Source organism: Cibotium barometz, chromosome 54 (genome assembly GCF_041138505.1).
Source record: "Cibotium barometz isolate CiBa-2024 chromosome 54, ASM4113850v1, whole genome shotgun sequence".
Classification (NCBI taxonomy): Eukaryota; Viridiplantae; Streptophyta; class Polypodiopsida; order Cyatheales; family Cibotiaceae; genus Cibotium; species Cibotium barometz.
In genome coordinates this window covers 445,003-589,181 of record NC_141099.1, presented here as the reverse complement: position 1 = coordinate 589,181, position 144,179 = coordinate 445,003, and the positions used below count along the sequence as shown (strand labels likewise).

General features: G+C 43.3%; 1 protein-coding gene across 2 annotated transcripts; it reads left to right on the top strand.

Annotated features, from left to right (window-relative positions):
- Positions 1-32,878: 32,878 nt before the first annotated feature.
- On the top strand, positions 32,879-115,174 carry LOC147607754 (AICARFT/IMPCHase bienzyme family protein). Of its 2 annotated transcripts, none has more exons than XM_086790171.1 (11): positions 32,879-33,175; positions 33,408-33,483; positions 33,619-33,715; positions 50,555-50,657; positions 85,741-85,874; positions 86,077-86,260; positions 86,359-86,513; positions 97,656-97,865; positions 103,459-103,806; positions 104,041-104,167; positions 114,836-115,174. In XM_086790171.1, the coding sequence occupies exons 1-11, from the start codon at positions 32,932-32,934 to the stop codon at positions 114,985-114,987; spliced, it is 1,830 nt and encodes a 609-aa protein (XP_086646297.1). In that variant the 5' UTR covers positions 32,879-32,931; the 3' UTR covers positions 114,988-115,174. The 2 variants fall into 2 exon arrangements, with proteins under 2 accessions (XP_086646297.1, XP_086646296.1); XM_086790170.1 differs by having other exon boundaries at positions 32,883-33,175; positions 33,405-33,483.
- Positions 115,175-144,179: the final 29,005 nt, after the last annotated feature.

Genomic DNA, 144,179 nt, shown 5'->3' with positions numbered 1-144,179 from the left:
TTCATTTTTGGAGGGGAATATTTTTTGAATTTAAAATGAAAGGGACATGGGCATTTTCCCAAAAAGGTAAGTGAGAATAAAAAAAGTCAACCTTTTAATGACACTCCTTACACCCTTCATAAATGACTCCCAAAATAGACAAATTGAAACCTCATGAGCAGCTACTCACTACTCATTAGCCTTAATGAGTTATGTAAAAATGTGATTGAGAATTAATCCAAGATTAATCTTTTCATTAATATTTCCCTCTTTTACACTAATCAAGGACTCTAATTAAGCATTAATCCCTAATCAATTCACACAATTGAGCACATCATTGGATAGAGCAAGGGAATGCTACTCTTTGTGCATCAACAATTGTGTAAATTAATCTAAAATAAGAGATTAATTAGGTTCTTAATTATAGTCTCCTCTTTTAAGCAAAATTAAACAAGAGAGTCAAATTTCTCTAATTGATCAAAAAATTGATGTGATTAGGTATTTTGGTGCATCTATATGCTCTTAAAATACTCAAAAACTCCAATTTTGACTACTCATATAATCCATTTAGATCCCAATTAACACGTTTTCTAAATTTTTGGCCTCTTGAACAAGATTAATCTCCCTTAATGACAAAAACCAGTCCATTAAGAGAAATTAGATAAATTCAAGGAGTTTTTGATGGTTTTAAAAAATATTTTAAAATATTAAGTTACTTCTAATATTTCCTAACACTCTAATCCAAACAATTTCAACAAAACACACACACAATTAAACTCAAATTAATGATCTTAGATCTATGCTTAAACTAAAGAGAGCCAACATCCACTAAGAATTGCATTCTTTTGCATTGTTTGATGCAATGGATGCAAACTAAGCCTAATACAACTATGTGCAAGCCCTAAGAACATGAAAAACCATAAAAATAATAAATCAATCTAAAAATTAAGCAAAAAGCATTCTTTTCAAAAATAAAAGAGAGAGCTATTCTACACCAAATCTCACACAAATCACCATCAAATCCAAATCTTTTTCATGGGAAACCACTAATCAAGATAATGGGCAATGAGTTATGCGTAGATTAGAGACAAAATGATGGAAAAAGCCAAGGGATGGCTCCCCCGATAGCGGCGCCAAAATGTTATGGCTCACCCTAACCCTCCTTGAAACACATCCAAAAAGAGCTTACATGTGGACTGTAATTGTTGTGAGGATCTTTCCAATGGCTGAGCTCATAACCCTTGAGGTCTCTAAGATCTACAACTCCTTGATATACTCTCTCTCTCTCTCTCTCTCTCTCTCTCTCTCTCTCTCTCTCTCTCTCTCTCTCTCTAATAATCAAGCTAAGCATGTGGAGTGGCTGCTTTCCATGCGACCCCCAATGATGTGCACGTTCGACACTTTACTTCAGTCTCGTGCTCCTTTAGTAAAGGTTCTACTCGATGTATTGCACTCCAAATCCATGCTTAAAACTTGAATTGCACAAGATTTCAATTTTGCATACTTTTTTAATCAAGATTTGTAATCAACACTCTAAGATTTCAACTTTGCACACTTTCTTGATCAAGATTTGCCACTAAGATTTGGATAAGATCAAAGATCTTTGACAAATCTCACATTAGATTAGTGTAGGATTAGTACTAATCACCTTACTCATGCACATGATATCCATGACTTTCAACATGGTATCAAAGCCTTCCCTCTCTCATTGAGCTTCTCATTAGCATTTCTTTAGCATTATCTTTCATTAATTACATATTTAGTGGACCTAATCTCACCTTATCTTCTTCTTCTCCTTGTGATAACAAATTGATTAGCTTGCCATTGCCCATTCTCCCAATTGTTTGCCTTCAAATTTTGTGGACATCTTTAGTAACCAAAGGCTAATTCTTGGCTAGGTGGATTCATCGTAATTCAGCCTACGCTATGTAAATTCGGCGTCTACATCTCGACTGGTCAATCACATCATTCTCCATGTCTACTTCGAAGAAATAGTCAAAACCCCGTCAGGGGGGCAAGCTTAGCCATAGTTTAAGCTACCCAGAACCCAAAGGTGGGCCTAAATCGACCACTAGTTGAACCAAACGTTGCAAAAAGACCAATCACGGTGGGACGTAGCCGGTTTGTGCCATTTTGAGCTTCCATTGAAGGACCTGCTAGGCTTGTGGACTTTCACTCAACTAAGGACAATTGAGCTATGCCAAAACCCCCATTAAATCTACCTTATAGATGCTTAATTCGATCCTCCAAGCTCAACTACTACTAACCACCATTTTCAATCTTAACCACTATCGTTAAGGGGTCATTAGTAGAAATTGATCAAATTGAAGGTTAAAATTTGATTCCTTAAGTCATATTAATCTTTGTTGAGCATTAAATCACATCATTTGATATTGATGGGAATTATTTAAAGCTAGTACAGAACTGCAAAGAGTATCTAAGAGTTGGGAATTTGGGATTAAGCATTGGTTCATCGCATTTCAAGCATTGAAATAAAAACCCTTTGCATTTTACAACATCCACATGCATTGAGCTTAGATCTGAGTCTATTTGCCAAAATGTACGAGAAGTAGACACTGCGCATTGATACTCAAAAGAGATCAATAGGTAAGACCTTTCTTAAATGGAAAACACACACATGGCATTAAGTATTGGGAAGTTCATTGGGGAAGGGTCACATGTTCTTAGGCAAATTAAGCACCTCACAAAGCAAAACATTAATGCACAAAGCACAATCCTAAGCATGTCTAAAGCACAAGTGCATGAGATGACTACAACACACATCATGGCATCCATATTAAATGCATCAAAGGAAGCATCAAATCACCAAGCATCAACAAGTGGTAACAAGAAGAATGGTGTTCATTTCAAAGGAGTTGTCAAATAGCCAAGAGTCAAGCCAAAGAGCAAAGACCAAGAGCCAATAAGTATCTAGGAATGCAAAGAAGAAAAAGGACACGACATCAACATGATGAACGGACAAAGCAACAAGGGATCTTCATCAAGGAAAAGCAAGGAGATCTTGAGCTAGCAATAGCAACACTTAGCAACATCAAGCTACTAACCACTACCCTAACCCAAATGATATTATGTAAAAGCCACCAAATGAGTAGGCAAATTTGTATGTTTTGAGCACACTTGACCGCACACTTGACCACCTATGAGTAGCTAGAGAGCACCTAGGGGAAGTGATGCAAATGTAAAACACTCGACCACCAGTGTGAGTAGCCAAAGTAGCACCCTGGGGGAGTGAAAATGAACTCGACCACCTCTAAAAGTAACCTCTGAGCTAGAGAATAAAGGGATTTATCCCAAATTGATGTACAAGCCCAAGAGTGTACCTCCTCATATAAAGGAGGGCCATTTCAAGCAATGAATTATATCACTTACACACATCTCAAGCCTCTTTATGAGTACAAGTCTTAATCTTGTAACCTAATTGTGCTTGAGTCTATTGCACTTACTCATCTACATGAGTAATTTAGATTACATCCACCTTAGATTAATTCACTCTACTCACATTAGATTAATGTAGAAGTAGTAATAATCACCTTGCTCATGCATATGATATCCAGGATTTTCAACAAAAATTAGGCTTATTTTCCATATCTTCTAACTCTTTAAATATTTCCTCTTTTTCTTTGCGAGGTCTCCCCTTAAGCATGATCAAAAATGGGAAATGGACTGTAACTTGTTGGAATTCGAATATTTTTGGTTCTATAGAGAGCTCTATGTGTGTACTACCTAACTATGCAAAAATGAGGTGCCCTAATATTCTCTATTTTAGGGTTTATGTGACACTACTAAAGATCAATGTTTTTCCCTAAAACCTTGAATATTGGTCAGTCTTGTTTTGTTTGGCTTGTTAGCTATTGGTTAGTATTATCCACACCCCAAAATATTTGACTAAAATCAAAGTTCAGGTACACTCTATTTTGACTTTTGAAAAAGTCAACTATAGTCTTTGACCATGTACTGTCCAACCATGTAGTCAAATCCCAAAATTAATATGCCATTTTGACTGGGCCCACTTTTGTCCTTGTGGTGATGAAAAGAAAATGGTCGCAGAAGTGGACACTTAAGGGCTTTAAACATAGACCCTGGAGAGTATTATAAGGCTATGCAAACACCTTGAAATCAGCAAATCAGCCCCAACCATCTTGGACTAAATTAGGGTTTTGTGCTTGAGCAAAAATTGTCAAAAGTTCCTCCAATTGCTATCCAATCCTCCCAATTGCATTGATGATGTCTTGGAGCCATCCAAAAGCATGTGCAACCACCAATTGGTATCCTTATGAACATCCAAGATCAACTCTAAGTGTAATGCATGTGTATTTTGTAAAAATTTTGGCATCATCTCCTTTGTTTTTGGTGCCAAATCTCAATAATCCAAAGCATCAATTCAAGCATACCATCATTGTCCCAATCCCACTATCCAATGCACACACCCAACACTTCCCACATCCTTACCAAGGTTTAGAGACCGATGGCAAGGACAAAGGCCATGCCTTCACTATCCCAATGCACACACCCAAGCACTTCCCACCTCCTCCTATACCAAGGTTTAGAATCCAATGGCAAGGAACAAGGCCATATCTTCACTTCCAATGTACCTAATCCTCTTTCGTACTGCGATACCAAGGCACACATGACATGAAAGGTTCAAGACATACTCCCCTTTGGCCTCTTCACACCAATGCCAAATGTACCCTCACACACATTTTAGATTCTATGAATGCAGTGTGAGTACAATATGTGTGGTAGCTGTAAGCTTAAAATAGGTAAAATGAAGCCACTTAAAATCGAGCATTTATAGTTGCATATGCCAATTTATTCAATCTCATTACAAGAGTTTAATGCTAGTGAAGAAGCTTGCCAAGGTGACACTCCAAATGGTTAGTCTTCTTGCCAACGATGTAATCTTAAGTGCTTTCCAATGATGTAATCTTAAGTGCTTTCCAATGATGTAATCTTAAGCGCTTGCTAAATGTGCTTTCCAATCTATGCTTCCTTCACTCTTTCTTGCAGGTAAGTAGTAAACTGATGGGACTCAAGGCCTTCATTTTCTAAGCATCTTGAAGTTTTCAAGAATCTTATATTGAGCATTTAATTTTTAAAGTTTATGGAAAATAGATGAAAATTCAAAACTTGATTGCTATACTTTGAGTTTGTTTTGATCACTTTGGAGTGTTGTTTGATAATAGAATGGTATGGGAAAAATAACAATTTGATCAATATGATTCCGATATGCTTGATTTTGATAAATTTCACTCTCCCATGAGCAAAAATTGGTGCCTACTTATCATGGCCTTCTTGATGATTTTATTGCATATATAGCTTAAGTATCTGCTTGTTTAGCTACTCATAAGTCTTATTTAATGCTATGGACTTGTATTACATTGCCTTGGGTAAGATTAATGAGAAGTTTGGCGGGAGCATGGAGGTTAACAAACAAGCTTGTTTTCTTGACTAGCATAAAAATTTCAGGTTTTACATTAAATGCTACATCACATATTAAGTGCTTGTATACCTAGGGTAGCTTGCATAAGTTGTTTTGAGCACAGTAACCACTTACTTAGGGATTGATTTTCTCTCATAACCCATATAAATATGGCTAGTGTTGGGTCAAGAAAGCTCTCTAATCAAGTCACATTTTATGCTATGTTGATGTTAATAGTAGAAAAAGTATCCTATTGCTTGAGTTTGCCTCAATCCAATGGATTAATCTCTAGTTTGCTAAGTGTTTTCAATAATTATCTAGTGAATGATTCAAAATAGGCTTGCTTAACATAGTTGGTTTTCCTTCTTATCAATGGGTTGGATTTGTCTATTTAAAGAAATGCTACATAGGTAAGTCTTTTGGTTATCAATTCCATATGAAAGAGGGTCTTGATCAAAGTATTTTTTTAGTTGGCAGATGTTGTGAGTGATTCACTTGGTGTTCATGGACTAGGAAGGAACTCGATTGCTTTTGTACAACCATGTTTCTAAACCATTAAAGTTTTTCACTTAGGTCAATGACTTGTATGGAAGGGAAGTATAAGCCAAGGTGCTTGATGAATCTCCAAAAAGTCATAACCCATGGTCACCATGATGCTACATAAATCCACTTTTATCTTACCCTAATGATGTTTAGAAAGATGTCTCTAGCATGTTAGTAATGCTAATGTGATATGTTTAACAAGTTAGGCTTTTGTGATTCTTACCAACATTGCTGCTCTACTTTTAGGATAATCAATGCTCTAATGATATTGAGGCAAGATTTAGGGATAGGGTTTAGCAATGCTAGTAGTGTGCCTAAAATTTCATATATCATGTGAATGCTAGTATTAATGCCAAAATTTCAATGGTGATGTTGTTATGCATGATATAGCTTACGAGTCAACATTGTTAACAATTCTTAAAACTTCTTGAAGGTGAGAAATCTTTCCCAGAATGATGTAAGCAAGGGTTAGAACTATCATATTCAACCTGATAGAAATCTATTTATATATATTTTTATAAAATTAGATGTTATGATTTAAATTTTCTTTTACTCCACTTAGTAGGAAAAGGAAGAAAAGTTGTAAAGGTTAAACTATTAATAATACTTGTTTGGGTCAACAGATGTTAACCCATTCCTAGGGTTAACAAGATCTACCACCATCATCTTATATCAAGGAGTCAACAAGGTAGATACACCAAAGGGTCATACATTCAAGATATGAAGCAATGGTGTCCAAAGCTACAACTTGGATAGGTGCCCATAATAGTGTGACGGAGTATTTATGGTGATTCTCGCTTCAAGAGCACGTGGTAGCAAGTTAGGATGAAGTCCTAAGTGATGTACTTCATGGATATATTATGAGAGTAGTCGTTGTAATAGTATTAGGCCTCTTATGAGCCTAAAGTGCTTGACCGGCACAATTTAAGTGAGTGTAATAGTATTAGGCCTCTTATGAGCCTAAAGTGCTTGACCGGCACAATTTAAGTGAGTGTAAACACTTATGGCCATGTGGTAGCAAGTTAGGATGAAGTCCTAAGTGATGTACTTCATGGATATATTACGAGAGTAGTCGTTGTAATAGTATTAGGCCTCTTATGAGCCTAAAGTGCTTGACCGGCACAATTTAAGTGAGTGTAATAGTATTAGGCCTCTTATGAGCCTAAAGTGCTTGACCGACACAATTTAAGTGAGTGTAAACACTTATGGCCATGTATATAAGTGAATATCTCTTATAATATATACTCTCCCATTGAGCAATTGAGTCTTACTCTTGCTAATCTCGTTGTGGTGATGGGCCTAGGTAGACCCATTCTCTCTGGTATGATGTCTCGGGCCTCTGGAAAGATGGGCCTCGTTCTTGGTTTGGCAAGGTTTTCAAAGCTCTGAATGAATCTACCGCACCTGGACGGGGGTATGGCTCTCCAGTCTGGTAGTTGGATTTGGGTTTAATGGCTCCCGCCTTAGCCAACTTCTACTCTGAAGTCTAAAGGTGGAGTGGGCCTACTTTCTTGAGGTTGATCCATATTTCTCACCTTAGGTTGCCTTCTACTATGGACTGTGTGTGTGTTTTCCCATGATAAAATTGCAAAGCCTTGATGCAAGGCTTTGCTAAGAATGAGTTAGAGAGATAGAAGCAGGTTCCTAGACAAATGGTATATCCATGCACTGTGGTTTAGGCTCTCTCGCATCTGGGTCTAGAGTCCCTCGTCCACTACTGGGAGGTCCTCACTCTCGTTGGTACTATCAAAGACAAGCACCGTTTGACTCCACTAAGTATTTACTGATGGGTCCAATATGATTTGCAAAGTGGCATCTAAAGAGCTCACTTCGTTGAGGAGAGGGTTATTGCTCACCAACCTACTCGAGCGTAGGTGTATAGGAATAAAGACTTACTGCTCAGAACCCCCTAGAAAAAAGATTTTTTTTAAAAAGGAATGGTCGTACGCTTGTGAGCGAACGGGTGTACGCTCCTCAGTGACAGAAGGAATGGGCGATCGCTTCTCTACTGGCACGGCATACGCTTCGAGGAATTCGAAATGGAATGGGCATCACCTTCTGGTGAGAAAAGGAATGGGCGTTTGGGATGGGATTACAAAATGGAACGGGCGTTCGCTTTTTGGGTCAGGAAGGAACGAGTCTTTGGGGTTAAGCCGATTGGAACGGGCATGGCAAGGTTGTGCCATGGGGTTCAATTCAAGGTTGGCATAGGCGTTCGCTTCCGGCTCAGAAAGGAACGAGCGTGTGAGTTTATGAGCCGATTAAAAAAACGGACATGGCAAGGTGGAAAAAGGAACTTAAACGGGCATTCGCTCTAGGATGAGGAGCAAACGGGAGTGGTAGGTCAGATTTTGAGAAGGAAAAGGCCGTGCAAAAGTTGGATTGGACGTGTGCTCACAAGCATATGGCTGTGGCACTGTCAGACAGAGATTTTTCAATTTGACTAGCCTACTGTAGGTTTGACAGCTAGTCTAATAGTATAAAATTCTCCTTATTTAAATGCATTTCAATGCACAGGAGGCCTAATTAAATGCAATTAAACTAATTTTAATGCTCCTACCAAATTTAGGTAGCAAATCTACCAGATTTGGGTTGCAAAAGCAAAAGGAACAGGTGTGGCAGCGTTGGAACGGGCGTTCCCTAAACTTGCTACGGATGTTCAACTCTCAGAGATGCTTAGTAGAATGGAATTTTGCCTGGGAACCTCTCCAATGATTTAGGCATCTTCCTAGGGTTTGTTTTTACAAGGAGCTAGAGATAGTTTCTAGCTACTTTATTGATAACTACAATGCATGGTTTAAACTAATAGATTGAGATTAATTAAATGATTAAAATAAAAATGCAAACATGATGAAAAACACAAAAATTAAAAATTGTTTGAATGTTGAGGGCAAATAGGGGCACTTACTTGCTTCTTCCCCGCTCTCAATGAAGACTCAAATGCTCCACTTACTTGCTTCTTCCCCGCTCTCAGTGAAGACTCAAATGCTCCAATTCTCAATCAACGATCCAACCTCCGGGTAATCTCCAACAAAACATAAAACAAACAATGTTAATCAAGCAACCGATGATTTGCATCCCAACCGGGCAAAATCAAGATCTAGCTAATGAATCAAGTAGAGGACCCTAAGCCAAATGCCAATCCCCGGTAGCAATGCCAAATATGTTAATGGTTTAACATGCTACCTCACAAACATAAGAGAGAAGAAGAAGAGAGACTCGCTTGCAAGGGTTGAATCTGGTGATTTGCACTTGGCCAACCCTATTAGGGTTAACTCCCCGATGTGAGGCCGCTAGGATCTCACTCTAACTCTCTTTGTGTCACTCAAAGAGAGATCCTAGTAAGCTAGGTAGGAGCAAGAGGGAAGGAGCTATAGAGAGCTCTACCTCTACCTCATGCCAATCGTATGCAAACAAGACAAGGTGGATAGCAATGAGAAGGGAGAGAAGGAGAGAAGGGAGAGCAACACCATTCCTATTCACATACACCAACAATCTCAAGCATGCAAGTATCACAAGCAAGTAAACTACCATAAGCTCAAGAGAGAGTGAGAAGGAGAGAAGGCAAGACTTAATTGAGACAAATGGGATTGTCCCTTTTCATATTCCGTAAAATATCTTATATACATGAGCTCACTTTTTACAATGGTCGACTGCCCAATTATAAATGGGGACTCAAAAGTAGTCTTCCTAGTTTAACTAGGAAGACTAGCTCTATGTATATCAATTCCTTATGACCAGCATTACACAAGCCATAAGCTCGGTCATCCCTTGTCTCATTTACAATTGGCACTTAGCGCATGGTTACAAAAAAGATGGATTACAAAGGTAGTGTGGTAGCCGTGCGAAAGGTCATGTACACCAGAGTGGTTAACACAATATCAACAAACTTGGACTCCACAATAGTTTCGAGTTTTGACCACTAAAAAATTAGGTTCGTGCTTATTGGTGGTTGTTCCTTCTCCAAATACCAAATAGATATCATATATATCCCATATATGATGAAGGGAAAAAGTACCCTTAGTATTAAAGGCTAATTAAGCCCATGGCCCCCTTATCCCCCACCTTTTGGGATTCAAGGGGAGGGGCTGCTTGGGTGGCCCACTGGCCTAGTTTAGGTGGGCCACATGATTGCATCATCTCTGCATATGTCTGCTTCACGTTATGCGCTTAATCTCTGATAATGCTTCTCTTATGTTTTGAGAAGTTGCCAGGGGAATAAAATTCGGTTAGTTAATCCAAATGATTTCCAAATTGGAACCATAAAACAATAATCAAAAGTTCTTAGAGAAATAAGTCAACTTGATCTTTTGACCTTAGTTGATAGAATCATCTTTAGAGATTGAAAACTAAGTTTCCCTTAAAGATCACAACATCATAAATGAGTGGAAATTGGGATCAAGTTTTTGATTAGGAACAATAAGGAAATTTTTGTATTGGCAACACAATCCGTTTTGGAAGTTAAAAAGTGAGTTAAATGGGAATTAATGAGATTATGGCTAGTAGATGTTGTGGATGAGTCATAGAAATGTGAACATCACTATAACGACACATGTGTAAGCATGCACGACACATGTCCTCTAAGGACTCGATCCTATCACACTATGAGTCATAGACTAATCCCCATGAATGAAAATCATGATCATCATCTACCATGTAGCCATGCACATTAACAACACCTAGATCATGGTCATGCATCATCCATCCATCTCGAAACTCCTAACCATAAGTCATTCTTATGGTGAATATACATGACAACATCACCCACATCATCCTGAGACACCTCCATGCTACATAAAAATCCTTGGTCTCGGCCAAATCTCTCACGACACTATTAAAATCCCGAATGATGGGAATCAATGCCCTCATGATTGTCACCACATCAACATTTATGTGCAACCGAGTGTCCATCAAAGGTAGAAGTGTGAATGAATCCACAAATGAGCTTAGTTATCAATGCTGATGCATAAATAATGTCCACAAAGCACAAGACATATGAACACCCCAAGTGTGTAAACACTACCACAATGCTCCAAAACATGTGAGCAAGGTCTGCAATGCACGAAGATCTCACACTACGTGTGAATAAGCCCAAACAATCACCAAAACATTTACCCAAATCAAAAGGATGGAAAATGAAATGGAGAATTGGCAATGGCCACAAGTGACATGGAAAATGGGAAATGGTCACAAGTGAAATAGAAAATGGGGAACGGCCACGTGTGAAATGGAAGATAGGGTGTGGTTGGACAAGGCCAATGTGAATGGACCAATTGGGTTAGGGTTATGAGAGTGTGAAAAGGGGAGTTGGAACCCTAAGGTTTAAAGATATAAGGAGTGGTTAAGGGTTACAAACCTTTTTCCCTCTTCTTCTTCTCCCTCTCATGTTTACTTTTACGTTTATTTTTACTCTTCAACTTCTCCTCTTACTTGGCTGCATTTTTTTAGCAGGTGTATCTTAGAGCTTCAAGCTCAATGATGGCCAAATATAATGTTTCTTTTGTTGAAGTTCTCAAATTTTTCAATGTCATGTGCTTTTGGCCCTGTCTGTTTTACTTACAGGACTCTTTCCCTCTCTTTCTCAATCAAGCTAAGAACGTGGAGTTGCTCTCCTGCACACCTCTGGCTTTCAAGGTGCGCTTTACTTCAGCTGTGCTCCTCTAGTGAGGGTTCTGCATTGGCTTTTGCTGTGCTTCTCTCGCTGCTGTGATGGCATGATTCTGACCTTTAATGTTGTCATGTGCCTTTTTTTGCTACTGCTTCACACACAGGCCAGCAGATGTGCCTTTGATGTTTTGCATGCCTTTTACTAATACTGCACATGGGCCTATAGATTCACCCTTGATGTGTCATGTGCCTTTTGTTGCTACTGCACTCAGGCTTGTTAATGCACCTCTGATGCGATGTGTGGCTTTTATTGCTGTTGACACTGGCTTGTAGATGTGCCTCTATGATGCACTTCTCTATGGATTAACACACAGTGTTGCTAGTTCTATTCATTTTATTTTTTTTTGGGGAGAATTGAGTTGCTCTCATAGTCTAGTGAAAAGGCATTTGTTCAGATCATTTGACAACACGGTCACATATAAGTGCTTGTAATGATAGTGCACCATTCCGTAGTTGAGCTTGTCTCTCATAATTGTGCACTCACAACTGTGTGCTAGGACATTGTGATATCAGATCGTCTCTTTCACAACTATACTATGATGTCACCACATCTTCTTACGTTGGAATCACACGATCTGCTGAGAGCCTTTTTTGCTACCTGAGAAGAACCGGTAGGATACTGAGAGCCTTGTTTGCAATCTAAGAGAACAGTAGGATACTGAGTTCATTAAGACAGTAAGATCGTCCAATCATTGAGACAACCTGAGAGAACTAGTGGGATACTGAGAGCCTTGTTTGTAACATGAGAGAACCAATAGGATACTGAGGAGATCAACAAGATAGTAAGATCATCTGTTAAATCGATAGATCATTTGAGATCAGTATCCTCAGGTCGTATCATCCATCAGGGTTGTCTACTTGATATTATCAGGTCGTTAGCCTGAGACGACTCATCTACGATCTGAGATCACTGGATCGTTGGGAATCTGGGATCGTCTATGATCTGAGATCGTTGGATGATCTAATATCATTGTGTCACTCTGAGTGACCAGTAGTGCTCCCCTACCACCAAGAAGGGTTTTCAATCATTTGTATGTAAGGAGATCAATCAAGTAATCTATTACGAAGGCACTACTAAGCCTTAATCCTTTTGTTACACCTATTGTTCAATCATTTATATGCAAGGAGATCAGCCAAGTAATCTATTGTTAAGACACTAGTATGCGTTAATCCTTTCATTGCACCTTATTGTTGATAGTTTGAGTGAATCTTGAAAGATTAGCATTAATCTCATGCTCTTAATCTTCTTTCTTGATTAAGAAATTGTTCAAACTATTCTTAATCATCAAGTGATGTAATTTTTGTCACAAATCACCTTGATTATGCCTCAAACTTGCTTAATCTCTATAAATATGCTTACTATTCCACCTGTTTTATCCTCGTTCAATCTTTCTTTGCACAAGAATGATTCTTTGCAAGAAAACCAGCCAAGAAGAACCAATGCTTGGTGTCCAAATCACCTGCCCAATTCAAGTCACAAAAGCCATTGCCCAATTCGAGTCACAAAAGCCTTGCTGAGGGTCTTTCCCATAGGATTGGTGATGCCATACTCCTTAGTACCTTGGATGTATTGCAACACTCGTTGCATATGTGGTTTCTAATGCTTCTTATGGGGCTTGTTGTAAACAGCTCAAAACAGCAACGAAAATGATGTTTGGTTTAGTATCACACAAGAAAACAATAGCAAACTAGCTTCATTATAAGGTCTCATCCACCACATCGAAGTGTCTCCAACTACCTTGTATGTGGTCATATGCCAAATGTATTGAGTATCTCATCTGCATATTTTTGCTAAGAGATAAAAACGTTATCTGGCTTCTGCCATATCTCAATCCCCAAACAATAATGTATGAGCCCAAGATCTGTCATCCCAAACTCTACACTAAACACTTGTTGTATTTGTGAGAACTTTTTTTGGTGATCCCCTATTAAGATGAGGTTATCTCCATAAATACCATATACTCTCCTTGCGCACAAAGACATAAAAATTTACATTTGAAGGTCTACATAAGAGACCAATTAATCCTTTGGTATCAATATTGTGGGGCCTATTTTTCATACCTTAGAGTGCTTTATATAACTTGTAAACTTTTCTTTTAAAATAGGGAACCATGGACCCAAGTGGTTGTTTTACATATGCCTCCTCCTTGAGGTTCCTATTGAGGAAATAATATGCCTCCTCCTTGAGATTCCTATTGAGGAAATAATATTTTGATGTGGTTGTTCCAAAATATACCACATCATGGCTCACTATAATCTTGGAATACCACATTAACTGCTTATTCCTTAAATACCACATCACGGATCACTATGATTGTCTTTGTTTTTACTGAGGTCCTAGAGCTTATATTCCTTTAAATCCATGCTATAACCCAAGAAGATGCATTTTTAGTTTTATTTCTAGCTTTTGGCATCCGATAAAATTGGTCCTCTAATAATTTAGAACATGTACATAACATTAACACCCTACTTGGCCATTGAGTTCATAGTTAATCGACCATTCATAGTTGGCTGACCATTCACACCCTACCTGCCATTAAGTTCATTGTTGGTCAACCATTACTTGGAAAGAATACAACTAAGATATAAGTTTTATAACATCAACATTTTACATTGACATAAGAGTTCATACTCTTGGCTAAATCTTTCTGGGCTTTTAAAAAATACACATTATTAGCCACATGCTTAACATACCTTTGTACGTGTGGTCATGTCATTTTGCCCTTATTTTTATAACCACATTGTTGGTCAACCATTACTTGGAAAGAATACAACTAAGATATAAGTTTTATAACATCAACATTTTACATTGACATAAGAGTTCATACTCTTGGCTAAATCTTTCTGGGCTTTTAAAAAATACACATTATTAGCCACATGCTTAACATACCTTTGTACGTGTGGTCATGTCATTTTGCCCTTATTTTTATAACCACATTGCTTATCAAGGCTCTGTTATGAGCCATTATCCCTATTAATAGAAGAATGACATGCTAGACCATCAGGCATTATGAAAGGCTAATTCACCTTCTCTTTTTTCTTATGTGATACATTTGAATTTGCTGAATTTTTAGCAACTATAGTAAATGATGTGTTATAACTCCTAGCATTATGCCTTAACCTTATTGATCAAGGTCTAACAATAGAGACCAACTGCTAGAGGACTCTCTTAATTAACTAAGCGCATGGGATTGCTACTCTCCATTCATTGCAACCAGATTATTGTTCTTTACATCAGCCTTTATGGAGACCTTCGTTGGTGTATATACAACATCCTTGCTTACTATACTAGCTAGTGTCTACCAGCTACTTATCTTATCAATACAACATCTTTGCTTACTCAAATCTCACATGTAGTGGGGTTATAACATCTGTAATCTTTCTGCTTAAGGAAGTATCCAATTAAGATACATTTTTCTGCCTTGGGATCTAATTCTAGCCATAATTTAGTAGACTCCTCAAAGTGGAATCATGGATGTCACTTTTAGGTTGAGTTTTAGTTTCCCATTTTCTTTTAGACATAAGTATTATATCTTGATTCCCTAGTTCACTTAGAAGTATTGTTCAAAATCATAAGTGTTCTCACTCCTTCTCTCAACATTATTTAAAATCCCACTCCTCTCAACATTGTTAAGAATGCTTAATGTGGCACCTAGTGTGTATAATTGCACTATAGATCCACTCAATCACCATCCTTATTGAGACTTGTGTCGAGTGCTTAATATGGTGTCTAGTGTGTACAATCTAGTGTGTACAATGGTACCATAGAACCACACCATCCTATGAATCCTCTAGAGGTTCACGTATGGTATTAGTATACCCTACCAAGTATAGGTCTCCGTACAAGTTATAGTTACATATGTAAACCCTATATGAATCCTCTTTGGAGGTTTATATAAGCATGGTTTCTTGAGTTTGCTTGTTGTGTCTCATGATAAGAATCTTATTCTTATCTTGAGACAAGGTGCTAGACCTCAATTCTTCATTTGATTCTTTGTGGTTCATCAAGTTCCCAATGTTCTTGTGGCAAGATTAAATTTTATTCTGGACACTTGTAACAATTATTACATATGTGGGTTTTGTTGTTTTATGGATAACTTTTGAGGTGGATGTTTCAGCATCATGTGTATTGTGAGACCCCTACCCCCTCACTCGGGGCCTCCATACATTAATATCCTACTACTTGGAAATCCCGATAGCTTTCTCACTTAGTTTTTTGGAATAGGCCTTCACTAGGAATTGAGTATAATTTCTCTAAGTAAGACTGTCCACTTCATAATTCTCATAAAGCGATTGGTAGCTTCTCAAGCTCCATTGACATCTCATTCCTTGATTATGAAGGATGATTCTACCTTACTTCGCTAAGATTTTTATAATCTAATGTTAAATCCCCTATTTGTATCCGATTTCTCTAAGTTTTAAAAATAGGTTTGGTCTCTCGGTTAAGAACTTGGGTCCACCCTACCTCCCGCTTTCTAGTGGTTTAATCCATTTTAACTTCGACCAGATCCAGAGGCTTAGCCTAACCCCATCCATCCTATGGGTTAGCCTGTCGCCCACACCACTAGACCTAAGGGTGCCAATATCAACTCATGTACTCGTAATTGGAATTCCCTTATTCATTATGCAATCACTCAACAAGGCATGAAAACAAAGTTCACACACATATCCCACAGAAAAATAGTCTTTTACTAAATTAACAACATAACATAACATGTCTTAAAATGCCATCAGTATCAATAATATCCAGTATATATTCATAACATAATCATGATCTCCTCAGACTAGGAAGGTATGCACCACTATGGCCAAACACTTCGGAACCACTATGCCAACGAGGAGTCCATAATCCTCACACCTAGATCCATAGTTGTAAATATCCTAACATAGCCACTTCTAATAGCCATACCACTCTTAAGGCATGAACACTTCATAGAGCTCACATGAGACCATCACTCAAGAATAGTCCCGAGGCACCCTGCCCAATGTCATGGGAGGTGCTTGTGTCCCTCACACCAATAATGCTCAGAGCATGCCCACGTTGGACCGATATAGGTCAAGGTCTTAGACGACCATGTTTGTGGTGTGATTCCCTCTTTTTTCTTCAATAAGACTTTGGATTCAATGCACATTCTTCTCTTAAATCCAAATACACACATAACCACTAATGCTTGGTCTCTAAGGGGTCATATCCAACCTAGATTCCTTATTAACTTCAATCACTCTACTAAGGTCATAAGACATCCAAGGTTCTACTACTAGGATAGTCCTAACTTCTTAGCAACATAGATTAATTCTAACCTAAAGACTAAGGTCAATTAAAATAAATCAAGCACCATGGTTCTAATTAAAGTCATGATGATAGTAGGGATGATAAATCTCTCCTCAATTTCTTATCTCAAGGCAAGACTATATTCCTAAAGGTCCTTATTCGAGTTAAGATACAACTTGGAAGATAGAGAGAGAGAGATAACGAGTACTCTTCCCTTTCTCTCACTACACTTATTCTTAATCATATTTATACTTTTTCCTTTTTTACTAATCTAAGTCTTCTTAACATTATGGAATAAACACACCCCTCCTTGGCATGATCCACTCATAAAGTTTAGCACCAATTTAGGTGCGTAAGATTACAAAGTGCATAACACACATTAACTTTTTAATTAATTTATCATAGATCCTAATTTGATTCGAAAGACTCTAACCCTATGATTTCTTTGGGTTCTTTAGTATACATTCATCTAAGGAACATATGAAATATTTTGTGTCTCAAAATTAGTACATTTGCATCCATTTGTGGATCATAATTGTGTAATTTAAGTGCATTTTTATGCACATTTAGGTGCAAAATTGGGTGTATCTCATATATGTTGACCCAACAGTCATGAAAAACTAAGAGAATCTATTCTAAAGTTCACCTCAACCTTCTCGTAATCTTTACTCTAAAACTAAGAGAATCTATTCTAAAACTCACCTCAACCTTCTCGTAATCTTTACTCGTAAACTCACCAGTGTAGAAGCTATGGAATCCTCCTCTTGAATTTACAACAACAATGTTGCAAGTACTCGGGGGCTGCCCACTCCTCCCTAGATGCTAGGTGAGGTGAAAGAAAGACATAGAACTATAATCCTCATGGAGATCAAGGCACACACATGAAGATGGGAGTCAACTTGATGCATGATGAAGTAAGGGAGGGAGAGGCTAATGGAGCAGGTGCATAGTGCTACCACTAGTCCAGGGTTGGGACAAAACACAAAAAATAGGAATGCTACAAAAAAAATTGTGTTAAACTTCTGGACGGAGAGAGGGCAGGAAAAAAGAAAATGCTCGCTACTAGTCTTTCTGTAGAGTTTAGAAGTAAGAGCTTGAGAACATTAGCACTCTGATACCATAAGAGAATGTTTGAAGGCAGCAAAGTGAAATTAGAGGAGAGACTTGGAGCAGTCAGCAATGATCCAACGCTTGAGCAAAAATGATGAATGAATTAAATGGAAAAAAGCATGTTCTTATATATATCATAAAGGGGCTAGTCGACCATCATAAAACCCATGAGACTAAGGACAAAGTCCACGACTAAGAAAAATGCCTAATAAAAGGTGAGAAAAATACCCAAAAATATGAGATACATATGCTGAATAATAGGGGGCATAAAGTCCATAGTACAATATAGAATTTTCTATGAGGCTAGAGTATAGGTATAGGTACATGGGTATACAGATACAGATTTGACTGATACATGGTACATGGTATACATGTACAGATTTAACTGATAGTGTCTTAGACATAAGATCTACTGGAGATTTTGTGTTTTTTTGGAAGTGATGCTCTTAGTTAGAGCAGTAAGATGAAATGAATGATTGCTTTGTGGAGTGGTACTACAAAGGCTAAATACAGGGGAGTTTATGTGAATTGCAGAAGTTACTTGTAGAAATGGGTGAGCCCAACTATCGATAGGTAGTTGTTATCATTTATTGTTACAACAAGAGCAATATACAGTTAAATAGTAACCTAATGTATCATGATAGGATGAAGCATATTGAGGTACATTATTATAATTTTATGAGGGAGAAGGTTCTAGCAAGTGATGTGGATTTGGTATTTTTCAGCATCATAGAGGATCATGCATTTGATATCTTCATATCTCTGTATGTTTTAGGAGCTTACTTAGAATGTAGGGTATGGAGTTGAGCTCGAGGGGGGAGTCTTGAGATATCAAGCTAGTGTAGATATGGATGACACGTCAGGATGATAGCTCCACACTTATGCCACTCGCATGGTTGGTGAGATTATGGGTTATATACCATCAGTGGGTTTACAAGTTGTCACTTGATTTAATAGAGTTATGTATTGTACTATTCAATAGAGTTATATATTGTACTCTTATCTTTATGTTATGATTATAGAGGAGAGAAGATAATAGAAGAAAATTTGGCCATCCATCTCTTATGTGTGCTTGTTTACTCTTGAACGTGTGTGTTTGTTGCTTGCAAGGAGCTCAAGCTCACCCTCTCCCCCACATTCTTCTCCTTCAAGCTATCACCAAGGAAGCTACTTCACCTCCTATATAAAAGGACTCACTCTCCTCACACTATCTACTCTCTCACACACAAACCATAGATAAAAACATGTGTTAAGAATTAATTTAAGATAGGAACATATACTAAGATATAATTATAAACTAAGAATTAATATAACCTCTATTCTCAACTCTCTCTTTCACACACAGACAAGAGAGTACATAGCTTATAAAACTTAATTAGCATAAACAAGGATTGTGCCCATTCACATTATTGAGATAATTCCTTATATACAACTAGCCCTTATTCACACTTAGGAACTCAAACTCATAAATTCACTACATGAGTTTGGTCATGTGGCCAGCTTTGTAATAAATGTTGGAATTAGGGTTGCAGGAAAGCACACCAAGCTTGGAGAAGAAGAAGCAAGAATGCACATAACACACAATGTATTAGATTGTGTCAATGTACAAAAGATTTTTTAGCCCTAGAATGATGGGCGTATATACAAGCCGGGGGAAAAAACCTCCTAAAGAGGGAAAAAGTGCCCCGGCAGTCCTAAGTGTGCTCACGCACATTACTGCCTATTTATATGGCAACAAATTCCCCCTGGGAGTGATGTGTGTGAACGAGAGCTGGCACTCATGTATAGGGAAGTACCATGCCCGAAGTAGATCAGTCCACAAAGGGGAGCAAGCCCAAAGCTTTGCGGAAAGCTTCGAACTTCTCACGAGGAAGCGCCTTTGTGAAAAGATCGGTGAGGTTGTCCTGTGTTGGCACATAGACCAAGCTGATCTCTCCTGCTGAGAGTCCCTCCCTGGTGACATAGTGATAATGCACCTCAATGTGCTTTGTGCGAGTATGAAAAACTGGATTTCTCGCAACTACCAATGCGCTTTGACTGTTAGTGTAGATAGAGGTGGCAGACTCCTGTCCAACACCCAAGTCAGCCATAAGCCGTCTGAGCCACACACACTCAACCGTAGCTGTGAAAGCTGCCCTGTACTCAGCTTCACAACTAGAAGTGGCCATAGTAGGTTGCTTCTTGCTCAACCAAGATATGCATGAGCTACCAAGCATGAAACAAAAACCACTTGTGGACACTTGTGTCATAGCAACAACCAGCCCAATCTGAGTCCGAAAAAGCATGTAAATCTGGCGGCAACTATCCCCCCTTGGGATAAAACAACCCAAGATGTATGGTGCCACTCAAGTAGCGAAAGATGCGTTTAACTGCCTTCCAATGCTGAAACCCTAGGCTATGCATAAACCTGCTTACCAGTGAGACTGCAAACTGAATGTCTGGCCTCGTAATGCATACATAAATGTGCATACATAAATGAGGCAACCAACAGCTGTCTGATAGAGTGTGATATCAAAGTGATCTCCAGCATCATGAAGACTCAACTTCAAACCTGTCTCCATTGGAGTAGCAATAGGCTTGCAGTCTTCAAGGCCAAATCTCCGCAACAATGTCTCAATATACTTTGTCTGACACAAAGCAATACCTCCATCACACTGCTTAAATTGTATCCCCAAATAATGATGCAAATGCCCCAAATTTGACATCTCAAAAGAGGCATTCAAATCAGCCTTAAAATCAGCAATATGACTTTCATTTGGTCCTGTGAGCAGCATGTCATCGACATAGAGAGCAATGATTAGATGTACATCATCCACACATTTAACATATAAAGTGCTTTCTGTTGGACTATTCTGAAAACCATGTGCAGTCAAATATGCATGTATCTTTTCATACCAAGCTCGTGGAGCTTGCTTTAAACCATATAAAGCCTTTTTCAACCTGCACACTTTGTTTTCTTGCCCTTTTTGAACAAAATCATGAGGCTGTGATACATACACCTCCTCATGCAAATCTCCATTCAAGAACGCAGTCTTTATGTCCAACTGATGTACATTCCAACCATTATGAGCTGCCAATGCACAAATGCTACGAATGGTAGTCATACGACAAGTGGGAGCAAAGGTCTCATCAAAAATCAATGTCCTTTTCTTGAGCATAACCCTTTGCAACAAGTCTGGCTTTATAGCGATCAACACTGCCATCTGGCTTTCGTTTCAACTTAAAAACCCACTTACATCCAATGACCTTTTTACCAATAGGCAAATCACACAAAGACCATGTACCATTCTTCATTATAGCATCATATTCATTTTGCATTGCAGCCAACCAATTTTTTGATTTTTGTGCCTCATCAAATGAAAGAGGTTCTTCCTCTTCACACATACTAGACACAGCCAAAGCATAACAATCTGATGCATAAGAGGCATGCTGAAAACTTGAACGAGTACGACTAGACATAGGTACATCAATTTTACTATCATGCAAGGTTTGCGCCAGCCATTTAGGCATACCTTTATCCTGCTCATTTTCAGCCCTATCCTCATGAATTACATCCTGTAAATCTGCATCAGAAATAGGCTGATCTATGATGTTATTTGAAATCTGCATAGGCTGAATATTTGCCTCATTAGGGCTTACATTTGAATTTTCACCTGTAAATAGAGGCAACAACGTATCAAATACATCCCGTGAGCTCACACCTGTCTCTTTGGTACATGATAACAAAGGCTGCACAGCATCTTCCACAAAAACAACATCTCGACTAATCAAGATACGCTTTGACTGTGGATGATACAATCTGTAACCCTTGCTCTCAGCACTGTAACCAACAAAAAATGACTGTGGATGATACAATCTGTAACCCTTGCTCTCAGCACTGTAACCAACAAAAAATGCATTTGACAGCCTTATCATCCAATTTTCTACGTTGTTGTACAAGCACTAAAGCATAGGCCAAGCAACCAAAGACACGCAAGTGACCAATATAAGGCTTCCTGCCATGCCAAGCTTCGTATGGAGTAATAGACTGCAAGGCCTTAGTGGGACACCTGTTGAGTACATATGCAGCACACATGACAGCGTCAAGCCAAAACGCATGTGGCAAAGATTGGTTCTTGACCATACATTGTGCCATCTCCATAAGTGACCTATTTTTCCTCTCAGCAACACCATTTTGCTGAGGGGTATACGGCACTGTACATTGGTGTTTTATCCCACCACGACTAGCCAGAAATGCATCAAACTCTTTAGACATGTACTCCCCCCCTCGATCAGAATGGAGGGTGCCCACATTACAATTGGATACATTTTCAACCATAAGCATAAACTGTTTGAAGTACAAAAACACTTTGGACTTTGCCTTCAGTGGATATACCCATGCATGCCTTGAGTAATCATCATCAATGAAAGTCACGAAGTACAAGTGTTTACCAAATGACAGAGTTTGCATAGGCCCACATAGATCACTATGTACAAGTTGCAATTTGCGAGTGGCCCGCACAGAACCATCCTTTGGAAATGTAGAACGCTGCATTTTGCCCAAAATACAGCCTTCACAAACATGTTTTAATGGTGCCTCAAGAGGGGGCAATGAAGCGACCATATCAAATTTCTGCAAACACATCAAACTAGCAAAGTTCAGATGACCAAAACGAGCATGCCATAGTTTTGCATCTGAAACTACCTTTTCATCAGAAACTGCATTTGCTGAATCTTCCAACACTTATCATAAGAATTGAGCCTATACAGCCCACCAAACAAGGTGCGAGATGCAATAATCGTATCACCAGAAGTCAAATCATGAACAGTACATCTGGCATCCACAAATTTGACTACAAGTCCAAGTCTAGCAAGCGCGGAGACAGACAATAGATTCTTCTTTATCCCTGGCACATACAAAGCATCTGAAAGTGTGAAAGCGTTGCCACCATTTGTAGCAGTAAGCATAATTTTACCAACACCCTTCACTGGGTAAGAAGCATTATTGGCACATGTGACAGTATTCCCATTAAAGATAGCCTCAAGACAAGTGAACATATCACGATGCGAGGTAATGTACTTTGTAGCACCACTATCAAAATACCAAACATCAAAGTCAACAGAAACTGCCAAACATGCATCATGTACAGATGGGTCATACTGGCAATACATGTTAAACTCCCATTCTGTATCCTGCACAACATTTGCAGAATTTGCATTTGTAGAAGCATCTCCTATTGTGGCTGCATTTGACTCTTTCTTCTTTGCCTCTTTAACCTTTAGCTTAGGGCAATTCTTAATGACATGATCAGTTGCCTTACAATAGTTGCACCTCATTTTTTTTTGCCTTTATCAAGAGCCTTCTTAGACCTATTGTTGCTACCTGTGGAAGGAGAAGAAGTTGCAGACCTACTAATAGGAGAAGAAACAGTGGAAGGGGTTGCCTTACCACTTCTTCTCTACTGGGCAGCAACAAATGCCTGATCAACTACACGCTGCGCCCTGTTTTGCCTGGACATCGCTTCTTGCAAGAGCTTGTTGACTAAAGTATCATACTTGACAACATCAGGTCTGTCCTCAGTAACAAGTCTCCACGTGGAAGCAAAAGTCTGATATGACTCAGGTAAAGCATCAAGAACAGTCTGCACAAGAGAATGATCAGGAATAATCTCACCTATAGAAATAAATTGTTCCTTGAGATCTTTAATCTCAGCAAGAAAAACATTCATGTCATCATCTTCCTACATAATCTTCGATTCTAGCTCTTTACGCAGGTAAGAGATTTTTGCCTTGTTACGACCTGCATACAAACCAGCTAGAATATCCCAAGCCTGTTTTGCTGTTTTAGCTGAATGAATATGTGGGGTGATATTACGTTTGACAGAAAGTGCAATCAAGGCATGAGCCTGCGCATCTTTACCATCCCCAACGAGCTTGTTCAACAGTGGGTAAAACAGCAGCAACAGTAGAGGTGCTAGAACCTGCAACATCCTCAACAGATCCTACATCCACAGAACCTGTACGTACATCCATACCCTGCACAATGTTCCACACTCCTTTTGCAACCAAAAAATGCTGCATCATGTATGTCCAAAGTGGGTAGTTGCTGTCTCCATCCAATTTGTCATCAGCAGCATTGTTGTTATCAACCATGGCCACTGACTGAAACTGATGCAAAAGCTACCTGTAATGAAGCAAAGACTGAACAGAGAACAACTCGTGCTATGTAGCACGGTCTACAATAGAATACATATGCCTGTTTTGTAGAAAAACTGCACTATCAAAATTTTTGCAGAAAATGACGAAAACACTTGTGCAGAACTTGCAATGCAAAAATGGAACCCGAAACGACCTCAAATGCGATTTCTGAGAACGCATTTGAGGGAGAGCTTTCACGAGCGCTTGCAGAGTATAGGGACCTGCAAGCGCTCGTGAAAGCTCACCTCAATCGGAGAACGTGAGTCGGAGGGTGCTGGCGGCGTAGCCCTAGGAGCCGATGCCTGCTCTAATACCAATTATTGGAATTAGGGTTGCAGGAAAGCACACCAAGCTTGGAGAAGAAGAAGCAAGAATGCACACAACACACAATGTATTAGATTGTGTCAATGTACAAAAGAATTTTTAGCTCTAGAATGATGGGCGTATATACAAGCCGGGGAAAAAAATTCCTAAAGAGGGAAAAAGTGCCCCGGTGGTCCTAAGTGTGTTCACACACATTATTGCCTATATATATGGCAACAAATAGAATACATCTATGGTGCATTTTCATGAAACTACTTACCTCATGTGTGACAAAGTATCGGAGCTCCAGTTGATGTGATGACAACCTGGTGGGTATGACAACCTGGTGTTGATCATATTGAATGGGCTTGGTAAAGACTATGATAGTTTCGAACATCTGTCCAAAGTTGGGAAAACTTCCTAAACTTTAAGGACCTTATAACCCTTCTTATTGAGGATATGAATGTCGGGAGTAAATCATCTTCTAGAAATATAGAGATAAAAGCATATCTTCATCTAGAGGTCGAGGTGCGGGTTGTTTTAGAAACAAAGATCATGGTCAGGAACAATAAGAATCTAATGTAAAACTAAGTGGAAGAGGCCACTTTAGAGGTAGGGGGAGCTAGAGAGGTTGAGGTGGATGCAAAGAAATCAGAGAGGAAATAGTACATACTGTCATTATTGTGGCAAACTAGGGCATATAGTAAAGGATTACTATAATGGAAGAATGACATCAAAAGTGGGAAGTTGCAGCAAAACTGTGTATCTTCAAGCAAGCAAGCCAAAGATAAAAGTGAGTAGCTTAGTTCCTTGATTGTAGATGCCTCGGAGATGTATAGTACATTGATTTAGGTGCTTCTAACCACATGATCAATCATAGCTTAGTTCCATGATTGTAGATGCCTCGGAGATGTATAGTACATTGATTTAGTTCCATGATTGTAGATGCCTCGGAGATGTATAGTACATTGATTTAGGTGCTTCTAACCACATGATCAATCATAGTGAGTGGCTTAGAGATAAGCAAAAAATGTAAAAACTAGGGTATATGAAAAAAATAGTTGATGTTATTGTGCATCCTATTGTGCATGGTGGTAAGGTGAAATTATCTATGTAGGAAAAATGAAGTGCTTGGCTGACGTATTTCATGTTCCAAACACTACAAAGAACCTAGTTTCTATTGGACAAATGGATTGAGGAGGGTCCACAAGTGAGGTTTGACCATCATGGATGTTAAGAAAAAGATTTTAATAACCAGTGCCATTGCATGGTTGCAAAGGGGAATATAATTAGAAGAATGTTTGCATTGGATATAAACATCCTTAAAGTGAAGGCTGCAATGTTTATGCATGGTATAGATGTGATTACAATTGCACATTGACATTTGGCATAAACACATTTGTCATGTAAATATTCAATGGCTAAAAAACATGCAAGCCCAAAGTATCATTTTATAGCTTTACCAAGTTTCAAAGTGGATGGAATGCATAAAAAGTATAACCATGCCAAATTGGGAAAACAATCTAAGAAACATGCCAATTGGGAGAACAGTCTAAGTATGCATTTCCACATGATAAGAATGTGAGTCAAATACCATTATATGTGGTACATTTAAATTTTTGGGAGCCAACAAAGATAAGTTGCCACTATTATGTATTTGTCATTGGTGATCACACTAGGAAGGTGTGGGTATACCTTATAAAAGAGAAAAGTGAAGTGTATGCACTTTTAGAGCTTTAAGGCTATGGTTGAGAAAGATAAAGCCATGTACATATAAAGTTCCTAAGATTTGACGGTGGGGAGAATATTTCCCTAATGAATTCAATGAAGCATGGGATGAAGAGGTAGTTAACATGTAGGTACACCCCCTAACAAAATAAGGTTATAGAAACAAAGAACCTGCATAGTACATAAGTTATCACACAAGATGTACGTGTGTTGATGAATGAGATAGGCATGTACACATAATTGATTCGTAGGTTGCGGGGTGCCTTGCAATATTGTTCCCAGATGTAAGGCTTGAGGAGAAAGGGCTGACGCGCCAAACGGGCTGCTCGCCCATGAGCTCAAAGGTGATGGGGCGAGCATTGGAGGGGGCCGCTGGTAAACCAACATGTTGTCGATGTGGATGTTGGCACTTCCACGCGTCGTGTTTGGCATCTAGATAAGGCTAGAGGACATGTATGTCAAGTTGGTCTGTAAGCTTGCTAATAGGGGCGTGTTGGAGTTGTCAAGCAAGATATTGATGGCTTGCTCGAACTCCATGTGATCCAGTTGGTCATGCCAGTTGAGGGGGTTGAGTGGCAGGTCCACCTCTTTGTGCTCCTACAAGGGTGGCAGGGCAATCTCACCTTCCTCCAAGGGTGTGGGGAAGGGAGGTCAATCAGTGATTGCAAGGGTGGAGGAGGCATCGAAGGAGAGGTAGCGGTGGCAAGGGTGGCATCGAGGAAAGGTGGGGGCTGTGCTAAGGTAGAGGAGGCGTCAAAGGAGAGGTAGTGGTGGCAAGGGTGGCATCGAGGAAAGGTGGGGGCTGTGCTAAGGTAGAGGAGGCATGAAAGGAGAGGTAGTGGTGGCAAGGGTGGCATCGAGGAAAGGTGGGGGCTGTGCTAAGGTAGAGGAGGCATGAAAGGAGAGGTAGCGGTGGCAAGGGTGGCATCGAGGAAAGGTGGGGGCTATGCTAAGGTAGAGGAGGCATCAAAGGAGAGGTAGCGGTGGCAAGGGTGGCATCGAGGAAAGGTGGGGGCTGTGCTAAGGTAGAGGGTATATCCTTTAAGTCCTTTGGGAGGCCCAGGTGAAGATTGAGGGTAGGAGGTGGTGAAGGAGGAGAGGGAATGTGAGGGGTTGTAAAGGATGCTGAGGGGAAAAGGAGAAGAGTTGCCGTGGAAGTGGTGGGGGTATCGAGGTACAATACTGGGTACCTGGGGGTGGGGGTTGTGAGCTTGGTCCGGGTTGGGATTGGTGAGGGGGCAGAGCTTGGTGAGGAGGGGACTGGGGGGCGGGGGATTAGTAGGGGGCTTGCTAGGGCTGGCTCTATTATCATTGTTGTCGTCATCATTGTCATCATCCTCAGAGTCATGTTTAGGGTGCTTGAAAGCGCAAGCTTTATTAGCTTCTTTAAGGGAGATGTTGAGGGGGAATGCCACGTGGGAATCATCAAATTTTAAAGTTTTGGTTGTGAAAGATCCTACTTCTTGTGAGTGTTTCTGTTGTATACATCGTATGTTGTATCCTCTTACATGGTATCAGAGCTCCAATGACTTGATACAAAACTTCTTTAGGAGTCCCTTAGGAGAAATGACATCTTCTACAAAACCTTGTCCATCATTATTCGGTGCTGATGGAAAGCTTAATGGCACCAATTATCCTCTCTAGAAGTTTAAGCTTAAGGTTATTCTTACCTCCTATGAGCTTTGGGACACCGTAATTGGTGTTGCTTACCCCCACCAAGGAATGTAGACCAAAACCCTGTACCACCTATTGTGTGGAGCTTGTACAAGCTTGGAGTTAAAGGGATTCACATGCTCTCTAAGTCATCTTCGCTAGCGTGGAAGATAGCATGCTCACCATGGTTTAACATGTCTCTACATGGGTTTTGTTGCAAAGCCAGTATGAGACCACAAATCCCTCAAGGATTTAGAATCTCAAAAATAAATTTCATCAAGAGTAGTTAAACAAAGGTGAAATTGGAGGTGTTTCTCACCATAATTAAAGATCTCTATGACTAGATGGCTGCAAAATCGACATGAGTGTGCCCTCCTTGGATCTCTCTCGTTCTAAGGGTATTTCCACCTAAGTTTAATAGTTTTGTTACATGTTTTAATATTGGTGTCAGGCCTACTCCTCTCATATTTGAGGAGTTTATCTCATTACTTCAAGTTGATGAGGAGATATAGATATAGAATCGCTAATACAAAAAAGGGTAAGGATTCTACTTGTTCAAATTAGAAGTAGATTTTAACAAGAAAGGACACATAGCCAAAGGATGTAGGAAAAAGCCAAGATGATGCCAAGAATGGCACTCTAGAGACCAAGGAAGAATCTAGTCATGCTACAAAAATAAAGTTGTTTGTTGCCATTGAAGTGAACAACTAATGTTGCAGCACATAATGTTTTTTTTGAATCATAGACAATGGGGCTTCTATGCACATGATCAGCCCCGCAAAGAATTGGTGTTCCTCCCTAAAGCCCGTGGTGGGAGATGACATCATGGTGATAATGGGCACTATTTCACTTATGTTTAAAGAAGGATGTACAAAGTTTTAGATATGAAGAGGAACATCCTTTATGTCTTGGCGATCATAGATCATGACTTGTGGGTTCACTTTGACAAGAATGGTGTAGTCATTCTTAATGGTTCACTTTGATAAGAATGGTGCAGTCATTCTTGATGGGGATGATAACATCATTATACAAAGAGTATTTTGAGAATGAATTTGTATGAGCTTTTGGCATTTATAGTCCATGCCAATTTGGGCAACACCGAACTTTAGTATGAGAGATATGGGTATCTTAGTATGCAAACTCTTCAGAGATGTAGAAAGGTATGCTAGTTGAGTATTTACCACAAATTTTCTGCATATATGTGAAGCTTGCATGATGGGTAAGCAACACCGAAAACCCTTTCCATAAGAGGACAATTTTAGGGCCAGGGCTTCTCTTGAGCTAGTACACATAGATCTCTATGCAAAAGATGAGTATAACAGCACTTGAAGGTTCTTATTATTTTTTCACATTGATAGATGATTACAACATCCAGATTTGGGTGTTTTCTTAAGGGAAAGTCTTAAGCTTTTGAAAAGTTCAAGGAATGGCTTGCATATACTAAGATATGAACAAAACTGAAGCAGTTCATATTAGATCGAGGAGGAGAACTCATGTCTGATGAATTCTTCCGTTTCTACAAGGAAAGAGCCATAAAGAGATAGTTCAGTATTGCTCACACTCGGTAGAGCCTAATGATGTTGTAGAGTACAAGAATCATGCTATTGTGGGGACGGCTAGGAGTTAATGGAAAGAATCTACTTAAATCCTTTTGGCTTGAGGCAGTTAACACAGTTGTGTACACTGCAACATAAGCCGTCAAAGCGATGACTCCATTATAGGCCCACTAGGGGAAGAAACCTACTAGGGGATGACTCCTTTATAGGCCTACTAGTGGAAGAAACCTTCAGCTACACACTTGAAAGTTTTTTATCCTATACACATCCTATAGATATTCTTTTATCATCCTGATAGTAGACATTTGTCTAAGAAAAGTTTATCTATTTTTAGTTGGTAATAAGAGTTGACTTTATGAATAAGTAATAAAAATCTTAACCGTAGGACATATCTAATCATGGCTAATATATGCAGTGTTTTACAACAACTAAGCTTGGGATGGTCACTAGACCACGAATTTAATTAATCATACTCCCTCCTAGTCCACTCTTTCCCCCAATTCTTAATGTAATGTTACTCCATCCACATGATTCTTCCTATGGTGTACTCAGAGCCTAGATTAGGCTCTTTGCATGCACACCTAAGTTGTACTCTCTCCCCCAATTACTCCACCTTGTGCTTCACATGGTGAACATAATTTTCTCCTCTATTAGGACTCTTAACAAGCAAACTCATATTCCCACCATTCTCTATACATCATCCTCATGTAGGTTTCTTCATCTACTACTTATCCTAGTCTCATACTTCCAAGATCCACTCATTTCCCATCCCTAAGTCCTATTGTGCTCCACATGGAGGTGTCAAAGCAAGAGGAACATCTTACTATTGAAGGGAAGATTTGTGCGAGTTTTCTCAATTATGCTAACCTCATTTTAGAAAAATAGTCTCCTCGGGGCTGCACTACTGACACCATGATGGAGGCTTGCTTATTACTGGGGTATTAGATCTCGTGGGATGAGTCTAGTTTCTTGTGTAAGGATGAAAGATGGGAATTTCTTTGTAAAATCTTGAATGAGGTTAAAAAGGAGTAGATAGTTGAGTCTTTCAGGGTGATGTATGTTTGACTTTGAATAGTTAATATAAATAAATATTATTGGTCCCAAAAAAATCTTTCCTTTTCCTACAATTTTCCAATGGTTACTTTCACAAGCATCCTTAAAGTACTTGGGTAAGTTACACATTATATCTTTATCATGGGAGGGCATCAACAAACTCATGATGAGAAGGTTTTAGAGATGGAAGCCCCTAAATTTGTATATAATTGAAGCTAAGAAGCTCTCAATGGCACGTGGGTATGCATGCAAAGTGTGCTTATGTTGATACTTTTTCGTGTGAGTGGATAGAGAATAAAAGAATCTTATGGACTAAGACATAAGTGGACTATGAGTTATGAAGTTGTATCCAATTTTTCATCATTCTAATAGACTTTTACATGCTTAAGCTTCCATTGAGAGTTGTTTTCCTTCCTCTTCCCTTATTGTGTGGTTATTATTACTTTCTTTTGAGGTATGTTATTGCATGTTCCATGGAGTTTGTGAGTCCAAAAGCTCTTTTTTTCTAAAAGCCACCCCCATGCTTTGACCACACCTTGCCAGTAGGTCTAGTGCCAACCGGGTTCTCAATAAAGGACACAGAGGTGTCATCCATCTGTTTTTCCTTGCGGTACCATCTTTGAGTTTTAGGACCAAATCTTGGAGGCCTTTTCTTCTCAATCCAACACCTCACCTGCAGGCCAACAAACCATTATTAGGGAGAGAACCCTAGTATGCATGAAGCTCAGCCAAAATCAAGGAAATAATCAAGGCATATTCCTCTATAGATTTTGAATCAACAAATCCAGCTCAAGAGATCTAATTTTATTTACATTACATACAGACCAACACATGCATGTACCTTTATACATCAGTTCAGTATCATGCAATCCTATACATGTAGCCCTCAAAACACAATTTCATTTCTACTAATCCAGATTTCCCATAGGATGCAAGTTCTGACAATGTTAAACACCAACCCACTGTGTTCATCATTAACTGCCCACTTCCCAACTAACGAGTCCTCCCAAAAGGTTTGCGTATTCATACCCCTCTCAATCCACTTAGTCATTTTGCACCAGGTGCTCCTTAATAAGGTTGGACATTCCCAAAACACATGCTTGCCACTTTCTATTGAAGACCTGTATCTAGGGCAAATGCCACTAGCCATGTTTCTTTTTTATAGCTTATAACTAATAAGTAAGGCCCATATGCTAACCTTCCACAAAAAAACTTGAAATTTGCTAGGGACCTGGTAGTTCCAGATCAAGTGCCATCTCTTTTTCCAACTAGAGGCACTCCACTTTACATTACATATTTTGTTGCAATACATAACATTGGCATTCCCTTTTCTCATTAATGCATAAATATCCGTAGTTTTGCCCTTCTTTAATTTGATACCATTAATCCAAGACTAGTCCTTGATCCAGACTGAAGTATCAATGGTAGTGGAGCATAATTCACTATGCAACATATCCATCACTTGAGTCATCAAGTCTCTCTCTCTCCTGGTTAACTGAAACTCCTCAGATAAGAGGTTCACCTCTTTCCACCCAGCCACATCCCTGTCCCAACAATCAGCCAGATATCTAATACCTTTGTTATTAAGAATCTTTGCCACTTCAGTATCAAGATCAGCTAGGGGGGATTAAACTTATGAGTCCACCATAACCCTAAGGACAGCATGGAGTTCCCAGTTACCCTCCCCCCACCATCCCAAGCCATGAAGCCCATATTATCTTTCCAGCAATTACAGAGCATTTTGCAAAAATGTGAACATGTGACTTTCAGAGGAGCATGTGAAAACAATTTGTCTTTCGAATTCTACTTGGGCCTTAATGATAAGGAAAAGGAAAGACCTTAATATAGGCTTAACATAATGCCCAAGGCCAAGCCTATATAGGACAGTGGGCCTACACATAATTGCTTTTGGACGGGCGTCACACTCGTTTTCGAGCATTTTGTCCATAAAAACTTGCAAAATTTGAAAATACACGTAAAAAAATTATTCTGAAATACCAAAAACTTGCTATATTTTACCAAACTAGTCAATTTTGAAGGGCAAGGATGCCCTTCAAAATCAAGTCATAAGCTTTCACCCCTTTAATTTACATAAGCATTCCAAATTCCAATGCTATTGCTTTGAGAAAAGGACACCCCTTAATAAAGTCCTACAAAGGCCTAGGTACCTACAAGAATTACACAGTTCTTGTTAATATAACCTTTGGCACTTCAAACAATAAGTATACTTACACAAGCAATAAATGATGATGAAGGAGAATAAAAACATGTCGACAACCAATTACAAACAAAGAATACATAGAATGCAAAAAATACCTACAACAAATTTTAAAATTCTTAACATAGAATTTAGTCTCCCATGTTAAAATTCAAAATACAAAATAATATTGGCGTTCACATATAGTGCCCTTGTCAAAGTAGTGCAGCGGTCAGGTCTCTTTTTGTTGCAAATGGCAGTAGCGTACCTTGTTGGCTCTGCTGTTGCGTCTCCTGTTGTGGCGAAGGCTTCTTCATCATCGCGGTACACCTCTCTGCGGGAGGTTTTCTTTTTGCAGCGCAGCTGCCTGAGAGGCTCAAGAGATTACCTTTTTGGATCCCTGCCCTTCAAGCCTCTGAGAGCTTTCACAATGGCAATGACAAATACAGTAGCAACCTCTGGACAGCCCGCACTGCAGAAAGACGCTTCTTCCTCAGGTATTCAATCGTTTTCCTTTGAATTCTTTTTTCTAAAGAAAATTAACACTGCTGCTTAGGAAATAGAGCTTCCTCAGGAGTTTTCTTGGAAAAGAAATATTCCTCAGGAATTTTCTGGCAAAAGTAACTATTATTTCAATGGATAATCCAAAGGTTTACAGACATCACTTGTTTTGTGTAGTAATAGGTGTAGAGGTGGAAATATGTACTCACCTTATACTTTCTTCAGCAGGGCCAATGCAAGCACTTATCTCATTGTCAAATAAAACAAATTTAGAGTCTTTGGGAAGGAGCCTTGCTGAGCTTGGGTGAGTCAGCATCATATTGTAATAAAACATAAAACACTTTTAAACAAAAAAACATCCAAAATTACGTTTGGTTCTAAAACATTATTCACCCGATGGTAAGATCTCTGTTAAAGAACTGCAAAACCCACCACACAGGTATACCATTGTCTCCACTGGAGGCACTGCGGTGACACTGGAAAAAGCGGGCATTGCTGTGAAGAAGGTTGAGGAGCTCACTGCATTTCCGGAGATGGTATGTAAAATAATTGCATTCGCTTTTCAAGCAAATTATTCTTTCATTAATTAATAATTATATACACATTCAAGCATGCCATAGTGCCAGCACTTTCCATGCCAACATCACACCACATTGCTATTAGTTAGGGTTATGCACGATTAGGGTAAACACCTATGGGGGTTTAAACTGAAACATGATGCTATGGTGTTTGCATAAACAAGAGAGAGAGAGAGAGAGTTAGAGAGATAAGAAAATGCTAGACAGAGTGATTGCACGACTCAATGAATATTGATTGATATCTAGCCTTCACCAAGTACAATGATTTAATAGCCTTTGGAGGCTCATCTAGATGACATCATTGCTTATGTCAAATAGGTATAATATCTAGATGTTCTAACCATCCTAAGAGTGGTTTCACACACACACACACACACACACACACAATATCTAGCCTTAGAGGCTGTTCACACACATAAATGCACACACACACAAAGTGGACACACATAACATCTAGTCCTAGACGTTCACACACATAAATGGACACACACAAGGATATTCACACACAAAGTGGACACACACATGAAGCTCCTGAACACCCAACAAATTCCCCCTTGGAGCAAAGGTGGGAGTGTGATGAGGAACCTCTAATAGTCAGGAATACACATGCCCCATCTTTGGTCTGAACTTGGCATGTTCATGGCTGTTGGCTTAGAGGCTCATGTGACTTGATTCAGAGTCTAGTAAGCTTGGCTGAGAGGCTGGTGAGCATGTCCTCAACAGGCTCCGAGGCTCAACACTAGCATGGCTCAAAGGCTTATCCTAGCATGGCTTAAAGGTTCATGTAGCTTGTCCCCAACTTAGACTCAGGGGCCAAGGTAACTCTGGGAGTTAGTGAACCATGACCTATACAGGTTTCATACACAATAATCCCCCCTTGCTGTGATCAGGGATAACAAAGTACTATGGGAGATGGGTGACTCAAAGCAAACCTAATATGGGCAGAGTACCCCCCACACACACATTATTTATTCATATTTTGGGGGACTACCTGGACAAAGAACCCCATGACATAAACACACATAAGAAACTAGAAGAAAGTGTTGGGGAAGAGTCCCTCCTCAATTGTGATGGCATTGTGCCTTTTTGCGACGGCGTTTCCATGCTGTGGTGGCTTGGATCCCAAGTGCAAAAAGATTGAATGAAATATTTGTCAATGAAGTGTAAATGGCCAAGAATACATTGTATATGCCAACATGTGAGCAATGCCTTAGGGAAGTTTGGGTGTACCGTGTAAATATACCTTAAGGATCTTCTCCTATCAAGGAAAATATGGACCTGCAAAAATCACAGGTGGCTTCTTTGTTGATTCTGACAAGCTTGCTATCTTGCTGGTTTTTTTTTCTGCCTTGGCCTTTAGGAACCGCTGCCCGCTGCAAAGCATCACTAGTCTGATGTGCCGACCAATACTGCTGCTGCTCACAACAGTGTGACAACTGCCAGTTGGTGTGTGTGGAGAATGAGGTGAGCTTGAAGTCGTTGGCACTCGCAGCGTTTGCTGACTGGGCAGCAACCAGGGGAGAAGCAGCTGGTCAGTAGGACAACTCTTAGCGTTTCAAATGAAGAGTCTTGTATATTCTGTCCTCTGCGCCTTCTTTCTCTACTTTGCTATGTGATGCTGCTAGGGATGTCGTGTTGAGATTGATGCATTGCTGCATTGTTGATTGTTGCTTGCTCTTTGCAACTATGCTTGTCATTGTTGGTCGGCAGTGAGTCCACACACGCTTCTCTCTCTCTCTCTCTCTCTCTCTCTCTCCTTCTTCATAAATGGCCGATTTTGTCTGTGTTTAGTGGGTAGCAGCTAATGCTGGGTTGTTGCTTGATTGCTGCTGCTCTACTTCTTTCTCCTGCTGCTATGCTGATGGAGGGCCGTGGATGCTATGCCTTGTTCCTTAAGCTTGGAGCTTGTTGCCTAATGCAGAAAACCCTCAAATTTGTAAAAACCCTAAAATGTGAAACCCCTTAACCAAAAGCTAATGAGAGCTGTGATACCATATTAACAGATTAGGGTTAGGTTTATGCAGGATTAAGGTAAACACCTATGGGGGTTTAAACTGAAACATTATGTTATGGTGTTTGCATAAACAAGAGAGAGTTAGAGAGATAAAAAAATGCTAGAGAGAGTGATTGCATGACTCAATGAATATTGATTTATATCTAGCCTTCACCAAGTACAATGATTTTATAGCCTTTGGAGACTCATCTAGATGACATCATTGCTTATGTCAAATAGATATAATATCTAGATGTTCTAACCATCCTAAGAGTGGTTTCACACACACACACACACACAATATCTAGCCTTAGCTGTTCACACACAAACGGTACACACATCCATGGACACACACACACACACACAAAATGGACATCAATTATGATGGGTACTTGAATAGGAGATCCTCATCGCTATCAAGGTTGGGAGTAGCACTGCTTGGTCCGTTCTTGAAAAACTGGATTTTTCACAACAGCCATAGCACTCTGACGATTTGTACAGGAGGCCTACAGATTGGAAGACAATATACACATATTTAGAACACTTGACTAAAGTTAACAATGGAAATACTGGAAATAAATATTAGCAACATAAATACTGGAAATACCAAAATACACATGAGACCAGCACTGTGGCCGGAAAGGCTCCCCTTCCCCTCAATACATTTGTATTTCTTGGAGTATTTATTTGTACAAGTGTCACGGGCCAAATAGGCTAGATTTCTCCACACAGGGAGTGAATACAACTTAAACAAATTGGTTCAAGTTGATGAAGATGTGTTGGTCGGAGAAGTCTCAAATCACAGGCACATTCCCACCTTCACTGGGTGCACACCTGTCTTTCACTGGTCTTCCAGGATCATGTACCAACAGGCACGTCCGTACTAACACAGGCCAAGGGATACACCGCGAAGGGAACATGGCTTGGTTCTCTCAGATAAGCTTTGCTCCCAGATTCCCTAGTGTGTCTAACCTTCACTGGCTCTCAGAAGCTCTGAGGGCGCGGTTAGCACCACCACACAGGGAAATACTAACCACACCAGGAAAACTTCCTGAGCATGGTCAGCATAAACATGCTTTGTTCTTGCACTGCACAAAACTTAAAGAATTCTTTGAATTTAATTTAACAAATTTTAGATTTACACAAATGAGAAACATGAGGGTACTTGGTATAACAAGGGGTAAGTGCAACAGGTACAATTTAGCGAGTATAGCACACATGGGCAGTAAGTATAGGCAGGTATAGTCTAATAGGTACAATCCACGTGGGCAGTAGGTACATGCAGGTATAGTTCAGCAAGTACAGTCCATATTTCAGCACGTGTGAAATTTAGCAGTAGGTATAGCCCAGGCGATGGAGAAAATGTAGAGATTCAGCCCATGGAGAAGCAAGCGATGGAGAGAATGAGGGAGATAGCAGGCGATGGAGAAAGAAATGCAGCTAGTCTCCCCACGTGTGAAAAATTACTAAATTCTCTCATGCAAAAGCTTATCCAAAGGTTTTTTAAAAGGTTACAAAATATTAAAGGTTATTTAAAATGCTCATGGGCACCCTACAAAGATAATGTCTAGTCCCTAATTTAAATGTGTGAACACATTGGCTTATAAATATTAAAGTTGGCCATAACTTATAAATTTTACATTTTAAAAAGGAAAAAATGCTAATACTTACCACCTGTTTATATGCCACACCAACGAGTTAGCAAACAGTACTCCACGGTACATTGGGGCGTCCTCGTCCAGTGTACTGGCATGGCATAACAGGCAAACACACGTAAACAAGTCATGCAAAAATAAATTTATGCATGTAGACATAAATGCATGCAGACATAAATGCATGTGCACATGTAATGGACGAAATCTCCCTTTCATGAAACTTGTACAAAAAGTTCCTGTCGGGCACAAAACCGACGCGACAGAAATATAAATATGTCCTAGTCTTCCTATGGAGTGACAGTCCCATAGGTAAGACGCCATCCTTGCCATACACGGGTGGCACCAACAGGCTCCCATCCATACAGCATGAAGCACGTCACACGGGTGGCACGAAACTGGTTTCCGTCCATGTGACGCAGTACTGGTCACACACGGGTGGCACTAATCTGGCTCCCGTCCATGTGACACCAAAAGACTGGCCCTTTCACATGGGACACTGGCTTGGCCCCATGTGAACATGGCACAAATCTGGCCGCTCTATGGAGTGACAGTCCCATAAAAGTGGCTCCAGAAATGGAGATGGACCAAATGGTGACATCCCTCCAGGCTTCTAAACAGTTGTCCTCAACTGAAAAGCCTCACAATATGCTTGCAAAAGCTGAGGGTAGTCAGTAAAATAATCCTCGTCTACCCACTTTCCATCAATTGGCAAATAATTTTAAATTTCACAAGGTATCTCTTGGAAAGCTTCCCATGTGGTAACTTTCTCTCCTTGTGAAATACAATCTGCTTTGGCTGGAGAATCTCCTCTAGCTCATCAACCTGTGGCGGATCTCCTGTGAGACAGGCTCCTCTGGATTTGGCCCCACATACTTTCGCAAAAGACTCACATGAAAAGCATTGTGAATCTTCCAATGGTTGGGTAAAGTAAGTCTGAAGGACACTTCATTAATCTCGTCAACCACTTTGAAGGGTCCATAATATCGAGTAGAAAGCTTTGGATATGATCCCTCTCGTCCTGGCCTCTTCCGAAGCCTAGCTTTCTCAAATTTTAGTAATACCCAATCACCTTCCTTGACTTGCATGTCCCTTCTATGCTTGTCAGCAGTCCTCTTACTTGTCTTGTGACCTTGCGATGGCTGTCCGCACTTGAGCAAAGGCTACATCCAAGTCACGCACATACTCATCAGCTTCAAAAATCTCGTCCTTTGTACGAAGGATGGGTGGCAAGACCACTCTGTCATAAATAATCTCAAACGGGGCCTTTCTCGTGGAGGCATGAACTGTGTTGTTGTAGGCAAACTCTACAAGTGGAAGATACTTCTCCCACGCACTCTTTTGATCTGCCACATAACACTTCAACAAGTCCAACACGGCTGAATTTGCAGCTTCACTTTGGCCATCCGTTTGGGGGTGATAAGTTGATGAAAACTCAAGCTTAGTGCCCATGTTATCAAATAAAGCCCTCCAAAAGAGGCTCGTAGTCCTGGGATCTCTATCCCCAATGATGGACTTAGGCATACCATGATGCTTGAATATGCGAGCAAGAAAAAGCTTCACCATATGATCAACTTTAATGGTTTTCTTGATAGGCAAGAAGTGAGCTTGCTTGCTAAACCTGTCCACAAGGGTCCAAATAGAATGATTCCCATGCTGGGATCTACGCAAATCCATAATGAAGTCCATAGTAATGCTTTCCCATGGCTGCGACGAGGGAATAGGCAATGGCTGAAGCAAACCTGGAGGCTTTTGCTTGTCAAATTTCACCTTTTGGCAAGTAATATATGCGTGTACATATGCCTCAATGTCTTTACGCATGCTTGGCCAAAAAACAAATAGAAATCTCTCTCAATCATGCGTGTAGTAGGCATGATACCTCTATGACCAGCATAAGGTGGAGCGTGACATTCCTCCATAACCTTTGGACGCATATCCTTCACCACACATGAGGAGTTATTCTTCATAAGATAACCCTCTTTGATCACATAAGAGGCATGTGAGTGACCAACCATCAATTCAGTCCATATATGGCAAAAATCAACATCCAAATGATACAAATCTCGCATAGTAGATAAGTCCCCATGAGAGGCCACTGAAACGGCAGCCACATAAGGCCTCCTGGACAATGCATCTGCTACTACATTCTTCTTTCCTGGAGTATGTACAATCTAAAAATGAAACATGGAAAGAAAGTTTGCCATTCTCATCCGCTTCTCCGAGAGCTTTGTTTGAGATAGAAAATATCTCAAGCTTTGATGATCTGTCTTGACTACAAATTCAGCCCCAAGAAGATAATGCTTCCATATCATTAAGGCATGAACTACAGCCAAGAGTTCTTTTTCATAGATGTCCATATGAAGCTCGACATCATGCAATCGACAGCTCTCATATGCAACTGCATGACCTTCTTGATTTAGGACAGACCCTTATACAATTCCCAGATGCATCACATTCCACCGTGAATGGCTTTTGTAAGTCGGGAATAATCAATACGAGTCCATGATAGCATTCTTGAGTTGCAAAAAGACATCTTGCTCCTTTGAGTCCATTTAAAAGTAGCTTTCTTCGTCGTGAGATCATGTAAAGGCGTGGCAATCATAGCAAAATGCCTTATAAAGCGCTTGTAATATGAACATAACCCCAAAAAGCTATGTACCTCATGTACATTTTGCAACTCTGGTCAATTCCGAATGGTATCAATCTTGGCAGGATCCATTCTTACACCATCCTTGGATACAATGTGGACCAAATAGTGTATCTCTGAAAGAAAGAACTCACTTTTCTTGGCATTAATGAAGAGTTTATGCTTCCGCAACTCTTCAAACACTGTAGCCAAATGAGCACTATGCTCTTGCTCATTCTTGGAGAAAACCAAGATGTCATCAGAGAATATACCTGTGAATTTTCGATGGGTTGATCCATCATACGATTGAATGTGGCTGGGGCATTGGTGAGACCAAAAGGCATCACAAAAACTCAATAAATCCAAAAGCTGTCCTGAATGCAGTTTTGTGGACATCCTCTGGCACCACTCGTATCTGGTGATAACCACTCTTCAAATCAATACGGTTGAAATAAGCCGAGACATCAAGCTTATCCAAGATGTCATCAATGTGTGGGATTGGAAATCGGTTCTTCATGGTAAGCTTATTTAGAGCTCTATAATCCACACACATGCGGAATGACCCATCTTTCTTTTGTACAAGAAGCATGGGAGAACAAAAAGGTGAGGAGTTTGGTTGAACCAAACCTTTCTCCAAAAGCTCATTAACCTGCATCATAATCTCTTCTTGTTGTGCGGCACTCACACAATATGCGGGTTTGTTAGGTGGAGAACTACCTGGCACAAGATCTATTCGATGATCCTCGGGCCTTTGAGGAGGTAGTTCACCTGGCAATGCATCAGCAAAATAGTCTTTGTATGCATTAAGAAAATTCAGTCTATCCTGAGTCAAAACATCCACATTTTCATGACTTTGTTCAGTGTTATCACGAACAAAAACCAAATACGCGGAAAGACTCTTTTTCATTGCTCTATTAATCTGGATGTGAGATACAACTGGAATAGAATCCCCTTTCTTGCTAGCATCAATAACATGCATGCGGCCTTTATATGCATAAAGAAAATTATGTTTGTCTTGTACTCTTTGTAGGGCTCAAGCCTATGATGCCATGCCTTGCCAAGCAATACATCACATCCATTAAGAGATGCAACCAAGAAATGTTGATGATCAAGATAATCCTAAATATGTATGCGCAACTTCCCAATAAGTGGGGTAACCTGCACCTCTTTACCAACAAAGGCAGCTTCTGCTTCAATTTGAGGCCCCATGTCCTCAATCTCTATGCCCAAGGCGGTTGCCATCTGGGTAGAGATGAAGTTATCTGTTTCACAATCGTCAAACATAAATAATGCGGGCTGATCCTTGATTTGGCTCCATGCTTTGCATACCATCCTCTCTTTGACATCATGCTTCGTGTTTCCCTGCACATTGGGAACGGCATGCACATTTGCCTTGGGTTGCTTGTCCTCATGCTTTTGTTTGCGATTGGGGCATTGCCTAAACATATGCTCTTTACTTCCACAAGAATAGTATTTCCCCTCTCTTGCATATTGCTCCCTTTGCTCGGGAGTCAAGCCAAATTTGTTCTTCTTTGGCCCATTATCCTTGTGTGATATGCAGCGGAAGTCTTTGTATTGGTTGATCCTGTCACACAATATGCTCACACCGTCTTCTGTATCCTGAGTTTCGTGAGTTTAGCAATCCATTTCATTACTTCAAACTTTAAAGAGATGAGAGAGAGAGATATGATAACTGTACACCAGATTGGGTCTCGAATTACCCACTGAAGGGCCCCCTATCCCGATAACGAGATAGTATTTGCTTTATTACTTTAGAGAGAATGACTTTGGACTGTAGATAAGCCGAACGCAAGATGTCGGAGGATCGGAGAGCGGCTGATGTGTACACTGCTGTAGAAACACCTCAATGACTTGATCTCGAGCCTATGCACTCTTCCCAAGGGCATGAGGAAGGGCTGCACACCTGAGGCTCAAAGAAGAAGAAGGTGGACTGTTCTACACATTGTTAGAATGCTGAAAACACATATGAATGCTGTGTTACCTTCACCAGATGACTGCTGAATGTGTTGATGATGCATAGAAGGCTGGATACTGATGCAAACAACTGTTTCAAGGCTGGAAACTGCTGTAGACTGAACCTTCAGGGCTGGAATCTGCTGTGGACAGAAACGCTGAGGTGTGGAGGATGCTGTGGACTGAAACGCATGTGAATCAGGGACTGCAGGAGCTGCTGCTGTACGGCATGCTGAATTCAGGGCTGAGAGAGGCTGAAGACAGGCACCTAGGGCTGGGCTGAAGCTATGGATCTCAAGGGGGCTGGAGAAGAAAGCTTATGGGCACTAGGGCTGGATTAGTCTTGGGCTGAAAGCAAGAGAGAGGAGAGCTCTTAGCACAATGAAGACTGAATGAAAAACTAAGCTCTATGCAAGCCTATTTATACTAACTGGAGGTTGGTCATTTAATAAAGTTAATATTTATAAATGCCCAATAATGCAAATAATGATAAATAAATACTAATAAATATGGGAAAAATACCAAATAAATCCCAGTAAATTCCCTAAGGCTTTGGGGATGTTCTAAATGATGCACAGGCATATGTATGCATATTATTATGCAAGATGCAGAGTGCTTTTTGATGCAAACCCTAAGGCTTCTACTGACTCTACATGCATGAATGATTCTCTCCAAGTGGGTTAAGGGACTTGACTGACTGACTGACCCACTAAGGCTGAGGAATGACCTACGTAGTTCGTGCCTGACTTATCCTGGATTGAGGATGTACAAAGGGGTCACGGCGTACGACAAATATCATCCTATTGGGTTCTAAAACTGTACAACTGCTGCACTTTTGATGATGAGCCATCTTGTCACCATGCACTGAGTGCAGAGTGCATGTGACACCTTGGATGACGTATTTTCAGCTTTACCTCCCTTTTGGGCTTCCCGAAAGCTCTTTTTAGGTGGCTGTCCACCTTTTTGTAGGTTTGGGACAGTCCTCTCTTTGCCCTTGGAACCACCTTGATCTTGCTTGATTTTAAGCACCAATTGCTCCGTAGCAAGAGCAGATGCTATAAGCTGTTGTAAACTGTGTTTCGGGTGCGATTCGATGCCCGAACGGTAGGCTGGTTGCAACCCAGAACGAAACTTTCTTTTCTTTTTATCTTCGGAGAGTTGCATGAAAGGAGTAACCTTGAGCAAAACTTTTCAAAATTTGCTCACATACTGTTGCACACTCTCATTATCCTTTTGGTCAAGCCTATCCCACTTTTGGGTGAGTGTATGCTCTGCATTTGGAGGCAAAAATTGGCCATAAAATATGTCCTTCAACTCTTTCCAAGTGCAAATGGGGTCTTTGGTGGTCTTTTCAGTGATCCACCAATGGGCAGCTGTCCCCTTCAAAAACATGCTTGCATGACAGATTTTGGACTTCTCAGTGAAGTCCTCTTCACTGAATGCAATATCAAACTGAGCCACAAAAGTAAACACCTTAGAGACATAAAACTCCCCATGATAGGTATCAAACTTCATTGACTTGTCCCCTGCCTTGAACTCCTTGAGCTTTTTGGCATGAGGCTCAAGTTCTTGCCTCTCTCTTGCCCTTGTCCAATGGGGCAGCTCTCTTTGCATGAGCTTCATGGGCAATCTAAGCAAAGTGACATGGGCCTTTTGTTCTTGTGGACCCACTGCATGTGACTTCGCTGAAAGATGCATTGTCTCACCACGAGACAACTCAATAGGCAAAGTCTTTTGGCTTGCATGCTGACCACTATCCCCATGATGTACATACTTGGAATCCATAAGGCCTTCAGCATGCATGAATCTGTTTCCTCCTGTGCCATGAGGAGTGGATGCATGGCGAGAAGTGACCGATACTTCTTCTTTATGCAAATATGATCTCAATCTTTGAGAGGTTGGGTCTCCATGTCTCAAACGGGGTGGATTCTTGAACATAAGCTGTCCATCCTCTTCTTCTTTTAGGTCACCCTTTCGGATAAGATAAGAGAGTGCCAACTTCCTTGGCTTCTTGCCCACTTAACAAGCCATAGACTCAAAAGTCATGTCCACCATAGCATCAGCTTTCTTGGCTTCTATGACACTTTGTACATGGCGGTCTTCATGCAAGAATTTCAGCTCTGGCTCTTTTGCCTGCAAGAGTCTCTTCATGTGCTCCAACTTAGCCCTCAATGCATTGGGCTCTTCCTCATGCATGGGCTCTTTACCACGTGATGGTTGTCCATCAATGCACTGTCATAAACTCTCTCAAGAGGCTTATGCCTTCCATGCAATGCATCGGAATCCCGTGAAGCACTTGATTGGCCCCTCGAATTCGGCACTTCCAATGGGTTGCTACATCTCTAGTCGGCCAGCTGCATACAGTCGGCTAGCACACGTGTGAAGTCGGCCAGCAGCAGAGAGAAGCAGGGAGCAGTCGGCCAGAGCTAGAGCACACAGTCCTGCAGTCGGCCAGCATACAGAGGTAGCCGACATGCACATGACAACCTCGTGTCTGGATCTCCTCCCCAATCTGAGTCACTCCATCCTTGGAGTCCGACTCCATCCATCAACCCTCCTCGTGTAGAAGAGTCCAATATCCTTTGTCCTCTGCAGATACCGTAAGATCCACAATCCTGCGTCTCAATGAGACTTCAACGGCGTCTGCATGAATGAGCTCAATAGCCCCACGGAAAAGCTCAAGTCCAATATGGTGTTCAGCAACCAGATCAATGAACCAACCAGCTTCCGATACAAAGAGGCATCAACTGGCTCACAAGGATCATTCACTGTCAACTTGTGTGTTCGGGTCCATCGGCGACGTAATAGGCTTGCAGTTCTCCATCCCAAAGGCCTTAAGCAACTCATGAACATACCGCTGCTGAGAGACAAAAAACCTCTGGGTCTGCCAGATCTCCAATTCCAAAAAGAAGTGGAGTAAGCCTAAGTCGGTCATCTCAAACTCCTTTGACAAGGAAGCCTTCGTCACGGCAATGTGCTCCACATGACCGCCGGTGAGAATGAGATCATCCACATAAAGGATGATTAACGTAACCATGCCGCGTTCTCGAAAGAGATACAGGTTGTGATCTGCAACCGATCTTTGAAATCCAGTCCGGAGAAAGAAGGAATCAATCTTCTGATTCCAAGCCCTGGGAGCGTGTTTAAGACCATACAAGGCCTTTCTTAACCTGTAAACCATCCCTTTTGATCCTGGAACCACAAAGCCTGGAGGTTGCTCAATATACACCTCCTCTTGCAGGTCACCATTAAGGAACGCAGATTTTACATCCATCTGATACACAGGCCACCTCTAAGAAGAAGCAAGGACAAGAACGGTCCGAATCGTGGTCATCCTCGCTGTCGGTGCAAAGGTATCCTCATAGTCGATGCCTGGCCGCTGAGCATAACCCTTAGCTACGAGTCTGGCTTTGTGTTTGTCCACCGACCCATCTGACGCATATTTGGTCTTAAAGACCCATTTGACACCAATGAGTGACCGTTGTGACGGCCTCGGTACCAACTCCCAAGTGTTGTTCTTCTCGATGGCATCCAGTTCCACTTGCATGGCTTTCCTCCAAGTATCCTGTGCAAGGGCTTCCTTGACGGAAGTGTGCTCTTTGTTCCGCATGATACAAGACATCAAAGCATAGTTTACTTGTAAAAGCTCCGCTGAATGACTTTTGTCACGGACTCTGTGTGATCTTCGAGTTCCATCCTGTGTGGTATATTCGGAGGGAAGCTTTGTGACACCTGACTTCCGAAGGGTGTCCACTAACCACCTGGGTACTCGAAGAGAACTCGGAGCCTCCTGTTGTTGCGGGGGCTCAACCTCATGAACTGACTATGGTTGTCCAGCTGGAACAATAGACTGGGAATCATCATCAGAATCCTTTGGGTCTCCAAGAAGTGGTGGCTCATCAACAGTGGAAACGGGAACATGCTCATCAAAGACCACATCCCTGCTGACAATAATCTCATTCCTCTCTGGATCAAACAACATGTATCCCTTGGAAAGAGAGTTATATCCCACAAATATAAGCTTTGGGACTTGGAGTCGAGTTTCCCCCTCTGCTTCTTCGGAATGTGTACAACGCATCGCTCCCAAACACACGGAAATGGGAGACATCAGGTTTCCTGCCAAAATATGCCTCAAAGGGAGTCATGCTAGGTACTGAAGTCGTTGGAGACCGGTTGAGGATATGGACAGCCGTCACCACAGCCTCTTCCCAAAGTGGACGAGGAAGATCACGATGCTCCAGCATCGTCCTCACCATCTCCACCACAGTCCTGTTCTTCCGTTCTACTACTCCATTCTCTGGTGGCGAACCTGTATTGGCCAGTTCCCTCTTGATGCCATGATCTACACAAAATCTCATGAAAGCATTTGAAGAGAATTCACCTCCTTTGTCAGCCTGGAGAGTCTTCACTTGCAGTCCAGACTCTTTCTCCACCATCACATGCCACTCCTTGAACCGAGCAAAGGCTTGGTCCTTCTGAGAAAGGAAATAGACCCACGTGAATCTGGAACAATCATCAACACATAGCATGAAATATAGAGATCCTCCCAAGGATGGTGTCTGCATTTAGCACGTATGCAAGAACTGCAACGTCCTTGCATGTTGCCAACATTTGGCAAGACAACACCATCTGGTCTTGGAAAGCTCGCCGCAATGCATCCACATTTAAGTGGCCAAACCGAAAGTGCCTCAAGTCACCAACTTGAGAACCTGTCAATGAGGAGAGTGCAGAGAGTTTGTAGATACCATTCTCCATGCCGCCTTCCCAAACAACCTGGCCAGTCTCGTGATTACATTCCACTTCGGGGGCAACAAAATGAAAATAAAGATAAAACTAAAAATAGTTCAAATTCCCTACATGACCGTAGGAGAATCCTAGATAACATGAAGGATTTCTCTAGCAGCTACTCTTCATTACTACCATGTTTGGTTGTCCTGAAATCTGCAATAACAGCTCTACCTCTACGGTAGACTGTCCATCTTCCTTGTTTCCTTGCTTCGTATACTTTATTGAGTTCTTGTTTCCTGGTTTTTTAGTTGTGTGGCTGTGAGTTCATCCGCCGTCCACACCTTCGTTCCCTTAAGTGACCTTGTTTGCTGTGAGAGAGAGAGAGAGAGAGAGAGAGAGAGAGAGAGAGAGAGAGAGTTGTATTAACGTCTACTAGAGGCCGAACTCGACCTATGAGACAAATCAATGTACAACTGTCAATGTCTTTTGGATGTCCAGAAAAAAAAGGACAAAATGAACATGAAATAAACTGATGGAGCACTACTGCTAGAGGCTCAGTATGCAACCTATGTGCGCAGGGTATACAAGAATACAATGCAGATCTGTCTAGCTCCAACCAGTACCATAATGGGGGTGTATTATGAGAGAGAAAGAAAGAAAGAAAGAAAGATATATTAACGTCTACGAGAGGCCAAAGTCGGCCTATGAGACAAAAAATAATACAACTGTGTTCTTCCGGTCATCGGAAGAAAAGAAAGAAAAGAAAAAGTGTGCATGTGCCTTGATACAACTGTGAATCATCATGGATCGGTGGAGCCCATATACAAACAAAATAAGGGGGGGTGGGGATGTGGAGAGAGAGAGAGAGAGCTGTATTAACGTCTACTAGAGGCCGAACTCGACCTATGAGACAAATCAATGTACAACTGTCAATGTCTTCTAGATGTCCAGAAAAAAAAAGGACAAAATGAACATGAAATAAACTATGAAAGTACTGAGCTAGTGGGGGGGTGTGATGGATGGAGCACTATTGCTAGAGGCTCAGTATGCAACCTATATGCGCAGGGTATACAAGAATGCAATGCAGATGTGTCTAGCTCCAACCAGTACCATAATGGGGGTGTAATACGTGATACATAGGCGATGGTGAGGCAAAAATACCTCGGAGCATGATCTCCAGGTGTGAGTGTAAGTGAGCTGGCCGCTCCTGGATATGGTGCTGATGTCGAGCCTGTATCTCTGTGATCTCCCTCTAATGTAGTCTGGATTATGAGAGAGAGAGAGAGAGAGAGAGAGAGAGAGATTTTATTAACGTCTTCCAAAAGACCGAACTCGGCCTATGAGACAAATCGGTTTACCTGTATGGGGTATCCTCTGTCATCCCAACAAAATGAAAAAGTAGTGAACTAAAAAGCTGAATCTGGGTGTGCAATAAGTACAATGAGTGGGGGAGGGGATGAGCTCTACTACTAGGAGAATGCAAAGCTATATGCATGGAGTATACAATCATGATATGCAACCTAGCTAGCTCCATCCTGTACCATACTGGGGGTATAAAATGGTATACATCAATGAAGGGGGAGAAACTCAACGCTCCAGAGTGGGTGTCATCACGTATTAACAATACTTTGGAGGACCTTGAGTGGCTTTTTTTATCGGCTAAAAATGAAGAGGGATGTGTCTGGTTTGCTAGAAGGTAGAAGTACTCCATGGCAAACAAGCATGGTCGTTAGAACCTCTGCTGATTTGAAAAGACCATTTGGGAACATTTCTATGGACTTCGTTGTGAACCTCTCTCCATGTGCACACAATAGAAATACAACTTGCTTGACCATTGTTGGTTGGTTTAGTAAGTTTGTGATGTTGAATTCCTATAAGGTCAATGTCACAGCTGAGGATATTACCCGTTTGTTTATTCAATGTAGGTATCCTATTAGTGGCCTTCCTAGAACCATAGTTTCAAATAGAGTTACAAAGTTTACATTACACCTTTCACCCATAGATGGATGGTTCGACAAAGATTCACAATCGATTGGTGTTTTGTATCCTAAAGTGCTACGTGAATGGTAAGCGGGAGCAATTTTTTTTCTTTGATACAAGGGGTGCTTAATGACTTGTTTCTTTGTCAATTGGCAGGACATGTTATGAGGACACTTTATGAGGCGGCCTTTGGATGGCCTTTTTAGTCCTCGTTGACAAGAATTATTTGGAAGGTCCTAGAGGCCAACAAAGTGACCGAGCCATACTATGAGATTCTGGAGTGTGTCAAGCTAAGATTGGCCAAAGCACAAGAGGCTTACACATGGTAAACCAAGAAGAATTTGGAAGGACACCAAATTTTCATAAGGAGATTGGGTATACCTCCAAATTATGAAGCAATAGGTAAAGCAAGTGGACAAGGGCTGCCCAAACTGGTTTAGAAGTTTTGGTCCATTCTTGATCATTAAAAAATCTATGAGACTTTGGCTACCGCCTAGTTGGATACCTAGTTGGACATGTCATGGTTGAAACACTATACAGGACCTCCATCTTTGTATGTACAAGATGAATCTCAATAGACGTCATTGATGGAGCGGAAGTTTTAGTTCCGGAGCAAGTTGTCCATCACCGATTCAAAGATGGGATAGGCCACAAGAAGCGGTAGGGCTAGAAAAGAATTTCTTTGAGGAGTTACCTGGCATTGCTGATTGGAAATTAGGCACACACATAATAACCTTTGGATGAGCATTGTGCAAGTTTTGAGCCCTTAATCAAGGACAAGTCGCTAGTTGCCTGTTGGAAATCGTGGCTATGGACAGTGTGTGTGTGCGCGTGCTTGAGGGGGACCGCATGAGCCTTATTTGTGTGCACATGTGAAGGTCTAAAGGACCTTAGGAACTTTTGTGTGGTGGTGTCGAAAGGTTATTTGGTTGGTGGAAATGTAAAAGGTGAAAAGGGTGATTGAGAGAATCAAGGGAGGTGGAATGATAAGTGGAGATCTGCTGGAGTGACTCACAGAGGAGAATATGGATCTAGATGCTCCTTATGTGAGCTATGAATTGATGTAATGCCATGCCCTTTTTGAGTGGACTTTGCAATGGAATAGTGTTCTCTTGTGTGCCTACTTCTAAACTTATTTAGTGCTAATTACCTTGCTTAATCATGAGGGCAAACATGATCTATCAGCCTCTGTGGATCCAAGTTTTAACTTAACATCAGAGCTAGGGTTAGGAGGTTTAGGTTTAGGGTTTTTATACCCTTCTACCTATATTGTAAAGTCTACCGGTAGATGAGATTCAAGCTTCTTTGATGTAAGAAGAAAGACTCAAAGGTAATGCACATTCTCTGTGTCTGTACTCTACCCTTGTTGTAGAATGTTTCAGTTGCTGCTGGATGTCAAGGTTTGGTTCACCATTGGGTGCAGGAATGCAAGGCATTGATCCATGGGGCTGGATAGTAGACACAAAAAGTAATTTGCAATGAGGAACTTACAAATTTGGGTTCTGTGAGAAATGTTCTAGATTTAGGATGTGGAACAGAGAAGATCAGCAAATGCTTATCTGTAGAGCGGTATGGTTCATGGAAAAAGAGAGGATGAGGCTGCAAGCCACATGGTCAATTGACAAATTAGAGAGGACAAGTCTTTAAGCCTCGATTTGTTTAAATCAATGAGCCATCGTCAGTTTCTCATGATCTCTTCTATGTGATCCCATCACATATTCTTTTAGTACAAAAATTTGGAAATTGTGGTTATGCTTCCAAAATGTAAATAAATTGCTAATAATCATCTCAAAGTTTTAGAAGCGTCTTCTGTATATCTTAAGTATTTTCTTTGTTGGTATCAGCTCGATGGGCGTGTGAAAACCTTGCATCCTAACATTCATGGAGGCATCCTTGCAAAAAGAGATCTTGACTCTCATATGGGGGCTTTGAAGCAATGGAACATAAGTGAGTAAGATTTTGAATAGCTCTTTGGTTTCTTAATGTCTCAAGTTGAATAGAACATAGGTGAGTAAGATTTTGAATAGCTCTTTGGCTTCTTAACGTCTCAAGTTGCAGTTTTGTATCAAGGAAATGTATTAATTTGATGAACTGGGTAATGGTAAAGCGCCTAAATTGTTAAATTAATGATCAGACGTTGTGGCGTGTAGATGCTGATCTATCGCATTTCAGTTGTTAAAATTTTAGGAGGTGTACACCTTGGAACTTGAAAAGGCGACCTTTTGGGAAAGGTTTGTGTTGCAGGGGTATCGATGGTTTCTCTGTGCTGAAGCTGAAGGAAGAGCATAAGGCCATTACTTGGACCAGGAGAACTAGATGATTGGGTAGTTTGCCAATTGTTTGCAGCAAGGTTTGAGCCAAGAGGAGAGCACGTGCATCCATTGCTCTAGAGTGCCACGTGGTCATTCTCATTAGTGCATAGTTTTGAACCCTTTTTTTTTTTCTGGAAAAGAGACTTCTATTGAGTAAGAAAAAATTTACAAAAAGGGAGATTTCAGGTCAAGCAAGGGGGGGAATCTCAACCAATCTGGTGCCTTGTGCTGCCAACAAGGTCCCATATGAGTGGTAGTGGAAAAGATGCCATGATCCCACTCATGAACCGGGCACGCTTTCTCTCTGCAGCCCTGGAGGATCCCTGAATCCTGGCCCAAGTAGCCATGAGGCTGCGATGCTAGCAATGATCTCCCATGCAGTGTCCAACCTCTATGCTGGTGATATGTAGCCTAACTCTGGCAGGCCTTGAAGATGGCACGGCTGGCCCACTCCTTGGCAAATCCTCATGACCATATCTTTGTCGTTCCCCTCAAACCTGAGTTTACGGTCCGATAGTGTCAACCAAGCAATAGCACCAAAACAAATGTAGGCATCTCTCCTCATCCTTCCAAAAAGGTATGCTATTGCAATCCAAATCCTTTGTGCCTCCCTGCACTCCCACAAGCAATGGTAGACTGTCTTTGAAGCTCCTGCGTGTCTCGGGCAAGCTAGGCTAGCACCATCAACCGATCGCCCACTGGTCGGTAGAAAGATCATCATGTAGAGAAAGCCAAATAAAAGAGGAAATCTTAGTTTCCCTGCGTGATAGCCACAACCTCTGCTAAAAAGCTCTTTCAATGTCAAGGGTGATCCCATAAGCTTCCCATTGAGGTCTACGAGTAGGGACTCTCTTGATGTGTCCCTAAACCAGGTGTTTGGCATTCCGCACAGTATAACTAAAGAAGGGCATGCTTTTCATGGGGTAAAAGCATCCCTCCACTCCCGCTCACCGGGGTCCCAATGGAGGCATCTCATAGGACACCCATCATATAACCAGAGGCTCCCCTCAAGTGTTGTGCGCGAAGCATTCCATCATCCTCTGTGAGGCTCTTAAGCCTCTTCCAATCCAACACTGTGGGGAAAAGAGTTGCCTAGGCAGCCCACTGGATATGTGTGGCTGCCCCAAGAGGTCTACCATACTCATCCGAAATCAAGTCATTCCACACAATGGGTTGCTCGTTAGCCTCCTCAACTGACCATGGAGGTATATGAACCAAGAAACTCCTCATGCAATCCTAGGCTTGCAAAAGAGATCTCACCAAAGGTGAAGAAGGTGGTTGGTTCTCTGCATCCGAAAAAATAAAATGTGGGCTGTAAATCCAATCCCCTCCCTTAATTGGAGTGCACCTCGTAATCTACAACTGTAGAAGAAAGTCCTTCCAAGGCTTAGTGCCAAGAAGAAATCCTTTGACAACGAGCTTACAATGCAAAGCCTTGCACTGCACCTTAGGGTCGATGATGTTCAATCCTCCCTCTTGTAGCTTGCTTAGGCATGATAATGGTATCCCAAGCTACTCTCCGCGTAGTGTGTATTGTGCCATCTAATCGAGACCAAAGGAAGTTCCAAATAAGCTGACGAAGCTGGCCAATGCATCCCTTATGAAAAACCCATCAAGACGTGACAAACCAAGCAGTCGCCAACAACACTTGGTTAGCTACCAAGGCTCTAGAGGCCAAATCAAGCTTCCTGCTACTCCAATGGTGAAGTTTGCTCCATCCTCTCTCAATCCAAGTAAACCCCACATCCCATCCCTAACCTGCCTGCGGAGAGTCGCTGATTGAAAATCCCACTGATTTGTGTCAATTGATGGTGGCGCCTACTGCCAAACAAAACATCTCCAAGGTAGTGCGGAAAGCACCGATGCATGCTTGTGAGGCCTCCAAAAACACAGCAATATCATTTGCTAACTCTGCATGGGGTAACCTAAAGAAACCTGCTCATAGTCTTTGTTACTATAAGGTAAAGTAGTGGAGCTAAGGGGCATCCTTGCCTCATGGAGCCGGAGATCTAAAAGTGCTCACCGTGCCCCCCGTAGGCCAAAACTGTGATATGGGCCTCCCTATACATGCAAGAGACCCCTCTAATCCATTCCTAGGAGAAACCCATGTGTGGTATCGTGCCTTCCATGAAGCCCCAATGCACTTTGTCATAAGCTTTTTCAAAAGTCTAGCAAGAGAATGGCAAGGGGTTGTTGGCTAGATTTAGCCCACTCCACAGCTTCCCAAAATGAAAAGATATTATAAAAAATACTCCTTTCATGGAGGAAACCATTTTGTGTATAATGGATAACCCTTCGAAGAATAGGATAGGCTTAAGCCTCCTACTCATTGTCTTGGCTAAGATTTTGTAAGCAGATCCAAGGAGAGTTATGGGCCTCCATTGCCTAATATTGGTCTTGTCCCCATCTTTCGGGACAAGGTGGGTAAGACCTTCCGTGAGAAAAGGAGGCATCATACTTGGACACCACATCTCTTGTAGAGCAGTAGTAACCTCATCACCAATGTGATCGCAGAATTGTAAAAAGAAGAACGGGGAGAGACCATCATTCCGTGGGCATTTTGCCTTTTGAGAGGGCTTGCAAAGCATGTCTCAGCTCATCCTTCGAAAAGGGGGCATCCAAAGAGGTGCACATATCATTTGCAATAAGCCTAGACATGCACTCCCACACTTTCTGTTGTGCAATATCTCTATCCAAAGAGTGGGCATGTGCAGAGAGCAAGATCTAGTGAAAGTCTTGAGGCAATACTCCTCACCTTATTTGGCTAAGTGTGAAATTCTCCTTGTGAATCCTGCAAGCATCTCAACCCTACTATGCATAGGTCCATGCACTGAGAAAAACGGTTTGTTGCATTTGCCACCCATTTGTGTCCAAAGTGCTTAATTAGCATGACACCTATACTTGGCCACATGTAACTCAGCTCTAACAGTGGACAAGAGATTTGGGATGCAAGGGGACTTGGGATGCTTCTTGTGTTCCATCTGAAGCACGACCAACCTGCGTTTGATAGCTCGCTCCTTGTCCAAAGCCTCTTCTTTCTTGGCCAAAGCAACAAAGTGATAGTGCTGGCTAGTCCTCTGCAAGGCCAAGGCAAGTCTTTGCCAGGGGTGAGGATCATCACAAAGCCTCCAAATCTCTCTTACCTCTATTGAGGTCTCAACATCGAGATACAGAGAGTCTGGGATGCAAACATGAGGTGAAGCCTTCTATCTCCCAAGTTCCTTGAGGCACAAGACAATCGGGCAGTGATCTGATAGTACCAGGAAAGATGGCAATAGTACCTTGTCTATGTAGGCCCTAGTCATCCACATAAAACCTTTCCAACTGTGCAAAGATGCATACATCCCCCTGTAACATGCAGTGGAAGTATTCGTAATTAAGGATCGTCACACAAGTTTCACTCCCTTCTTTTTTCCTGAGTTTCGTGAGTTTAGCAATCCACTTTTATCACTTCAAACATTAAGAGATTTAGAGAGAGAAATGAAATGAAATGATATATTAACGTCTCTAAGAGGCCATAATGGCCTATGAGACCAAAACTGAGAGTACATTTGAAGTTGGTGTCTCATCAAAGAGAACAAGACTAAAAAGTACAATAAACTGATTGTCCTACAGTTATAAGAACAGAACTGTAAGACTCCGAGATGATACTGAGTAGAAAATACTGGAAAATGTATATCAGGTAGTAAGGTGCTGGTCGATTGGCTGTAGGGCTGGCCGATTCGATCTCTAATACTATGCGATTGGATATTATAAGATAAATGGGTTATAGATGGTATTTAAATGCTGAAAAATGATAAATAAATACTATTATATGTGGAAAAATTACTAGATAAAGATCTGATACTTCTGCAATGGTCTAGATGGCCTACATGCATATGGGATTAATGCTATGCAGAAATGCACACATGTCCTGATGCAAACTCTAAGGCTTCTATGACATCTATATGCATGAATGATTCTCTCCAAGTGGGTTAAGGGACTTTAACTGACTGACTGACTCACTATTGCTGAGGAATGACTTACGTAGCTCGTGCGTGACATATCTTGGATTGAGGATTACAATGGGGTCACGGCGTACGACAAATATCAATCCTAAAGGGTTCTAATATTGTACAATGTTGCAGTGACGATGATGAGCCATTTTGTCACCATACACTACAGTGCAGAGTGCATGTGGCACCACACCCCCTTTTTGCCATGAGTAAGATAAAGAGTTAGGCCTCCTCTGGAAATCATCCTTTGTCCAACAATCCCTGCCATACAGGGAGAGTATGAATCTCTCCCAAGAAGCTCTCTCTCACAGCCACCCTTTTTGTCAGAGGGCTACTCAACCATGTTGAAGTCTCCCTCCAACAATCCAATGATCAACCTAGGGAAGCAGTTTTGTGATGGTATCCCAAAGGGCCACCCTCTCTCCCCTCACATCAGGTGCATAGATATTTAAGATACCCAACTTAATGTCCCTCTTGCATAACCATAATCCACTGCACTGTAGTAGGTATGACAACACCATGACCAATAACATAAGACAAAAGTGATGCTAACACTGAAATGCATACCCCACCTTTGGTCCCCTATGCACAGGACCAAAAAGTGTGTCCAAAAAGAATCTTACCAATTTTACCACATTGATGCATATCCAATTTGTGCTCCTACAAGAGCAACACATCCATAGGTCCACCTGGAATGGCAGGGTGGAGTTGATCCTTAACAAGATGTTTCCTACTAGGGGGGTGGGAAGCCTCCTTAGACCCTGCACATTCCATGAGACAATCCTCATGGTAAAGAAGTGGTTTCGACTCAGGACCTGAGCGATCTCTTCGCCAAAGTTTGAATCTGCCTCCCATAATGTTGGAGGGAATAATCGTTGGAGCAAAGTCCACTGTCGGCATGTTCACTCTGTCTTGGACTCTACACAGTCTCTGCATACGTGCGCAATGCATGGGTGCCGTGCAAGGCATCTTGGTATACATCCTGCTGTGCATCCTGCAAAGCCTCATAAGATGGCAACGTGTCTTGTGCATCCATACCAAGTGCATCCTCCATATTTTCCATCCCAAGCAAAGGAGGTCTCAACATAGTGATTCTGCCATAATGCAACATCCTTCTGCGAGGATGACTTTGCAAACTCATCCCTGACCCAATGCATCATCACTCTGTACATTGTCTTTGGGGAAGGGATCATCTTGTGTCCCATCGTTCCCACCTGAAGGGCAGCCATGAGAAGATGACTGGCAACTCTTGGCGAAAAGTTCAACGAGTCGGAGCATTAGGTTGTGTCGCATGAGGAGTGTGTTTGCGCCGCTTCCTATGACCTCTAGCCCTAGGGCAATCCTGTGCAAAGTAGCCCACCTGGTGACATACCTGGCATTGGTCAGGTCTACTTGACGTCTCCATACGTTGCTTCAAGGGACCATTAGGTCTCGGAAGCAACACAAAATCCTTCGAAGACTCATTGTCATGAGCCAACACCGTAACCTTGGGAACAACATGAGTCTGAGGCAGTGACTACTTGGGCAATAGAAGTGGAAAAAGCAAGGATGGTGGGCACCTGCAGGACCAGCCCAAAGACTGCGCCAACGGCCTCCAATAATGGCCAATAAGTATTAGGAAGACCTGGAAAGATGAGTGTAATAGGGTAACAGTTCCAGTCTTCTTTGAAAGAGTCAAAGTAGATCGTGTAGGGTAGGAAGAAAATCTTCCTAGGGGAAATGACTACCCTTGAGCACTTCTGGTAACCACTCTGTAGGTTAACATGGTTTCTTCCACCCAACCTGTTGTAAGGCGCTTTGCCATCTTACTCGTGCGAACGGGCACTTATCTTTTGTAAGACGACGATGGAACATATAAATCAATTATAAGTCTTACATGGGATTGATGTCAAATAGGGAAAGTCTACGGACTTAGTGTATATAGTTGCTTAAGACTAGTAATAGAGGTTGGACCATTTTTAAGTTTGTTCGGCCAGGTGGGAAGACTAGTCACTTGTATATAAGTCATTTTTGACAATAAGCAATACATACTCATTCCCTTGCAGTATTTTTCTTGTGAGCTCTCCTCTTTTACTCTTCTTGCTTGCTTGCATGTTGTTGTGTTCATGCTTGCTAGATGGATACATGCTTGAATAAGTTTGATTGTAGGCTTTCGATTAGCTTCTTCTTCCTCTGCTTTTTGTGAGAGAACCATTGTGAAGGATGATCTCTTCTTACCTCCATCTAGGCATTGAGAGCTCTTCCTTCACCCCTTTGGCAAGGAGGATTCTGGTGTGACAATAAAGTGAATATGTGACGGACGATCTAGCACAGTTGCATGTGTGGCTTGAAGGCAACAAGACTCAAAGACACATACTTTGGTAAGGATAAGGCTTACTCTTGACTTGAATATATTTGGCACCGCTGTTGGGGAATAGCCTAGGACTTAGCTCCGTTTTTTTGTTAATTCCAAGCTATTGGGACCACCCAATATTGCCCGGTGTTGATTAGGAGGTTACACTCTGAAAAACATATGGTTTTGGAGCATTGGTGGATGTGTTTGTTTGTTGATTTTAATTTCGATTTGGAGTTTATTTTGGATTAGGCCATTCTATTTCATCTATTGGTAGGATAAAACTCTAATTTTTTGGTGATGTGCATAAAATTGGAGCCCAAGAGGCTTAGATTTCATTACTTTGGTCCAAGAATTAGCTTAGCAATTGTGATTAGGAGTGGAATCCACTCCGAAAACATGAGCATTGAGCTCCATTAGGTTGAATAAGAGTGAAGTTGTCAAAAATATTTTTTTTTTCATGGGAAAAAGATCCTTCTATTAGTTAAAGAAAAAATAGCCACAAAGGGCTAGATACAACCACGAAGGGCTAAATACAGACTCGCCTCATTTAAGAGCGGGAATCACATGATCATAAGGGGGAAGAGGCGCTTCTCCTCTGGCTGGCTGCTCTCTGAGGAGAAGGCTATCTCATGGGGGGGGGGGGGGGGGGGGGGGGGGGGGGGGGACAACCACACAAGTGGTCTGTAATGCCAAATGGGGTCATTGCCTCTATCTCCAAGCCTCCAAAACCTCAAGAAAGCTTCCCGCCGCTTTCGCATGTGGTCAGAACCTCTCTGTAACTTCCTCCACTCACTGCGGAGGGTGTGAATGATATCAGGCCATATGCTCTTGATGGTCTCAGTCGCTAGTGGAGTGCGAGTACCCTCGATGGCGCTGTATCTAGCACGCCAAATGTGCGAGGCTGCTATGCTACTGCAAATCTCCCATCTTGGGCATGAGCCTGGTCGCCAGTTGCGTGTAGGTGGGGCTGTGACTGGTACCGCTGCAATACAATGGTGAGAGACCTGAAGACCTAGCCCTCCCCCATGCTCCTCATAAGCCCTGACCACTCTAGCCTCTGTGGCCCAAGCAACAGTGCCCCATGTAATGATCCGTGTCGATGACTTGTCCGTAGCAAAGATGCAGAGAATCCGTTGCCAAATTTGTTGAGCCTTTGGGCAATCCCAAAAGCAATGTTTCTGAAACTCCTGGGGGTGGCCGCACCGCGGGCAAGCTGTTGGCCGACCTCCAACTGCTAGCCAAGTACCGACTGCCAAACTCCTATGTGGCATCAACCAAAGAAAGAGAGTGATCTTTCTAGGCCGAAAGCTGTCCCATAGTCTCTTCCAAAAATCAGTGAGGAATCCCTGTGAGATGCCCTGAGACTGCCAATGTGTTGCTGCTTTCGGTGTGCCATCTATCTCAGGTATCTGGATCTTGCGGCCTAGCTGTGCAGTATATGCAAAGAAGGGGGCATCCAGAGTCTCCTCCCGATACGCTGGATCATGCCAAGTCCACTCTCCCGGGTCCCATTGAAGGCGCGTGAGAGGTCAGCACTCCTAGATCCATAGCCGCCATAATCTCTCCCTGGCCACCTTGGCCGGTGTTGGATCTATGTGCCATTCCCGTGCTTGAAAACCAATTATCCTCACCCTCTGCAAGGTACAACCACTGAAATCCTCCAAAGGAAACTTAGATCTCTCTAGTCTGTCATGGGATCCAATAGAAAAAGTGAGTAGACCACTGTCCTCATCTGCTCCGTAGATTGCCACTAGGATATCCTGTCTGGTAAACACACCTAGCCACAGTGGAGGGTCGGGTGTGGGGGAGTCAGCCACTCTTGAGGGATAGTTGAGTCGATGTTGATGCTAAGCCTATCTCTACCCCGGATCCGTGTCATGCCTCTCTCCTGCACCTCCGGGGTAACTGCCTGTGGGCGATCCAATCTCCAAGAGACATGGCTGGTCCCATTCTCAAGGCACCCCAAGAAACATGTGCTTGAGCCCCTAGCATGTGGCCACTAGGTAACTGGATCAGGGGGTTCCTGACCGAAGGCTGCCATAGCCACTCCTGTGAGGTAGCTGGAGCTAGGTCTAAGGTGCTCCCAAGCACGAAGCAAACTGGTTGCAAATCTGTCCTCAAAAGCCAAGCTGAAACCACGGGCTCGCATCTTTGTGAAGATCCATGTGGTACTCTACGGCCAAGGGCCCCCAAGACTCGGAGTGCGAGCTGAAATCTGGGCCACCAAGAAATCCTTCCAAGGCTCACCACTGGGAAGGAGGCCTCCAACAATCAGCTTGCCCAGGAGGGCGTGGCTTTGAATAGCTGGGTCAATGAGGCCTTGCCCTCCCTTGCGACGTGGCTGAATAATCACTCTCCATGCCACCTTGGCCATGGCTGGCCTCCCATCACTTTTGGCCCATAAGAAATTCTGGATCAATTGCTATACTTGGCCAATACATGTTCGAAGCGATGTACCACATGGTGGCAAGAAGTACCTGGTTCGCCACCACCACCCTGCCTTCTAGGGAGAGCCTTGTCGAGCGCCGATATAGAAGCTTCTTCTGAATACTCAGAAGAAGCGGGGCAAGCTGTTGCTCGGGAGAGATATCAATGCCAACCTAGCAACTGAGATATCGAACTGGAGTGCCCCTCGGGATCCAGTGGAAATGCTCAACTGGTCGTCAAGTCGGGGCGGGTGTTGAGCCAACCCTAAACCACACGACTTGTGCCAGTTGATATGTGCTCCTTATGCGCGGTAAAAAACCGCGATCGCCTCTACAAATCTCTGTAGATTCCCCACATCTCCCTGCAAGGAAAGCTGCTATGTCATCTGCAAACTCTTAGTCCAGCAGCTCCTCTTGTGTGTGGAGGGGACGACGCAATCCTTGAAGCTCGGTCTCCTGGGTGGAGAGAAAACTACTTATGGCCTCGGTGAGACGAATAGGAAGAGGTAAGGAGCCAAAGGACAGCCTTGTCAAACCGAGCGGGGGACGGGAAATCTGTCGCCATGGGCTCCCTGAATGAGAACCTGGCTGTGTGAGGCTGAGTAAAGTCCCGAGACTCCACGAATCCACTCCATGGTGAATCCCATCCAGTCATAGTGCCCTCCAGAAAGCTCCAATCCGCCTATAAGCTTTCTCAAAGTCTAGAAGTAGCACAATGAGGTCCTGCTGCCGCATCCTGGCCGAAGTTGTCGCCTCCCAAAAGGTAAAGATGTTGTCCAGATTGCTCCGATCTTGAACAAAGCTGGTCTGAGTGTCATGATCAAGTCGGGGGGAAAAGGTTGAAGTCTCCTGCTGATGGCCTTGGCGAAGATCTTATAGGCTGTCCCTAGAAGAGTGATGGGTCTCCATTGCCGGATCTCCAATTTGTCACCACCCTCATTGGGAATCAAGTAAATCAAGCCCTCTGAGAGCCTCTTTGGCATGGCACTTGTAATCATAATCTCATTCAAGGCATCTCGAAGGCCACATTCCATGAGGTCCGAATGGCGAAGAAAGAAGGAGACTAGAAGCCCGTATTCCCTTGGGCATTTGTCCTTGGGAAGTGCTGTCAATGCCTTTGCCAACTCGTTAGCAATAAATGGTGTCAATAAGAATGACTGAAGAGAAGGGGGAACCACCTACCTTGTATGCCGCTAGACCCTCTTGCGTGCGTCCACTACATGTGAAGATGTTGGGGCACCAATGAGGAGGGATTGAAAAAAGTCCATGGCGATGGCTCTCATCTAGGGGGGGGATCTGAAACAATAGCTCCATCCTGGCCACGCAACCTGCGAATACCATCTCTCCTCCTGTGGGGTCTAGCTATCTCAAAGAAATCCCTTGTGACTCTGTGCGTGAGTCTAGAAAGAGGCCTTAGCATGATACTTGTACTCCACCCTCTCCTCTATGGATCTAATCTCCGTGCGAGCGGCGGCAAGCTCCGCTGGCTATCCGGGACCTCTCTTGAATCCGTTGTAAAGAGGCAAGACTCCTCCTCAAACTCCTCTCCTGTTCCCGGAAACCCTCTAATTGGCTTTGGGTTGCCTCCTGCAAGAAACTGATGATCTCCCCTAAGCCCTCATCCAATGTGCATGTAGCAGAGCCTGAAAGAAAATCCAATCTCGCCCATATTTGCTCTATCCTGCTACATATCTCGGGGTCTTGAACGAGGCTGTCCGGAATCCTCGAGCTCACACGCCTGACATGCCTCCCGGGGTCCTCTAAGGACAAAATAATCCGGGCGTGATTAGAAAAGGAAGTACCTGCGAAAATACCAATCATACCCCCTTGGCTGCAAGCCCACTTATCAACATAAAACCTGTCAAGTCTAGAGAGGTTGGCACCGGTGCTCCTTGTATTCGATCTCGAGAAGCAAAGGCTCCCAGGGCTATACCCAAACTCTGGAAGATGCCAAGGGTCCTGTCTCCTAATTGCAAGAATTATCTCCTCCCAGGCTGAGTACTCTGCTCCTAAAACTGTGGCCGTGCCACCTTCTAGTCTGTCTTGTGTTGCCTCAATCACGTTAAAGTCACTGCCCAAGCACCAACAGTCAGCCCGAGGGAGGGTCTACTGTACTGAGCTCTAGAAGAGGGCTCTACCTGCAGCAGCGTTCGGAGCATAGATGTTGAGGAAACCAACGCTATCCTCTCCAATAGTAATGGTAATCCATTGTGCCCGCCCCGGGATAATCACTCTTGAGTCAGTCACTGTCGACAGCAGTTGCTCACTGACAAAAACACACCCACAGAAACACACCCCTCCCTATGTCTCGAGGGGCCGAAGGATGGGGACTAGAAAGTATTGCTCTTGCCTGGAAGATTCTTCCCGCATTAGCGGGTGCGCCCCTCTGAGAGATGATGCTCCTAGAGGAAAAGAATGTCTATGGGTCCCCCCACTATGGCCCTTTGAAGCTCGCCTCGTAGGACGCCTTGTCTATGAAAGCACTGAGGCTCCCCTAAACTCGGAAATGTTCCGTGATCAATCTCGGTGTGATGCGGCACTAGCGGAATTGCTCTCCACTCGAAGAACTCTTGGGCGAGGGTTTAGACGGGGAATCATAGTGGTTGAGTACTTTAGGTACGGTGCGGTATGGCACGTGTACGGTACCAGTACGTGAAGTACACATCAAGATCATGTATTTTACTATATATATATATGTGTGTGTGTGTGTGTGTGTGTGTGTGTGTGTGTATGTGTGTGCGCCCCCCCCCCCCCCAAATGCCTTGCCACCCCAGACACGGGAAAAGAATGAGAATTTGCAAGTCAAGACTGCAAATACAAATGAAGCAAAGAATGCAAAATCAGTCAATCAGGTGCACGCACTTGCAGCAAAAGGAAAAGACAAAGGGAAAGAGAAGATGAAGGAAACTGTGGGGACTGATCAGGAAGGTTTTAAACAACCCAAGAAGGTGGTTGTATTGAAGCAACACCCCTTCAATCTCGTCAATGGGATGCTTCTTTGCCCTCACCAGGACAAACTTCTACTTCAGCCTCTGCTCCTGTCCTTCAAAATTGGGTGGGCGTACTAAAGAAGGGCATCCCATATGTGATTCAGAAGAAGGGGAAAATGCTGTCTTTCATGGGTAATGAAGGCATGCAGCCTATGCAGGCAGAGGCCTAGCTCTCTGATGTCTGGTTGTTATCCTCAAACTCTACTGTACATACCTTTTCATGCTTCAAAACACTTAAGTGCTTTACATACAATGTACAGAGCCTCTGCAATGTCTCAAAGTGGAGGCTTTTATGGATTTATGTACATAAAATGCAGCCAGATATTGTTTGTTTGCAAGAGCATAATCAACACTCCATGGCTGGACCTCATGGTTTTTTGCACGGCTATGATATATATTATGCTGGTACTGCTACCTATTCAGGTGTATGCATATTGGTTAGACATGAGTTGGAGCCTCAGTTGGCCTTCAATGACAGTAGTGGCAGATGGATAGTCATACAATGCAATGTCAATGGTGATATTTTTGAGTTTGCATCGGTCCTATGCCTCCTAGACTCTACCAAAAGGGCTTCTTTGTGGGACTCTTTATGCAGATATCCATGGAGATCCAATGCATTCATCTGTGGGGATTTTAATAATTCCCCTCTGCCTAGAGATAATACCACTTCACGATCTCATATGCTATCATTGGAAAGGCAGAAATGGGATGACATGCGTCTTTCTGTGCAGGCTGAAGATTTATCGGTACTTCTCCAAGGGTCCGTCCCTGGATATACTTTTCATCATAATGCACTTACTACGTATTGGGCAAGACTTGACAGATGGTATTTGTTTTATCCACAACAATTTGCAGATTTTAGCCCTCATTTCCTTATAGATTTCTCATTGGGCTTGTCAGATCATGCTCCATTGTGGATGAATTTGCAGCTTGGCATGCCTCAGGATGATTTGCCATTTCTCTCCAGTAGATTATTGCATGTTAATCGGGCTTACTTTCAACATCACAACTTTCAGCAAATGATCAGATTTGCCATTCATCCTTTGACAGTTCATGCCCAGGAGGACATGAATTACGCTTGGGACAGCTTCGTCTCTCGTATGCAGAATGTCATTAAGGAGTATGGCAAATGGTATATGACAGAATGGAGGAATGAGGTTAAATGGGCAAAAAGGACAGCACAACAGTTGACTGAATTTTCTCAGTCAAGGCCACTCTCTGATTCAGAAAAGGATTCCCTTTCACATGCACAATTTAAACTTACTGTTAATGATCAGAGGAAATTGCACAAATGGCAGATTAGGGCAAGAACGAAGCCCCTCATGGATAAGGGCTGCTCTTCAAAATCCTTTTTCCAGGGCTTGCATGCTACTCGAAATAAAAATTCATGTCTAAGGGTTAGGAAACTGGATGGCTCTTGGACTCACTCTTTCTCTGATCTCCAAGACGAATGCCACAATTATTTCCAGAAATTGTTTTCTGCTCCTGTTTCCCCATCAAATCAAGTGACTGATGCCAGGACTGAATTTGTTCAATATGTCTCTGGAATAGTTGAAATGGATGATGCTCTTACCTTGGAGAGACCTTTTACTGACACGGAACTTGATAATGCATTGTTCCACCTTAGCAAATACAAATCTCCTGGCTGGGATGGCCTTACGGTGGAATTTTATATTTCTTTTTGGGATGATTTGAAAGAGGTCCTTTTGCGAATGATCAATGTGGCCTGGCAAGAAAATCAGTTGCCGCACTCTTGGAAGCATGGCATAGTCAAGCTTGTCCCCAAAAACATCTGTGTGATCATATATCAGATTGGAGGCCTATTACTTTGATGTCTGTACTTTACAAACTTATTGCCAAAATGATTGTACATAGGCTTCACAAGATACTGCATGCCGGACTTTATCCTCATCAGTATGGGTTTGTGCCGCGAAGACAAATCCATGACAATATATCCAATGCCTTGACTCCAATTGAATATGCTAAGTATTCGCATCAAGATGTGCTTATATTGCATGTGGATATTGCTAAGGCATTTGACAATGTTCAATGGGATTTCATCTCTCACATCATGACAAAGTTGGACTTTGGTCCCAAGATGGCAAATGTTGTTTATTGGCTTTATTCTGGCTTTACTGCTCAGTGCATTCTTGGGGGCCATCTGTCTCGATCATGGATATTGGGCCGATCAGTTAGACAGGGTTGCCCTCTTAGTGCTCTCTTCTATGCCATTGCGACCCATCCTCTTTTGATGTATCTTGATCATCTTACAAACACAGGGTACATGACTGGTCTTAAAATCCCAGGGGCTACATCTTTTTTGGCACAAGCATATGCTGATGATTCCTTCTTCATGCCACAAAATTCTCCTTAGGAACTTTGCATGCTTATGGCCACTCTTTCTTTATATGGGTTGGCAGCGGGATCGCATGTCAATTTTGACAAATCTAAATTACTCCCCCTGAAACAATGTAACTGGCATTCTATTCTTTGGCCGGGTCAGGTGGTGCATTCCAGAGATATTGTCAGGCATTTGGGATATCCCATAGGATGGCATATCACCAGAAAGCAGCAGTTAAAATGGATTTTCCAAAGACTTCAACATAAACTGGAATACTGGAAGATTTCTACTTGGCCTCTTCATGTCAGGCTCAGAATAGTACAATCCATTGTGATGTCCTATGTCCAGTTCTATTTGCCCTTGCTGCATTGGTCCTCCAGGGATATTTCAGCTTTTATGTCTCAAGCTATGGAGATATTATGGAAGACAAAAATTGCTGTTAAAGCATTGAGACTGATGAAGATGGAAATGGTGTGCTCCCCAAGGATGCATGGTGGACTTAATGTCCTTAATATAAGATATCATGTACTTGCAAGGAAGGCTACAATGTTGCATACTTTCTTCCGTCAACAACAGCCATGGACTTGTATGTTAGCATCCATGTGTGTCAACATGAGGACTTGTGCTTATGGTCATTGGATTACAGATCACTGGGAGGTTGTTATTGGGAGATTTGTAGGGAAGATACCTGGTTGTCCTTTCTCTATTGCCCTCATACTTGACTGGAAACAAGTTCTTTCTAAGGTCAAATGGGCTCCTGATAATTGCTCGAGGACAAACTCGATGAGGAAAGAAAGTATTCATTGGAGTGCCATCTTTGACACTCCACTTGCTTTACAGGAACCTGTTCGGGCATACAATCTTATGAAATTGGGAATTAGGTACATACATGATGTGGTAGATGATCGGGGATATGTCTTATCCTTTCCTCGGGCCACTGCTTCCTATGCATTGGGAATGCATCATAGGTCGATATGGAAGAAAATTGCTGATTTATTGGATCCCTTTTTACCTATTCCACCTGTGGTGGCTGACACAGACAGGCTTATGGATTGGCAATTGCAGCCATCTACTACATGCATACATCCTATTCCCCTTCTTGCCTTAACCTCCATAAAAGCATACAGGCTTCTTCAGCCTTCCCCATGGATTCACCAACATGCTAATTCTTTGTGGCATATAAGGCAGTCCCTCTCATGGTGGCGGAAGAATCTCCGGATGTTGTGGAAGTGTAAAATGCCATTGAAACAAAGACTTTTTCTTTGGAGATGTTTGACAGGCACATTGTCTGTGGGGGTCACACTTGCTAAACGCCACATTGCACCTTCCACATGTCTAAGATGTCAGGCTTCCTCAGAAACTGTTCTTCATATGCTTTGGCACTGCCCTTGTTCCAAGATCCTCCTCAGGAGAATTTCAGATTTTCTTTGGCTCCGTTTCTCGAGTCACAGATTTGGGAAACATTTCTGGCTTTTTGGCAGATTTATGCGGTCCTTGTCCCAATACTCACTGTTTCTCTCTTGGGTGAGATATTGGGCTCTTTGGACAATTTGGAGTGAGCATAATTTGGCATACTTGGGTCGGCAGAATCATCAGTCATATGAATCCTTCCGAGCCTCATTGCGGCAATCCTTATATGATGCCTGCCATGAGGGTGATATGGATGCTTGTTGCTTAGAGCTTTTCTCTTTATGTTTCTGACATTTGGGATACTCTCCATTTCGGGGACTTCCCATCTTGTAAATTTATGAGCATATAAATATACTGCACTGGATATTACTAAAAAAAGTGTGTGTGTGTGTGTGTGTCTATGTTTAAAATAAGAAATATACATACATACATACATACATACATACATACATACGTACGTACGTACGTATGTATATAAAATAAGAAATATCTAGCATAAGAAGTATTGGGAAGTATTTCCAGTGTAAAAGCTCCAGATTTCTCTCAGGTCTTTTATGTGAATCCATCTTTTGGTCCGGATGTAGTTGGAGCAATCTTAATGCAGAGAGGAGATGAATCTAGATATATGAAGCCTGTGTATTATGCAAGTAGAGTAAAGACAGAAGCAGAGAGGAAATATACTGAGGCTGAATTGGTTTTGTCAAGTCTTGCTTGCAGGAAATTCAGGTCATATCTCCTGATGACACCATTTGTGGTTCTGACAAACTATACTCTACTCCCTCAGCTGGTGAATGGTACTTCACTCTCAAAAGGTATGATGCGATGGTTAGTGGAGCTTCAAGAATATGATTTCTCATTTTTGATTGAAGATACTTGCAAGGCAACTCTGGCAGATCTTCTAACATACAAGGACGGTCCGATACTGGTGAAGGAAGTGGATTCAAAGATAGAAAAAGAGGAACAAATTATCATTCCTGGAGCTCATGTTTTATTCTTTGATGGTTTGTATAAAAGGAGTATACATCAGGCCACCGGGGGGTATATAATCCAGGATTCAGAAGGTGGGCTAATTCTAAAGAATGGAATACATCTGGAAGCTGAAAGTAACAATGAGGCTGAATACACAGCATTGCTTCAAGGGCTGCAGGCTGCTTTAAAACAGAAAATTCAAAAGCTAATCATAAAGGGAGATTCTCTATTAGTAGTAAAGCAGGTCTTGGGTAGTTGGCGAGCAAAGAATCCGAGATTAAAAGAATGTCTGGCTGATGTTAGAACGCTGCTACATCAATTTACAGCATGGAGTATTCAACATGTGCGGCGGGAGGAAAATCATATGGCACATGAGTTGGCTCAGGAGGCAATTAATCAGGATCCAGTAATTGCAAAAATCGAAGAGCCATTATACAGAGGGAGGGAATACCTGTCCAGAGTGGTGGATTACTTACTCTCAGGTCGCTTGCCTGAGGAGCTCAAAAAAGGCCAAAAGTATCATTTTATCAGGAAAAGTAAGCATTATGTCATGATTGGAGATGAATTATACATGCAAGGAGCTGATTAGGTATTAAGAAGAATTCCTTGGCGGGAAGAAATTTATTATATTCTATCTTCAAATCATGAGGGAGCATGTGGGGGTCATTATGCATTTAAGATCACCTTGCAGAAGATATTACTGGAGGGTTATGTATGGCCTTCCATCCAGAAGGATATTCAGCACTGGTGCGGGTCTTGCCATGAGTGCCAGAGAATGGGGAAGAGAATCTTAAAAATGGAGCCGAGAAATATCATGCTGGTATATGACATTTTTGAAAGATGGGGAGTGGATGGAGTTGGACCACTTCCCAGGACAGCCAGAGGAAAGTGTTATGTGCTTACTGCAGTGGATTACCTATCAAAATGGGCAGAAGTGAAGGCAGTGAAGAGAGTGGATAGTAAAGAGGTGGCTGATTTTGTGTATGAACATATATGCCGCAGATTTGGTATTCCTCTGGAGATATTATCAGATAATGGTCCTGAATTTCGAGGAGAGGTAGTTGACCATTTATGCAGAAGATTGAATATCAACCACAAGTACTCCACTCCTTATCACCCTCAATGCAATGGCTTGAATGAAAGATTCAATGGTGAATTAAAGCTGATGATAACCAAAATGACAGAAGGTCATATCAAGAATTGGGATATAGAGATGAATCGTGTATTATGGGCATACAGGGTTGCAGTAAAATCTGGTACACAATTCTCACCCTTTCATTTAGTTTATGGGAAAGAAGCACTCATGCCTATTGATGTGGAAATTCCAGCTTTGAAGTTCCTGGTTGAAGAAGGGCATGAGCCTATTAATTGTTACAGAGAAAGATTACTGGCCTTGCAAACAGTCCAGTTGGACAGAGAGCTAGCATTTGATCATTATGCAGCTATGCAATTGAAAAGACAAGAGAGAGAGAATGAGAAGGTGGAGCAGAAAGAAATTGAAGAGGGTGATCTGGTTCTCAGGTATAATAGCAAGCTGGATAGTACTTTTCATACTGCATTCCAGACAAAGTGGGAAGGTCCGTATTGTCACGTGCATCCCGCACTTGGATGCCACGTGGACATTCTGTACAGAAGGTGCAGGACCTGGGATGGTGAACTGGTCCCATGTGAGCCCAGTCCGGGACGAGTCAGCCAGGGATCCATCTCAGTCGTCCGAGGTCAGGTGTGCATCGTCCTGCACATGAGTCCAAGGTCAGGTGTGCATTGTCCTGCACATGAAGCAGTGCCAGTCCGCGCTGTGAGTCTCCCTCTGGAATGATGTCAGATGTGCTGAGTATCTGGTTTGCAACTGGATGCCAGACATCTGTAGGCATGTAGTTTGCATGTAGAGATGGGGCCAGCCCATAGGGCTACCCCAGTGTAGGTATTTGCATGTGCATACTTAGATGGGCATGGGGGAGGTGTAGAACCACCCCCAAGGGGCCAGGAGGGCCCAAGACTTTGCCCACCAGCCAAGGCAAGGGCTGGAGGGGCAGTCGGCCAGCTCCAGAGCCTCTGGACAGGCAGCCGACAGAGGGTAAAAGCCCTAGACAGTTGGCAGCCAGGTGTAGGGGTAGTCCCCACACCTATGCGCAGCCTGCCCAGCAGCCAGGAGGCTGTCCCAGAGTCATGCGCAGGCTGGACAGGGGCTAAACCAGTGAGAAAACACTTTATTAAAGTGTGAACTCATTTATTTATTATCTCAGTCGTGGGACTTCATAAAACCAGCCGACTGGATGTTATGAAGGGTATAAAAGCCCAGCCCATAATCCCATGATACCATCTCACAATTCACCAAGAGCCTCAAGCATTCAAGGGCCAGGACAGCCAAGGGTTTGCTAAAGCTAAGGGGTGAAGGACTGAAGGTCAAGGGCAGGTTTTCCAGCCAAGAAAAGGTCAAGTACTTTGTATTTGTTTCAGATTTACATCATTCTAATAAAGCAAATACACCATCCGTGTTGGGGGCCCTACAGAGGGTAATTGGGACCCAATACTGTGTCCTCTCCATCTCCCCCTTCTCTCTCTATTTTCTGCACATTGTCTTTCAGTTTGTGCGTTAATTCCGTCGCGAAAAGAGTGCTGTTTTCTGAGTTTTGAAGTACCGATCCTTCTCCGAAGCTTCCGCATATTACAGTGGTATCAGAGCCTACTTCAAGGACGAAGATTCAGCAAAGAAAACCAGAAAATTTTTCGCTCGTGTGGTTGGTTTTTAGACGCCGGTGGACTACCCTTTTCGGAGTGACTCCTGTCCCTCGAAGGACGGTTGGTTTTTAGCCTCCGGAAGCCTCCGGAAGTCTCCCACACAGATAGTGGATGGTCAGATTGCGGTCCGGAAAGGAACTGCATATTCCCGCTATGGCGAGCTTCGGCGACGAGAGAGAACCAGAACCATGGGACCAGAGTGCACCAGGCAGCCCAGCTAGGGCACCCGGCTTGAGTGTACAGGACATGTTCCAGCAGATGATGCGAGCAATCGCAGACCAGACAACCAAGTCGGACGAGCAGAAGGCGCGGATTTTGGCTCTGGAGGAGCGTTCTCGCTCTCCAGCGTCGCGTTTTCCATCTCCTCCTCCCTCTCCTTCCGTACCCCAGATACCAGATCCTCGTCACAGGGACCCTCTCGAGGGGTCACAGCCGCAGTCAAGCTCCTTGCTTGAGAGGCAGATACGGGCATTGGAGATTCGACAACGAGAAGACGAAGCCATGCGACGAGTGGAACACGAGCGTTACCTCCGAGCTTTGGACGCCAGATTGACACCGGCGGCGCCCTCGAATCATTTTCCCGAGAAAATGAACTTCAGTAAGTATAATGGTAAACTCGATCCCACTACTCTGTATTCATGGTTACATCAATTTGAAGCTTACTTTGCCGCAGTTAGGAAATCAGATATTGACAAAGTGATCTTAGCCAGTTGGTATTTGGAAGGTGAGGCCATTCCTTGGTGGACTCAGTGGGCTCACGCCCACACCAGATCAGGTATGGCAGCTTATGGGTGGGACGAGTTCGTCCGTGACCTTAAGCAGCGGTTTTTACCGCCCCACTACCTTGAGCGACTCGAAGACGAGTTCAGGGGAGCGCGTCAGAACGCGCAACCAGTCCTTCAGTTTGCCAATAGAATTTCGACCTTGTGTCTACAATTAGGCTTATCTGATGCGGACAAGAAAGGGCAGTTTTTGTATGGCCTGGACACGCACATCCAATGGGAGGTGCGTATGTTTAGACCAGCCACCTTTGAGGACGCACTCTCGCTTGCGCAGAGTGCAGAAATGAAACACAATGGTGGCAAGCCCAAGACTTCCCAGCCGGCTTCTCCCAAGGCTAACACCTCGGGGGGCAAAAGCCAGAACCAGACGGGGTCTTCCCCAGGACAGAGCCCGGGAGCCTCTGGCTCCAAGAACTCGAACAATGCGTCTAAGCTTACTCCAGACCAGAAAGCGGAGGCAGGCAAGACAGGTGGCAAGTTGAGTGCTGAGGAGCTTGCTCAGTACAGGAAGGAGGGTAGATGTTACTTTTGTCACACAAAAGGACATACTTCTCGGGATTGTCCGAAGAAGCCTCCAAAGCCCGCCGCCGCCTCCACAGCTTCCGTGGTGAGCACAGCTCCCACACAGACCCCAGTGGCTACCCCTAGTTCTTCAACCCCCGGTGCTTCAGTTGGAGCAATTATTAGCCGGGAGCTCGAAGATAAGCAGAAGGGCGCCCATGACCAGGAGTATGAGCGCAACGAATTGCTCAAGTCCTTTGGCTACATAGGTGGCCAGAGAGTCGTTGTCTTGTTTGACAGCGGCAGTACGGAGGATGTGATCACGGAAGAGGCCGCTAGGCGTGCCCGTTTCGAGCTCACTCCGGTGGACAAACAAGTTGAGGGTTTTAGCACAGGTATGACTACGAGCGTCAAGTATGAAGCTTTAGGTGCTAAATTAGTCATTCAGGGCATAGAGTTTGTGCGTGATTTTATGGTTGCCCCTCTTGTAGGAGCAGACATAATTTTGGGTATCCAGTGGTTTCACAAGTTCCTTCCTGATGTCAAGTGGGACAAGCACACGTTCCAGATTGATCGGAATGTGTCAAACACCCCTGTGACCATTAAGTGTGAGCCAGGTATTCCAAACTTTCCGCTCATAAGCCACTTGCAGGCTAAGCGAGCAGTCAGGAAAGGCGCACAGTGTGCGATGATTTACGTCCAGACAGCCCAGACGGTGGCCAGTGCTTCCGAGAAGTACTCGGTTCTCCATGAAAAGTTCCAGAAGATTTTTCTTCGGGACAGTCTCCCTCCCCAGCTTCCCCCGTCCAGACCGGAGGATCACAAAATTGACCTCCTCCCAGGCTCGGAACCCCCGAGCAAGTTTCCGCATCGCCTTTCTAAGGCAATGGAATCGGAGTTGGACCGCCAACTCCAAGAACTGTTGCAAGCTGGCTTCATCCGCCCCAGCGTGTCGCCATTTGCAGCACCGATCTTATTTGTCAAGAAGAAAGATGGGTCTTCTCGGTTGTGTGTCGATTATCGTGCACTCAACAAGCTGACTATCAAGAGCAGATTCCCGATGCCTCGAATTGACTATATTCTCGAGAGGCTGAATGGAGCTAAGGTGTTCTCTAAATTGGATTTAAAGAGTGGGTACCACCAGGTTCGGATTGTTGAGGGGGACATCCCCAAGACAGATTTCCGTACAGAACGGGCCCACTATGAATTTGTGGTCATGCCATTTGGTTTGACGAACGCCCCAGCTACATTTAACCGCATGATGATGCGTATTTTCCGGGAGTTGATTGGAGTGTGTGTGTTCATATTTCTGGACGATATACTCATATTTTCAGCTACAGTTGAGCAGCATGACATTGATGTGGAGAAAGTCCTTAAGTTGCTGGAAAGCAACGAGCTCTATATCAATGAAAAGAAGTCAGAATTTTATCTGTTCCAGGTACATTACTTGGGATATATAATCAGTGCCGAAGGCATTCGACTTGATCCGGCTAAAGTGGCCGAGATTGTTAACTGGGAAGTACCTCAGACTGCTTATGACATTAGATCATTTGTGGGTATATGCCAGGCATATTCTACCCACATTGACAAGTTTTCTGATCTCTCGGCAGACCTCACCGATCTGCTAAAGGGAGTGAAAACAAGGAGGCAAAAGATTCGAATGACTCCACGAGCGTTGGAGGCATTCCAGAACCTCAAGGTGGCTTTGTCTGAAGCGCCTTGTTTAGCCCTTGCCTCATGGGACGAACCATTTCAGGTGATCACCGATGCGAGTAACATCGCAATTGGAGGTGTATTGCAACAGAATGGTCATCCAGTAGCTTACATGTCTCGTAAGTTACTGCCCGCCGAAAAGAATTACTCAGTCTACGATCGTGAACTCCTAGCAGTTATACAGGCCTTGAAACATTGGAAACATTTCCTGTATGGCCGTGACTTTGAGGTTCGCACTGACCATCAGGCATTGCGCTGGATTCAGACGATGCCAAGTGCACAGTGGAGTGATCGACAACACCGCTGGAGTCAGATATTCCAGCAGTTCGGTGGTATGATTGAGTACCTTCCAGGAAAGGCCAATCCAGTGGCCGATGCTTTAAGCAGGAAGGGACAAGTTTCTGCGATTCAGACCACTAGACTGGACCTTGTTGGTACAGGACTAGAAGACATGAAGCACATGTACGCGGATTCCGAGGAATTCGGTACACAGTGGGAACAGGCATTGGATGCCACAGGACCATGCCATTTTCTGATACGCGATGGTTGGCTTTACTACAAAGGCCGACTGTGTGTCATGAAATCATTCCGGGCAGCTCTTCTCCATGATGCCCATGACGCCATTACAGGTGGTCATAGGGGCATGAATTCGACTCTGGAGAAGTTAGAACGGCAATACTATTGGCCAAAGATGAGGCGTGATGTGTTTACATATGTACAACGCTGTGACATTTGTCAAAAGGTGAAAGCTCCTCGTGGAAAGAAGATAGGGTTGTTACAGCCTTTGCCAATTCCTGAGGGTCCTTTCCAAGACATTTCAATGGACTTTGTCACAAATCTGCCTCCCAGTCCGAGTAAGCGTAATACACAGTGTTTGACTATTGTTGACAGGTTCAGCAAATTTGTGATGCTTATTCCTTGCAGGGCCAATGTGACCGCCGAGGATGTTGCCCAGCTATTCATTCGGCATTGGTACCCGATTGGTGGGATTCCTAGGACCATAGTGTCAGACCGAGATGCCAAGTTTACCAGTCATTTTTGGAGGGCATTGTTTGATAATTTTGGTACTAAGTTGAATTTTTCCAGTGCATTCCACCCACAGACAGATGGCCAGACAGAGATATACAACCAGTTGGCCTTTGATGTGCTGAAGTGTTATGTCCACGATCAGCAAGGTAAGTGGGAATCGTTTCTGCCTTTAGTTCAAGCTGTTTTGAATGACTCTTTTTCTTCAGCTATTGGCAGGACTCCATATGAGGCAGCGTTTGGAAGACCTTTCCAGTCGTTGTTAACCAGGACGTTGTCTTCAGTACCGGAGGCGAACAGAGTGACGGAGTCTTACCAGGAGATCCTAGAGTCCGTCAAAGACAGATTGGCTAAAGCGCAAGAGGCCTACACTCGACAGGCCAATAAAGACCGAAGGGACATGAAGTTTTCGGAAGGAGATTGGGTATATCTTCGGATTATGAAGCAAAGATTAAAGCAGGTGGGCAAGCGATGCCCAAAGTTGTCTTTCAGGAGCTTCGGACCATTCCCTATCCGGAAAAAGATTAATGAGGTGTCTATGCAGTTAAAGCTACCTCCGAGTTGGACTATGCACGATGTATTTCATGTCAGTTGGTTGAAGCCATATGCAGGTCCACCCCCTTCAGAGGTCAAAGACGAAGCGGAACCAGACATCATTGATGAAGCAGAAGTAATGATTCCAGAACAGATCCTTCTGCACCGTTTCAAGCATGGCTCAGGCCGAAGACTACGACAGTTCCTCACGAAGTTTCAGGACCGAGGAACTCATGAAGCGGTATGGCTCGACAAGGAATTCTTCGAAGACTATCCGGCTTTATTGACGGATTATTTGGAGGCTATGCAGCTTCCGTCAAGTTAAGCAGAAGGGGATGTCACGTGCATCCCGCACTTGGATGCCACGTGGACATTCTGTACAGAAGGTGCAGGACCTGGGATGGTGAACTGGTCCCATGTGAGCCCAGTCCGGGACGAGTCAGCCAGGGATCCATCTCAGTCGTCCGAGGTCAGGTGTGCATCGTCCTGCACATGAGTCCAAGGTCAGGTGTGCATTGTCCTGCACATGAAGCAGTGCCAGTCCGCGCTGTGAGTCTCCCTCTGGAATGATGTCAGATGTGCTGAGTATCTGGTTTGCAACTGGATGCCAGACATCTGTAGGCATGTAGTTTGCATGTAGAGATGGGGCCAGCCCATAGGGCTACCCCAGTGTAGGTATTTGCATGTGCATACTTAGATGGGCATGGGGGAGGTGTAGAACCACCCCCAAGGGGCCAGGAGGGCCCAAGACTTTGCCCACCAGCCAAGGCAAGGGCTGGAGGGGCAGTCGGCCAGCTCCAGAGCCTCTGGACAGGCAGCCGACAGAGGGTAAAAGCCCTAGACAGTTGGCAGCCAGGTGTAGGGGTAGTCCCCACACCTATGCGCAGCCTGCCCAGCAGCCAGGAGGCTGTCCCAGAGTCATGCGCAGGCTGGACAGGGGCTAAACCAGTGAGAAAACACTTTATTAAAGTGTGAACTCATTTATTTATTATCTCAGTCGTGGGACTTCATAAAACCAGCCGACTGGATGTTATGAAGGGTATAAAAGCCCAGCCCATAATCCCATGATACCATCTCACAATTCACCAAGAGCCTCAAGCATTCAAGGGCCAGGACAGCCAAGGGTTTGCTAAAGCTAAGGGGTGAAGGACTGAAGGTCAAGGGCAGGTTTTCCAGCCAAGAAAAGGTCAAGTACTTTGTATTTGTTTCAGATTTACATCATTCTAATAAAGCAAATACACCATCCGTGGTGGGGGCCCTACAGAGGGTAATTGGGACCCAATACTGTGTCCTCTCCATCTCCCCCTTCTCTCTCTATTTTCTGCACATTGTCTTTCAGTTTGTGCGTTAATTCCGTCGCGAAAAGAGTGCTGTTTTCTGAGTTTTGAAGTACCGATCCTTCTCCGAAGCTTCCGCATATTACACGTATAAAGTTGAGAGAAAATTTGATAATGGGAGTTATCACCTTGCTGATTTGAATGGAAAGAAGCATAAAAGGAGAGTGAATGGTTTACGACTGAAGAAATATTTTGCTCGATTGATGTTAGCCTTGAAAGAAGAAGATCAGGAAGCTTATGATGCATGTCAGGAGGTTGTGGAGAGTACAGAGGAAGATCTAAATATTTCGTCCTTGTTTATACAGCTGCTGGACATGAATGTCTCAGCAGAAGTAGGGGGTTGCTAAATATGTGTGGACAAAATAAGAGTTGGTAATGTGTACATACGTGTGCATGGCGTGTGTGAAGGTTTTGCTTTTGAGAGCGTTGCCAGGTGTACAGAGTAGATGGTTTTGATGTGAGCATGTACAGGCCTGTCCGGACGTAGTCTACTGGAGATCCGCTGGAGATGAAATCAGCTACTCGGTCGTCTTGAAGTGTGTATGCGTCCAAAATTAAGTGGCATTGGAAAGTTGCATCTTGAAAGGGTATGGAGGCATGGGCATTGGTGTGAAAGAGAATATGGTGGCCATTATTGAAACTCTAAAATATATATATATATATATATATATATATATATATATATATATATATATATATATATATATATAATATAAACATGGCCAACAAAAGTAATGGTCACGTAGCAGCCAACCTTGCTGCCAGCGCAGGTTGTGGAAGGTTAGCGAAGGAGTTGAGTTGGCTGGCGAGTGCGGGTTCTAGGGGGTTCACCGTGTGAAGAGTAGCTGGGCGTAGCCGGAAGTGCTGGAGCAGACAGAATTGACGTAAGAGGAGCAAAGGCGCTGCAGCAAGTGATGTGAGGAGGCCGCTTCTGAGAAGGGCGAGTGGATGATGAAGGAAGTGGTGGGGTTTTGTTTTGGCTGAGAACGACTGGCGATTGGCGACTGGCTGGGGACTGTTGCCTTGGTGCTGTTGCTGATGTACACGTGGCTGGTCTCTGAAGAGAGAGATTCGCAAGGATAGAGATGGCTGGGATTGTGTGAAGGGGACTTGGTGTCGGGCTAACAGGCGCAAGAGGTGGTGTTGGCCGTGTAGCAACCACGTGTGCGTGGAATCGTGTGAGTTGTGGAGCTGCTGGTCCACAGAGGCGAGGCGGGCATTGAAGGGCCGCCTTTGGGTTGGTTGGCGATTGGGGAGGCACCTTGGTCATAGAGAGAAGAAGGCGCAGGAGCTCGGGCTATGCAGCGCAGCTGCTGACAGAGACAAGTAGAGAGGACGGGCAGCTTTTGAAAGATTTGAAGACGGCTGGCATCAAAGGTAGCTGCAGGCGAGGCAGAGAAGGCCGTCAGGTAGGAACTCTTGAGGTGATGGCCGTCTGCTGACTGGCGTAGCGACGCCACAGAGGTGAGGCCCAGAGGTAATGTGGAGGGCTGCTGGTCGACTAGAAGACAAGCTGGCAAGTAAATGAAGAGGGCCTCGAGAACAAGGCGCAGGAGGGACGCCGTGTGGGAGCCAGTAGGACGAGCTGATGTGGTGTGGCTACCTTGAGGCTGGGGGCTTCTCGGTTGGTGTGAAGACTGAAGGGTGGCGACTAGTGAGAAGTCGCCTTGGTTTTGGGCATGAAGGGCAATGGTTGGTACAGAGCAGCTGACAAGGAGCTGTGAAAGTAGATGCGTAGGCTGGTGTGGGCTACGTAGCTGAAGCTGACAGTGGACAGCAGAGCAGGTATCGAGTGAAGAGAAGAGGAGGACGGTGTTGATGCTTGGTGGTGGGGTCGGTAGCACTGCAGATAAGCTGCAGATGACAGAGGATCAGCATAGAGAGCCAGAGAGAGAGAGGGTGAGTGTATGGTTTTTTGTGGAATTCTACCTCTTCTGGAGACTCAGGCCAGAGTTGTAAATTCTCTTGATTAGCTGTGGCTGGTGTTTGGTGATGCTTGAGAGTTCTTTTTGTTTCCTTGTTTGTTTGGGTACAAGTTGTGACACTCAGATCTGAAATATAAATCTTGTTCTTGCTCTTTGGTTTGGTGTTCTGGTGTGTTTGCATGCGTGTGTGGAAGCGTGGCACTCTATAAAGGTGTAAACAGCTTTACCGCTTTCGTGCCATCAGCGCGGGGGGGGGGGGGGGGGGGGACTCCATCACTCTCCCGATGGCACCTTGAATCACCGAGAGAAGAGGAAGGTACTGCTTCCTAAGGTCTGGGAAGCAAACTGTCACTAGGAAGCCCGAAACGCTAGCCAATGGGTTAGACGCAGGATTGGAGCTGTGCTGCCACCGTTCAAAGAAGGCCTGTGTCGTATGCAGTGCAAGGGGAATCAATTGCATGACTCGGTCTGACGTTGATGGCGAGTCAAACTCCACCTGGTAGTATCTGTGCCCCGGAGGGTGAATATTGGTGATCTTTGCAGGTTCGCCAATGAGGCTGGCCTGAAAAAGATCCCTGAGCTATTTGCATGTAGGGTGGCTACCACCATTATGTAGACTAGGATGGAGGCCTCAAGTGAGGCAACAGTTGTGGCAAGAACTTGTAGATCCACTTTGGAGAAGGAAATGCAAGCAATCACGGCTTCGGTTGGGGATGACGGAGTAGCTACCATGGAGTCCTCTTGAGGGTGAAGACCAGAATGAACCGAAGCTTGCCGAATAAAGCTGAAAACCCTAGAAGCTTGGAAGCATCAACTTGCACCGGGGGGGGGGGGGGGGGTGCGAGAAAATGAAGAGAGAGAGGGAAGAAAAGAGGGGGGGTGCTGACAGGAAAAAAGGGCGGTGAAGCATTCTGCATCAAAGAGAGGGAAGGGGGGCGGGCATCAAAGAGGGGGAGGTGGGCAAAAGAGCGAAAAGGGGCGAAAAAGGGGGGGAAGACAGCGCAGAGAGGGGGGCGGGCAGAGAAGCGAACTGAGCGGGGTGGGGGGGGCAGTGATGGGAGGCGCAGCGAAAGGGGGGCGGGCAACAAAGCAAGGAGGGGGGGCAGAAGAGCTATGACAGAGGGTGAGAGGCCAAGGGTGCACAGCGGGTGTGTGGGGGATGGCGCAGGTGATGCCAGCGTTGAGGGGGGGTGGGGGGATCTCAGGAGCGTGCACACGACTCTCAACTTCTCATGTAACAGCTTCTTGAAAGTAATACAAGTGATGTTTTTGAAGTTATCAATTTTTGTTCATGTATTTCATAATTTATTCATGCATTGTTGAATTGGTAGAGTAGAAGCATGCAAAACCATCTAAAAACAATAAAAAACACTTAATTAGCTACATTACAATCATTAATTAAGATTAGAATTCTTAATCTCACCCCATCAAGTCCAAAAAATCACAAAAACCACCAAAAACCGGCTCTCGGATAGGAAACGTGAGCCCACAGTCTTGTGCATAAATACGTGGAGCCGTGAGTCGTGATCTTGGAGACGTGAGCCATGAGCTTGGATACGTGATCCTATAGACGTGACCTAATATAGTACGGACCAATTATTACAACCATAAAGACCCATATGGCCACACCTACCCATGTTCTTGGAAGATTTTCTTCTCATACAATCTGTATGAGTTATAAATTCCAAGGAAAATTCTTGTCCTTCTCAATTATTGGAGAATTAAGTACATTTAGTACCCAATAAGTGCACGCCAACCCTATCATAGGTCCTGTTCCTAAATTTCCGGTCCCAAATAGGCCTATTTCACACTAGGGAAGTACATGAGCCGAGTTCATACAAAAAAAGACATGAGCTTGCATACGTGAACTTGGACAAATGAGACCATAGATGCCAGAATGTTTGGTGTCGATCTTGAGGTGGGTTTATCCCAAGCTGGCTGTGATTAGCAAGTAGCCCAACAACTGTAGTTACGGCAAACGGGACATGTCTCTTTTGCCGTGCCACCAGGGAGAAGTGTTCCACAATACACCCAATAGGAATTGCGCACAATGCAAGAAGCCCAAGTCCCGCTCTCCACGGGAGCCCGCCATAGAAGTGCCTTTACCACGGAACCAAGTTCTAGTTCTTCTCCATTTGGACGAGGAATAGGGAAAACGAGAAAGGGTAAAGAGCCAATGTTAGGGACTACCCACTCACGAAGGGAACCGCAAGGGCAGTCACAGAACGTGTCCTTAGCCGCAACGAGCCTGCAACCTCAAATCCAGGCCAGCGGAGGACAAGTGCCATTGGGAAATGTGCCTCCCAATCCCATAGGGCAAGAGATCCCGTACCTTGAAGCAGAGGGTTTCGGGCAACCGCCTTCTTACGTTCCATCGCCATGTGAATATTGAGAAGACATGTTGAAGATGGCATTTGAGATGGGAAGGGGGGTTGCAACCAACCTAACACCTAGAGGTTGAAAGTTGGGCAAAACCATGCCAATCCACATCTCAAGAATGATGACCAAATTTGATGGAACTGAAGATCCCATTAAGCACCTAGAGAAGTTTGATCAAATTTGTGAGGCCATGGGATGGATTACTCATCCCACCAAGATCTGCTCATTCGGACTCTACCTTGAAGGCAAAGCAGGCCAGTGGTTAGGTCTCTAAACCCACTTGAAAAGGCCACCTTTGAGGTCTTGAGACACATTCATTGTGGGATTCTTACCCAGTGGAGCCAGATGGAGCCCTATCGCATGGATCTATAACCTCAAGCAGAAGGAGGACAAACATTGTGGGGCTACATTGCGAGAACGAGGTATCTCCACATGAGATGCAACGCCCGTGAACGACCGGACGACTTATTGCTCATCGATTGATTTATCATCAGTCTTATGAGCAAGAGGCTTCATGACCATCTCTATAGGCCTAGGCACTACATCTTTGATGAGTGGTGCCATGAGGCAATAGACCTAATAGACAACTTGCAAGACAAGGTTGTAGAAGCCCTCCACCCGAACCAAGAAATAGGAGACGCATCATCCAAAGCCTCATTGTCGGCCAAGGGTACTGAACCAGCACCAGCTAGAGTCCTAGTTAAGGACATGAGCATGGATGAGTTGGCAAAGAATCTGCTCAACCGTTTGGGCCAACAGTGACAGGGACAACCCCAAGGGCAACCTCAAAGCCAGCCCTAGCCAACACCTCAAGCAAGACACCCACATCTATTACCACGGAGAGATATGGTTTGGTGTGCAATCTATCGCCGAAATCATACAAGCACACAGTGTCGAATGCTAAGGCCTAGACAACAACAATATTTTACTCTTTGCTAGTGCCTTGGGAACCTTGACACAGCTCATTGTTGGTATTAAGGAAACCCAACGGAGCGGACTCCGGCACCACGACAGATGCTCCTTGCGCCAAGGCAACCATTGGCCTTACCAGCCTCATCAGTTACTCCTCGGCAGGCACAAGCTTCAGTGCCTGCATATCAAAACCCTTTATCGTGAGGAGGTATAATATAAACATTTGGATTTGACAATCACAGTTCAAAGGTCAAACCTTCAAAGCATCATGACAAAGGTGCAAATCCTAAGAAGGTCATAGCTTTAAAAAAGGTTTATGTTTGAACCTGTTATGTTGTGCATCATTCCATACAAACATTCCCTCTTTGTCATGATAGTTTGCAAGTTGATCCTTCACCTTGCGCCTTTCTTCTGGAGTACCAACCAGCCTTTGCAAAGTGGCATGTATCACTTCACCGTCTGCATGTTGTCGTGTTTCCTTATGTGGAAACTCTGTATTGAGCACATAGGTGGCTGCATGTAGTGGAGAATAATATTGATTCCACCTACTCACTTCAAAATCCTCCACCTCTTGTAATCTGTGTGAAACAGTATCTATCACTTGGATGTTCTCAATCATCGTATCCATGGCCTCATAAATCTTGCCAATTGATAGCACATCTTCATCGACATGCTTCAGTACCACCACAATAGGCCAACATAACCTAAGAAGGTGCTCAACCTCAGGCCAAAACTCATCGTGTCCTATAGCAGAGCTAACCAAGTGCTTGCCTATGAGTAGGCCATGACTCCCAATAAGGGCATGCCACCATCTGCTTTAGGGCTGGTCCCACACAATAAAGGTGGTGAAGCATCAAGAAATTGTAAGCAAAGCAAGATTCAGAATAGATTAGCAACTCTTTCTTTGCAAACCTGTGATATAATGCAAGGGAGTAATGGTGGCGGGTTTTGAAAGAGATCACCTCTTTGCTTTGTATCAATGGTGGCCTTCACCCAATCCAACTTAGCAATGTCCTTGAGGAGGTTGTTAAGATAATGTGCCATGCATGGACTCCATGTGATATGTGGATATCTCTGCTGTAACAAGGCTCTTGCAGCCTTGTTGATACTCTAGCCATCAGAAACAAATTGCAACACATTCTGAGGGTCCACATGCTTAACAACCTCACTCCACATCTCCCAAAGTACATGGGCTGTTTTTTTCCTCACTCCACTTTGTAGACTTTATGTAGAGGGGATTTCCTCTACATGATGCAAGAACACCCTCTAAGGAATGGCTCCGTATATCACTCCATCCATCAGCCATCAAAGAGACCCCATAGTTACTCCATTTCTCCTTCACAGGTGCAATGGTGTCATTGATGGATGTATCCTCATTCTCTAACAATCTCTCTCTCAAGGCATCATAAGAGGGTGGACTGTAAATTGCACCAAATGCTGCAATTTCAGCCACCATCTCTTTGCAAAATGGAGAGCAGGCAACATTGAATGAAATGCCTTGTGAGTAAAAAAACGGGCTACAAAAGCATCAATAAGTGCCTTCCTTTGTGGATGCCATGCTGTATGCAAAGTGGACTGCGTTCTGTTGCTTTGGGAGGAGCATGGGATGGCTCCAAATGAGCTTCCACTCCCGCAGGATGATGCAACGTGAAAAGCAGAACGTGCATGACTAGAAGTAGCACTTACAGGCACGGCACAAAAAGCTGAATTTTGTGTTGGAGAAGCACGTGGTGTACTCTTGTGCGTGGTATTTGGCGGAGGGGAGAGAAGTGAAGGTTCCCGGTCCATCCTTGCTTGCTCCTCAGCTCAAATCTTCAAGCATTTACCAATGCCGAACCCAATCAACCAAGCGGAGCCTTGACTCAATTTGGACAGCCACCTCTCTCTAAGCCATAGTGTCGGTATCGAAATCTTATTGCTCCACCTGTCTTTGTATCGTACTTGGTTACAATATCCACCTGCTGCCACCAATAATCACTTTGGTGAACTCTTTTTGGTGCTCTCTCTCAAGATGAGACTCAGCCATGGAGTATGAGGCAAAGAGCAAGAAAAGGGAAAGAAAAAAACTAAGATAAAGGAGGCGGTACGGTGCAAAGAAAAAGGGGGATATGCCTGCAAGTAAGAAAAAAGAGGAAAAATTTGCAAAAAATAGGAAACCAAGCAAGACATTGGAAAGGGCAAGGCTTGTAGGCAATATTCAAAGCCCACAAGAAGTCTAAAGAAGGGAGATTCAAAGCTCACAGGAAGAGGGCATGTTTGTTTTCATGGTATTGTGTGTAAGGTTTGATTATTTTAATTGTTTTTTTAAAATGGATACAAACGGCAAGCTTCCTTGATTTGGGTCCTTTTTTCAAAATGGTCAAAGAAGGCCCAAAATTAGCCCATGATTTGGGCGTTTTTATCGAAATAGATCTTGCAAACATTTTAGTGTAGTTCATGTCTGGCTTGGTGATCGTCATGTAGATCAAGCTACCCACTATTTTCCTGTACATAGTGGCATTCTCCAAAATCCCATGTGTGTTTGCACTCAGCTTGCCATTCTAATGCGATGGTACAGAAATCGGCTTACATCCATATCATATTTGGACAACATGTCCGATGCATACTGTCTCTGTGACAACCATAGGCCCTCAGGTGTTTTGATGACCTCAATACCAAGAAAGTAACTCAGCTCACCCAAATCCTTCATGTCAAACTTCTTCTTGAGGAGACCCTTTGCATTCTCAATTTTGACGCAGACAACTCTCATGGTTGCCATCTTTGCAATGGGATTGAATGTCTCCTCATAATCAATGCAGTAGGTCTGAGAATAACCTTTGGCAGCCAATCTCGCCTTGTACTTGCTAATGCTTCCATTTGAGTGGTGCTTCACTTTGTAGACCCACTTACATCCAATAGCCTTTTTACCCTCAGACAAATGCACCAATTTCCATATCTTATTTGCAACCAATGTAGCCTTTTCTTCATCCATGGCTTTCTCCCAATGTACATACCCAACAACATCCTCAAAATATGCGGTTGCATTCACCTGAGAAATGGCTGTTTCGCATGTGTGAAATGTTACTTACATGTGAGAAATGTGGGGAGAATTGTGTTTCCCCTTATATGCTTGTCCAAAACGGTGTTTCATCCCTGTTTGATTGCCATTTCCAACGTTTCGCATAACTATAAAATTTCATGTAGCTTGTACCCCACAACTATTCTGGCCATAGTCAAAGAGTCTCTTGGCTTATAGGAATCATGTGTCCGGACTCGAGGCTCAAGACAAGTCCTAGCCACCATAGGAGTCAGTCCAGAGCCCAAGGGCTCCAATCCAAAGCTCAAAGGCTCGAAGCACGAAGGTCATTCTAGTGTCATTGCTTGGGTGGCCAAATGGTGACATCTCCCCCGGCTTCTACACAATTGTTTGCAATTGAAATGCTTACTCTTAAGAAGATCAATACCTCTAATCATATGCCCAATTCCCATCAACTCTAAGAATGTCTCGGGAGGCCGGTTCTCTTGAAAATCCTCCAATGACATGTCTCCTGACCCTCAATCCCCAAACTTTGTTAGACGCACCTATGCACCACAAATGAAGTCCTTCCCAAAATTTGCCCTAAACACAACTGAAAACAAGGACAGCCCCAAACCAAACCATGAGGTAGGAGGCTAGCTCACCTCCCAACTGTGACCGGCATCCACTGATCTCCCTCAAGCCAAGTCTAGGGCTTCCCACACAATCCATAGGCCCGTGTCTAACTCTGGCGTCCCATACCACCGAAGCCTGCCCAAAAGCCTTCGACACACCAATGTAGGTACTTGCCACGTGCGTGGCATGAGCATGTCTGCTCTCTTGGTCCAAGCCAGACCTTCATTGGTGCGTTTGCACAATTGTGTCTCATAATAACCCAAGCCTAGGGCCTAGCCAAGTATCTGCCTGCTAATCCCTAATCCTAGGGCTCCCTAACCTCGTTGGATTAGGTCCCTAATCCATAGATTAGTGTCCAACTTCCCCTCTTCAAGCATTTACTCTTAAATGAAATTAGGAAAGCACTTCCTCAAACTAGCTGTTGACTCCCAAGTTAAGTCTTCCTTCACCCTTAATCTTATATTGAGGGATCCACTTGTTCCTAAGTTGCCTTCCCTGAAATCTATCACCCTCTTGGGTTCATGTGGAACATAGGAAAAGCCTCATGAACACTGAGTGAACTTACATGTGAATTGCGAAAGAATATGCTCTCTGGGTTGGCACACCAAGCTTCAGACAATCAATGCCTTACCCTTTTCCCCTTTCTGGTGTCTCCTTAACAACACCTTACCCTCTTTTCCCCTTTCTGGTGCCTCCTTAACATGCTTACGCCCTGTTTTTATTGTCTTATTGTCATCAAGTCACCAACTTCTTGATATTTTCTGATGCAGGTACCATTGACATTGTGGTTGTGAATCTGTATCCTTTTTATGAGACAGTCACTGCTTCTAAAGCTGTATCTTTTGAAGATGGTGTGGAGAATATTGATATTGGTGGCCCCGCCATGATACGAGCAGCAGCCAAGGTATTCATTTCTGGCACCTTGTTGAAAGTCACAGGTCTTTATATTTATAGGTTGCTATTTTTTTAAACCCTGTGGTGACCAGAGTGGAAGTCAAAATGAGAAAAGACCAATGCCACTGTGTCCATTTAATCTACCATTAGGTTATTTTTATCAAAGCAGGAAAAACTTCTAAGTACACCATTTCTATTGATGATTATTGCAGAACCACAAGGATGTGCTTGTAGTCGTGGATCCAGAAGACTATTCCCCTCTTATAGAACATCTGCAGGGTAATGGAAGCATGGAGGACCAAAAATTCAGGAAAAAGCTGGCTTGGAAGGCATTTCAGCATGCTGCATCTTATGATTCTGCGGTTGCTGAGTGGTTATGGAAGCAAACTGGCATTGGTGAGAGTGGCTGTCTTTGGCATGCTAAAGCCTTTTTGTATAGCCAGTTGATTTGATTGAGATTCTGATTCTTTACTGCCGTTATGGAGCATGAGCAGAGGCTTTTCCACCAAGCTTGACAGTTCCTCTCTCAAAACAGTCATCTCTAAGATATGGTGAAAACCCACATCAAAAGGCTGCTTTTTATATTGATAAATCTTTGGCTGATGTTAATTTTGGTGGAATTGCAACTGCTATGCAGCACCATGGAAAGGTATGCCATATGTACTTAAAATGATTTAATGTTATTTCATTTGCAATCTGGAATTTATTTTTGAGATATTTGGTTGTGCTGTTGAGTGAAAGTGGAATATCTAGGGTATGAAGACAGTCCACTGATGTCTCTGTTAAGAGATATGTTCCCTTCAAAAAATTTCTAGTATATGGAGCTCTTGGGACATCTCTTGTGTGTGATACATGAGTAGACTAATGTCGAGACGAGAAGAAAAATGAAAAACTCTAGCTGCCAAAACAATAGAGTAGGCAGCAAGAGAACCTCGTGTCGAACCTCATCATGTGTCATTCTCCTCATGGACTGAGTACTTGGCCTTAATATTCATTACCTGTGGTTGTGCCTCTCTATGTGGCTGAAGCAAGTCTTGGATTTGGATTGGCAGGTAGGTCTGGGTCTTTGTAATGGGGGGCGTTTGGCTCTCTGGAGGACCCGCCCTAAACTCCAGACGTCATATGTATTCACGATAAAGAAAGTGTTTACAATTTCAACTTTTTAGCCTTGCACTAAACTATTGCTAATTTAACTGCACAAAACTTGATGTTAATTTTATAGTTTTTTTGGGCCAAAATGTTATGAAATGGTATTTCTTAAAATAATAATAACAATAATTTGAAAGACTATAAGGGGTTGAAAATTGCACTTAATGTCAAACATCAAGTTGAACCTCCAACTCGATGCAAAAAACATGGAGTTAGACATCCAAAACTTGATGTTTTGCATCGATTTGAAACTCTAACTCCATGCCATTTGGCATCGAGTTGGAGGTTCAACTCGATGTTTTGCATCCAGTTAGACCTCCAACTCGATGTTTTGCATTGAGTTGGAGGTTCTAAGGGTAACATGCCTGTGGAGGTATTAAACCTTAAGTACCAACTTTTAGTGAAGAAAATGTTAGTTTAATTATAATAATTGGCATGACATAACCATGTGTTTAGTTAGAAGGGAAAACTATAGGAAATAATAAAATATTTTGTATCGAGAAAACAACAAGAACCTGGTTAATTTTGAAAAAAATGATGGGACAATGAAATAATCAAGCAAAAAAGGGAAAAACACATGACAAAATGTACCTTATTTATTCCAGGAATGCGTGGTGCTAGTATGCTCTGGGCCATAGTTGTAATCATACTCATATGATTGTACGATTGCTCATGCAAATGTTTATAAAAACACATCTGATACTCTCGTATGTTCTGTGCTCTTCTATTGGGCTTTTGAAGCATTTGAAAGAAATATGTTTACAACTTTGATGTTATGTACCTAAACGCTAATTCTTGGGATTAGTGGCCTGATTTGGCAGGGTTAGGAAAGCCCTAGGAGTAGGGAAAGTAGGTTGGTACAGGTGGCTAAAGTGGATTATTAGTAAAACCTTAGGTACTGGCTATTTATGACTGGTTGGTTATTTATAGCAGCAGTAATCACTATATAAGTGACTTGTGGTTGATTATTGTTATTGTTGACAATTGTCAACAATTGTTATTAGTGTTGACAATTGTTGACAGTGGCTCTGAGCCTAGACCAGAAGTCACTATATAAGTGACTTGTGGGTTTATTATTATTGTTACACAATTGTTGTTGATAGTGAGCCTTAGCCTTTGGCTTTGGGGTGGTTTGCAATCCCAAATCTATGCTTGGGAGTTGAGCTAGCATGCACCCCTTATTTTTGGTGTTAATCTTGTTGCTTGTGTTTAGGGAGATCTTGGAGGGATCTTACAATTCGTATTAGAGCGTATGGGGAATCTCAGCTATTTCTCTTGGTGAGAAGGCTGCATGTGAGAGGGTTGTATTCAAAAGATGCGTGCAGCCATAAGGCTAAGTTGCATGTGTTGTGTGCAAGCAACCCAAGCGGTGGGGATAATGTGGGTGTGCATAGTCAAGGGAGAGGCGTGTATGAGGTGACTGTGAGACCATATGCAGAAGAGTGCATCTTTGTGCTGGCTATGGTTGTAGTCAACTAGCGTATCAAGGTTTTAGTGTAACCCTTGCTACTTCTCTCTCAAGGGAAGGCTACACACATAACCGCTAACGGCTGATCTGCAGCACAACAAACAACAGCACCAACCTCTGCAGCATTTCCATGCACAGCCAGCCTGTGCGGCCTGCCATGTGACATCTGTACAGGGCTGAGTGGTGGCAGGTTCAGGTCGGTAGAAAGAGGCTAACACCAGAGCACATAAAAGCACATGGAGACGGCAAATCCAAGTAGAAAAGCGTCCAAAATCTACTTTTAGCATAAAAACGTTTTTTTTAGAAAGGATACTTCTATTAATATTAAAAAATTTCACAAAATGGAGATTTCACACCAAGAAAGGTGGAGATCTCAACCCATCAGGAGCCCTGTGCTGCCAATAGGGTCCCGAGTGAGAGGACGTGAAAAAGATACCAATGTCCCACTCTCTCATAAACTGGCCGCGCTTCCTCTCCGCAGCCCTCGAAGATGCTTGGATTCTAGCCCAGGTAGCCATGATGGTGTGAATAATATCACTCCGAATCCTGCAAAGACACTGAGAAACAAGAACGGGAGTACCCTCAATGGCCTCGGTGTATCTAGCCTTCCAGATATTCAAGGCTGAGATGCTAGCAATAATCTCCCAAGAGCTGTCTAACCTCTGTGCCGGAGGGACAAAGTGTGAAAGTGGCAAATCCTGAAGACAACACTGCCGAGCAACTCCTTGCCTAACCATAATGGCCAAGCTCCTTTTAGTCCCCTCGAATCTCAGCTGAGGCCTGGACTGTGTCAACCAAATGATAGAACCAAAAGAAATGATAGCATCCCTCTTAATCCTACCAAAGAGGTGTGCAATCGCAGACCAAACCCTGTGTGCTTCCCTGCATTCCCATAAACAATGGTAAACTGACTCCGAAACTCCTGCACATGTAGGGCAAGCTGGGCAAGCACGAGTAACTGACCTCCACTGATTGGTGGCCATACCACCATGAAGAGAAACCCAGATAAAGGAGGAAATCTAAGGCTTCCTATAAGAATGCCACAATCTCCGCCAAAAACCCTCTGAATGTCGGTCAAAATGCCGTAAGATTCTCAATGGGGTCTAAGAGTAGGGGCACTCTGAATGTGTCCCAAGATAAGATGTCTGGCATTCCGCACCGTATAACTGAAAAAAGGCATGCTTTTCAAGGGGTTACAAGCATCCTTCCACACCCACTCACCGGGGTCCCAATGCAAATGTCTGATAGGGCAACCACCATACAACCAAAGGCTAACACTCTCTGTGATCATCCCTTGGGGGGGGGGGGGTGGGGGTCAACAAAGATGTGCTTCCCTAACCTGCCAACAATTGTGATTGGACGAATCTGGGGGCCCTCAATAAGGTCCTGTATGTCACATCTCTCCAACTGCCATCCATCGTGTACAGGAAAAAAAGACCGGTACATCATCCTCCCTAGGCAAGGGGAGACCCATAACCTGAAGAGGAACAACTGTCCCAGAAAAAACCCCAAACCAAGAGTGATGACGGTCTTCCAAAAAAGATCGAGTAATCCAGTGGTTGGGAATGGCTGCATCAATCTGTGCAATCCTCCGACTAGAGCCTCTCAAATGCTGCGTGAGATCAAATCTCTGTACCTCGGTGAGGCTCTGAAATCTCTTCCAAGCCAACACTGTGGGGCAAAGGGTCTCCCAGCCAGCCCAAAGAATACGCATAGCTGCTCCAAGAGGCCTACCATGCACATCTAAGATCAAATCATTCCACAGAATGGGCTGCCGGTTAACTTCCTCTGCTGAACGTGGGGGGATGTGTACCAAAAAACTCCTCGGGTAGTCCCAGGCCCGTAGGAGGAACCTAACCAGGGGGGATGAAGGGGAGCGGTGAACTGCATCCAAAAAAATAAAGCGTGAGCTGAGAGTCCAGTCACCTCCGCGAGCAGGGACACACTTCATGATCTGCTGCATGAGAAAGTCCTTCCACGGCTCAGTGCCTGTAAGAAAGCCCCTAATAACCAGCTTACACAGCAAAGCCTTACATTGCACCTCAGGGTCAATGATATTCAATCCCCCTTCTTGCTTAGGCCTGATAATGGTTTCCCAAGCAACTCTAGCCTTGGTGTGTGCATTTCCACCAAGCCCTGACCAAAGAAAGTTCCGAATAAGGCGACGAAGCTGGCCAATGCAGCCCTTATGAAAAATCCAGCACGAAGCGATAAACCAAGTCGTGGCTAGCAAAACTTGGTTAACCACCAAAGCTCTAGAGGCCAAGTCGAGCTTCCTCCTACTCTAGTGATGAAGTTTGCTTTTAATGCTTAAGAGCACTGGAACAAACTGTTGTGCAGGGGAGATGTCAACGCCCACCTGACAACCAAGGTATCTGGTAGAGCATCCTCTCTCAATCCAAGTAAAACCAACATCTATACCCCAATCTGCAAGAGGAAAATCACCGATCCAACAACCAACTGACTTATGCCAATTGATAGAAGCTCCTGTTGCCAAACAAAAGGTCTCCAAGGCTGTCCGGAAAGCACAAAAACAAGCATGTGAAGCCTCAAGGAACAAGCTGTATCATCTGCTAACTCAGAGTCGAAAAACTCTTCCTCCTTCATAAAGGCAGCCTGAGACCCACAACACCAGGGGCAGCCCGAAGAAACCTGCTCATAGCCTCAGCTACGATGAGGTACAGTAAAGGGGCGAGGGGACAGCCCTGCCTCACTGAACGGGAAATCTGAAAACGCTCACCGCATCCCCCACAGGCTAAAACAGTGCTATGAGCCTCCCTGTATAGGCAAGACACACCTCTGATCTAGTTTTGGGAAAACCCCATGTATGCCATAGTGCACTCCAAAAAATCCCAATCCACTCTGCCATAAGCTTTTTCAAAATCAAGCAAAAGAATGGCAAGAGGCTGCTGACTAGACTTTGCCCACACGACAGCTTCCTAGAAAGAAAAGATGTTATCAAATATACTCCTTCCTTGGAGGAACCCATTCTGGGGTATCATGGATAGTCCTTTGGAGAATCGGCTGCAACCTTATACTCAAGGCCTTAGCTAAGATTTTATATGCAGATCCAAGGAGGGTGATGGGCCTCCATTGCTTGATGTCAGTCTTGTCCCCACTCTTGGGGATAAGGTGAATCAGCCCCTCCGTGAGGTATGGAGGCATCATACCCGACAACCACATTTCCTGAAGGGCAACAGTGATAGCATGTCCAATATGATCCCAAAAAAGAATAAAGAAGGCGGGAGAAAGACCATCATCCCTTGGGCATGAACCACTGGAAAGAGCATGCAGTGCGTGAAGGAATTCATCCTTCGAGAAAGGGGCATCCAGGGAAGAACACACAGCATCTGTAATGAGCCTGGGCATGCACTCCCCAACTTTCTGCCGTGCCACATCTCTTTGAGGGGAGGGCACCTCTGCAGTCAACAAAGACCGATAAAATTCTGAAGCAATACCCCTCACCTTATCAGGCTCAATCTGAACCTCACCCTGTGAATCCTGCAAGTACCTCACAGAATCCCTACTATGGGAAGGCCTGTGTGCTGAAAAAAACGCTTTGTTGCATCTGCCACCCATCTAAGTCCAAAAGGCCTCGTTCGCATGAAAGGCGAACTCAGCCCTCCTGTCCATGGCCAACTGCAGCTCTGCTCTAATTGTGGTCAAGAGGTCTGTAATCCAAGTCGCATGTGGATGCTTTTCATGTTCCCTTTGAAGAGCAGCAATCCTACGCCTGATAGCTCTCTCCTTGTCCAGAGCCTCCTTCTTCTTAGACAAGGCAGTGCTATGATAATGATGGCTGGTCCCCTCAAGAGCTAGCGCAATAATATGACGAGGATCAGGACCGTCACAAGATCTCCATCTCTCTCTGATCTCAAGGGAAATGTCAGCATCTAGATAAAGAGAGTCAGCGATACGGATACGGGGAGAGGCCGAGCAAGCCCCAGGCTCCCTGAGACACAAAGCGACGGGGCAATGATCGGATTTGGTGGTGCCAGGCATAATAGCAATGGTGCCTCCTCTGTCCAAGGACCAATCATCCACATAAAACTTGTCCAGACGTGCAAAGATGCTCTCATCCCCACTCCCGAGGTTATGCCAAGAGAAAGATAAAGAATTTGGCCTTCTCTCGAAGTCATCCTCAGTCCAGCAATCCCTGCCAAAAAAGGAAAGCATGAACCTCTCCCATGAGGCTCACTCCAAAGGGTGTAAACCCCCTTCGCGTCCACCCTTCTTGTCAGAAGGTTGCTCAACCTTATTAAAATCTCCTCCCACTATCCAATGATCAACTTGGGGAATGACATTTGTAATGGTGTCCCAAAAGGCCACCCTTTCACCTCTCATGTTAGGTGCATAGATATTCAAGATTCCCAACTGTCCATGGAAACTCATCATGGAAATACTAAGAACATAGGAACCTGAGAGCAACATCTGCTCCGAGTAGATAGTATACCACTCTCCAAAATATCAAGCATGGGGCTAATGAGTATGGCCGAGAGGTCTCCCTCAGCTATGTCATGTGGAAAGGTAGCTCGATGGCGGTGGAGCATGTCCTGGATCTGGAACTGATGAGGTGATCATGGCCGCGGCCGGGGGAGGGGGGGGTGGGGGGGCGTCGGGCATGTTGGAGTGCGAAGGCTCGGTCCAAGATAACTCCTCTCGGGCGAGGTAGTAGGTCCAGAGCAGCTCATGGAGGGTCCACAATATCCACTATATCAGTGTCGTCCACCTCTTGGGTCCGGAAGAAACCGGTGATGGTTGGCTCGCGAGGGAGGAGGCGGGGTGGCTTGGGCCGAAGCTCTCTCAAGAAGGTGTCCCTGTGTCTGTGGAGCTCAAGCAGGAAGAGGCCCGGGCAACGCTAGTCCTGGAAGTCAATGATTATGGAGAGTGGACCAAATCCCTCACAAAATAGACAATGAAACCTCCCGCGGATCTCATAGTATATTGGGCAGTGGCATATGTAATGCTCCTCAGTCTCAACCTCTGTGTGGCATAATCGGCAGATCCTCTCCTCTTTGGGTCTCCGTATGAGCTTCCCAGCTGTGAAGATGCGCTCAGATCTACCTGTCTCCACTCTGAGGCGGTGGGATGAAACCCGTATCTGGCCAATCGCAATCCGCATGGCATGGGATATGTGAACACTCAAGTAGCCCCGCTGTTGGATGAATCCATCCTCAGTGAGTGTGAGGAAGTGATCTTTGTAGAAGTGCATCTTTGTGGGGAGCTCCGAAGGTGTGATCCATGTGCAAATGGTGTAGAGGCTGAGAAGATCTAACCGGATAACCCGGTTGGTATCGTCGCGAGAGAGCCGGAGAAAAGGGGAGTCCAAACTGTACTCAAGGTGGGTAGGCGGTCTGTGTGGAGCCCATATACTAAGAACCAAGTGGAAACTAGTACATACCATACTCCAGAGTGGCCCTCAAGTGCTAGCTGTCTTGAGGAATCCAGGGCAAGCCTCGCGTACCTGTGGGGATCCATGTGTCTGATGCGATGGAGGTATGTGACTGTCTACAAGAGTGCATCCACTTCCATTGGGGCTGCAGCAAACTCTACCTAGATAATTTGGTGTGGCACTGATGGTTTGTTGCGGATCATACGGGAGAGCATCATGACCTGGGGCCTCTCAACGCACTACCAATCCTTATCGGATAAATCTTGCCCCCAAAAGGCTGCTCGATTACATCAAGGCTGGTGTGACGAGGGTGTCAAAAAGCCAGCCCTTCGTCCTAGGCTCTTGGAAATGTTCTTGGAAGCACTGCCGCTCAAGTAAGCTCAAGGCTGCATATCCCCGTGTCACTCTGGCATGTGCTGCGGGAAGCATGGTGAAGCGTGGGCCACTGAAAGTGACACCAAGGTAGACACAGGATGGGACAATCTCCAGAGGATCCCCTCTATCTGTGAAGCTCAATATGGATGTGAAGGGGCGAGAGGTATTGAAGACCATTACCTTGGTTTTACCAAGGTTAATAGTGCAGAAGTCCTATAAGGCATCCGACTGTCTTTGAAGCCCCACGGCTGAGTTTGAGAGGAGGACGATGTCATGTGCATAAAGTAGTATGGGGATCAATATGCCTGTGAGTGTGGGTCCAGCCCTGCCTAATCCGTCAATGAAGCTCGAGATCTCATCAATGTAGAGGCCGAAAAGAGTGGGTGATAGAGGGCAGCCCTCCACCCCAATAGTGCTGGAAATCTCCTGTGATGTACCTCCTGGGGCTCTCACTCGTCCGGTGACGGACTCATAGAGGGCGATGATGCTCCAAACCATGTGAGATGGGACTCCTATCTCTTGTAGACGGTGTAGGAGGTGGGCTCGAGGTACAATATCAAAAGCTTTGCGGAAATCCACAAAGTAGCAGCAAATCCTCTGGTGTCGTGCTCTACCCTCCTCGATGATGGCACGGAGGGTTAAGATGTGGTCAAGGGTAGAGTAGCTCCTCCGAAAGCCAGCCTATCCTGAGGCTTTGCATCCTTGGCTCTCTACAAAAGAATTGAGCTCCGCCTCTAGCACTGATCCATAGAGTTTGGCCAATGTGTGGCCAATCATGATCGTCCTGTAGTTATTAGGATCAAGTGGATCTCCGGCTTTGAGGATGGGGGTGATGGTGTTGGTGGACCAAGAGGGTGGAAATCCTTCACAAAGGGCTCTATTGAACATGTAAGCGAATAGGGGCGCTAGGGTATCATCGGCATGCGATATGTACTCAGCAGTGAGTCCCTCGTGATCGTGGGCTCGCCCATTGCGTAGTCTATGAATGGCTTGAGGACCATGCCCTTTGTGAACGACCTACATTTCCACATGACGAAGCTGAGGGAGACCTCTCGTACATACTCATTAGCCCCATTGATATTTTGGAGAGTGGTATACCATCTATTGGGGGCTGATGCTCCTCTCATGTTCCATGTTTCATGTTCCTATATTCCATAATGAGTTTCCATGGACGGTTTTGTATCACCCCAATGAGATAGCTATGTTTTGTTTCTATTTTACTTTCCATTCCATGATGAGATATGCCATGGACATTATTGTATCGCTTTGGTCTCATAGGCCCATTGGGTCTTTAGTGGATGCTCTCTCTCTCCACCCGCCCCTCCGCCACCACCTCCCATCTCACATTACACTCAGGTCCTTTTTGATCACGAGCTTGACCTTGTTTACTCCAACCACATCTACCGCCAACTCCAGGATGTCGAACCTATCGTCCCCCTATCCACCCTCACATCACAACTCACCACCATACTCCACACATCCGCCACCACTTCTTTCATCTGCTAACGGCGATCTACAACCAAGCCACCTTGCGGTTCCATGCCCGAGAACTATTGGTATGATGATGAATGTCGGGCCACACGCTCCTGTCCTAAGCATGAGGTACGGATTGGGCAAATTACGAAGCGCCAAGCGCAACAGATTTCTCAACGACTCACCCAATGCAAGAAACGGGAGTTCTACGCTCGGAAAGAGGATGAGTTATACCAAGTTTTCTTAGGGTTGAACAAAAAGGCCTCGAGGAAACCCGGAGAACACCGCCCTCCCACACCTATCACCTGCCCGGACACATGGCACAACTATGCATGCTCCCTCTATCATATCCCCCATCAGCTACCCCTACCCCCACCATCAGATCCCCGTCCACAACCTCAACCTTTGGCAGTGGAGCATGTCCTAGACCTGGAGCTGATGAGGGGTTTATATTTATGTCTTACAAAAGGCCTAATGAGCCTATGAGACCGAAGATGATTACAAGTATCTAGGGAATATCATCGTCATGGAAAACTGAAACAAAACTAAAACTGAAACTGGAAACCTAGTAACTGAAGCTAAGTGCTAGGTAAATGTACAGAACAAACGAAGGAGCATGCTATAAAGTATACAATAATGATCATAATATACTCTATCCTGAATCTATGGAAGGGAGGGGTCCATCGATCTCCAAGGAGGGGTCCATGAAGGAGATCCGTCCTCAGGAAGGAGCGGGTGGCCGTAGGATCTGAAATAGTGAAGAGGGGCCGACAAGAAGAGGCCTCCATCGTGGGTCGGTGACATGTAAGGATCACATCCATTTGGGCCTGATGGACTGGTGGTGGTTGTGGTCCAGGGGGGCGAGGTCGTCTCGTAGCTCAGAGCACTGTGGCTCGCAGTAGAGTGACGGATGGTGGAGTAGGTACAACATGCTGGGGCTGGAAGAAGTTGGTGATCCTGAGCTGGGCTGAACTAGCTTGTGAGGTCTGTGCTCTGAGGCGGCTCTCTGTGTGTTGTTGAGTTGTAGCAAGAACAAGCCCAGGCATCTTTGGTCTGGATACTGAAGACCATAGATATTAAGCGTCTACTAAAGATCCAATGGCCTATAAGGCCAAAGTGATACAATAGTGTCCATGTCGTATCTCATCATGGAATGGAAAATAAAATAGAGACAAAACATAACATCTCACGGGGGTGATAATTAAGCTCATATTTTACACGCTTCAATAATGCATTAAAATAAACACTTCAAGCCATAGACGGTGTTTTGAGAGAGAGAGATCAGGGTAAGAACAACAATACTTATGCTCTCATCAACATGCGAGCATAAGTTGGTCGCAGGTTCTGAATCGCATGGGAGTTTCTGGGTGTGTCCCGTTGGGGTGTGAGCATGTCTCGTTTCCTTTTGTTTTAGGTTAGTTTTTGAAGGTGCTGAATGATTATGGCAAACTAGCTATTTTTTAGCTATGTTTGCATGTCAAAATACTCTATTTGATTGATTCAAAGTACATCAACCACTTCCATACAGTGCTACTTACAATTTTCTATACTAAGTTCATGGCACAGTGTTTGCATGCCTGGGAAGGCAGTAATAATTTTACTTTGATGGTGTTTTAACTAGAGTTACCTATGTATTTTATCTTTATTTGCAAAACCTTGTATTTTTGATTGGATCTCCTCTTGTTTTAGACTAGTTTTTGAAGGTGCTGAATGGTTTTGGCAAAGTCAACTGTTTTTGCTTGCATGTCGAAATGTTGTATTTGATTGATTCAAGGTACATTGACAACTTTCATACAGTGCTAGTTACAATTGTCTATACAAAGTACATGGCACAGTGATTGCATTCCAAGCAAAGGGAGTAATAATTTTAGTTTACGGTGTTTCAACCCAGAGTCAATACGTACATTTCTCATCATATTTCCAATTTTATGCAGGAGATGTCATATAATAACTACCTTGATTCTGATGCTGCATGGAATTGCGTTTCGGAATTTGCTTCGCCAACTTGTGTTGTAGTGAAACACACTAATCCTTGTGGGGTGGCTAGCCGAGAGAATTTGCTTCAGGCATACAGGCTGGCGGTGGAAGCAGATCCGGTCAGTGCATTTGGAGGAATAGTCGCATTTAATGTAGAAGTTGATGAGGTAAATCTTTAATCCTCTCTAATGATGTCTAAGATAAGTTTTTCTTTTTTCACTAGAGTTTGTGGCTGACTTTGTACTTAACTTTTAAGATAATTAATTTCAGATATTGCATTTGACAGTTGAACATCATAAGCTCTTTTTGTGCATGTGATAACAATAGTTTTGTTATTGTTTGCTTATCTTTCTCTTCTCCACACCTCTTGCCAACACCTTCATCTGCATCCATTTCCAGCACGATCTTGACCACATTTATCAGGACCACCTCTCCCACCACGTTTCAGCCCTAGACTTATCCCTCCCTATCTCCACCAGTACATCTGAACTCTCTGCATCATCCATAACTCTGCCAATTCCACCTTCCCCTATACCACATGCTCCTCAGCAAGTTTGCCAGTGGGCTCCCAACCTGATGATGGGTGGCATGATGAACAGTGCAAAACCACCAGGCTCTGCCTCTTACTACGCGAGATACAACATGAGCTGATTTCAGCATGTGGGATGCAACGCATCTTCCGTAGACTCACTTGTCGAAAGAAGCATCCTCCATAGACTCACTTGTTGAAAGAAGCGTGCATTTCTGGCCAGACGACAACACGAGTTATACTGATAACTCAGAAGCTTGGCACATTGTTGAGGAAAAAAGAACCCTTGCATCTATCACAGACCCTAGCCTCTGGGAAGTCTATGCTGGACCATAGCTTTACTATATAGGCTATCATAGAGGAGGCGAGGTCATGGAAGAGACGTGTATTGCTGCTTTGTGGATTTCCGCAAAGCCTTTGACTCTGTCCCCCAATCCCGTTTGATTGGATGTATCCAAGAGCTCTAGTTCTAACATGAGATGATATGGGGTTTGATGGCACACTATGAGATGATACTTGACCGAGTATGTGTGCTCGGTGGACTCTCAGGAGATATAATATGTAGCACTATGGGAGTTAAGCAGGGCTGCCCATTTTGACCTACACTCTTCAGTCTATACATTGATGAGATTGCAATATTTGTGGAGAGTTTTGGGGGTAGAGGTGGCCCAGACAGTAGTGGCCATATTGTTATATGCTGACGATATCATCTTGATCTCAGATTCAGCCGAGGGTTTTGCAGAAAAACTTGGATGCATTGGACAGATTTTGCAAGGAGAGAGACCTTATTATCAATTCAGGCAAAATCATGGTTATGGACTTCAACACATCTTATGTGGTAACCTCATGATTATCTTTCTTATGCAAAGAGGCCCAAGTGGAGATTGTGCTGAAGTATGTATACCTTGGAGTCACTTTTACAGGCCCCCAAATTGTATGACCATGGCTGCCACTGACCAACTAGTGAGGGGGCATGCCTCTCTAACCCATCTCTAGAGAGTGTTTTTGGCACATTTTGAGAACCCCTGTACTAAGTGTTGACTCTCTGACACTTTAGTATGAGTAATACGTATGTATGGTGCAACCTATTGGGGGCTAGGCCTAGGGAAGGATTAGTGGAGGAGAATATAGAGGCTACCGGTGATGATGTTGTCACGCATGATCAGGACTAAGCCATCTGAACCACGTGACGTTATACGTGGTGGCCCATTGGTTACAAATGCCCTCTTTTAAACAATCATTTACATTTAGCATCATGTATACATTCTTGACAGAAATCGCCTTCCACAGCTAGCACTAGATTCGTCTATGCAGTTATACAGCGAGAGGGGGAGGGAGCAGGTGAGAGGAGCTGGATCACCCCCCTTCTCGTTGACACGAACCAACCGGGTTATCCGGTTAGATCTTCTCAGCCTCTACACCCATTGCACATGGATCACAACTCCGGAGCTTCCTAGGAAGATGCACTTCTACAGAGATCACTTCCACACACTTAGTCAGGATGGATTCATCCAGTAGCCGAGGCTACTTGAGTGTTCACATGTCCCATGCCATGCGGATTGCGATTGGCCAGATATGGGTTTCATCCTACCGCCTCTGAGTTGGAGACAGGTCGAGCTGAGCGCATCTTTAGAGCCGAGAAGCTCATATGGAGACCTAGAGAGGAGAGGATCTGCCAATTATGCTACACAGAAATTGAGATGGAGGAGCATTATATATACCGCATGGCAGTATACTATGAGATCCACGGGAGGTTTCACTGTCTATTTCGTGAGGGATTTGGTCCACTCTCCAGGATCATTGACTTCCAGGACTAGCGTTGCCTAGGTCTCTTCTTGCTTGAGCTCCGCAGGCACATGGACACCTTCTTGAGAGAGCTTTAGCCCCAGCCACCCCGCTCCCTCCCTTGCCAGCCAACCATCACCAGGTTCTTCCGGATCTTGGAGGTGGAGGACACCAATATAGTGGATCTTATGGACTGTCCTCGAGCTGCTTGGGATCTACCTCGCCCGAGAGGAGCTACCTCGGACCGAGCCTCCGCGCCAGTTGATGGCAGCAGTTGGCAGGAACTTTCCAGTACTGATGTTGGTGGTTCTTGTGTTCGTCAGTCAAAGGAAACTGAAGAGGTAACTTATGCTCTAATGTCTCATAGCATTCGGGACAAAGAAACTCCTGTAGATGAGGATGTTCTTGCCACGGGGACCTCTCGGAAAGCCACGTAGGTGGTAGTTGATTAGTTGCAGAAGGAGGTGCATTCTCCAGGCTTTGTGGTTCCGGATTTAGAGGGGGTGGTTGACAGGTTTCAGAAGGCCTTGCATGGTCTTCAGTAGGTTTCCAGGACTTGGCTTTGCACCGTACCAGGTGTTGATCCTTGAGAGCATTGTGATGCCTCTTTGACTCGGAAGCAGAATGGCTCATTGATTTGGTTGATGGACACCAGATTGGACGGGAGCTTCCTGATGAGGCAGTTGAGCTCATGGTTGCAGATGACTCTTTGGGAGGCAAGATTGCGTATCTTGTGGTTTCTGCGGCATGCGAAGGGTCATGGACTCTTTTACACAAGAGGGGGGTTGATTGATGGAGTCCGACTCCACGTTTGGAGTGACTCGGTTTGGGGAGGAGATCCGGACACGAGGATATCTACTTCAGGCCCAAGAGCAGTTTTATGGAGCAGTAAGAGGCAGTCATCTTTTGCCTTGTCGTCGATAGAGGCAGAGTACCGGGCTGCTTGTGATGCTGCTTGTGAGGTGGTGAGGTTGCAGAGGTTGCATTGCAGGATTGGGCTTCCACTAGAGGAACCCATGGTCATCCAGAGGCACTTTGTTCGTGAACAGTTCGTTGCTGATGACATCTTGCTAGAGTTCTGTTCGACGGAGGACAGTACGGTGGACCTCTTCACGAAGTCGCTACCTCAGGATTTGCTCAGGCGGCACTCCCTGTGGTTGGTTTCTCAGCTAGGAGCTGAGAGGGGGTGTTAGAAGTCATCTCCTGTCTTTCTGTAGACACCAGGGCCTTTGTTGTGGGTGTGCCCGTCCTTGTAGGTGTTGTTCTCATTTTTCCCTACTCTCCGTATTTTTCCCCCATTTTTCCCTATTTTTTTGTGGCTGGGGTGGCAACCGTGTGGTGGAAGGAGGACCTCTGATGCTGGCCGACTGCATTTGTACATGCTGGTGCTGGCTGATTGTTTTGCTTTAGGTCCACGACCTCCCACATGTGTTGGCCGAATCCTTTTTTGGCTGGTCGTGGAGGTTTAGTGCTAGTAGGTTGCCTCTGAAACAGGGCGACTGCACTATGGGGGCCATATAAAATGGCCCCCCAGTCCCTTGTCACGTGTATTATTTTCGGGATCTTCTTTGTGTATATAGAGGAGAGTTACACGCCTCTATCTCTCTCCCTCTCTTGTGCTGTTTTTCTGCATTGTGTTTGCTCTCGTGTTCCCAGATTTGGTCATCATCTCCGCTGCGTATTCTGACAGACTGCTCCTTTAATGCGGTCTTGGTTGGTGCAGATAGCAGCAGGAGGACAGTCGGAAGAAGAGGCAGGGGCAGCAACAGCAACCAGTCCTATCCGGCACAACAGACAAAGGCGGCGACAGTCCTGAAGGCGGGTAGAGAAGCAACAACCGGCAGGTACTGATGACGGGTACACGGGCAGCAGCCGGCAGGTTTGATGGTAGGTACAGGAGCAGTAGCCGGCATGTTTGATGGCGGGTATAGGAGCAGCAGCCGGGATGTGAAAACCAGCAGCCGGCAGGTGAAAACCAATAACACTGTTTCCAATCTAGTCTCAACTAGGCGGCACTCTCTTTCCATTAACCACCCTCATACAGTCATCCACGTGCTGGAGGGAATTTTTCCCCATGCAATCCTTAGTCCAAATATTATTAGGCCTTAAGCAATGGTTAATGCTCGGGCACCCACATTGAAAGGTGTCCAGTGATAATTTTAAATATGAGTGCACACCCAACCTTATAAATTTTAAGTTTTACACTAAATAGATTTTACATTCCCGGTATGGGCCTTCCTATGGAGTGACAATCCAATAGACAAAGCTCGGCACAAATATTAGTCCTACCATGGAGTGACAGTCCCATGGGTAAGACGCAATCCTGGTCATACATGGGTGGCAACAACCATGCTCCCGTCCATATGGCACAATAGTGGTCACACACAGGTCGCACAAAATTGGTTCCCGTCCATGTGACACAAGATGATTGACCCTTTCACATGGGACACTGGCCTAGCCACATGTGAACATGGTACAAATCTGGGCGTTCTATGGAGTGACAGTCCCATAGAAGTGGCTCCAGAAGTGGAGATGGACCAAATGGTGACATAATCCCTACTGTGGCCGAAATCAGCTGCACCCACGTGAGGATGAGCACAGAGAGCTCTCAATGACTTCTTCTAGACTAGAGCCTCGAGAGTAGACCCGACCTCTAGGCTGATATGCAGGAGCCCAACCGAGAGGAGTGACATTAGATAGAGCCACCTAGCTATGCAAAGCCCGACGCCCCCGACATGGTGGCCGCCACCGACGCTCACGAGGATCAGAGCTATCATTTCCCACCACTGGAGAACTTTCTCCCGCCTTGTCAACCTTGCTACATTGGGCACCATGTTGCAGTGCCCTATGCGGGATATTCTTGGCTGATGCGAGAGCTTGAGGCTGTTTGTTGTTTTTTTAAAAACGGATATTTTCTTTTAGTTTTGCTTTCAGTACCATGATGTGTATTCCATGGACACGATGTAACATTTTTGTCTCATAGGTCATTTTGGCCTTTTGAAGACGGTAATACAACTTTCTTTCTTTCTTTTTCTCTCTCACCCCCCTCCCCTCCTGCCTTCCCTTCTTCCTATTTCTTGTTTTTGTCCTTCCCATTATTTTATCAAATAGTTAGAATGTAGCAACTAGCTTATTACTAGAAGGTATCAACTGCTGCGTTTTTGGTGGCATTGAACTGTTTAATGGCCTTTCTGTTATAGAACCTAACTTATTGCCTATTTTATCTGTTCCCTTACAGCTAATGGCATTGAACTGTTTAATGGGCTTTCTGTTATAGAACCTAACTTATTGCCTATTTTATCTGTTCCCTTACAGCTAATGAAGGCCTTGTGTTTGTATTCTGTTTCATCTTTTGACAAGAATGTTAAGTAGTCCTGTGGTTGAGAACAATAAAGATGAAAGGGGAATTTATTAGAAGCTATTATTAATGATTGTGTCTGTTCCAGGCACTTGCACGGGAAATACGTGAATTTAGAAGCCCAACCGATAGGGAAACTCGGATGTTCTATGAAATTGTGGTTGCCCCCAAGTATACACCAAAAGGTTTGGAAATTCTGAAGGGAAAATCAAAAACTTTAAGAATTCTTCAAGCAAAGAAGAGCGAGAAAGGAAGACGCTCATTGAGGCAGGTTGGTGGAGGCTGGTTACTTCAGGAAGCTGATGATGTTACTCCACACAGCATAAGCTTTACACCTGTGACTGAAAAAGCTCCAACTGACAAGCAAATGGAGGATGCCAAGTTTGCATGGTTGTGTGTTAAGCACGTAAAAAGCAATGCAATTGTGGTTGCCAAGGTATGATCTGTGCAAGGACCGGTTGTTTGGATAATTGTTTTTTTTTTTTTTGGAATTTGAGAATTCTCACTTGAATGTGGACTTTCTGCATTTCTTACTTTCAAGGATCAGTGAAACAATTTCCTCAAGTGTCCTATGACCACTTGTAGTAGGGTTGTAAATACCTTGTAGCTTGAAGTGCCTGTGTATCTGGTTGGTGAGTTTCTTCTTTATTTATTGTTTATACAAACACAGGATAATCGCATGCTGGGCATGGGCAGCGGGCAGCCAAATCGTGTTAAGAGTTTACAGATTGCACTTGAAAAGGCTGGAAAGGAGGCCGAGGGTGCTGCTCTTGCAAGTGATGCTTTCTTTCCATTTGGTAATATGCTGTTGAAATCCTTGAAAGTTTTCCGGTTGCATTTAATTGCTGAACACTCATTGTCAAGAAGAAATTCAAGAACTAACATGTCAATGCAAAAAGTTGTAGCATGTGTGCATGCCTACAAAAAGAACCACTTTTAAATGGTCTTGCAGTTATTATCAGTTATTGCCGTGTTTCATGTGACACCAAAAATGTACCCCCAAAAAAGGCCCTCGCTCAGTGGCTGCATCCTCCTCCCCTTCTTATCCCCATCTCTTTTCCCTAGCTGGCACATGGTTAAGAGCTTGATGATATAGCTAGGGTCATGTCTTTGTGCCTGACAAAGAGCAAGATGACCATGCAAACTCTCGTATTCTTCATACTTTCATTGAATCAATATCCATCCCTGGACAGGCATAACGCTACGAATTATTGCACTTGTCCAAAAATTAGTAGCATGTGTAAACCAAGCAGAGTTGGATCCCATGGTCACACATAGCTTAGCCAGTATTGCTGCATTATGTTTTGGGCTGAGGTGCAACAATAACAAAAGGTCAATTTCCATGTGACTTAAGGCTTGAGGAACACGGCAAAGATTAAAATAAAAGAGAGCACCAAGGAGGAGAGGGCAGCTTAAAGAAGACCGGACACTATATCTATTCTATTAAGCACAGGTTTTTCTCTCCCGCCACATGTCACTCTCTCTACCATCTCCTCTTAATCTCCTCCAAAACCATCTCCTCTCCTCCTCCTCTAGCCTTGTGGCAGCAGTGTACAAGGGTGGACAACTACTACTCAGTTCACAAACAGTGGGAAAACACTTCTAATTGCTGGAAGGAAAGTCCCCCGATATCATGAGAACCTCGGAGGGATTTGAAAGGGCTCTTCGGAAATAAACAAACAACCGGACAGAATCTCCAGAGAAGAGCAATTGATTCCGAGCATGGTAGATAGCCCACAATACCCAGAATTTGGTCCAGTCAAGGAAGTTTGAATAGTTTGGTAGGGGAGGAGAAAGGCAACCAAAAAGTCAGAACATTCGACCGAATCGCCTCTCCGGAAAACGAGCCCGAAGATGTGCAGACAGATCATCAAGAAAATTGTGAGTGTGCGAACAATACCACAGAAGGTGAGGCAATGTCTTGTGGAATGAGAGCACTGCCTACAAGAAGCAGTGGCAATGCACATTCGTAGCAAAAGAGATCCAATTGGGAATACCCCAACCAGACATCTTCACAGAAGCAATTGTTGCAATGTTCTCTTCCAAATTTGTTTCAATGCAGCTTTCCACCAAGCAAGAGATTTTGACATATGCCAAGAAGCGATTTGCATGATCCTCAATCCATGGAGGTTGTAAGAGTAACCTATAAGCCTTGGCTGTAGACAAATTGCAGAATGGTACAACTGTATATCCTGGAAGGTGCCTATAAAAACGCCAATCTTGAATTCTTAGTGTTTCCTCAAGCATTGGGATTGGCTGAAAGGGCTGCCTTATTTCTGAAATGAGTCTCCAAATTGGCTTGTGATGCATCCCCAAATTGCATTGTCTGAGTGACTGCACGTGGGAAAGTGAGAACATAACCATTTTCATCCACGACGTCGCATATGCGACGAATTCCCAATGTAGAAAGATTATAGGTGTTTCTTGGTTGAGACAAAGCAAGCGGTGGATGAAACACCTTGCTTCGTGAGTTTCCCTAATTTAGAGGCCTACCAAACCATTGCAAGTGACACAATATAGCCTACCAATCTCGAATGAGTGCAGTCGAATATGGAGAGCGTGGAATACGACCATGAAAATGCCCAAAAATTATATCATCATTGATGATCCTTTAACTATTTGGCCCTCCTAGCTCTTTTCACATGATGGAACTCATGCCCGGACTCATGGACAGATTGATGGATACATGGGAATAGGGTTCCTAATATTGGCATTGGACAAAGCACCAATCTTGGTCAAAAAGCAAGAAAAAGCAAAAAGTCAAACTTTGTTGACCAAAAGCTGAAGGTACCATTAGAAAGAGGAAAGTGAGCAGCTCCAATGCCAAAAAGCAAGGCCTTGAAGCCACAAAAGCATAAATCAAGAAATTTGGCCATTTTTGACTATTATTAAAATATTTAAAAGAGAAAAACAAAAAGCAAAGCAAAAAGGCAAAACCAAGCACGGCAAAAAGCAGGGACCTCTTTTCAAATATATAAGAAGCTTGTACCCTCTCGAAGAATCATAAATTTTGCTAAGAACCACCCTGGGAGAAGTTATCTCGAAGAGTTAGAGCATCATCATCATCATCTCCACCTCTACTCTCCTCCTCTACCTAGTTTGAAATACTACTACCGTTGCAGAACCACTGTTGCTGAAAGTGCCATGGCCTCTACTTGCCGAGCCACCAATGGCGCCGCTGCCCAGAGCTGGCCTTCGCTGCCTGCCCGTGCAGTGTTGCCACCGCTTGGATCCGTGCAGCGCTGTCGCCTGCCTTAGTGCCATGCTGCCGCCACTTGGACCCGCCTTTGTGCCACGTTGCCGCGTTGCCTGGATCTGCCGCCGCCCCTGTGCAACGCCGCCTCCACTACTGCCCTAGAGCCATCTCTGCTGCCTATTAGCTGCGCGTTCGCCGGCTTGTTTGCTCCTCCTCAATCAGCACCACTTTTGAGCCACCTTCTTTGGAGGGTTGCCACGCTTTGAAGAATTGTCACCTCCTCTCTTTCGGTGAAAGAAGCTTGGACATGGAGAGCTTGGACATCGAGAGCTTGAACATGGAATTTGGGCATGGAACTTGAACATGGAACCTGAATATGGAACTTGGACATGAAGAGCTTGGACATATAACTTGAACATGGAACTTGGGCATGAAGGTTGGACATAAACATGGAACTTGGACATATAGCTTGGGCATGAAGCTTGGACATAAACATGGAACTTGGACATATAGCGTGGACATGGAGAGCTTGGACATATAGCTTGAACATGGAACTTGAACATGGAACTTAAACATGGGAACTTGGACATATAGCTTGGGCATGAAGCTTGGACATAAACATGGAACTTGGATATATAGCTTGGGCATGAGTGAAGTGAGGTGAGAGGAGGGACGAGTGCCCGTAGAGTGCAACGTGGCGGTGTGACAACGCTCGTGGGAGACGCGGTGGAATTGCTTCTCAAGGAGTTGTAGATCTTGGAGACCTCAAGGGTTACGAGCTCGGCCATTGGAAGGATCCTCACGATGTTGCGGTTCACCAGGTAATCTCTTTTTGGATGTGTTTCAAGGAGGGTTACGGTGAGCCTTAACAGTGTCCGTGGATTGTTCCTGAATAAATTCCAGAAAGAGAGCGGGGCTTGTTCCCTGCTCAGTGTGGTGTATTGTGCAAGATTCCTATTCCCTTCTCTCTCTCCCCCATCTCTCTATATCTTTATCTCTTAGACACATGGTAGAATCTGTCACGGCACGCCCTGTTGGGCTTACAGTGGTATCAGAGCAAGATTTCTCTTGAAGAAACTTTCTTGGGGTGACAAAGCTATGTCGAGAGCAGAGGGAGATGAAGGGCCTCATGAAGAGAACAACCATGAGGTTGATACAAAAATTCTTGATGGAAACCAAGGTCATCAGAAGAGTACCATGAATTTCAGCAGTTCATATGATTTTTCAGAAAATTCCTTGCTTGGAGAACTGCGAGGGAACAAGACCAAAGAAGGGCTCAGATATCTGAAGACTTTATCAAAGAACAAGCCACGGAGTGGAATCCGCCAAAGCTATCTAAGAGGCAGAGGAGTTACCATTGCAGAAGGATCTAGAGCTACTTGGTCTATTACTTGTGGAGAAAACAGGGAGGCTATTCTGAGGCCAACTTTTTTTTTTTTCCAGATGAGGTGACTTCAAGATAGCGAGGGAAAGGAAGGCAAAAGAAATTACATCAACAAGTAAGATAGACTTCAAGCCGGGAGAGAAGAGCGTCAAGTTTGATGCTTTTCATGGAAAGCAGGATATCGAGAAAGCTTTAAGTTTGAAGCTGATGTGCAGAAGGAATGGGATGAGGTAATGCAGAAAGTTAGTGAGAATGTGGCATCATACCTTAACAACTTTTCAGCACTTTCTTTGAAGCTTACTTCTTATACTCCCATTCCATCACTAATGGAAATGCGTAAGTCTATCAAAGCAAGGTTGCATTTAAAACCCGTTTTTTATTATTTAGGACGTTTTGGATTTGCAAACGTTTCAAACCTGTTTTTTATTTTTATATTTAGACTTGCACTTGTTACTCTCTTTAGAAGAGGTTTTTTCCCCGTGTCCTTTTTGGCTTGCCCATTGGGAGGTCTAAGCATTGGTTCTTCAAACTTAGCTTATTTTCATGTCATATTATGGAACATGTCATGACAACACATGGATGATGATCCATATGATTTTAACATTAAAAAGTATGTAACGTTTTTTACGTACTCTATACCACGTACTAACACGCCAATGTTCTATACCACGTACTAACTCGTATCGTTTTGTACGTTTGCAACTACCTTATGTCAAAGACAACAAGGAAGCAGATGCATTATCTCGGAGACCCTTGAGCCATTCTGTTTCTTTGGGTTATCATATGGACTTCACTTTGATAAATGATCTTTATGCTACCAAAGAGGATTTCAAACATGTGTTGGAACAGATTGCACAATAGAGATTTGGTGACTTTTTATGTCATCAAGAAGAGTTTTCTTATGATGCAAGCCCAGGATATGTATGACACAAGGAATTGAGGCCAAAGTAATGGAAGAGTGCCATGCTTCTCCCTATTGGGCAAAGCACTAATCTTGGTCAAAAAGCAAGAAAAATCAAAAAGTCAAACTTTGTTGAGCAAAAGCTGAAGGCATCATTGGAAAGAGGACATTGAGTTGGATCAAAAAGCTAAAAATTTATTGGACATGGAAATTTGGGCATGGAACTTACACATGGAACTTGAACATGGAACTTGGACATATAGCTTGGACATTTAACTTGAAGAAGAGGACATATAGCAATTTTTCGCTTTTTGATCCAGACTGAAGGTACCATTGGGAAGAGGACATGGAGAGCTTGGACATGGAAATTTGGGCATGGAACTTCCACATGGAACTTGGACATATATAGCTTGGACATATAACTTGAACATGGAACTTGGGCATGAAGCTTTGACATAAACATGGAACTTGGACATATAGCTTGGGCATGAAGCTCGGACATAAACATGGAACTTGGACATATAGCTTGGGCATGAAGCTCGGACATAAACATGGAACTTGGACTTATAGCTTGGACATGGAGAGCTTGGACATATAGCTTGAACATGGAACTTCCGCATGGAAGTTGAACATGGAACTTTGACATATAGCTTGGGCATGAAGCTTGGACATAAACATGGAACTTGGACATATAGCTTGGGCAAGAAGCTTGGACATGAACATGAAACTTGGTCTTGGATTTGGACTTGAACTTGGTTCGAGACTTAGATTTGGATATAAACTTCGATTTGGACTTGGATCTGGACTTGGATCCGGACTTGGGTTTGGACTTGGATGTGGACTTGGATTTATTGGATTTGGATTTGGATATTGGATTTGGTACTAGCCCGGTGAGAGATACTTGTGGGTCATTTCCGTGGTGTGCTCGGCATCAGAGATCTCGTGCCTCGACATCAAGCTCGACTTGGATATCCTACATCGGCATATTTGTTTGTTTTGTATTCATTGATTGTATTGGTCCTGGCCAGCGTGCTCGTGGATTGTTCCTGAATAAATTCCTAAAAGGGGCGAGGCCTTTTCCTCGTTCAGTGTCGTGTACTGTGCAAGATCCCTATTTCCTATGTTTTGCCTTTGCCTTTGTCATGTGCCATAAATGCCTGATCATGGCCATGCATACCCCCAGATAAGTTCTTCCTTGTCTACTCTTCTTACAACAAAAGTCCCACCAATTCTTGGAATGTGATTGGGGTAGGGTTTTCCCTCATGGACAGGTTGAGTGATGTGCGGAAGCTCAAGTATGACTTGTAGTGTCATAGAGACTAGATGGCTGTTCAGAGTTACTTCATCAATGTTTAACAACTGCTCATGACAATCATCAAGTGATCTGACATTTTGTCCCCCTCATTCATATGCATATCATCAATTTGTCCTCCAGATACATAACCTTGGCTTGGAACATGGCCTCCAAAGTATCCCAAGCGTGCTTTGACGTCTTGCAAGACCAACAAAGCAATTAAGGACATGACCCGTGCATCTTTCACATCCCATCTCTTTGCTCCTGTGAGGGCGGAATAGGTGTTGCAGGTCGGGCTTGGGCCTACTAACCACCTTGCCCATCACCTCTTTGAGGTGTGCCAAGCGCAATGTTTGCAAGATGGGTATCATCCCCGCTCACAAAACGCCATAGGCCCTTGTCCACAAGCAAGTTTTTGATCATAAAGCTTTGGAGGAAGTAATTACTCCCGTCAAGCTTGTCTTCCTATGTCAATACATCTCGAGCATTTTGTGCCATTTCTAAGTGCAAATGGAGGGGCAGCAATGTACACAATTTATGATATGCTTTTTGTCAACTTCCCCTTGGGAAATGCAACACAGTGCAAATTGCTATGTAGCAGTCAATTGCAGAAAAGTCATGTAGAGAGAAATTTACAGCTGAAAGCAGAATTGGCGAGAAATTTTGCTACCTTGAAGGGGTTGAATGCCCCAATTTGTGCTGAAATTGCAAAAAGCCCCAAATTTTGAAATGTACAGGTGTTGCAGGTACAAATGCAAGTAGGTACTAATGGTGTGAACAATACGACTGCAAGTATGGTGACTCGCGAGGATATATGAACTGTTTGGTGACAAAGTGAGGATGTATGGTCGGGTACGGGCTTGCGCATGCATATAGATAGGTAGGGATGTACCTTTCCCAAGCATATGGTCGTGTGGAGACGTATGCGCGAATATATCCTCCTAAGCTTTGCTCCACCCTCTCCGTTTGCCCATCGAACTGAGGATGACTAGAGGTACTCAAGCTCAGCATAGACTCCATGTCCTAGAAACCAGTTACGAGAAGTGTCCAGAAAACTGAGTGCCTATCAGTCACTATGTCACAAGGTAGACCATACAATCTGAAAAGTTTCTCAACAAACTGTGCGCCAATTCAACAGTTCTCATGGTTGTCCTTGGTGATAAGTCTGATATATCTGTATGCCGGATTGTGCTGAGATTAGGAGAGGAATTCATTATGATTGTTGACCCTCCTAAAGCAAGTGACTCTATCATCTTGCAACAATAATCCGTTCGGCATCTAGTGTTGATGACGAGCCACCCTAATAGGTGGTACAATCCTTGAGGAGTCGTATGAAATTGTGGAACTCCCTGCCTGAACGTGGTGCCAATACCGACTGAAATGCCCATCAGTTTGACACAGCCCTTTTAGGGAATCATACAAGTCAACACTAATCTTGGTGAAACTCAAAAGATTCACCTCTCCAATCCGACTCAAAAGCATCTGCAACCTGATCCAAACTGCCCTTCCTATCTATCAAATCATCCGCTCTGGGAAGTGGATGCCTGTTCTTTTTCGTAACCTTATTCAACTTTTTGTAATTCACACATCCACCAAGTACCATCCTTTTTGTGCTTCAAAAGCACTCGAGCTCCGCAGGGAGATTTACTCGTGCGTATTTGTCCCATTTGGAGATATTTGGACAACTGTCGGGTAATCTCATTCTCTTCCAGTTGGCTCATCCTGTAAGGTACTATATTTACAAGCTGACACCTTGGAATAAAATCAATCTTATGATCTATTGACTAACTGAGTGGCAAACCATAAGGCAATTCAACAGGAAGACATCGGCAAAATCCGCCCTCTAGGGCCTATGTCTCCCAAGCATCCAACTTAACTGGATTCAAACTACAATTAACATTAGATGAAGTTTGAAAGGGGATCCAGAACACACTGATACACCTCATAACCTGAATTTCCAATAATATTATGAAGTTCTTCTGAATTTACCAAAGTAGAGGGTCGGACCGCAAAATCACCCTTTACCCAAATAGAGGTACGAACCTTCTCAGAGGTACAAGGAATTACTAGGGCTGACTGGCTTGGCCTGTGGGAGTGGAACGTTGTTGGAAGCAAGGCCTGATCTTTGGTGGTTGTTATGGTCAGTGTGTACTTGATCTCAGTATGCGTGAATGGTTGCCAAGCCGTGTGTTGTGTGTGTACTTGGTCAACATAATGTGTAAGTGTATATCTGTGTGTGAACTCACTCTTATGAGTGAGGTAATATGTTTGTCTGAACCACCTCTTAAGAGGGGTTACAATATTTGCTTGTGATCTGACATAAGCAGTGATGTCAAGAGGAGAACCTTTGTAACCTATAACGGTACATGTACTTCATTGAAGAAATCATTTAATAATATCAAAGTCACATCATTGAGTTGTGTACTTTTCTCTCTCTCTCTCTCTCTCTCTCTCTCTCTCTCTCTTTAAGAGCTTTGTTCTCTCTCTAACGCTCTCTCCTTCACTGTGTTGTTTACACTCCATAGCCATGTATCTCTTGGACCCTTCATAGCTGCAGCTCTACCTTGAAATCCAACATGGTATCAGAGCCGGTGCCTACTAATCTATGCTGCCTTGCTGCCGTCATATTAGTGGGTTCACTAATGTCTACGCCAACTGCAGCTCTGTTTTCAGCCAGCGCTGCCCAACTGTGTTCGTAATGCTGACCTCCTACACGACCTCTGAGCTACCCACCATAGCTGCCGAGTGTCCACTGTACATCGACTGCCAGCTGTTCATACTGCCGCTTCAGTTCTGCTTGCCTGACTGTACACACATATGCCTCACAGTGGGCTGCCCATAAGCACCTCAGCATCAGCTAACCGCCTGTACATGCTGGACACTCTGCATTTGCAGCAGCCTCGCACATGAATGAAGGGGGGGAAGGGGGAAGGTGGGGGCTCCACAACAAAAACGACCAGCAGACACAAGGTACAAAGTAAAATTTGGGGCTTTTCAAGAATCTACCATCTGAAGTGCTCCTGCAGAAAATTAGGAAGTTAAATTTGGGGCTTTTTAATTTTTATGCAAATCCTACTTAATCAAAGCACTAATCTTAAACCCCCCAACATTTTTCAAATTGAGAGCATATATCAAGCTTTGGCAACCTCCTATAGCATCAGTTTCAGAAAGCCCTAATTTTTGGGAAACCCTAATTTTTCTGGAGGGATGAGATAAATTATCTACTTTATGTAATGATTCAACTTCTGAGCCACCAAATGAGTAGGCCAAGTTGGAATCAAGGGGGGGTGATGATAAATGTGGTGCTACAGAGCACAAATGTACATTTCACTTTGTGTTAAATTTCTGTGTTTTTTTTTTCTATGTCAAGATGTGTTTGTGTTTTGCATGTTAGACCAAGTTGTGTTTTAGTGTTTATCATGGTTGTAACCAGCTCTAGTCACCTTATGATGTAGGCCATGTGGATTGTGTGTGATTTGGCTGGTCCTTTTTGGTTGTTAGCTCTACCCAAGGTGCACCAATGCGGGCATGTGAAAGAGGACTTCGGGTCCTGATTTATCCTTGCAATAGCAGGAGAGATAGCTCTTGAGTGGGGTTTGTTGGAAGCCATGCCTTTTCGCTATGGTTGTTATGGTCGGTGTGTACTTGATCTCAGTGTGTGTGAATGACTGCTAAGCCGTGTTGTGTGTTCTTGGTCACCATAGTGTGTAAGTATATGTTCATGTGTGAACGAACATATACTTATGTATATGTTCGTGTGTGAACGAACATATACATGAGAGTGGGTTCGTTCGTATGTGAACGAACCCACTCTTATGAGTGAGGTAGTATGTTTGTGTATGAACCACCTCTTAGAGAGGTTATAATAATATCTAGATATTTGTGTGTGATTTGACATAAGGACTGATGTCAGGAGGAGAACCTTTGTAACCTGTGTGTGATTTGACATAAGGAGTGATGTCAGGAGGAGAACCTTTGTACTTCATTGAAGAAATCAATTACTTACATCAATAGTCACATCATTGAGTTGTGTACTTCTCTCTCTCTAACCGTCTCTTCTTCTTTGTTTGCTGTTTACACTCCATAGCCATGTATCTCTTCGACCCTTCATAGCTGCAGCTCTACCTTGAAATCCAACAAACCTTAGCCCCTGGCTTGGGGGTAGTTGCGGATGCGACCTACGGCTGGGTGGTGAGCTTGCTTGTGCTCTTCTATGTTGTTTGTACTAGCCTTGTTTGGCTTCTGAATTAGGGTTGAATCCTGGAGGGATCTTACATGTGTCCTCATGAAATACCGAGCTCTCCCATAGCTCCTCGAGGTGACCCACGAGGGAGCTCCAGCTCATTCATAGAAAACCCCAGATGTTTTATTAGGAGGCCTCCTTCCAGACTATTACTTAACTGCATCATCTCTGTACATTAGACAGAGATTGCGTCTGGAGATTAATCCTCCCAGCAGCTGGCACATGATGGATAGCGCAGGTCATGGTATGTGTATTTAATTGGAAATTGTCTCATAAGTAAGGTCCACCACCTTAGTTAAATGCTATTATACTAAGGTTCATGCTTTCCTCACATTCCAACCCTCAACTAATTAATGCAAAACCAATTTTCTCTCTTCCTCTTTCCCTCTCCCTAGAATATTCTTCAGCCTTCCTTGCTCTAATGTGTAATTTTTTGTCTCTTTACAGCTTGGAATGATGCAGTAGAGGATGCATGCAAGGCAAAAATCAGTGTTATCGCTCAACCAGGTGGTAGTATGAGGGATCAGGATGCAGTTGACTGTTGTAACAAGTATGGAGTGGCAATGCTGACCACCAACATCAGGCATTTTAGGCATTAGGCTCAACTAATAGAGTAGGTCAGTAGTCAAAATTATGAATGCATTGTTAATGATGGCTGAAATTTTTTTAAAAGTTTGTTAACATCTGTGGCGTTTTTTTGATGCTCTGCATAAAAAGAGTAGCAACCTTCTAACAAAGCATGGCATGCATTTTATGCTTTTGCAAGTTTAGATCATCACAGCTTAACACCTTGCATTCTATATGATCTCACAGAAAGCTAAGAGTTTATGTGATGCTTTAAATTTGAGTGTCGCCCTAGCTGAGTTATTACTACTCAAAAAAGCACTGGTTAGCATATATTTATGCCTTTCAAGTTATTAACTGAGGTTATTCCTTTGAGTTAGCTGAATATACTACTGCGTTAAGTCTTGAAGTATTCTTAAGTATTCGAACGTGCAATTGCCTGTTGATGTTCATGTCGTTGAGTTTTTAATTCGCTTGGCGAATAAGCAACCAAGGGTAAGTGAGAGCAGCGCATAACCACGCGAACAGCAAGAATAGAGAGGGAAATCCGTTGCACAAGGATGACATTAACTTTATCCAATTTCAACGGGTATCTTTCTTAGCAAGGAAGCAAAGCGGCTTTAGAACTGTACTTCCCTGTTTATAGGGACCATATAAGTTTTGTAAGGTTGTCATATAGTAGTCAAGTCTGAAACCTGTGTACAAGGATTTTGAGGAAGCCAGTAATGCTACCTAAGTGCCAGTCAGTCATCAACAACAGGCCTCCTGAGGATCATTAGTGATAAAAATACAAGTTGACTGATTACATCTAAAAAGCAAATTTTACATTCGGATTAGTTCTATCATCAATCTGTGAGAGTCTGTTCCTCTTAGCAGAAAGCATGCATCTCAAGCTTGCTTCAGACACGTCAACAGTTAAATATTTAAGTCCTCAGGCACCTTTTTGTTGAGTTTTCTTGAGCAGGATTTGTGCTAGAAACGTCTTGAGCAGGATTTGAGCTTTCTGTGGGTAAGTCTGCATGCGGGCAGCGGAGGGGCAGCTCGCGGAGCAGAGAGCCAAAGGATATGACCTGAGTCTTGTTGCTGCGCTCCATTGGTTACATGAGGATATGTGAATATCCACAGTAAATGGTGGGGGAATGCTTTTATCACTTGGTGGCTTAGTATCCCCAAATGAGGTGCCGATGCTCTTGGACTTCCTTCAAGCCCTCTCAACATCTGAAGCCCTGCATTAGAACTACACTAGCTTGTAGATTTGCTCAACTTGGGTGGGTATTACTTGTTGCAAGAATACTGAGGACATTTTCAAGCAAGCTTGTAGGGCTACCTTGACGGTTCATAGGCCCATTGCGATATTTCTCCTCCAGTTCATACAAAGGGACATCTCCCCCAATGGGGGGCACTATGCTACCATAAAACACCCCTAGGAGTGGAGGAGAAAAAAAATACCATGGTTACACTCTTTTATAAATTTGTTGCGCTTGCTCTAAAAGATCATTGTTTGCAGGCGTAGGCGGCCAAAAGTGTGTGAATGATGTCACTCCATACATTGCAAACACAGTGGGGGTGTCATAAACCTGAATAGCCCTGAAGGCCTACGAACATTTGGCCAGAGATATGCCACACCATGATACCAGCGTCATTTCCTATAAATTACAACCCTCCTTTCTCTTTCTGACAAGCTCTACTCCACTATACACACATATGCTTATGAGTTCCTTGTGGTTAGATCGATCATTTTTGAGGGGTGGTGGAAATACTCAACGAAGGCGGTGTATATTGTGAATGGCAGATATCATGACGCAAACATCTATGAGCTATGCTCCTATAGACAAATATAACAAGATTTTTTGTCTTGCCGTCAAAAAGATGTGGGCCATACGAACTTAACCATGCAATAGTAAGACCACTCCTAGTCTGGCAAAAAGTTGGGCTATGGATACATAGATCTTATGTGCTCCTCTACACTCCCATAAGCAATGAGACATTGACTCAAACAGAGATGGGCATCTAGAACAACATGGGTCCATGTCGATAATAGCTCTCCATTGTTTGGTGGGCAACCCACAATGACCAGAAACATCATGTAGAAGTAGGATACTTGGCTCCTTTTTGTACGAGTGCCGAAATCTCCTTTGAATGGGGATTGTAATGTCATATGTCTCCAAGTAGAGTCCTAAGAGGGAGAATTCTCTCAGTTTGTCCAAGCATGAGCAACCCGATGTTACGCATAGTGTAGTTGAAATGTTTTCTCCTCATCGGGTTCCTCACACATCAGTCCATTCCCCAATCGCCATATAGTCATAGGGGAAGGGTCAATATACCAATGCTTCTTAAAGTTTCCCACTAAAGGGACTACATAGCCAAGTGTGATCACCTGTGTATAGGTTTGATTGTAGGTTTCCTTGTTTCATTGCAAAGGAGAACCATCGCAAAGGACCATCTTTTCTTGCTATCCATCTAGGCATTGAGAGCTCTCCATTGATCTCTTTGGCAAGGAGCATTCTGCGGTGTGACAATAGAGTGACGATGCAATGAACGAGCTACGATGGTAAGTTGCATCTGTTGTGGCTTGATGGCAAAACCCAACGACACATACTTTGACAGGGCTAAGGTAAGCTCTTGACTTGAACATATTTGGCACCGTCAGGGATTGATGAGGGCTTAGTTTCGTTTTTTAGTCCATTCCAAGATATTGTTTGGTGTTGATTAGGTGGTCACACTCCAAAAAACGTATGGGTTTATAGCATTAGATGTGTTTGTTAGCTTGTTTAATTTTTAATTGGAGTTTATTTTGCATTAGGGCATTCTATTTGGTAGGAAAAAATCTTGGTTTTTTTGTGATTTGCATGAAATTGGAGCTTGAGATTGCTTTGATCCAAGGAATAGCTCAGAAATTTTGATTAGGAGTAGAATACACTCCGGAAATACGAGTATTAAGCTTCATGAGGTCTAATTAGAGTGGGATTATCAGTTTATGTTTATACATTTCATATTTTTTTTTTTCATGATTTGGTTATGCATTGTTGAATTGGTAGAGTAGAAGCATGCAAAACTATCTAAAAACAATAAAAAATAATTAAAAAATACGTAGTTAGTTACATCACAACTATTCACTAATATTAGGATCCTTAAATCTCATGCCTTCGAGTCCAGGGAATTACAAAAATCATAAAAAATTAGGTCAAACCAGCTCTCGGATACGTCAAACCATAAAAAAATAGGTCAAACCAGCTCTCGGATAGGGGACATGAGCTGCGCAAAAAGATGTCAGTTTAGACACGTGAGCTTGGACGCATGAGCCATGATCTTTACGTGAGCCTGGAGATAGATAAACCTATATAGTATGACAACCATAAAGACTTGTACGGACATACATACTCGTGTCCTTGGAAGATTTTCTTGTTATAAAATTTGTACCACAAAACGATAAATTTCAAGGAATATTCTTGTTCTTCGAATTACACTTATTATCCACCAATAATTGTATTGTCATATGTTGAGTTCCTACTTCTGATGCCGATCCATCCTTGTGACAACCAGGTTAGTGAGGTTCTTGAACTCCACCAAGGTTGATGAGGTTAAATGATAGCCAACGTGATAAGCATGCAAGCCCGTAACCTTGTAAGTAAAAAAGCCATTTATATGATAGTGATGTGTGGACATAGCCTAATAATGGATTAGGACACTTTTTTCCTCTTTAGGAGGTTTTTTCTCCCAAGCGTATATATGCACTCTTATGAGTGTGTAAGTGACCTTATCATGTCATTTCACTTGTAATTCAATGATTCTTATCAATCTACTTTGAGTATTGTGCTTCCATCTATCTCTCCTTACTTGTTGCATCTATGTCTGTGTCCCTACTTTGATCTCCACTCCAACGATAAGTACAAAAGCAAGTTCTCTTGGCTCTCATCTCCTTGTCATCCTCTCCTAGAGTTTCATTTTTGATTTTCTTAGATTGAGCTATCCTCGTAGGTGGAAAAGATATACCCTATCGTGTGATGTTAACTTTGTTAAAGTTTTTGCATGTTTCGGCCATGTTTTGAGGTTGTTCACATCTTTTAAGGTTTTCGCAGACATTTGGGGGAGTATCGGTTCGAGCTGTTTTTGTTTGATTTTTGGGTTTTTTACATAGCAACAACAACATTTGGTGTGCAGAAAGGGCCGTCGTCTCAATCTTCAACATAGCTTAGCTTTAACATCGTCAACTTCATCATTAATTTTTGCATTTCTGCTAACTCCACACTCTACACTCTGTAATTTTTTATACATTTTGTAGGTTTTCATCGTGATCAGTGATCTAATGGGCAGTCTCATCGGTTGCATCCAGTGGGCATTGACAATATCTACAAGTAGTTGGAATATTTGTGTTCTTTGTGAGAGATTACTTATTTGCAAGCTAAATAGCAAAGGAAGTGATGTATTTGGGATGCTTTCTGGTGAGGATAAGCTTGACGAGATTAACTACTCATTGTGGTCCTACATGATGCACCTTGTATTGGTCGCCAAAGACTTTAGAATGTTTTTATTGGCATTAAGGCAAATCTTGTCTCACCAGCACATTAGTATAATAAAGATACTTTGGATAGCGATACGAGCTATGATGTAACTCTAGTATTCACCTCCGCACCTCCCTCAGGTGAAACAAGCCAAGTGGGATGGCATGGATGCACAAACACATGCATTAGTGGCACTTTCAGTGAAAAGGAGCATTATTTCTCACATTCGCTTATGTACAAACTGTGAAGCATGCTTCGGATGCACTTACTACACTTTACCAAGTGTATAATGCTTGGGATGCACTTACCACGCTTTACCAAGTGTATAATGCTTGGGATGCACTTACTGCGCTTTATGAAGTGCATAATGAGGCAGGAGTGGCTTGCTTGCATTAGCAGTTATAGGCTGAGCATATGAGTGAGGGAGATTTAATGGATGAATTATTCACAAGGATTAAAGATCTCAGGGAGCAGCTTGCTGGCATGTATTGATAAGGCCTATCCGAACAGTTCTTTGGTATCTCTACTCTTCACAGGTGTACCAAATTTATACCAGGGTTTTGTATCTACACTTCGGCTCGTGATAAAGAGTAACCCCAATGCCCTTACAACTCATGGTAAAGGGTAACCCCAATGCCCTTACGGCTGATTATAAAGGGTAACCCCAATGCCTTTACTTTAAAGATCTTAGGGAGCAGCTTGCTGGCATGTGTTATTAGGTCTATGAACAGTTCTTTAGTATCTCTACTCTTCACGGGTCTACCAAATTTATACCAAGGTTTTGTATCTACACTTCGGCTCATGATAAAGGATAACCCCAATGCCCTTACGGCTCATGATAAAGGGTAACCCCAATGCCCTTACTTTTGATGAGTTTGTTGTAATTCTCTTATATAAGAAGAGAAATCTCAACAAAATCGAACTATTATACGTATGGGAGATCATGTATTAGCAAAAGGTAAAGGCAAGGATGCCAAGGAGGAGGGTGATAAGTCTAAGAGAATAAAGGTAAATGTAACTACTATCGAAAGCTAGGCCATTACATCAATGAATGTAGAAAAAGGGCGGAGGGAGAAGGAGAAGAAGAAAGAGTCAGGTATGGATATGTTAATGCATTAGCACACGAAGTGTTGAAAAGGAGGAGTCGATGAACTATGCACATGGATGATTTGGGCATTCATTATGCACTGTAGTTATAATCCTTATGTCGATGATTTATGCAGGTGAGTGATTGATAGATCAACACATCTCGTACTTTGGTGCTAGCAAGCACCGAAGTAATGTGCAAGCACATTACTTCTCCACATGATTTATTTTTCTCACTTGAGTCTTCTCCTCAAGGAGGGATAGTCATATGTGCAAACAACTCCTCCTCAAGGAGGGACAATCATATATGCAAACAACTCCTCGTACATACCAGTAAAACGAGTTGGTAAAGTTATCCACACTATTGTTGTAAATGGTGGGACAATCGCTCTCTCTCAGAAGCTTTGTTTGTGCTGGGTACACCAAAAAGAACTTGCTGTCAGTCTCTGCCATTGTTAGGGCAAGTTTGCTAGTCAAATTTGTTGATGACATGTGTATAGTTCATGAGCAGAGTGATGGAGACATCTCTGTGATATCTAATACTTTAAGCCATGGGCTTTACAGGTTGGATAAGTATAATAGATTGGCACGTAATGCTTGTTCAATTACTGGCACACATGCTATGAGTGACGAGGAGCTATGGCATGCCCGCTTTGGTCAATTGTGTTAGAGTTGCCAAAGCTTAAGGCCCTTGTTGAACATGTATGTGAGGGGTGCATTTTAGGAAAGATGCAACGGCGGGCTTCATTCCCCAAAGATGGATTAGTTAGGGCTGTCCAAAAGTTATAGCTTATATAAAGTGATATATGTGGTCTCATGATGACGACACCATCGATTGGGGGATATCTCTACTCTGTGGCTATTGATGACTACTCGAGGTATACTTAAAGGCACTTGTAAGGCAAATTCAAAGGTTTTCACATGCTTTAGAAACTTTGTTTCTACAGTTGAAAATGAGAACATATCCCTCATGGAGATGGCACGTTGCATGGTTAAAGGCTACGATTTACCTCATGTTTTTTGGTTAGAGGTAGTTATTTGTATCAGTTTTAGTGTTAAACAAACGTCCCACCAAAGGCTATCCCTTATGAAGCTTGCATTGGTAGGAAGTCCTTTGTTGCTCATTTGTGTGTTTTTGGTTGTCTTGCTTATGTGCTTTGTGCATGAGAAACAATGCAATAAGCTAGATGATAAGGTGATAAAATGTATTTTTTGTGGGATACAACTCAAAAAACAAAGGATATAGACTCCACTATCTGGCCACAAAGCAGATCTTGGTGAGTAGAGATGTTATCTTTGTTCAGAACTCATTTCAACCCATGCTTTTATGAAAAAAATTGTAAAATGTATGCTCACAAGACATCTTTGATACACTCTTACCTTTGTACAATGTCGGGAAGCCATATGTGGAGCAAATGAATGCTCAAAAAGTTGTTGCAAATTAGTTCATATACTAGTCGAAAATAAGCCCATAGATCATTCCATTGATGATGAAATTATGGATGAAGCAGTGGATGAGGAAAGGACAACCATATAAGCGTGCAAGAGTTTGGCAAAATTGCTGGTGTGCAGACATTGTGTGGGATAGAAAATTAGCTACTCCTTTACCTAGCAGGACATGTGCAGGTTCTCATCATGCATCTTATTCTTTTGTGGATCATTCTCTCATAAACAGTATATATAATGAAGAGGAATATGTTTCCTTTGAAGAAGCATTAAAAATGATCATTAGATTGAGGCCATGCATGATGAGTATAACTCAATCCTAAAAATTGACACTTTTATTTAGCATATTTGCCTTATGGTAAAAAGTCAATTGGTATGGAATGGGTTTATAAACTTAAGCATAAAGTTGATGGTGTCTTTGATCACTATAAGACAAGGCTTCTTTCAAAGAGTCATGCTCAAGAGAAGGGCATAGATTATGATGAGATCTTTGCACCCATGTCTTGTATGACTACGGTTAGGTTTGTTATTTCATTAGAAGCGCATCAAGAAGTTAATTACGATTGGAATGTACACATCAATTGGATTTAAGATTGACTCTCACCACATGAGCATATTTATGTATCTCGGTATCATGGTTTTGTTGATAAAGGTAAAGAATCTAAAGTATACCGTTTAAGAAAATCTTTATATGGCCTTAAAGTAGGATCCCAGAGCATGATATGAGAAGATAAGTTTGTCTTTTGGTTATCGTTTTATATGTTGATGAGATGCTTCTCAGAGGCCCTAATAAGGAAAAAATTTTCACCTTCAAGGTTGAATTACATGTGTCATTTGAGATGACAAATGTAATTTCTCACAGGCTCTAATGAGGAGAAGATTTTTACCTTCAAGGGCTAAATTACATGTATCATTTGAGATAACAGATTTGGGCTCATTGTATTATTATTTGGGCATATAGTTTATGCAGCATGATGATGGTAATATGATGGAGTCAAAGTACATATAGAGGTTGATTACACAGTTTGGTCTTGAAGACTATTAGCGTAGATATATGTGCTAGGCTTAGTCTCTAGGATACATGTGAACCATTTGATGCATCACTTTATCAGTAGATTGTTGGACGTCTCATCTATCTATGTATAATACAAGGCCAGATATTCAGTTTGGGATCTCCCAGTTGAGCAAGTTTATGTACCGTCTCAAAAGTAAGCATTAGTAGGCTGCTAATCGAGTATTCAAATACTTACAAGGCACTTAGTCTCTTTGCTTATTCTATGCTAAGGGGGGTGATGTTTAGCTACATGCTTTCAATGATTCTGATTGGGTTGGATGTTAAGATATGCAAGTGTCCACTAGTGGCTTTTGCTTCACCTTGGTGATTCATGTATATCATGGCTCATTCATGCTTAAAGTTTTGGGGGTGGCATCGGAGGCATGACTTTATGTCTCCACTCAATCTTTGATTTGATGTTTGATGGTGTGATTTTAGAGGTTGTGGCATGAGTCTCCTTGACCTAGACACCCAAATGTAGGGGTTCCCTTTGTAGAAGCCTTGAGCTTCTAGTTAGGATCCATCGAATTGTAGCTTGGTGATGGGATGCAATCAGGTGTTGGGGCTATTGCTTGATTCTCTTTAGTTTAGGGAGTTTGTGGTGCTGATGATAAGGTTTTTGGGACCTAGAAATAAAGTTTCACTCTTATAAGCCCAAGAGCTTTTAGCATCTTCTAGATCAGGGCTTAGGTTATAAGTAGAACTCTTTTGCTTGAGGCTCCCGCTTGGTCGATTTTTGCTCATAGGTAGGCTTCTGGCCAAATGGTTCTCCTAAGTCTTTTCTTGGGCATCATACGTTCCTTCGCTAGCTAGGGTATCTTGTTTTTTGGTGACTCCCAAAGGGTTGTTGAGGTTGAAGTTTGGGGGATGGTCTTTATCTCTGTCTCGGCAAGATTTACGCATAGGTGATGGCCTTTAATTAGAAGACGAGCCTAGGATGTTGAAGGGTTCAGGGTGTTCTCGTCCATCAAGGGTGAGGTAACCATTATGTGGGTAAGCTTGAGTGTCATAGTTCTTCTTCGCCAACGAACAATTGACTATGTAGTCAATGGTCGTAATCCATCCCCTTGTGAGGATGATGCACTCTTTCATCGTACCTTGGTACCTGGAGGATGGGATATAATATAAAGATTTCCAGACATAGGTTTAGTTAAAAAAAATCCACTTTAAAATAACCACAATTATGGATTAAGAGTAGATTACTGAGGCAAGGATAGCTACGGGGATGGTGTGAGGGGTGGCTCGCCTAATGATGCACTCTTTCATTATACCTACATTGGTAACATTTCAATCTTACAGGATAAAACTTGAAATACATAGATTTAGTTCCATTGAATAAATCCACTTCAAAATAATCAGAGATATAGATTAGGAGTAGTTTACCATAGTGAGGGTAGCTGTGGATGGTGTGAGGGTGGTGGTGGAAAACTCTAGCTTAAGGTAGTAAGGTTTTACCATTATTTCTACTCCAGTTACATCATGAAGGCATCAATATGTCCATTTGAATATAATCAATAGCTTATATAAGGGCATGGCATATAAGAAGAATCTTCTAAAATACCCTACATGCCCCATATATCCCATTGTTGTTTGTTGATGGGTGGTGGTAACTCCAATATCATGCGAATATTATTCTCGTATTATGTGGAGATTTAATAATGCCATTCTTTGGAGATTATGTTTCCATGGATGACACCATGTTTAACCCATAATTTGGCATTTGAGTGGGTTCAATGAGATGAGGTAGACTTAGCATCTCTAAAAACAAGCCTAAGATGAGCAAGATGTTCCTTCCACTTTGAGTGCACGTAAAGATCATCAATGAATGTCTCCAAGATATTCCAAAGGAGATCCTTGAAGACTATACATGTCAAGCATTGGAAGGTGGGGGGGGGCATTATTCAAGCTAAATGGCATGACATGATAAGTTTTAAGTCCCCCACTCTATAGCAGATGATGCCTTATATTGATCAACTCAATCAATCATCACACTTGGTTGTAGCCTAATAATAAATACAAAAAGTTGTAAGCCTCTACTCCAACAACTCTCTCCAACATGTGGTCAGTATATGGCAAGGGATAGTGATCATGAACTCTATCGTACGCTAACCTTTTTTAGGTTAACGCACACTCTAACAATACTATATCCCCTTGTGCGAAAAAGATTGTTCGATGATGTAAGCCACACCTAACAATGGTTGATAGAGTGAGCCGTCCTTTAAATAATCGATGGTGTGAGTCGCACCTAACAACGGGCGATAGAGTGGGTCTCGATAGAATGAGATTTTATTTTATTATAATCATATAAAATTAGTACTTGTTCCTCGTTGATTCGCCTATTTTAAATCAGAAACTAAATAGGGAAATCCTCGAGAGGCCACCAGTAACCTGAAACTTGACATGGTAAGGCCCATCAACACTGGCCCGCCATGAAAAGGGAGTCTAAGTTAATTGACTCGGATAGTAAGACCTAAATTGGTCCTAGACTTAAGGGAACTTGTCTGATGCATAATCGTATTAAGCATTTTGTTTTCTTAGAAATGATCGTATTCATGATGATTTTAGGAAAGTTGAAGTAAAGTGATTATTACGGTGTGTCTATTTTCAGCGTATGCATACAACCATGCCGGATAGGGGACATTACCCAGGCACAAACCCCCAAACCCAAAACAAAAATGACACACCAGACTTCTCCTGAGTGGTTGCGTAGCAATAGAGCAGCTAACCTGTGGGATTCGACGGGGATAGACTCACATGTGAGATCTAGTAAATCCTTGAAACCATCTCTACGTCCCATAAATCGTTCCGAAATATAAACCATCCATAAGCATTTTAATTTCCCACTAATAGGTTGTACCGTATGACCAAGTAGTGAGGGAAAGATGGGGATCTCACAGTTTAATTAGATTCTCTAAATGAGATAGAATTTGCAAGTAAAACTTAGAAAACTAGGAAAGTAAGTCCCATAATTCCTTTCGAAAGATCTGCTTTCAATTTCCCACTAATAGGTTGACCAAGTAGTAAGTGATGTTATGTTTTGCCAATGACCAATCGATCAAATCTTTTCTTGGCTAGATGACTCAATGTCTAGTTCTGGTCCTTTCTCATGTGAGGAACACATGATCGCTTTTGCCTTCACTTTCCTTGTTATCTTCGACAAGGATCATGATGGTCTCAGTGATGCGTCTTTGAGTATTATGTGTAGATGCTCTTCCCCACCTCTTGCTGGATTGCTATCTCATGTGGGATTTGAAAGGCTAGATTCACATCTTTACTGGGGTGACACTTCATGTGAGAGAGAACCTCCTCTTACTCCTCATTCGCCCCTAACAACTTGGCATGAGCATGGAGATGTTGCTATATGACACTTTGACCAATAACCAAAGATGGTTACATATACCCCATGATAGCTTGACTACGTATGATGATCATCGCCTTTAGGAGATATATTATGGTATGCTAGTTCAGTAATATCGTCGCACACACCTAGAGGCATAGACTCGGCATAGACTAGGAGGGATGGAGCGAGTCAGTAGACTTTGTTGTAGTTAAACCGATGATACTTATGTATATCTATCTTTTTGGCTTTTTAGAAGTATTCTTTCTATCTTTTATAACTTTTACCAAAATATTCTATGACATTTGGTTATAAATTAAGGATCTGTAAATCGATCCTCATGTATCTTATCTTGTTCAAATCTTCTTGATTTAGATGAATCGACCCTCATTATCTGGACTCCCTAGACTTTCCATGAAAATCGACATGATAGTATTTGCCTTGCAACATTTTTCCTTCAAACGAGAGGGAGGAAGGCAATGCAATGGCTAAGTATTTCATCGAGTTATTTTCCCTTGAGCCCAAGGAGCAGTAGTAGTTTGAATTCTTGTTCCCCATAGAACCAGAGTATCGACGGGGAGTGTTGGATCGACTGCCTCTAGATTATGATCAAAGCTTTGACAAAAACCTAGCCTTGACCATGATCTTAGTTAAGATAACGTGAAGTGGACAAAGGATCATACCACAATTTGCCAAGAGAAGTTTCTCCCAAGGGAATTCTGCTCAACCTCCTTTGCCAAAGCATGGTAGGAGTCATAGTGCTACTCAGAATCCACGAGATGTGAGAATTAAGGAAGAAAGGGAAATTTATCCTCATCCACCAATACTAGCATTAGCAACAAGAAAGGGAATTTTATCCTCATCCACCAATACCAACATTAACAAGAGAGAAATATGACAAACCCTATCAAGAAAAAGTTTTTGGCGCCTGTAGCTTGGGCACATGGTTAAAGATTTCCCAAATCTACCCAATTTCCTCGGTCCTAGTTAGAGTAATTAGGGTTTACGATTCCAAAGGCCAACAATTTCAGTCTAGAGTAATCGAGGACCCTTGCTAAGTCACAACAACTCTAGAGGATGAGTTCCTACACAACCAAGATCCTTTAAGGCTATCATAGTGGTTGACAACGTAGAAGAAGAAAGAGGAATTCATGCAGCTATTGAGCATCAGGGGTAGAACGGACAAATCTCATTTAACCAAGCTCCGATTAGATTTTCAAGGGCTAAATTTTAGGGCAAGAAATTCAAGCTTTTGGTTGAATCCGTTTGTGCTCACTCGTTTATATCATCAGGATACATGCATAAGCTAGTGTTAAGTCAAAATTTTGCTAAGTCTATGTAAGGAGAATCGACCGCTGGGAAGATACATTTCAGCAATCATGAAATGAATTTATTACAATTTTCCTTGGATTATAATGCCAAAAATGCCAATTCAAACTTTTACTTTAGGAATCTCTGATGGCATTCCTGGTATGAATTGGCTCACCAAAAATCAAGCCGATATTCATTGCCATAAAGGGACATTTTTGGAACTTCAAGAGAATAAGGTTCATGTAATTGGATTTTTTGGGTCTTTGCCACTTTAGCTAGTGAAAGCCTCCAGGTTATTGGACTTAGAAAAAGGCAAGCAATTTATATCATCAAGCTAAATCCAGCGAGACGACTAAGGAGTTTGACCTAAAGGAACCATAATTGTTAAGTGAGTATATATATATGTCTTTCTTGAGGAGGTGATAGAAATACCTCCGACCATAGAAGTAGACTATGAGATTGAGTTGATGCTTGGAGAGCAGCATTTGTGCCTACAAAATGGCAGTGCTTCTAGAAGCTATAGAACTGAAAGAACAGTTAAGGAAACTACTAGAACAAAGGTTTATATGACCTAATGTATTGCCATGGGGTGCACCTATCCTTTTTTAGAAAAAGAAAGATGGAACATTAAGGATGTGCATTGATTACAGAGGGTTGAATGAGCTAATAATAAAAAATAAATAATGGGGTGCACCTGTCCTCTTTTAGAAAAAGAAAGATGGAACATTAAGGATGTGCATTGATTACAGAGGTTTGAATGTGCATTGATTACAGAGAGGGTTGAATGAGCTAATAATAAAAAATAAATAATCCATTCCTAGGATTGATGAGCTCTTAGACTGACTACATGGTGCCTCGATCTTTACAAAAAAATTAGATCTAAGTTCAGGATACTATCATATTAGAATCAAAACATTCTAAAAACATCATTCAATACTAGGTATGGGCACTATGAGTTCACAATAATGCCATTGAGGTTAACTAATGCAACCTGCTACCTTTTGCCGCCTTACGCAAGAGAGAAATTGGATGATTATGTCTTAGTTTTTTTGGATGATATTTTAGTGTATTCTAAGGATGTGGGTGAACATGAGACACATGTGCAAAAGGTCTTAGAGATTCTGAGAAAGCACAAACTAAAAAGAGAAAATGTATATACTTCACATATTAAGTAGAATTTCTAGCTTTTGAGATATTTGTTGATCTTCTCAAAGTAGATTAGCCAAAGCCTAAGAAACTCAAAGAAGTCAAGGGATTCCTAGGGTTAACATGATGGTACTATGTCTTTATACTCGAGTAGTATGCGCAGATAGCTTCTTCGATAAACTCCTTTGCTAAATAATGTGTCAAAGTTCCTTTGACAAGTTGAAAGTTGCTTGGGTAAACTAGCCCAATATTACAACTACCTGATTTCGATAAGTCATTTAAAGTAGTCATTGTTGATGCAAGTGGGTTTGCTATAGGTGTTCTCATACAAGGATGGTTAGTCTATTCTTTTGGCTAGCCACATTTAATGCGTGTAGGATTTAGGCCGCAAGTCAAAAAGGGAATCTTGGAAAATTCAAAAAACCCTGACCACCCATTTTCAGGTAGTTATGGTAAAACTGAAAACCATAAACCACAAACCGAAAACAATAAACCACAAACCACAAACCACAAACCAAAAATTGTAAACCATGAAAGTAAGAAGTTAGGAAAAAAGTAAAAAAGTATAGAATTTTTTTGAAAAGTGCACGCAAAAGTTTGCCTATTATTGTTGGAAGGTCATGGCCTTTCCGTCTACATACCACATGTATAGTGCCAGGGATAATGAGATCATACATAAATAATAGAAGACTAGGACCATTATCATCCCTCATCCACTAATTTTTGTGGCTTGGAAGGGATTAGAGTGGTGGAGGTTAAGCGTGTAGTGGCATGAACACTATTGGGATGGGTGACGTCCTGGGAAGTGGCCCCCAATTTCCAACATAGTATCAGACACAGGGAGGGCATGTTGGGATATTGTTAACAGAGGTTGTTGACTTGCTGATTCCTCTTGGTGGAGCTGAACGAGGGCCGAATGTGTGTGCGACTAAGAAGGCTACGTCGTGTTGGTATGCTCGGAGTAATCACTAGTAGGCGAGCATATGCTAGAACAATTGGTGGCATCTCTGTGAGAGTAGGACGTCCTGGCCCCCATCAAGGGAGGGTGTTGGAAGGTTAAGGCCTGGTTGTCTACATACCACATGCATAGTGCCAGGGATAATGAGATCATACATAAATAATAGAAGACTAGGGCCACTAGCATCCCTCCTCCACCAATTTTCATGGCTTGGAAGGGATTAGAGTGGTGGAGGTTAAGCGTGTAGTGGTGTGAACACTATTTGGATGGGTAACCTCCCGAGAAGTGATCCCTTTTAGGCCGTTGTGATCAGTTTGGTGCACTTTGATACAAGACCCAAAAAAGTTACAATTTCCCACAACTATAGGCAACCATCTCTAGCTGGCCTGAAAAAAGTACATGCACAACCCTTTCCAAGTGTTTAGAACTGTATGAAACCCATCTTGGATAAGTTTTTGTAACACTAATATATATATATATATATATAAAATCTGAAACATCCTCCTAGCCCTAAAACCCCCTATAATGATATGTAGCTGCAATCTGGGTGCGTTCTAGAGTCGGATTTTGAGAAAACCGCATCGGCCCAAGTAGGCTCTTATCAACCCACCTTCATCTCGGGACCCTCCTCAAGAACGAGATTCAGTTTGGTACAGGGCCTAAGACTCAACCAGCATAGTGATACTTCCTCCGATCTGGAATCAATGAAAGGGGCACCAGACCATGGGGGAGAAATCCCCACTCAAACATTAAATGCTAGACCCGCCACTAGCTTGATAGGCTGCATGATTAATTACTTCAGGGGTTTGTTGGCTTCGACTCTGCAACCTCTGCACCTAACCAAATGGCATATCAATTTGAGGATGAGGGACTGGAGGTTAGCTCCAAGGCCACCACACCTAGTATTGCCATACACACGAGCCCTATGCATGTGGAAATCCCTATCGACATGGGACTAATCTTGACCAATAACCCGATGCTTGTAGACTAAAACCTCGCTCAAAACTTACTACCAGACGAAAGAGGAGGTATAAGAAGTAGAAGCCCTGATCCAAGCTGCTAGGGCGAAAGAGGAAGAGACCTTATGCTAAGCCCAATAACGATTAGTGACCCAAGTTGCATGAATTAGTCAAGCCACCCAAGCCTCACCAATTGCCTAGGTGATTTGACAGCCTAGATAGCGCCATATCCAAGGTGGATCTAGGTATTAGATTCTCATTACTGTAAACCAAGAGAGTTGGGTGTTTGATGCCACCCACAGGAAACCTTGACAGACCTGGCTATGGGCCTCATTTTTATGCTGTTAGTAGCTGTTGGGAGAAAATCAAGCAATCCATATCTACTTCCACAAATGAGGAAGAGCGACTTCAAATGGTCATGAAATGTATTCAGGGGCTATTGTAGATTAGGAGAGACTTAGATAGTACATGATGGACCAAGCCCCAACTATTGCTATTGTCCCTTAAGGTTACACATGATTCCAAGAGTCTCCTAGCCCATGCTTCACATTCCGAGACCGTAGAGAGGTACACACTCAAGATGCTATTAGCATAATCCCAGACTCTGTGGTATTGGGTACTGCACCACTCATAAATGATACTGCCTGTGACCAACCATGCAACATTTTCCATTAGTTTTATGCCCTTGGTCACAATTATGGCAACAACCATGGTTGTAGGAGTCCCTACAACAATGGCTCTAGGCCTAGTTATTACATCCATATCATTTGCTAGGGCCATAAAAGGGGAACCTTCACGCAAGATTATCAATTCCTTGCGTCTTCCTCTACTTTGCCAATGTAGCCTAGAGCAAGGGGGACATCCTTAGACCAGTGGTGCCCTTGGCTTATATGCAATCGGTACCTATGGGAATTCCTATATGACCCCCCACCTATTGGACTCATGTTACTCCTTTAGGATTCATGCCATTATGGTCACACATAGCACCCTTCGTACCACATGTTGCCCCTGATGTATCCATACTTCTAGCAGCAAACAGTAAGCAACAACCCTCCCAACTGGTCCAATAGCCTTTGTGTAAGCATTGGGGAGAGTAGTGGCCAAAAGTATAGGACCAGTCATGAGAGATAACGGACGGAGTAGCTCTAGAAAGACTGCACAAATTGCAAAGCTCACGCACAAGTTCAATGGAGAGGGTGATCCTAGATGACATCTCGAGGTCTTTGATCAAGTTTGTGAGGCATTAGGTAAAACAAATGAGCTTACAAAGACCAACGCCTTTAGCCTTACACTAGATGGCAAGGCTCGTGATTGCTATTAGACTTTGAGAGTTGAAGAACATCTACACTTTATCGGGCTTTGAGGTTATTCCTAAAGCAGTTTATGCATGAGGGAGCTTTATGGAGTGTGGCTTCGTAGTGACACAAAAAAACTAAGAGAGAAGAAGATGAGTCAGTGTGAGAGATTTCATTAGTTTTCTCAAGCATTTGAACACTCATTGTGCTCTATACGAGCACTTCTTCAACAATCAACTGCTTGATCGATTTATCCACGGGCTTAAACATGAAGATATCTATAATGGTTTGGTCATTAGAGGTATCACCACCTGGGAGGATGTCACAGCTAATTCCATCCAACTTGAGGATAAATTGATGATAAGGGGAGTGAGAGCTTCAAATTCTAAGTCTGTTACATCAGCAGAGCTAGTGGTCATAGTGTCACCGCTACAAAACCTATAGCTAAAGGTAATACTTTAGCGGAAATGACTTGGACTGACTTCTCAAAAGCCCTTTGAGAGGAAATGAAGGCTCTCAAAACTTCAAAAAATGTGCACATGTACCCAAGGAGAGAGAAAATTCGGTGTTCCATTTGCTCGTTAAGGACATACCACCAGTGAATGTCCAATTTTAAGAGCTTGTTACAATGGTAATTGTAGCTTTTATGGGTGCTATGGTCATGAAGCCCAAGATTGCGACATGCCTACAGTTTATTTCCAACACAATGAGACCCCAACTAGCATTGCCAGCACCGTAACAAACACTCGATCCTGTAATAACAAATCAAGAAATGGTTGAGAATCCCATGCAACCATAACACACTCCTATCAAAGGGCATGCACCATGCACCCAATGTGCCATTATCTCCACCGGTCTTGGGATCGTAACTACCTCCACCAAGGGTTGACACCTCTTAGTCAACTAAACTTCGGGGATCCTATTGATTACCAAGAATATGAGGTGGATATTGAACCCACCCCACACCTCTTTGAGGACCCCACAGAGCTTTATGCCTACTATTATGTAGTGGATGGGAGAGGGGTAGTCAAGCCAGTTTACCAAATTGCTACGATGGGAAGGGACTAGGACATTAATGCAACGGGAAGGATAATGCCTCCCACTGTAAAGGTATCCATCGAGTTTTGTCCTCTAAAGTTTCCTCAACTCAATCAAGCTGTATCCTCAAACATGCCACTGGCCACTTGTAACCGTTGTGGCATCGATCATTGGATTAAGGATTTCCCCAATAAGATTGTGGTGACAAGTTCACAGACGAGACCCATCATCACACCTTTAAACATGATTAAGGTAAGTAATCAAATCTAATGGGAGATCCTGAAAAATTTAGATCACAGTGTACCTTTGAATGGTATCACCCAGCTACAAGCCCAAAACCAACATGTTCTCAAGCAACGATCTATGGCCTCGATTAGCAGAGTCTACAAAGAAGAAGAGCCATAGGAGAAAAAAGTTGGTTAAGAATGAAAAAATTAAGGAAACCAAAAAGATCTTGGAATGCCTCAAGAGCATGTCTTCATTAGGGACCTAGATGAGGACTTGGACTCCTTGGACACAAGGATCGATTCTGAACTTGGTAGGGAAATACCCCCCAAAACCAAGAGCACATGGAAGGAGACCCCACGAAAACTTGTAATTCTTGAAACTAGATCACACATGACAAAACTTGGCTTTTATCTTGACCCTTAGAAAGAGATTAAGTCCAAGAATTTAGCGGTTTAGTTACAAAAACACAAGAGGAGCTTAAACCAAAGCCCAAGCAAGTGAGAGTCTCAGATACTATTACACCCTACTATCTTAACATCTACTTTTGAGATTCACAAACCTCTAAATGTGCCAAGTGTCATCATGGAAAAGATTGAGGCCTCCACCACTCTCATAGTTTGATCCTTGATTGGTTCAAGGGACAACTACCATATGAAAACACTCATCCCATATTGGAGATGGATTTTCCAGTCTCACCGACACCTTTTTATGGAAAGGAGGTCAGGAGTTTGCTATTGAACATCCCCAAATTTTTTGATTTTATGGCCTCACAAACCAGTACAACTATAAGTGCCCAAGTGAGTGGAGATCTGGAATTATTTGAAGCAATGAGAGCTCTCCTTAATGGAGAAATCAATGTAGGATTACCACCAATTGTTGATATGCATAAGGTACATCCTGAATATACAATGGAGACACCTTAAGTTGTGCCCAAATCGATAGTCCTAGAGCAAAAGAAGAAAATACCAAATCTATGGTTAAAATTCCACTTAGCAAACTGGGACAATATTTTGAAGGTGATAAGTCTAACACACTACTACTAATCACTAATGGCCAAGAGCATCACAATAATGGGAGTCCTAGATGGTGGTGCGGGAGTGAGCATAATCACCAAGAAATGCTGGGAGAAGATGGCCAAGCTGTATTTAGAAGTCTCGAATATTATTGTCAAGATGGCTGATGGAACTATCGCCAACAAACATATTGGGATGCTATGAGATTAAAAGATCAAGGTTCTTAAACATCGGGTTAAACATACTTTCATTATTATGGACTTTTTGAAACAACTCGAATCATATGAAATGAACTTAGGATGCCCCTTCATGAGAGAGGCAAAGATGGTACATGATTGGTCTAAGAACCATGTCTACCTTCAATTTGATGATTCCATCATTAGGGATGATGGTTGATCTTGTGACTGGACACATGCATCCTATGGGTAGATGTGGATGACTTTTTGAAAATCGTTTAGACACTAGCACTCATTTAGCCTCGTTACAATATTGTTATACTTATAGAGAAGAGATCGATATAGGGATGGACCCACCCTATAGAATGCTTAAAAAAAACCTATTGAGCTTGAAGATGATCTAAACTGGATACATATGATAGCTACAATTGATAGGGAACTAGAGAATCTACATGGGTTACACATGATGTGATGAGGAGCTCCCTAGGGTTGTGCCAGTAATCGTACACGAGTATAAATGATTTGTGCTCTAGCTTTTGATGTCAAGGGGAATGGGTATAGTGAACTTGAGTCCACATGGGATAACTCACACACAAGCACCAATGGTGGTGATGAGGAGTCTGAAACAGAGATCGAAAGTGACACCAACTCCTTAGTTACCACAAGCAAAACAAAGCTAATAACATCAAAAGAAATTGCAAGGAGAACCTCTGAATCTGATACTAGTGAGTCCCAATCTTAAGAAAGGGATGAAGTCCTTCAACAAAACACTAAGGAGAATCTCCGAAAATGGTGGAGACATAAATGCTATGCGCCAATCATCTCATAGAAGCCTCCAAGAAAGGGCAACCGCTACCCAATGGCTACAATATGTTGGTGCATTCGATGCACATCACAAATTTATTGACAACTAGGGAGAGGAATTACAAAACGTTATGCATTGCAACTCCCCTTCCACCGAGTTGATAGCCAAAATCAATGTCCCAAATGAACAAAAGTTTAATCATTCTACGAGGCAGAAGAAGAAAAAAGAGTTTGTCAAGAAAGAGAGGGAAGTTGAAGCTACAATTGCAGCTAAGGCAGCTAAAGAAAATCAGGAACCAACACCTAACTTGCACCCTATCCCAAAACACTATAAATCTTATAAATGGGGGACCACAAGTTAGTGTTTGATAATTCCACACGATAACCAACAAGTGAGGTAGAAGGAGTTTATAATGGTCATGTTGAAGTAAAAGAAGTAGACTTAGCTAAAGCAGGTGTGAAGACCCTAAGACAGTCTTTATAGCAAAAGACTCACTTTGAATTAGGAAGCTAAACTTATTGATCTCCTCAAGGAATATAAGGATTACTTTGCATGGACTTACCATGATATGAAGGGAGTACCTAATGAGGCCGTGTACAACACACGCTCGCCTTGGTACCAAATGCTAAACCTATCCAATCAACGACATTATCCAATGAATCCAAAGTATGCTAACATTGTTAAAGAAGAAATAGACAAGGTCATCGAATGTGGATTCATCTATGAAATTGAACATTCGGACTGGGTGTCACCCATTGTGGTTGTGCCTAAAGAGAATAGAAAACTGTGAGTATGTGTCGATCTCAAAAAGGTTAACGAAGTAATAAGAGGATATTATTACCACTTGTTGTATTCAAAACACATAGTCAAATGAGTAGCTAGCAAGGAAGCATATAACTTCTTCGATGGATATTCAGCATATAACCAAATTTTCATTGCTCCGAATGATTAAGCAAAAACTGCTTTTTACATAACACGGAGTTTATGCTTATAGAGTTATGCCATTTGTCTTGACAAATGCACTAGCCACATTCCAACGGCTTATGAACAGTGCCTTTAAAGATTTTCCAAGGACGTTTCTTGAAGCTCTCTTAGATGATTTGTGCATTCATTCGTCACATGGAGGGAGCATTTATTATGTTTACAAAAAGAATTTGAACGATGTAGACTTTATCGCCTCTCTAAACCCATTCAAATGCTAATTCTGGGTTAAACACGGAGTCATCTTAGGACGTGGGATTTCCACATATGAAAGTAAAATCATAATTATCTTGGAATTACCTCCACCAACAAACTATAAGGGAGTCCAAAGATTTATGGGACATGTAGGCTACTATATGTGATTCATTCTCTTCTATGCTGAGATTACACATCTCTTGTACAAGCTTCTCATTATATTTGAGTGGATAGAAGACTGCCAAGAAGCCTATGACACATTGAAGCAAGCTGTGCTCCCATACTACGAGTGCCAAACTGGGATGTTATCTTCCATGTGCATATTAATGCTTCTAACTTTACAATTGGATGTATCCTAGCCAAGCTAGGTGAACATAAATTGGACTACCCTATATGTTTTCCCAGTCACAACAGTTATGTGAGGTTGAGATGAATTATACCACCACAGAGTGTGAAGGTTTAAGAATGGTATATGCCATGAAGAAACTGACATTACCTAATAATTTTGTTTTCTATGTTGATTATCAAGCCTTGCTATACTTTATCAATAAACCTTGCTCCATAGGGAGAATCACTAGGTGGTTGTTGATTCTTCTTGAATTTGATTTCACAATGGTGGTTGTTGCTGGGTAATCAATGCCCGAGTTTCTTATATTAATACTAGAGATAACACGATGAATTAAAAGTGTTAACTACAGAGAAAAGACACAGATAGAGATTTGAGCACCATGATTGTATTAAGAATTAACTATTGAAAAAACATACAATGCTCTTTAAGCGTATCTCGCAGGATCATTATATAGAGATTTGAAATGGCATCCATCAAATGAAGTGGTATACTATACTATAAATGAGATATTAATGAGATTACAATGTATCCATTAACACTTGGCACACCCGGTGGACCGGCCCCCAAGTTGATGAGAACCTACTTCATTAGTCCTCCATCCACCGGCCCCCAAGTTGATGAGAACCTACTTCATTAGTCCTCCAAGTTTGCATCTTCAACATCATCCTGATAGCCAAGACCCCTTTTATTTTTGGGTGCTCGATAGAATTCCTTCCAGAGGCGGGATACTTCTGTTTGTAGCGCATAGCCAATAAGCATCGTGCTTGGGGATAGTTCTGTTTGTAGCGCGTAGCGAATAAGCATCCCATGTGACTGTGTCATTCGACCCTACATGCATTCCCTCTAGTCATTTGATGGGATGGGAAGAGGAATCTCTGCCAGAAGAACGCTAGGCTGAAGGAGATCGTCCGGGAGGAGTAGTCTGTCGAGGAGCATCAGTAGTAGCAGGACCTCTAGAGTAGAGCAGCACCAATAGAATACTGTAACTGGAATGAATTAATTTCATTCCAGTTGGCAGGTAAACGGGCAAAGGAGTGATTGACAATATCTACAAAAGTAGAAATGTAATCGAGATTGCCTGAACACAATCTGCATGAAGCTCATCGACCTCTGCACTCCGTTCAATGAGCTGTTTGCTTAGCATTTCCTCATTCTCCTCAAGGTGCAAAACCACACTGCATGGTCCGTTGGCCACACCTATCTATAGTTGGGACCAAAGCTCCTCCTTTGCTTGAGCAAGCTGTTGCAGTTGAGCACGAAAGTCCACCATATCTAAAGTAAGCGCAGACTCTGCCTAGCATCCTCTCACTATTCAGTGAGAGCCTTAAGCTCTGGTGTAGATTCAGCCAACTGCTATTTAAGCGAGGCAATCTCATGGATAGGGGCAGCTGCAGCGGACCTTGGTGGTCCGTCCCCATCCACCGGAGGCTTGTGAAGCCTTTTTCTTTGGGTCGTGCTTTACGCAAGGACATAGACAACGAAGCTAATGATAAAAATGTTTCTCTGTTCGAGTCTTAGAACGAGCTTGTTCGCTTCTGACCCGACTCGAAAAACAAAAAAAAAACTTGTGAAGCTTGGCACTCCAACCAGTACTGGTTCCTCCATCCGAGTTTCACCCCGGAATGAATCATAGGGCATCAAAGCAACACAGTATAATGGAGGGTGCTCCAAGGCCGCCACAACAGGACGCTCACACATATCTTCATAATAAAGCTTTTGCATGTCGGCGGCCGAGCCTCCCAGCTGCCACTCATTCCACTCAGCCGGAGTCACTAATTCATAGAGGTCTTCCTCCGTGTCGTATGAAGAGCATGCTTCTCAACTTTATCCGCATCAGCAGTAGTAGCCCTCAAGGAGTTGTCTGTATCCAGATGGGCCCGCATAATTTGCTGTACACAGGTATCCTCCTGGCTCAGGCGATCATTTGGCGGCCTGCAGATCTACCTAGAGATCCTTGATATGAAAGCGCGTATCCACAGCATGTTTCTAAAGTTTTTCTTTTTGGGTCCTGAGCACTTGAAGTTCTGCCTCCTTTGCATCTAGCACCGTCTAAGATCAGCATTTTGGAGGATCGGGTTAGCGTTGGTGGCAGCCAAGCTGTTTTCAAGGTTCCCTCCTTAACGGACCAGAAACCCTCTCTAACTCCACCTGCTGCTGCTGCTGCTGCTCCAACTGTCGCCCTTGATTAGCATACTCCTGCTACATCACCACGCGACTCTTCCGGATAGACTGCAATTCCCGTCGTGACAAGGAGAACTTAACATCATGGAGGCGCAGAGTAGTCTCACTAATAGTGTAAAGATCACTAATAGTGTAAAGATAGTCCAGGGCGGCGCCTACCCATTCACATTATTGGGGTCCATCAGGGAAATGTGGGGGAGCCACCGGAACACCTTGAACGTCTGTTGCTGCTGGTTCGTCCTTAACATCCGGCTTAGGGGAGGAAACTGGTTGAAAAGGCCACGATGCATCATCTATAGGCGTAGGCTTAGGAGGTTCTCCTGCCTCTCCCTTCAAGTCCGAAGAAGAAACAAACACCTCAGGTGCAGAAGAGGGCTGAGGAACAACAATGTCAGAAACCGTCGCCATTGTTATCTATTGCTCCTTTCCAGTGGCTTTGTCTTCCTCCAGGTTGATGATGCGAGGAACCACTCGACCGCTACGTTCACTCAGACTAGAGCTCGCTGTAGGAACTTCGGACACCGCCAGTTGCTGCCTGCTTCTTATCCTCTTCAGCTCGCGAGCCGACACCTGCATGGTGGGGTCGGAGTGTTTTCGTTTCACTCGCCACCACAGTGATATCCTGCAAAGGGCATAGCCACCTCCCTTTCATGTGCAGGGTTGGGCGCTATCAAGTGTGCCTCCTCCTTTTCCTCGCTGGACACTCTGAAACAAAGCAGCCAAGTATGGGCCAATCTTGCTCTAATTGGCAGAAGCAGTGGTCTTCTTGATGTTGGTGAGGAGCTTTTGGTGGAGTATAGCGTGCCCCATGGAACAGAACCGCCTTATCCGCAGCAATCATGCACCCGACAATACGTTTGTTTGGAGGCATAGGTGGTGCGATGAGTCAAAGCCACCATTCCCACAAAAAGCGCAACCGAGATCTGTGGGTAACGCTTTGGCAGGAAGAGATTAAGAACCCCTTCTATGAAGCAAGTCGTGCGCCAAACCAGTCCTCCATTTGTTCGTCCATAGCAGAAGTAGAAAGGAGATGAAACGCTGAGGCCACCGAAGCCGGCATGATTTCCTCTTGACCTCCGCTCCATCGGGCCACGGAATCGCGTCGTGCTGTGCAGTATCTGTCTAGTTATAAGCAGCCTCCGAGTTATTGCGTCATTCCTTCCAAGGCAGGCCGATGCTGGTCCCTTCGTAGGATGTCGGGTTGTACAAGTTTGTATAGTGGTGCTGGTGCTACCGCCAGACGGGTATTGTCAGCTGCAGGATTGTAGCTGCCATGAGGTGTGGGGTAAGTTTCCTTCCGGATTTACTATTATAATTGCAGGCATCTATGGTGTGGTCCGTCATATCACAGATAGCGCAGTATCAATCGCTGGAGCAGTTCCCCTTGAGCGCTTCCCGCATTTCACGGAGAAGATTTCTCCTTTGGTGCTGATTCCGGGGCTTCCGACGCTGCCTCCCTGGATCTTGGCCCAAGCTGCGATCAGCTTATCTTTGACTGATTCTGCAGTCTTTGAGGTCTTTCGGGACTTGCGCTTCTCCTCCAGATCGGAATCATTCTCTGAATGGTCTTCTACTGCTGAAGTGGTTGCGTCTTCCTCCCCACTAGTAGCAGATCCTAAGTCGCTTCGCTTTGATGTTTTTTCTTCTTTGACTTCTTGTTCTTCTTTGTCGTCTTCACTAACAGAGTGCGTTCGGTGCAGACTGCTACCATCACAAGATCATCAAATACCGTGTTTGCCAAATCCACCGACGCCAAAGCCTAGCGCAATTTTGATTGAGCCCTTTGACAAACCATTCACCGATCATGACCTCCGACGCCAGAAGATTAGCAGGTGTTACTTGGCTCCGTAGTGTGCGGAATCTTCTACCGAATCCTTCTTCCGACAGAGCATCCGAAGGCGCTCCAAGACTTCGGATGTTGTCTTAGTAGTGCGGTAGCGCTGAAAGAGGCATCTCAGAGACCCGCATATTCTGCTGGCCAGGCGCCCGCCGTAGATTCCAGTGTTGAAGCAAAGACATTGCGTTTATACTCATCTGGTTGGTTCTGATTTCCATTGGCTCGCCAAATAGGCTTTCAAAAGTGCTGACATGAGCATTCGGATCGTCAAACTTCTTCCCCCTAAAAATGGAGTACTTCATGCGTTCTCGATGAGGCAGAGGTTGGGCCATGCCGAAAAGAGGTGGTAGTAGGCTGTAGCCATTGGGCTCGTTGTGCAGGGTGCAAAGTTGTAAGTTGACGTTAATAATCAAAAAATAAAATAGGTCAAATTAGATTTGACCGAATATTAAAAATAACTGAAAAGGTGCGACTTAACAAAACGTCGCCTGAACTCCGCCCCTATGTAATCGTGCGACGATGAATAAGAAACATAACTGATTCGCCTATCTCTGTGTGTAATGAAATCTTGTCTAAGAGAGAGAGAGAGATAATTTGAGAATTCTTCAGCAACATTAAAACCTGTGTTTATAGCGCTCACATGGTACAGAAGAGAGCACTGTAGAAACGACCACTACGCTTTGCTGTTCCTATTTCTTGAAGAGTTGATCCGGACTGCTCTTCATCAAATGGCGGCAGCATCGTCATCCTCCTACACTAAGTATTATCAAATTGAAAAACTGAATGGAAAAAATTATTTGCCCTGGAGTTTGCGTGTGCAGATGGTGCTCGAAAAGGCAGGTAACTTTGGAGTGACGGATGGCTCAGTTCCCAATCCTTCGACGGTTGTAGTACCTGCGGGGCAAGCAGCACCCACCCAACCCGAAATTGATGCTTGGCAAAAGAAAGACCTTGAGGCACGCACAGACATAATGCTTCTTCTGGAAGATCAGCAACTCCAACTAGTGCGACAGGCAAAGACGGCGAATGAGATGTGGCAATTGCTCAACCAGCAATATCAGAGAACGAATGTGGTTTCCCGTGTTTTACTGCATAAAAAATTGAATGAAATAACCATGTCTTCCTATCCAACAACTGAGGCTTTTCTCAATGCCTGGCAGAAAGCTAATGATGATTTACTGATCGCAGGCCTAACACTTTCACAGGAAATACAAGTCACAACTTTATTGGCAGCTTTACCAGATACATGGAGGCCTTTCATCACCACTCACTCAAATAACAATGCCCTTACAGTGAACGAACTTGCAGCTTTAATCCGCTAGGAAGACCAGCTAAGGGGAAACAACAACACTCCAACTCCTACCAATGCCAGTCCCAACATGGCTATGGCTGCCAGTGGTATCCGGTTTAGAGCCCGTTTTCACCCAGGGCAAACTTCTAATGGGGGTGGGAGTCGGACGGTTCGCCGACCAACAAACTCAAATGGACCTTTCAGGTCTAATGGCAGAGGGATGCAGTCCCGTAATGGACGAAACTTTAACCCCAATTATCGCGATAATAATTATGATCCTGCATTTAACCCCAATCTCTTGTGCACAACCTGTAATCGAAGAGGACATCTTGCCTTCGAATGTCGCATGGGACAAAGGAATCGTGCTCAGAATTCACGATCCAAAAATCAAGCTAATCTCATCAAGATTGCTACTACAGATGTTGAGGAGGATGTCACAACATTGCGCCTCTTTGTGTGGCCACATCTAATCCCATTGCATCAGACCTATCTTGGTACCTAGACACTGGTGCCACGCACAACATGACCGGGACTCAATCTTGGCTACATAACTATCGACCCCTTTTGAATACTATGGAGGTTCGTCTGGGAGATGATGGTGCATACACTGCTCAAGGTGTCGGGAGTGTTTCTCTTAAGCTCCCCAATGGAGCCATCACACGAATCCATAATGTCTACTACATTCCTGGTCTAGCTAAGAATCTTCTCTCAGTAAGTGAAGTCACACAAAACGGGTCTTCCATTGAATTTCATCATCGCTATTGCATCATAAAGGCAGCTATTCGCGGTCAGCCACCTCTACATGTCATTTACGCTCAACAAGGGCGTCTGTATCCTTTAGGTGTTAGTGCAGTCCCACCTGTGATGCAATCAAATGCTGTTATTTCACGTGATGAATCAATCAGGTCTACTCTTCTTTGGCACTATCGTCTTGGACATCTGCATGTCCAAGCAATGAGGACCTTGCTGCTGTACAAAATGGCCAGAGGTATTGAATTCACACCCGTTTCCATTGACCTCTGTGAGGCTTGTATTTTTGGGAAAATGTCCAGAACAAAATTTCCTCGCTCCACTCATAGAACAAAACAGCCTCTCGAGCTTGTCCATTCCGATGTCTTTGGTCCTTTGCCCATAAAGTCCTTCACAGGCAACTCCTATGTCCTACTCTTCATGGATGATTATTCCAAATACACAATCATTTTTTTCCTCAAGCACAAGTCGGAGACCTTCCAATGCTTTCAGCAATACCATAACCTTCCGGAGCGGCAAACCTCACATCCACTTAAGGTCCTTCGTACAGACAATGGAGGGGAATATCTATCACACGAGTTTAGGGACTACTTTCTCCAGCATGGGATTTTGCATCAGCTAACAATCGCCCATACACCTCAGCAAAATGGCGCTGCAGAACGGAAAGGGCGATCTCTTTTCAATTCCTCTCGTTCCATGCTGCAAGTGGCTGCACTTCTGCAGTCCTACTGGGAAGAAGCTTTAGCGACTGCATGTTACCTGCAGAATAGATTACCTTCTTGCACACTGCCAAATCTTACTCCCTACACATGGGGGATCGGTGAAAAACCCGATCTTACTCACATTCGCATCTTTGGAACTCCATGCTACTCCTGGGTTCAGCCTGTGCATTGCAACAAGCTTGATTCAAGGGCTGAACGCTGCCTTCTAGTTGGCTATGGCGAACGCTTTGGTGTGAAGGCATATCGCCTCTACAATCCCACAAAACGAAAATTCCTCTTCTCCAGAGATGTAATTTTTGATGAGGATTCACTTCTTCACACACCATCAACATCCTCAGCACCTAATCAGGAGGCCAGTCCATCCAATCCTCACACTCATCACGGCGGTGAACAATCGGGCATATTATTTGAAGAAAGGGATAGGGCTGCTTTAAATCTTCCTCCTCCTGCAGCAGTCCAACGAAATTTACCCAATGCTCCTCCAATAGGCAGAGTACATTCTCCAGGTGGTCCAGTTCCTGTAATTCCTACTCCAGCTAGGGGCTTCATCTTTCGGAGTCCAGCATC

What these genes read in the sequence shown, in the direction of transcription:
- LOC147607754 (XM_086790170.1), top strand. Translation starts at nt 32,932, where the DNA reads ATGGCAGTAGCGTACCTTGTTGGCTCTGCTGTTGCGTCTCCTGTTGTG. An exon ending in ATGGAAGCAAACTGGCATTG is followed by an intron (nt 86,261 to 86,358) that starts GTGAGAGTGGCT and finishes GAGCATGAGCAG; the next exon opens with AGGCTTTTCCACCAAGCTTG. An exon ending in TTAATGTAGAAGTTGATGAG is followed by an intron (nt 97,866 to 103,458) that starts GTAAATCTTTAA and finishes TGTCTGTTCCAG; the next exon opens with GCACTTGCACGGGAAATACG.